The 121,260-nt window shown below is 41.0% G+C and overlaps 1 protein-coding gene, 1 long non-coding RNA gene, 1 other non-coding gene and 2 pseudogenes across 9 annotated transcripts; 4 read left to right on the top strand and 1 right to left on the bottom strand.

Moving 5' to 3' along the window:
* Positions 1-9,103: 9,103 nt before the first annotated feature.
* On the top strand, positions 9,104-9,210 carry LOC117096023. The gene has a single exon (XR_004442314.1). It is a non-coding gene; the product is annotated as a U6 spliceosomal RNA (small nuclear RNA).
* A 7,056-nt stretch (positions 9,211-16,266) lies between these two features.
* PPP3CC (protein phosphatase 3 catalytic subunit gamma) lies at positions 16,267-120,979 on the top strand. 4 transcript variants are annotated; one of them, XM_033228015.1, is made up of 15 exons: positions 16,267-16,686; positions 51,198-51,395; positions 52,060-52,184; positions 75,020-75,131; positions 89,357-89,502; positions 91,598-91,737; positions 101,004-101,081; positions 101,168-101,262; positions 106,246-106,371; positions 107,353-107,424; positions 110,168-110,194; positions 111,095-111,176; positions 111,795-111,892; positions 118,979-119,008; positions 120,128-120,979. In XM_033228015.1, exons 1-15 carry the CDS (start codon positions 16,638-16,640, stop codon positions 120,310-120,312), a joined length of 1,563 nt encoding a protein of 520 aa, XP_033083906.1. In that variant the 5' UTR covers positions 16,267-16,637; the 3' UTR covers positions 120,313-120,979. The 4 variants fall into 4 exon arrangements, with proteins under 4 accessions (XP_033083906.1, XP_033083927.1, XP_033083915.1 ...); XM_033228036.1 differs by lacking the exon at positions 118,979-119,008; XM_033228024.1 differs by lacking the exon at positions 110,168-110,194.
* LOC117093203 lies at positions 63,438-64,451 on the top strand (annotated as a pseudogene). The gene has a single exon (XR_004441063.1). The product of XR_004441063.1 is annotated as a polyadenylate-binding protein 2-like (transcript).
* On the top strand, positions 67,457-70,154 carry LOC117093209 (annotated as a pseudogene). Its single transcript, XR_004441066.1, has one exon. The product of XR_004441066.1 is annotated as a transcription factor BTF3-like (transcript).
* On the bottom strand, positions 79,327-89,051 carry LOC117093215. 2 transcript variants are annotated; one of them, XR_004441068.1, is made up of 4 exons: positions 89,017-89,051; positions 87,570-87,643; positions 86,914-86,983; positions 79,327-79,586 (listed from the first exon to the last, which is right to left on the bottom strand). It is a non-coding gene; the product is annotated as an uncharacterized LOC117093215 (long non-coding RNA). The 2 variants fall into 2 exon arrangements; XR_004441067.1 differs by having other exon boundaries at positions 87,591-87,643; positions 89,017-89,047.
* Positions 120,980-121,260: the final 281 nt, after the last annotated feature.

A 121,260-nucleotide genomic window follows, 5' to 3' on the forward strand; every position in this document is an offset into this window, starting at 1 on the left:
GGAGGCTGAGGCAGGAGAATCGCTTGAACCCGAGAGGTGGAGGTTGCGGTGAACTGAGATCACACCATTGCACTCCAGCCTAGGCAACAAGAAAACAAGAGCAAAACTCTATCTCAAAAAGAAAAAATATGGTTTGTTTTCCTGCATTTGGCTAACATTTTAAATGCATCAAAATCAAAGAATGACCCAAGCTAATTAATAGGACATTCACCCCAAAATTTGATGTCAACCTTTGGGTTTTAAGAAGGAAAACAACTAATTCAATAAAGGGAATCATTTTCTTGCTTAAAATAAAGGATTAGGTCTTTAATTATAGATGCTAGTAAGGAAGAAAAAAAAACTCTTTGATCTTGAGTATGCTCCCAGAATAGGCGATTCTCTCAAGTGGCATGTTCTCTAACTTCTTGAAGTTTATAAAACAAGCTCTGTTGAAGCCATTGTCTGGTTTATTCTATAGATGTGGCCCTTGAAGTGAAATAGCTTAAGCTGCCAAATTCACACAATTTAAGCATTGTAGAGATTCTGCAAATACTGTAGAATTCTTTCCCCCTCTTGAAAATCAAGAGAACAGGAGAGAGAGATGGAATTTACATTTTTCTTTTCTGGGAAAGCTGATTTTTAAAAAGGGATCATACTGAGTTTTCAGTATACATGATTCAGTGAAATATTCTAACTAAAAGGGCAGGTAAAATCTAAACAGACTGGGTGTGGTGGCTCACATCTGCAATCCTGGTGCATTGGGAGGCTGAGACAGGAGGATTGCTTGAGGTCAGTATTTGAGACCAGCCTGAGCAACACTGAGACCTATCTACAAAAATAAACATCTGGCCTGGTGTGGTGGCTCACGCCTGTAATCCTAGCACTTTGGGAGGCTGAGGTGGGTGGATCACCCGAGGTCAGGAGTTCGACATCAGCCCACCAAACATGACAAAACCCTGTCTCTACTAAAATCACAAAAAGTAGCTAGGCGTGGTGGCAGGTGCCTATAAGCCCAGCTATTCAGGAGGCTAAGGCAGAATCGCTTGAACCCAGGGCACGGAGGTTGCCGTGAGCCGAGATCATACCACTGCACTGCAGCCTGGGCAAAAGAGTAAAACTCTCTCTCTAAATAAATAAATAAGTCTGGGCACGGTGGCTCAAGCCTGTAATCCCAGCACTTTGGGAGGCCGAGACAGGCGGATCGCCTGAGGTCAGGAGTTCGAGACCAGCCTGACCAACATGGGGAAACCCCCATCTCTACTAAAAATACAAAATTAGCTGCGTGTAGTGGTGCATGCCTGTAATCCCAGTTACCTGAGAGGCTGAAGCGGGAGAATGGCTTGAACCTGGGAGGTGAAGGTTGCAGTGAGCTGAGATTGCGCCACTGCACTCCAGCCTGGGCAACAAGAGTAAAACTCCGTCTCAAAAATAAAATAAATAAAATAAAAATCTAAACAGAGATCTCAATATCGTCTTTATTCAGCTTTAAGGTATATTTCTACAAATCTGTTTTTCTAATTATGCTCAACTAAGCTTAGTAGAAAATAATTTTGTGTTCCTCAGTTCGCATGTTCTTTTTTTTGAGACTGAGTCTCACTCTTTTGCCCAGGCTGTAGTGTAGTGGTGTGATCTTGGCTCACTGCAACCTCTGCCTCCTGGGTTCAAGCGATTCTCGTGCCTCAGCCTCCCGAGTAGCTAGGACTACAGGTGTGCGCCACCACGCCCAGCTAATTTTTGTATTTTTAGTAGAGACAGGGTTTCACCATATTGGCTAGGCTGGCCTCTGTCTCTTGACCTTGTGATCTGCCCGCCTCAGCCTCCCAAAGTGCTAGGATTACAGGCATGAGCCCCCGTGCCTGGCCGGTTAGTATGTTCTTTCAACATTTTGTTTGAAATGGAGGCTGATTGCATGGAAGACTGCCTTGATCTGACTGATGATAATGTTTTTTCACTGAAAAACTTAAAGCAGCCTTGTAAACTAGTTTAAATGGGAGAATCCTTGGAAAAGTATTGATGTTTGGTAATTCCTGAGCAAACAAAGGTAAGAACCAATGCAAACCTACTTCCCCAGAGTTCTGGATTGTGTCTTTATCTTCAAAAAGAACACAGATTGGCTGGGCATGGTGGCTCATGCCTGTAATCCCAGCACTTTGGGAGGCCAAGGTGGGTGGATCGTGAGGTCAGGAGATCGAAACCATCCTGGCTAACACGGTGAAACCCTGTCTCTACTAAAAATACAAAAAATTGGCTGGGCGTGGTGGCAGGCACCTGTGGTCCCAGCTACTCAGGAGGCTGAGGCAGGAGAATGGTATGAACCCGGGAGGTGGAGCTTGCAGTAAGCCGAGATCACGCCACTGCACTCCAATCTGGGCGACAGAGCCAGACTCTGTCTCAAAAAAAAAAAAAAAAGAACACAGGATTTTGCATCCATAAGAATGGATTTGTGTCAATTCCATCATTGACTATCTGTGTGATCTCTAACATGTTTAACCTCTCTGCATCTCAATAATTTTATGAAGTAGAAATTATAATTTTATACTGACTGCCTACCTTGTAAGGTAGGTATAAGCATAATGAGAACTAAATATGCAAAAGTGTTTTATAAATTAAAGCTCTGTACTAGTAGTAATTAACATTTTGTTCTTTGGATTCCTTTGAGAATCCTTTGAGAAAAATACATGATTGCTCATACATACTCATAGCATGTGTAAATCTACTCAAACCTTTAATTTCATTTATAATTGGGAGCAGCATGGGGACGGGAGGTAGACGAGAAGGAAATGATCTCTTGAAGCCCCTGTGCTCCAGGTGAAAAACTTCTGCTCCAGACAAGAGTAAGATGAAATCCATTCATTCAACAAATTATTGAGCTCCAACTTTGCCAGGTATGGTATGACATAGCAGTGAACAAGACAAACATCCTTCCCTTAAGGAGTGAGGGGAAATAAAAACCAAGTACTACAGATAAATTAACACAGGGTAGTGAGGTAGAGAATGGGCAGATAGTGACAGAGGTGGTCAGGAAAGGGCTCTAACCAGATGACATTTGAGTTGAGCTTTGTGACTGTAGAAGAATGTTCTAAGCCAAAGGGCCAGTCAACACAAGAATGCTGAGACAGAAATAAGCTTCGTCTATTTGAGGCCAGTATGTGTAAACAGCAGAAACAAGGCCAGTCTGTCTGGACTGCAGCGGACATGGGGGAAGAAGTTTGGTCCCAGCTCAAAGTTGACAGGAGTCAGACCACTTCGGGAAAGGCGAAGACGTTTGTTTTTGTTTGTTTTAGAGATGGGGTCATAGCTCACTGCAGCTTCAAACTCCTAGACTCAAGAGATCCTCCCACCTCAGCCAGCCTGGCTGATTTTATTTTATTTTTAGAGACGGGGTCTCACTAAGTTGCCCAGTCTGGTCTCCAACTCCTCAAGTAATCCTGCTGCCTTGGCCTCCCAGAGTGCTGGGATTACAGGTGTGGGCCACCGCCCTTGGCCCTAATGAGGGTTTTCACCAGAGGAATGACAAATCAGTTTTATGCTTTAAGTTTAGAAAGATCTGCTGTATAGGAAAATAGACGGTAGGGGGAGGAAGTTGACAGGATATAGTGTGTGGAAAGGCGTCCCAGATTCTAAATTTTTGGCCCAAGCAACTTGAATGCCAGTGCTGTTTACCTTGGTATCTTACCTGTGGACCAATCGACTGTTACGTAGTGGTTGCCGCCATTTTCTCCTGTTCTGTAATGATGCAAACAACAGTCACAAGCAGGAAGTGACAGCAGCTTTGGGGCTCCCAATTCTTTTTTTTTTTTTTCTTTTTGGAGACAGGGTCTCGCTCTGTCTGGAGCACAGTGGTGTGATCTCGGCTCACTGCAAACTCCACCTCCTGGGTTCAAGCCATTCTCCTGCCTCAGCCTCCTAAGTTGTGATTACAAGCCTGTGCCATCACACCCAGCTAATTGCTGTATTTTTAGTAGAAACAAGGTTTCACCATGTTGGCCAGGTTAGTCTTTAACTCCTGGCCTCAAGTGATCCACCCATCTCGGCCTCCAAAAGTGCTGGGATTACAGGGGTGAGCCGCCGCAGCCAGTCTGGGACACCCAATTTTTTCAATTTTTTTTTTTTTTGAGATGGAGTCTTGCTCTGTTGCCCAGTCTGGTGTGCAGTGATGCAATCTCTGCTCACTGCAAGCTCCGCCTTCCAGGTTCACGCCATTCTCCTGCCTCAGCCTCCCAAGTAGCTGGGACTACAGGTGCCCACCACCACACCCAGCTAATTTGTTGTATTTTTAGTGGAGACGGGGTTTCACCCTGTTAGCCAGGATGGTCTCGATCTCCTGACCTCGTGATCCGCCCGCCTCGGCCTCCCAAAGTGCTGGGATTACAGGTGTGAGCCAGTGCGCCTGGACTGGGACTGCCAATTCTTATCACAGTTTTCATAAGGGATTCTGCTGGGAAGACCGAAGGGATGATGTGCCATTAAGGGGTTTACCCACCCAATGCCTGTAAAAAGAAGTCGGGGAGAAAAGAAGGGTTTGTACAGTACCCAAACAGTGGCCTGAATATCAACCTGTAAATCTGTATTTACCAGTTAGCAGAAATTTCATTAGCATTTTTTTACATGTATCCAAAGAGATTACTAATTGATATCAGGCTATTATTGGTAGGATGTTGCTTTGGGCCATGTTTTGCTAATTATAAAAAATTGCATATTTTATCTGGACGTGGGTTTTCTTTTTCTTTTTCTTTTTTTCTTTAGACAGTCTCACTCTGTTGCCCAGGCTGGAGTGCAGTGGCATGATCTCGCCTCACTGCAACCTCCTCCTCCTGGGTTCAAACAATTCTCCTGCCTCAGCCTCCTGAGCAGCTGGGACTACAGGTGCGTGCCACCACACCCAGCTAATTTTACTTTTAGTAGAGATGTAGTTTCACTGTGTTAGCCAGGACGGTCTCTATCACCCGACCTCGTGATCCACTAGCCTCAGCCTCCCAAAGTGCTGGGATTACAGGCGTGAGCCACTTCGCCCAGCCGACTTGGTCATCTTTTTAGATCACAAGACTGTGGGAGGGACAGGTCATTCCAAAGTAATTTAATCAAAACTAAATGCACTCATGGATATAAATTAAAATATATGATAAAATATAAATATGATATAGTACATGTTATAAATAATTTATGTCATTTTTTGAGACGGAGTTTCACTCTTTGTTGCCCAGGCTGGAGTACAATGGTGCAATCTCGGCTCACTGCAACCTCCTCCTCCCAGGTTCAAGCGATTCTCCTGCCTCAGCCTCCCCCGTAGCTGGAATTAACAGGTGTGTGCCACCACACCCGGCTAATTTTGTATTTTTAGTAGAGATGAGGTTTCTCCATGTTGGTCAGGCTCATCTCAAACTCCCGACCTCAGGTGATCTGCCCGCTTCAGCCTCCCAAAGTGCTGGGATTACAGGCGTGAGCCACCATGCCTGGCCTATGTAGTGCTTTTTATATAAAATTGCAGATTATACATTATAAAATACCTTCTGTTCTGCATAGCTATTTTAGAAATGCTCATTTTACTCTAGTTTTTAAAATGTTCTACAGTTCTCTTACCTGCATTTAACACAGAAGCTTAACATTTAATGGCTTCATATAAATAGAAACTGAAGCCAGGTTACTTTCACACAACAGTGGAAACAAGGATTCTCTGTGCTTTTGTTAAATTAAAAGTTCTTAATTGTGTCTCAGAGGAGCTGGTCATTAATTAAGGTTTAGGAAGTACTTAGGGAGTTTCATGAGGAAATACACCAAAGCTCACAAGCCCTGTAGGAAGGAAACCCAGATTTGAAGAAATGTGTAGAAATGATAGTTAAACATGAATCTTGGTTATCTAAAATATTTATGTCTTCTGACCAATGCAGAAAGTGAAAAAAAAAAAGTGGGGGGATGCTAAATTCACCAAGTGGACATCTGGCCAGGTGGAGAGGTCCACCAGCTGAATGAATTGGGCTCTCCAATGATTGCTGGGAATTGTTAATGTCTAAAACATCACCACACCAGCAGTGAACTTAAATCTTATTTGTTAGGGAAAACAATTGTTTGGGAAGGGAGCTCAATTAGAGTTTTCTTCTTTTTAAATTTTCTTTTTTGTTTCCTTTTTTTTTTCTTTTTTTTTGAGACAGAGTCTCGATCTGTCGCCCAGGCTGGAGTACAGTGGCCCAGTCTTGGCTCACTGCAAGCTCCGCCTCCCAGGTTGACGCCATTCTCCTGCCTCAGCCTCCCATGTAGCTGGGACTACAGGCGCCCACCACCACGCCCAACTAATTTTTTGTACTTTTAGTAGAGACAGGGTTTCACCGTGTTAGCCAGGATGGTCTTGATCTCCTGATCTCATGATCCACCCACCTCGGCCTCCCAAAGTGCTGGGATTACAAGCATGAGCCACCGCACCCAGCCTCTTTTTAAATTTTCATGGAGTGGTTCTAGATGTTTTTTGTTTTAATCAGAGAAGACATTGAGAAAGCAAATGAATGTTTAACTCTATTGGAAGTAGGACTTTAAAAGAGCAGCTGGCACGGTGGCTCATGCCTCTAATCCCAACACTTTGTGAGGCCAAGGTGGGAGGATCACTTTAGTCCAGGAGTTCCAGACCAGAGGGGACAACAAAGGAAGACCCCCATCTCTAAAAAAAGAAAAAAATAGCTGGACATGGCAGTGGCATGCCTGTGGTCCCAGCTACTTGGGACCGAGTACCGAGGTCCCAGCTACCGAGGTTGGAGGATTACTTGAGCCCAGGGAGATAGAGGCTGTGGTGAGCTATGATCATGCCACTGCACTCTGGCCTATAGAGCAAGACCCTGTCTCAATAAATAAACATATAAATAAATAGGTGAAGATAAAGAAAAGTGCTTCCTTCTTTCTCTTTCTTTCTTTCTCTCTCTCTTTCTCTCTTTTCCCTCCCTCCCCTCTCTCTCTTTTGCCCTCTCTTTTAGAACAGGGTCTTGCTCTGCCACCCAGGCTGTACTGTGGTGGTGTGATCATGGTTCACTTCAGCCTCAACTCCCTGGGTCCAAGTGATCCTCCTACCTCTGCCTCCTGAGTAGCTGGGACCACAGGTGTTCACCACCGTGCCTGGCTTTTTTTTTTTTTTTTGAGAAGGAGTCTCGTTCTTGTTGTCCAGGCTGGAGTGCAATGGCATGATCTCAGCTCACTATAACCTCTAGCTCCCAGGTTCAAGTGATTCTCCTGTCTCAGCCTCCCATGTAGCTGGGATTACAGGCACCCACCACAATGCCCGGCTAATTTTTTTTGTATTTTTTGGTAGAGACTGGGTTTTACCATGTTGGCCAGGTTGGTCTCAAACTCCTGACCTCAAGTGATACACCCACCTCAGCCTCCCAAAGTGCTGGGATTATAGGCATGAACCAACGTGCTCGGCCACCCGGCTAATTTAAACAAATTTTTTTTGATAAAGACGGGGTATCCCTATGTCATTGCCTAGGCCGGTTTGGAATTCCTGGGCTCAAGTGATCCTTCTGCCTCAGCCACCCAAAGTGCTGGGATTACAGTCGTGAGTCACTGCACCTGGCCTTATTTTCACCTATTTATATAGCAATACTTTCTCACCATAGAATATTGGAAAGAAAGAAATTTTTTATTATAAGTGACGGCTACTATTCACATTTTTTTCCATGATAGATTATGCTCAGTGAGGGTATGAATTATGTCAGTTTTGGTTCGTTTCCATATCCCTAACACAGTGCCTGGCACATAGTCCACACCTAATTCATACTTGTTGAATGAGTATATTAATATTTTCTTGAGGTATTTTATTTTTAAAGAAATGGAGTCTTGCTATGTTGCCCAGGCTGGAGTGCAGTGGCTATTCATAGGCATGAAAATAGTGTAATATGACCTCAAACTCCAGGACTTAACAGATCCTCCTGCCTCAGCCTCCCAAGTAGCTGGGACTACAGGTGAATACTATTATGCCTGGCTTAAGGCTTTTATTTTATGCTTTTTTTTTTTTAGACAGGGTCTCACTCTGTCACCAAGGCCGGAGTGCAGTGATGCGATCTCAGCTCACTGCAGCCTCGACCTCAGAGACCACCCACCTCAGCCTCCCAAGCGATCTGCCCATCTCAGCCTCCCAAGTAGCTGGGACCACAGGCGCATGCCACCACACCCAGCAATTTTTTTTTGTATTTTTTTTGTTTTTTTTTTTTGAGACAGAGTCTCGCTCTGTCACCCAGGCTGGAGTGCAGTGGCACGATCTCCACTCACTGCAAGCTCCGCCTCCCAGGTTCAAGCCATTCTCCTGCCTCAGCCTCCCGTGTAGCTGGGACTACAGGTGCCCGCCACTGCGCCCGGCTAGTTTTTGTATTTTTTTAGTAGAGACGGGGTTTCACCATGTTAGCCAGGATGGTCTCGATCTCCTGACCTCGTGATCCGCCCGTCTCGGCCTCCCAAAGTGCTGGGATTACAGGCTTGAGCCACCGCGCCCGGCCTTGTATTTTTTATAGAGACGGGTTTCACCATGTTGCCCAGGCTGGTCTTGACCTCCTGAGCTCAAGTGAGCTTCCTGCGTTGGCCTCCAAAGTGCTGAGTTTACAGGCGTGAGCCACTGCGCCCAGCCATGTATTTGTTTTTGTTTTTTTAGATGGAGTTTCGCTCTGTTGCCCAGGCTGGAGTGCAATGGTGCCCTCTTGGCTCACTGCAACCTCTGCCTCCTGGGTTCAAGCGATTCTCCTGTCTAACCCTCCCAAGTAACTGAGCCAGCCATGTTTGTTAATAAAAATGGGGACAATACTGTATATATGGTTATATTTTAGCTTTTTCACTTTTCAGTATCTCCTGAGGCTTTTCTCATGTCATCAAATATTTTTCTAATTTAAAATATGGTATTTCCTAACTGCATGATGTTCCATTCAATCATACTTCATATAACCATTTTTCCTATACAGATGAAATGATATAGTAGATACCATTTTGTGCCTTGCTTCTTCTGCTCAACGTAATGTATTTTAGAGATTCATTCATGTTGTTGCCTGTATCAGTAATTATTTCTTTTTTATTAGCTGAATAGTATTCCATTCTATGGAATTTTACAATTACTATCTTAAAAAAAAGCAATGAATTGCTTATAGGTAGGAAGCTAGCGCTCTTTTCCACAGCACACATACTGAAATAGGAATGATACAGAGACGATTAGCATGGCACCTGTGCAAGGATGATGCACACATTTGTGACACATTAAAAGAAAAAAAAAGAAGGAAACTGAGCTTCAGGGAAAGAAGTGAGAATTTACTTTTCTTGTACATACTTTTGCAGTATTTAATTTTTTTCTTTTTTTTTCTTGAGATGGAGTCTCGCTCTGTCACCCAGGCTGGAGTGCAGTGGCGCGATCTCGGCTCACTGCAAGCTCCACCTCCCAGGTTCACACTATTCTCCTGCCTCAGTCTCCCAAGCAGCTGGGACTACAGGCGCTAATTTTTTGCCGGCTAATTTTTTGTATTTTTAGTAGAGATAGGGTTTCACCATGTTGGCCAGGATGGTCTCAATCTCCTGACCTTGTGATCCACCCGCCTTGGCCTCCCAAAGTGCTGGGATTACAGGCGTGAGCCACTGCGCCAGGCAATTTTTTTCTTTTCTTTTTTTTTTTTTTTTTCTGGAGACAAAGTCTCACTTGCCCAGGCTGGAGTGCAGTGGTGCAATCTTAGCTCACTGTAACCTCCGCCTCCTGGTTTCAAGCAATTCTCCTGCCTCAGCCTCCTGAGTAGCTGGGACTATAGGTGTGCGCCATCACGCCTGGCTAATTTTTTGTATTTTTAGCAGAGATGGAGTCTCACCATGTTGGCCAGGCTGGTCTCGAACTCCTGCCCTCAGGTAATCCACCCACCTCGGCCTCCCAAAGTGTTGGGATTACAGGCATGAGTATCATGCCTGGCCTTTAATTTTGTTAAACCATGGGCATGTGTTACTTTTGAAAAATATATTTAAAACATTAAAAAGAGAAAAATCCTGAGAGCAGAGTTGGGTTCAAATTGTACTTTCAACTACCTGTGTGACAGTGGGTAAGTGGCTTGATGCCTCTGGGCTCATTTCCCTCACCTGTAATATAATAATGTTGGTCCATATGAATCCTTGGTGTTTGGCCTCTTAGATACTTCAATTGGTCAGTTATCTTTTGAATCAAACTTTATCTACTGGGGCATACTAAATTATTGCATATAAGAAATAGAGGTGATTGGCTGGGTGCTGTGGCTCACGCCTGTAATCCTAGCACTTTGGGAAGTCGAGGTGGGCGGATCACGAGGTCAGGAGTTCGAGACCAGCCTGGCCAACATAGTGAAACCCCGTCTCTACTAAAAATACAAAAAAATTAGCCGGGCATGATGGCGGGTGCCTGTAATCCCAGCTACTTGGGAGGCTGAGGCAGGAGAATCGCTTAAATCTGGGAAGTGGAGGTTGCAGTGAGTCGAGATTGTGCCACTGCACTCCAGCCCAGGCGACAGTGCGAGACTCCATCACAAAAAAAAAAAAAAAAAGAAAAAAGAAATAGAGGTGATTAGTGATTCATTATATCCACAAACACCTACTGAGCAACCACAATATAAATGGGCCATGCTAGAAACTGAAAATACAGGTTGGGTGCAGCAGCTCATGACTGTAAATTCCAGCACTTTAGGAGGCAGGCCGATGTGGGTGGACTGTTTGAGGCCAGGAGTTCGAGACAGCCTGGGCAACATGGCAAGGCCCTATCTCTACAAAAAAGAAATTAAAAAAATTAGCTGGGCTTAGTGGTGTGTGCCTGTAGTCCCAGCTACTCAGGAGGCTGAGGTGGGAGGATTGCTAGAGGTCAGGAGTTAGAGGCTGCAGTGAGCTATGGCAGTGCCACTGCACTCTAACCTGGGCAACAGAGAAGATCCTGTCTCAAAATATATAATAAATAACTTTTTTTTTTTTTTTTTTTTTTTTTTTTTTGAGACGAGTCTTGCTCTGCCACCCAGGCTGGAGTGCAGTGGCCGGCTCTCAGCTCACTGCAGCTCCACCTCCCGGGTTCACGCCATTCTCCTGTCTCAGCCTCCCGAGTAGCTGGGACTACAGGCGCCCGCCTCGTCGCCCGGCTAGTTTTTTGTATTTTTTTTTAGTAGAGACGGGGTTTCACCGTATTAGCCAGGATGGTCTCGATCTCCTGACCTCGTGATCCGCCCGTCTCGGCCTCCCAAAGTGCTGGGATTACAGGCTTGAGCCACTGCGCCCGGCCAACAATTTTTTAAAAAGAAGAAGCTGGATATAGTCTGCCTCAGTAGTCTAGGTGGGGAAAACAGCCACATGTGAATAAATGATATCCACCATGCATTAGGTGGTTGATCTGTTTACAAAATGCTCCTGGTCCACAGAGAAAGGCTTTACCCCTACCTGGATGGACTAAGAAAGGCTTCAGAGAGGTGATTATAACAGGGCTGGATCTTAGGCCATGGCTGAACTTGTGAGTCAAAGTAGAGAAGGACGGGCGTTTCCAGGCTATAAGGATCAAATATCCAAAGGGGTGGAGCCCTGAACATATCCACCATATTCCAAGCCCATGCCTCTGTACAGCTTTGCCCTATCTAGAACACCTCCCTTCCTCCTTGCTCTTCACATCCCATCCTTCCTTGGAGGGTCCTGGCCCTGAAAAAACATAGCAAATGGTTTCAAGTGGCCAGCCTGAAAGGTCTCATGGGGCTACAGACAGAGAGAAGCTGTAGAGGTGAGTCACGGTCAGGCTGTGAAGGAGCTGTTGGGCCAGGTTGCAGGGTTTGAACTCGATCCCAAGGGCTCCAGGGAGTCACTGAAGGGAGATGAGAAGCAGCATCAATAGTCAGATTTTCTGTACAAAGTTGACTCTGGGCTGGGCATAGTGGGTCACACCTGTAATCCCAGTACTTTGGGAGGCTGAGGCAGGAGCATCACTTGAGGCCAGGAGTTGGAGCCCAGCCTTGGCAACGTTGCAAGACTGAGTCGCTATAAAAAATTTTTTAAATTAGCTGGGTGTGGTGGTGTACACCTGTAGTCTCAGCTACTCAGGAGGCTAAGGTGGAAGGATTGCTTGAGCCTGGGAGGTTGAGGCTGCAGTGAGCTATAATCATGTCACTGTACTCCAGCCTGGCAGACAGAGTCAGACCTTGTCTCAAAAAAAAAAAAAAAAGTTGATTATGGGGTCAGTGTGGACAATGGATTAAGAGGTCAAGACCAAAGACTCAGGGACCAATTAGGAGGCTGATGCAGCGGAGCCCCTATTCACTCCCAGCCTTTAGGCCCTGAGAATAGCTGATTCTATTATTGAATCAGTTGAGATGGATTCCCGTAGAGAGCAAGACACGTTCCCTATGTCTGCCCCAAACAACCCAAAGTCTTTTGAAACCTCTACCAGGATAGGAAAGCAAGGCAATGTGATGGGTGAAGGTTTCTGGTGGTCTCAGCTTATACAGATCAAAGCCTTTCCAACCTGGTTTCCTCTGGGAGAAATCCATGGATCTAACGCCCTTTTCCAAACACAGAGATAGAAAGTGAGGGGAACTATTAGGAGCAGTGCTGGACAGGAGGGCTGCAATGCCAGCTATCGGGAGGCTGAGACAGGGAGAACTGCTTGAACCTGGGAGGCGGAGGTTGCAGTGAAACTAGATTGTGCCACTGCACTCCAGCCTGAGCAGCCTGGGCGATAGAGTGAGACTCTGTCTCAATTAAAAAAAATAAAAAATAAAATAAAAGAACACATTGCAAACCAATCTGAAGGGACGTATTATTCAATAATAGTAATGGAAAAATTAACTGACTACTGTATTTTGGGGCCATCTCATAACATCCAAATAAAATGAACCTCGTTTAATGTGTTCCTGCAGTTCAGTCTGTTCTCACAGCAAGCTCTGGAGCCTGAGTTGTACCACAAAGTTATTCTTACCTTGAGGCAAACTTAGTCTGACCTGGAGGCCCTGAGAGCTATTGCTCCTAGGACTGGGGAAGGGATGGTCATAACTCCTTAGGGGAGGGGGCTCCCATTCAACCTAAGGCAATTCTCTGGAGAAGGGGCAGCAATGAACTATCAGCCACCAGCCCTCAAGAAACAGGCAGAGTACGGTAGCTCATGCCTATAATCCCAGTACTTTGAGAGGCCAACACAGGAGGATCACTTGAGCCCAGCAGTTCAAGGCTTCAGTGGGCTATGATGGCACCACTTCACTCCAGCCTGGGCAACAGAGCAAGACCTCATCTCTCTCTCTCTAAAAAAAAAAAAAAAAAAGCAGCAACCAGAAGATGGTTAAGGGGATGGTGAAGGGGATCTGGGCAGAGCATCCCAGCCTCTGCTACCGGGAGGGCCTATTAATATTATTATAATCCCCACATTACAAAAGAGGAAAGCAAGGCCTGAGAAGTGAAGGAACTTACCCGTGCCCACAGCTGGAAGTGATGGTATCAAGGTCTGTTTGGTGTCACTGGTTGTTGTGGGAAGACTAAGCAGCTACTGAAACAGAGGACCAGCAAGGAACTTGGAGAAAGGCAGAGATACTGAGTGAATCTCCTTAGAAAGGGGCAGGGAAGGCCGAGGTGGGCAGATCACGAGGTCAGGAAATCGAGACCATCCTGGCCAACATGGTGAAACTCCATCTCTACTAAAAATACTAAAAATACAAAAAAATTAGCTGGGTGTGGTGGCATGCGACTGTAGTCCCAGCTACTCGGGAGGTTGAGGCAGGAGAATCACTGGAACCCTGGAGGCGGAGGTTGCAGTGGGCTGAGATCACGCCACTGCACTCCAGCCTGGCGACAGAGTGAGACTGTCTCAAAAAACAAAAAACAAAAAAACAGGGGGTGGGGATGTGAAGGGACAGGGCTGCAGGTTGCTTACAATTACTTTGCTAAAGCCAAGCTACAGAATAACATCTGTATTCTGTAAATTCATGTATACCATGCTTGAGGACTCAATGCCCCATGTTCCACGTGGTTCTGTAGAAGAAGGTCAGGTACTACATGTAGCTTGATGATGATGGTGTTCACTAGGCCTCCGACCAGCTGTGTGACTTTGGGCAAGTTTCTGCACAGCTCTGTGCCTCAGTTTCCTTATCTGTAAAATGGGGATAATCATATAAATCAGGTTGGTGTGAGGATTGAATGAGTTAGTATTTGTGGGTCTTTTTGGTTTTGTTTTAGAGATAGATGGAATGTGTATCTGTGCCCAGGTTGAAGTGCAGTGGCACCATCTCGACTCACTGCAACCTCTGCCTCCCGGGTTTGAGCGATTCTCCTGCCTCAGCGTCCCGAGTAGATGGGACTATAGGCGCCCACCATCACATCCAGCTAATTTTTGTATTTTTAGCAGAGATGGGTTTTCGCAGTGTTAGCCAGGCTGGTCTCAAACTCCTGACCTCAGGTGATTCGCCCACCTCAGCCTTCCAAAGTGCTGGGATTACAGGCATTGGCCACTGTGTCTGGCCCGCAACGTTTTCTTTTTCTTTTCCTTTTTTTTTCTTTTGGAGACAGTCTTGCTCTGTCACCCAGGCTGGAGTGCCCAGGTGTAATCTTGGCTCACTGGAACCTCCGCCTCCCAGATTCAAGCGATTCTTCTGCCTCAGCCTCCGGAGTAGCTGGGATTACAGGCGTGTGCCACCACACTCGGCTAATTTTTGTATTTTTAGTAGAGACGGGGTTTCATCACATTGACCAGGCTGTTTTCAAACCCCTGACTTCAGGTGATCCGCCCACCTTGGCCTCCCAAAATGCTGGTATTACAGGCGTGAGCCACCTTGCCGGCCCGCAATGTTTTCTTAAACTTTTTATTTTTAGCTATCCTGTTGAGGTTCTTCCAGATGAATTTTAGCCTCTGACCCAGAAGTATGATTTGATAGGCATGGAGTTCTGGTTACTTCTTAAATGAAGAACTTCCTCAGGATATCTGAACAATTCTCTTGGGTGGAAGCCTCAAGGACCATGAAAACAAAACCAAAATCTATTCGGCCCCTAAAGTCCTCTTGCCTCCTGCGGTTACCATCAAAGAGCTATGGTCAAAATTCCAAGGGATAATTCAGGGTCTGATTCCACTATCTATCCCCAGACCGCCTATACATAAATCTATTATTATTGGAGATTTACGATTAATCCTATAATATTTTAGGAGCTGTCCAGTATAATTTTCTGAAAGTCCAATAAAGTAGCTGCACGTAGTTCCTGAACGCTTGAAATGTGGCTAGTCCCCTAGAGGAACGGAATTAATTTAAATTTACATAGCTACATGTGACTACTCATTGGTCACTGCAATAATTGTTAAGACTGGTTTTGCCTGTAACTTGCATGTTTTATTGGACATCAGTTTCAATATTTTATTTGCATTGCTAAAAGTCAAAATCCTTTTGACTTTGCCAGTTACTCAGTGAGAGGACGGTTGGAGCCAGTTTCTGTTCTAGGCTTCTAGTTTTAAGGGCAGATAAAGGTCAGTTTTCAACCTCGAGATGAACAGACTGTTAACTTTCTACGGACTTGCCCATGGGGTTCCACAGTGAGCCTGGGCCGGGGAGGCAGGACTGTGTCAGGGGGAAGAAAAAAGGGGCTTCTAGCTGGGGAGTGACACACAGAGCACAGGAGGAGGTCCGGCCCTGGGGTCCCAGGAGCAGGGAGCTCCCTTCTCTTAGCTGTGGAAAGTGAGGAGGGAGCAGGGCCTTGCTCAGAAACGGAGCTCCCCAATCCCCCACCCCCTAGCTACTGGACTGGAACTAGGATGGACACGAATGTCCTTCTCACTGTACTGACTGCACTCAACACGCGGGTAAGATGAAGCGAGGGGATTTAAATGTGTGGGTTTGCTGAATGACCCACAAAAGCTGAAGGAGCGCGGCCGGACTTATCACACTCCTTGAGACAAAGCAGGTGGGAGACCCAGAGGTGAGGAGGGAGGCCTGGGAGGTCAGGGGCTCTCTGCGAGGCGGTCCCAGGAGGCGGCTCAGAGCGGCCGTGAGGCCGCAAGGCCGGTAGCAAAATGGCTGCGGCCGGGCAGGCCTCCCGCGCTGGCCACGCGGGCGGGTTTCAGGTGTTCCCGTCCTGGGCGGGGGCGCCAGGAGAGAAGGGACCGGCTGCGAGGAGGGCTGGCTGAGGAGAAGCGAAAACGGGCTGTTGGGAGCAGGGACCCGGAGCCGGAGGAGCCGAGAAGAGCGCGTGCGCCGAGGCCCACGGCCTCCCAGGAAGGCGGAAGCGTGCGGAGGGCGGTGTTCTGGGCGGGAGGCCGGGCCGGGTCGGCTTGGACAGCGGGGCCGCGCGTGGGGCCTCGGCGCGCCGACAGCGGCGCGCGGGGCCGCTGGGAAGTTGTGAGAGCGACGCGGGGGCGCGCTTGCGCGCACGAGGGCCCGGTCCGCGAGCAGCCGCGGCCGTCCGGGTCGCCACCCTTAGCAGCGGTCGCGGTCGCTGCCAGAGCTGTGTTCCCCGCCTTAGCCGCTGGCGCCTCGGAAGAGAGCGGCCGGTGGGCCCTCGTCCTGTCAGTGGCGTCGGAGGCAGGCGCTACGGCGGCCGCGCCCTTCTGGTCCTCGGGCAGCGCTGAGGAGCCAGGGTCGGGCACCGCTGGCTGAAGGCTCCGGGCAGCTGAGGCCGCCGGAGGAGAAGGCGGCCCCCGCGGCGGAGGCGCACGTCGGGCGGGCTCCTGGAGCCTGGAGGAGGCCGAGGGGACCATGTCCGGGAGGCGCTTCCACCTCTCCACCACCGACCGCGTCATCAAAGGTGCCTGGCGGGCCGGGCCTTCCTCGGGGACCCGCGGGAAACGGCCCTCGGCTGGGCGGCGGCTCGGGGCAGAGGGAGGCTGGGGCCGGGCTGCGCCAACCCTAGGAGGGTTCGGAGGGCTGTAGACAGGGCCGGGCGGCAGCGTCCGAGAGCAGCCTCCCGGACCCGGCGTTTGCTGCTGCACCTCGTCAGGTGCCTGGCGGTCATTGCCAAGTTCCCTCCCGAAGGGTTCAGGGTGCAGTGGGGACTTCTCCCACCACCCCCAAAGGGCCCAGAACCCCGTCTTTTTTTCTCTTTAAGAAATGACTCTGGGGAAGCCATCAGGGGTGGTGTAGGCAGGGAGTTGAGTCGACTCTTCCAAGTAAGATATTTAAGATGAGATCTTTATTGACACCCACCCCCCCACCCTTTTTTTAGGACGTATACCATGTGCCTTTTGACCCAGTTTCTCTAGATCATTGCAAGTCACTGCTATTACTGAAATAAACTTAGTATGGGGAAGTCAGATACATCCATTATATGATGTTTAAAATAAGTTTACGGAGCTCTTGGCATGGTAATGGTATTTTATTTTCCCTTTGGTTATGAAGACTTGGAGAACGATGTTTTCTGATTCGTATGTGTACCTGCATTAGATTTCTCTTGTTGTTATAAGAACAAAATGTAAAGGGCTTCTTGCTTTCTAAATCTTGTAGAGTTTTAGGTTAGTTGTTTCTGCCCTTAAGAAGATGGATTAAACATAACCACTAATTTACATGCTGCTTTTATTCAGCCGTAAGACTTAGGCACAACCCTTCTCTCTGAGATTAACAATCGGTTTGAAAGCGCTATTTTGTAAGAGTAAGAAGAGAATAGACTTAGACCAGCTATGTTAGTGGTGTCTGGATGCAGGGGTTAGCCTGACAGTGGGGAAAATTATTAAGATAATTTTCTTCTTTTTCATTTTGGTATTAGAGAAAGGCAACTAATACTGGTGACGGGAATACATTTTTAAAAGGTGAAACGCCTTATTGCATGTTCAGGGAGGGGGAAGAATTTTAGTGTATAACTTAGATTTTTTCCCCCCATATCCCCAAATCAGCCTCATAAATGCTAATTATCTATACTACATAATTATAATGGGATTTTTGAGATTTATCTACTTAGCTTTTATATATTGTCGTTAGAGATACAACTGAATTGTTTATCTGACGGACATCCCCTGAACAGCTAAATTATTTTGACCATGTAAATGTAAGTCTTCATATTAATAGTGTATAGCCTATAAGAAGTATAGGCTTCTCTTAAGATTCAGAGTGTACTAAACATAACCTTTTTTGAGGAATCAAGGTCATCACTATGTACATTAATTTCTGTACTGTGCTGTTAATATGGCTGGTGTGTTCTGCTGTATAAAGGTGTTGGCAGTTTTGTCCTGTACTAAAATGACTCCTCACTGCTATACCAGTTCAGTGTTTTGTCTGCTTTTAGTTTCTCTCTCCAGTACTGTTTTCTGTCAGAATGTACCCTTACTGCTTTCTAATCTGCTGCGTCTAAGCTGAAGTAGGCAGGGAAACCAGATAAGCCAGAACTGTGGGTCAAGTCAGAATAAATAGGATCTTAGTGAAGCTTAGTGCAGCCCTCAAGAATCTCACAATCTAATCACCATTGCACCATGTAATTTCCACCATAACGTGTCATAAGATAAAAAGAAAATTAAAAATTTAAATGACCCTTAAATATAGTAATAAATATAGTAAAATAAAATGTAATAAAATAAAAGAGTTAAAATGCAGGGGTTGGGAGCAGGCATGGTGGCTCATCCCTGTAACTCCGGCACTTTGGGAGGCCCATACGGGCAGATCAGTGAGGTCAGGAGTTCGAAACCAGCCTGGCCAAAATGGCGAAACTCCATCTCTATTAAACATACAAAAATTAGCTAGGCATGCTGGCAGGCACCTGTAATCCCAGATACTTGGGAGTCTGAGGCAAGAAAATTGCTTGAACCCGGGAGGCAGAGGTTGCAGTGAGCCAAAATGGTGCTACTGCATTCCTGTCTGGGTGACAGAATGAGACTCTCTCTAAAAAAAAAAAAAAAGGCCGGGCGCAGTGGCTCACGCCTGTAATCCCAGCACTTTGGGAGGCCGAGGCGAGCGGATCACGAGGTCTGGAGATCGAGACCATCCTGGCTAACACGGTGAAACCCCGTCTCTACTGAAAATACAAAAAATTAGCCGGGCGTGGTGGTGGGCGCAGGTTGTCCCAGCTGTTCAGGAGGCTAAGGCAGGAGAATGGCGTGAACCCAGGAGGCGGAGCTTGCAGTGAGCCAAGATCGCACCACTGCACTCCAGCCTGGGTGACAGAGCGAGACTCCGTCTCAAAAAAAAAAAAAAAAGCAGGGGCTGGTTTATTGCTAGGCATGCTTATGGTTAAATAAACACTGTCATCATATCCTGCAGGATGCAAATTTTTTCTTTACCAAAATTAATTAGCACATATTGTGTACTTTTTTTTTTTTTGAGATGGAGTTTAGTTCTTGTTGCCCAGGCTGGAGTGCAATGGCATGATCTCGGCTCACTGCAACCTCCGCCTTCCAGGTTTAAGCGATTCTCCTGTCTCAGCCTCCCGAGTAGCTGGGATTACAGGCATGCACCACCACACCCGACTAATTTTGTAGTTTTAGTAGAGATGGGGTTTCCCTATGTTGGGCAGGCTGGTCTCAAACTCCCGACCTCAGGTAATCTGCCTGCCTCGGCCTTCCAAAGTGCTGGGATTATAGGTGTGAGCCACCACACCCGGCCCTATTGTGTACTTTTAAGACTACTCTTAAATAAATGAAATAGAAATAATTTCAGGTCCTTAGAATGTATAGATTTCTCTCCTATATAAAAACTTTAGCATAAGAGCTTGACCACAGCATTTGTGGCTTCATGGTGACTTATGTTGCTTTTTTCAGGGTTTTCCAGAGTTTGAAATAGTTGAAGAAAATGAGGTGTCACTGTGTGCATAGCTAAGGTCCATTGTATCGGGTACTGAACCTTGGTCTGATGCCATCTTGTTTAGCCAGAGCTGTCTGCATTTATTCACAGCTTGAAAGCTTTTTCAGAGGTGATACCACACCCCAGTTATTTTTGGTTCTGTCATTTCCTGTTAACTTTAAAGTGTACCTAATTGTTCTGTTTGAGCAAAATTTGGAGTAGAGTGGGTATGTGGGAGTGGTTTGTATTTTAGGTGTCCTTTAAACAGCAGCTTTCTTAAACTGAAGGATGTGGCTGGGCGTGGTGGCTCACACCTGTAATGCCAGCTACTGAGGCAGGAGCATCGCTTGAACCCGGGAGGCGGAGGTTATAGTGAGCCTAGATCGTGCTACTGTACTCTAGCCTGGGCGACAAGAATGAAACTCAGTCTCAAACCAAAAAAAAATCATCTGTAAAATAGGGTTAATAACACCTTCCCTGTGAAGCCTGGGTCATGTAAGTGACATAAAGGATGTGAAAAGGTCAAGTTAAGGTAGTACTTTGAAACATGATAATAGGTTGGTAATAGATTGCTTACTACAGAAGTGGTTAGTAGAGGTATCATTAACGTTTGAAAATATCAGAATTAGGAAGTATATGAAATTATAAGCTACGAAACTGTTCCTAGTCGGGAGAATACCTGTTCTACAACATAACGGATATGTGGGTGAAATCTCATCAGTAACAATGTGAAGAGACCAGTACAGTTCTGTCTGGTACTTCCCAGGCAGCAGATTTCTTCTCTATCTGTTGAAGGTGTTTATGTTTAAACATTCTTATGATTTTACTCATTCATTAAATGTTTATTGAGTGCCATCTGCAATGCACCCTAGTAGGTTGCTCATTCATTTCTTCTTTGCTTTAAAAGTAGAGTTTCTGTGAGCCTCTAAAGCAGTATGTATGCACTGGGACACCACTACTGGTATCTGAACCAGAGAACTAGGAACTCAAATGATTAAATTGTGATATTCTTTCTGCTTTTTTTTTTCTTGTTTCCAAGTTTCTTTTCCTGTTTAAGGACATGTTTTTTCTTTGACAGTGATTTTTATAAAAGCAGTTTATTTCCCTGGAATGAATCTTTTCAGAAGCAACAAGGAAATTTCAGTAGGAATTACATGACAAATACAGAGAATCCATTGTCTTATTTTGTTATTTGATGGCCAGATGGGGTTTAACAGAAAAGTCAGATTTCTTTTTAGTAAGGTGCTGATACATTTCTCCCTTTCTCTTACAATTCAAATATATTGTGTATTTACAGAGTACTGTACCATTTTTACCACACACAGGAGGCTACTATTTCTTTAATATCTTGGCACTGGGAATATTGTACTTATGGCTTTCTTAAAATATTTTAATATTAGTGTGGACAAAAATTGCTATTTCCACAAATATACCCTAAACCCGATTTTAGTCTCTGGTACCTGTACTTCATTTCTTTCCACAGCTCTTGCCCCATTCTCCCTTTTTTATATCGATAATGGATTTACCAAGGGTTTAAAATTTTTTCTCTTAAATATAAGCTTAATCCTGCTACTTATAGAATTTGAAAATCAGAGAGGTAAGAAAAGAAAGACTTCATATTCCTTCCCAGCAGAAATAACTGCTTTTAATACCTTTGTGTATTTCCATCTGCAAGTGTATTTTGAATTCAAAGGAAAATGGATCTCACATATTAAAGCTTTTGTTATGCAAATATTTCATACTATTTTAACATAAATATTGTAATTTTACCTAAATATTTCCATAGTGGTTTCAGTCAGCATGGAAATGTTTTCAAAGTGCTTATATTAATATTTTGGTCCTTTAGATTTTCAGTGGGGCACACATTAATCACTTGATACAATACCAACCTGGAAGAAACATTTTCAAGTATAAATTTTCAATGTGAATATGTTTTAAAGCTGATATCTCCTGGATTTATCAACAGTATTTGTTTAATTTATGCTTCGTTTACCATTGTAATTAACAAGCTGACAAACTTTCGAAACTTTCAAAATCAGTGCTAATTGAAATTCATACATCTGAGTAGAAATCTGGAACCTCTGAAAGGACATTTTAATTTAAACGCTTAATTTTAATTTTTATTTTTTTGAGCAAGGATAAAGTATTCTTCCTTACCTACATGTTATTGGTTGTGATCAAAGCTTTATTTATGGTCTGACATTTGATAATTAAGCTTTCTCTCTTTTATTGCATTTTAAAATGGGATTAAAAATTTTTTTTGCCTTATGTAATTTTTAGCATACCATAACTTTTACTGAAGTATATACAGGAAAATGTACAAATTATAAATGTACACCTTAGTGAGTTTTTACAAATTTAGCACCCATGTAACCGCTCAACCAAAATAAATAAATTACCAGAACCCCAGAAACAAGCATGAGTTCATGTTCAGTCACTGCTTTCCATCCCTAAATGGGCAACAGTGGGGAAAACATGACACTTGTAACTATTATTCTGGCTCCTAACGTCATATTTGTAAAGTAACATACTAATCACATCTTACTGTAAAGTGAAAAACAAAAGGGATTCTTTGAGAGAAAAATGCCAAGGACTCATTACTTAAAGTGGAATAATTAATTAAAGACCTTTTCCTAAACATTTTAGGAAAAAGCTAATTTTTAGGACAGGCATTATGGCTCATGCCTGTAATCCCAGCACTTTGGGAAACCGAGGTGAGTGGATCACCTGAGGTCAGGAGTTGGAGACCAGCCTGGCCAACATGGCGAAACCCAGTCTCTATTAAAAATACAAAAATTAGCTAGGCATGGTGGTGCACACCTGTAGTCCCAGCTACTCGGGAGGCTGAGGCAGGAGAATCGCTTGAATCTGGGAGGTGGAAGTTGTGGTGAGCCGAGATTGCGCCACTGCACTCCAGTCTGGGTGACAGAGCAAGTCTCAAAAAAAAAAAGGCTGATTTTTAGACATATATCTATTAGAGACAAAATTATTCAGTTAATATTGAGATTTGTAGTCATTTTGGAGCTTTGCTGCTACTTACTTGCTAAATGACTAATGGGAATAAAGGGATGTCTTATAATCGTTACCATCCTTGGGTGCAATCATTACTAGACTATAAAGCTCCTTTATAGTTTTTTTTGGTGGGGGACAGGGTCTCGCTCTGTTGGAGTACGGTGGCGCAATCACAGCTCACTGCAGCTTCAGCTTCCTGGGCTCAGGTGATCCACCTCAGCTTCCCGAGTGGTGGGAACCACAGGCATACACCACCGTGCCCAGCTAATTTTTTTTTTTTTTTTTTTTTTGAGACAGAGTTTCGCTCTTGTCGCCCAGGCTGGAGTGCAGTGGTGCAATCTTGGCTCACTGCAAACTCTGCCTTCCGGGTTCACGCCATTCTCCTGCCTTAGCCTCCCGAGTAGCTGGGACTACAGGCATGAGCCACCGCGCCTGACCTAATTTTTGTATTTTTTATAGAGATGGAGTTTCGCCATCTTGTTGAGGCTGGTCTTGAACTCCTGGGCTCAGGCGATCCTCTTGCCTTGGTCTCCCAAAGTGCTGGGATTACAGGTGTGAGCCACTGCGCCCTGCCTTTTATAGTTTTAATGTTAAAATTTAGCAGCATTTTAAATTTCAAAACTGAGACCTAAAACTTTCAACCTAACCTAAGTGGTATCTTTCTTAGTTATCTTTATATTCTATCTAGTTACCCAGATGAATGTAGAAAGAACTTTTAGTTCACCATATTCATTTTTGTTTTATTGGCACATTAGATTATCCTGAAATCTTTTAGTTTCTTGAGTCTTCATTTGTTGTTAGAGGAGGGTTTAACTTGGTAACCAGGATCTTTAAATTGGGCACAGAACGATATACTGGATGGCTGGACAAGACAATGTATTTCTTTGATGATCATGATTAGATTTACTAATTGCTAACAGTTAATGAAGGTTTTTTTGCAGCGTCTAGACAATGTCAGCCCAAGAGACTGAAATTCTAAATGAACAAACACTGAGAAATATTTGAAGAATCCATTCAATAATTACCTATGTAACATTCTTGCTGAAAGTGTTTAATTTAAGCTGAGCCTAGTTATAGTAGTCAGACAAATCCAGTTTGTGGGGCTTTCTTTTTTTTTTTTTTTTTTGAGATGAGTCTCACTCTGTCCCCCAGGCTGGAGTGCAGTGGCGCGATCTCGGCTCACTGCAAGCTCCGCCTCCCAGGTTCACGCCATTCTCCTGCCTCAGCCTCCTGAGTAGCTGGGACTACAGGCGCCCGCCACCGCGCCCGACTAATTTTTTGTATTTTTAGTAGAGACGGGGTTTCACCGTGGTCTTGATCTCCTGACCTTGTGATCTGCCCACCTCGGCCTCCCAAAGTGCTGGGATTACAGGTGGGAGCCACCGTGCCCGGCCGTTTGTGGGGCTTTCTACAGGACAGTTGGCCTGAACTCTAAAAATTTCAAAGTAATGAAAGACAAAACAAAACAAAAAGGGCAGGAAGACTATTCTAGATGAAAGAAGTTGAAAGAGAAATGACAGTGTCAAGCCTGGATTAAGAAAATAAAAACTGTAGAGGACATTTTGGGGATAACTGGGAACATTTGAATGTGTACAGAGTATATGTTAGATGGTATTACATCATTGGCTTTTTTTTTTTTTTTTTTGAGATGGAGTTTCGCTGTTGTTGCCCAGGCTGGAGTACAATGGCGTGATCTCAGCTCACTGCAACCTCTGCCTCCCGGATTCAAGAGATTCTCCTGCCTCAGCCTCCCGAGTAGCTGGGATTCCAGGCATGCACCACCACACCTGGCTAATTTTGTATTTTTAGTAGAGACGAGGTTTCTCCATATTGGTCAGGCTGGTCTCGAACTCCCGACCTCAGGTGATCTGCCCGCCTCAGCCTCCCAAAGTGCTGAGATTACAGGTGTTAGCCACTGCGCCTGGCCTATATCATTGTTAAATGACTTGAATGTGACGATATGGTATTATGGTTATATAGGAAAATGATCTTACTTTTAGGCAGTACCTGGTGAAGTATTTATGTTGAAATATCATGATTTTTGCAATTTGCTTTTAAATTGTTTAAAAAAATCATTTGTAGAGAAAAAAAGCAAAAGTGGCAAAACATTTACTGTGGTGAATCTAGGTAAAAGCATATGTGTGTTCATTTTATGATTCTTTCACTTTTTAAATAGATTTCAGTTTTTCAAAATGTAAAGTTGGGGAGAGCCACGTATGGTGGCTCTCACCTGTAGTCCCAGCTGCTTGGGAGGCTGAAGTGGGAGGATCACTTGAGCCCAGGAGTTCCAAGGCTTCAGTGAACTATGATTGCACCACTGTGCTGCAGCTTGGGTGACAGAGTGCCCATCTCTATTTAAAAAAGAAAAAAAGTTAGGGAGAAAAAAAGTACAATTAAGAAATGGCTCATCTGGGCGAAGTGGTTCATGCCTGTAATCCCAGTACTTTGGGAGGCCAAGGCGGCTGGATCACTTGAGCTCAGGAATTCGAGACTAGCCTCGCAACATGGTGAAACCTCATGTCTACAAAAAATACAAAAAAGTAGCTGGGTGTGGTGGCCTGCACCTGTGAACCCGGCTACTCGGTAGGCTGAAGTGGGAGGATCACCTGAGCCAGGAGGCGGAGGTTGCAGTGGGCCAAGATAGCGCCACACTCCAGCCTGGGTGACTGAGACCCCATCTCAAAAAAAAAAAAAAGAAAAAGAAATGCTTCAAAACAGCTACAGCTAGGTTTAGGAAAGGCTGTCATCATATTTGAGGATTCAGTAGTGTCTTAATGGGGGAAAGCTGAAAAGAACAAAATGAGCCCTAAAGAATATTATAGCTGACATGAAGTGGAGGCAACTTGTTTAGCATAAACAGTAGTTGTTTCAGCTACATGATGGGGGTTGGAAAACCATACAGAAGTCGGTATGGAGAAAGAAAAGGTACTTAACTAAGGAGTAGAGAGAAGATGGGCAAACTAGAAGGGCCAGAGAATTGAAAGACGTAAAATGAACAAAAGGAAGAAGAGGGATAGTTGAAAACTGCTGGGGCAGTTGACATCAATTTCATTAAGGGGACAGCAACACTATTTTGATGACTATTTTTTTTCTTGAGACAGAGTCTTGCTGTTTCCCAGGCTGGAATGCAGTGGCGCAATCTCGGCTCACTGCAACTTCTGCCTCCCAGGTTCAAGTGATTATTCTGCCTCAGCGTCCTGAGTAGCTGGGATTACAGGTGTGTGCCACCACGCCCGGCTAATTTTTTTTTTTGTATTTTTAGTAGAGATGGGGGTTTCACCATGTTGGCCAGGCTGGTCTCAAACTCCTGACTTCAGGTGATGCGCTCTCTTTGGCCTCCCAAATCCTGGGATTACAGGCCTGAGCCATTGTGTCCGTCCCTCAGCCTACTTTAATACTACAGGTTGAGTGTTCCTAATCCAAAATCTGAAATTCTCCAAAATATGAAGCTCTTTTGAGTGCCAGATAACACCACAAGTGGACACTTTCTTTCCTGACCTCATGTGATGGGTTGTAATCAAAACCTGGGAGCATAACCCAAAGTTTTTTCAGTGTCCCTGAGGAAAAAAGACCCTCCCAGCCCCCTTCGGTTGTGATGTATCTTTTCCATGCACAGCATAATGATGATGTCCAGGCAACCACAGATTGACCACGTAGGTGGCTGGGATAGTGACACATTTGCTTTCTAATCATTCAGTGTACACGAATTTGTTTTGTGCACAAAATTATTTAAAATATTTATAAAATTACCTTCACATTTGGTGTATAATGTGTATATGAAACATAAATGAATTTTATGTTTAGACTTGGGTTCCATTCCCAACACATCTCATTATGTATATGTAAATATTCCTAAATCTGAAACAATCTGAAATCTGAAATGCTTCTGGTCCTAAGTCCTTTGAATAAGAGGTCGTACTTGTCCCTAGAATGTTTTATATCTGTGAATGGGCTCTTTGCTTCTGTGTGGAATTTTTTTTTAAATTTTTTAATTTTTAGAGATAAGGTCTCACTCTGTTGTCCAGGCTGGAGTGCAGGAATGCAGTCAGTGCTCACTGTGGCCTCAAACTCCTGGCCTCAATTGATCGTCCTGCCTCATCCCTCCAAGTAGCTGGGACTACAGGCATGTGCTGCAATGTCTGGCTAAATATTTTATTTTTATTACTTTTAAGTTGTAGTGACAGGGTCTTGCTATGTTGCCCAGCCTGGCCTCAAACTCCTGGCCTCAAGTGTTCCTCTTGCCTCCCAAAGAGGTGGGATTACAGGCATGAGCCACTGTGCCTGGCCTTGCATAGCATCTTGTCCCTCAACTTGACCAGCTCCTGTTTATCTTTGAAGATTTAGTCAAGGGGACTTCTGAGAAGCTTTTTCTCCTCTGCTAAGAAGCTGTGGAGAGTGATGGTTTGAGAACATGGGCTTCAGTCAGACATACCTGGATTCAAATTCTGGTTTTTGTTTTGTTCTGTTTTGTTTTATTTTTCCAAGGAGATGGGGTCTTGCTCTATCAGCCAGGCTGAAGTGCAGTGGCACAATCATAGCTCACTGAAGCCTCAGACTTCCGGGCTTAAGTGATCCTCTTGCCTCATCATCATGCCTGGGACTATAGGCATGTGTCACCATGCCCAGCTCAAATTCTTTTAGTGATGCGTGACTTTGGATAAATCACTTACCCTTATTTTACCTGCATTTCTTTATCTGTAGAAGAGGGATAATGAAACTTGCAGTGGCAATCACATAGTGAGTGCTCCGTATGTGTTATGTTAGGTGCTGCTGCCACCATCGCTATCATCATTATCATCATCATCATCATCATCATCATCATAAGAGTTGCTGTCTCCTATGAGCTCCCATAAACAATCTCATTGCTTTGCAAATCCCTTTAAATGTTTTCTTGTCCATTCTTCACAATAAACTTCTCTCTTTAAGGGCAACCACTGTGTATCCTTAATGCTGAATGCAGTGCCTAACACATGCTTAGGTGCTTAGTAAATAAGTATGTGCAAGCATAAGAAGCTTATTTTATGGATGACAGTGTAAGAAAGAGTACAGACTCTGCTGATTACCAGCCGTGTGGCCTTTGAGCTTTATTATTTATTTTCCTTGCCACAGGTGTGAAATGGGAGATAGTGCCTACCTCAGAATTTAAAGATTACATCTCATGTTGTATGTAAAGTGCTTAGCCTAGTGCCCATAGTGGGTGGTTAATACATGTTAGCTATTATTTTAAAAATAAATCAATCTTGGATCTTGGCAAGATTTGACAGCAGATCTATTTTACTTTAAGTGACATGTGAAATGAAGATTTAAGAGTATTGTATTTTATATAGTCACACTTACATAGTTGCTTAATGATTCAGAGTTCTGAGAAATGCATCCTTAGGCGATTTCGTCATTATGCAAACATCATACAGGTTACAATTAGCCCTTGGTATATGTGAGAGCTTAGTTCCAGGACCCCCACATATACCAAAATCCCTGAATACTCAAGTCTAGAAGTTGACCCTGTGCAACCTGAGTATTCAAAAAGTTGGCCCTCTGTATTTGCAGGATTGGGTTTTGCATCCTGTGTTTGGTTGAAAACAAATCTGCATATAAGTGAACCAGTGCGGTTCAAACCCATATTGTTCGAGTTAACTATACTTACACAAACCTAGATGTTATATATATCTGCAAACCTAGATGTTACACACCTAGGCTATATGGCATAGCCTGTTGCTCCTAAGCTACAAACCTGTGCAGCATGTTACTGTACTGAATACTGTAGGCAACTGTAATACAACAGTAAGTCTTTGGGTATCTAAACATATCTAAACCTAGAAAAGGTACTGTAAAAATACAGTATTAAAGATAAAAAATGGTCCACCTGTAGAGGGCACTTAACATGAATAGGGCTCGCAGGACTGGAAAATTGCTCTGGGTGAGTCAGGGAGTGTGTGGTGAGTGAAAGTGAAGGCCTAGGACATTACTGTACAATACTGTAGGCTTTATAAACACTGCACACTTTAGGCTACGCTAAATTTATAAAATACCTTTCTTCAATAGTAAATTAGCCTTAGCTTACTGTAACTTTTACTTTATAAACTTAAAAAATTTTAAACTTTTTAACTCTTTCGTAATCATACTTAGCGTAAAACACAAACACATATAGCTGTACATACTTTCTTTCATATCCTTATTCTTATAAGCTTTTACTATTTCAAACATTTCTTATTTTTTAAAACTTTTTTGTTAAAAATGAACGCACTGACTGGGCGTGGTGGTTCACGCCTGTAATCCCAGCACTCTGGGAGGCTGAGGCGGGCGGATCACGAGGTCAGGAGATCAAGACCATCCTGGCTAACACGGTGAAACCCCATCTCTACTAAAAATACAAAAAAAATTAGCCGGGCATGATGGTGTGTGCCTGTAGTCCCAGCTGCTGGGGAGGCTGAGGCAGCAGAATGGTGTGAACCCCGGGGGGCGGAGCTTGCAGTGAGCTGAGATGGCCACTGCATTCCAGCCTGGGTGACAGAGCCAGACTCTGTCTCAAAAAAATAAATAAATAAATAAAAAATGAACACACACCACACACATTAGCTGAGGCCTCCAGAGAGTCAGGATTATCAATGTCACTGTCCTCTACCTCCACCTCCTGTCGCACTGGAAGGTCTTCAGAGGAATTAACAGGCATGGGGCTGTCATCTATGACAACAGTGCCTTCTCATGGAATACCTCCTGAAGGACCTGTCTGGGGCTGTTTTACAGTTACCTTTTTGTGTTTTTTTGTTGTTGTTGTTGTTTTTTGAATAAGTAGAAGGAGTATACTCTAAAGTAATGATAAAAGGGGTGGTATAGTAAATGTATAAGCCACTAACTTATTTGTTGCAGTAGGTTTGTTTACACCAGCAATACCACAAATGTGAGTAGTAGTGCCTTATACCGTGATGTTAAGACAGGCGAAAACATCACTAGGTGACAGAAATTTTTCAGCTCCATTATAATCTTACAGGATCTCTGTCTTATATATGGTCTTGTAGGCTGAAATATTGCTATGTGGCACATGACTGTTTTTTACCTTTAATGTCTTAGATATTGAAAGGATTTAAACCTAAATTGCTTAAGAAGAAAAATGGTGAAATTTTCCTTTTCTGTAGTATAGATAGAATTTTGGAAGTGATATATTCATAAATATTTGATGAGTTCCTATTACATGCGGCACATTTCTGATTATGCTTAGAAGGTTAAATACTGCTTGAAAAGTACTCATGCAGTGTAGCATATAATAGCCTCTCAAAAATGTTACAGAAATTTAGAACAATGTAGTGACCTACGACTAATCCCACTGCAAAAGGAGCAGATGACTAAATTGTAGACAATACCTGGTGTGAAATGTTTGTTCCTTTGATCTATAAATTGATAATCCTTTAATGTTTAATCTGACTGTGACTAGTGGCCTGGAGAGGTAAGAATTCTTCTGTGTTTTTATGTGTGTGCCTACGTATGTTTTTTTCTTGTGACCTAAGGCTTTGTTGAAGTTTAAAATAGAGTGATTTTAATGAATGGCTGGAGTAATAAAGATAATTGGTGGGTTTCTCCATGGAAGCAAGTTGTATATTTTTAACTATTTTGCACTGCTTTATGGAAAACATATGCCACTACAGAAATTATTGTTTCTGTTGACTACTACTGGTGGGGATTATTACTTAGTTGGTTCCAGGAGGCCCAGTTCTTAGCTTATACTTTGAAAGTGAGTTCTGTGACTATCAAAGACCAGAAGGAATAATCTCAAAGAACCTGATCAGGTCATTGAACTAAAATCACTTGTTCTAGTGAGGAACAGTTGAAAAGACAACATAAGACTTTTGGTAATAATATTTAATGTAACTTATTTGGCAGTGTTTAATTTGTTCATGATTGACAAAGCAGGTGAGTAGATTAGGAAATGAGTCTGAAAAAGTAGGGCAGGCCTGCTGGCTTAAAATAGGAATGAAAGCAGTGAACAGAGATAGCTATTCAGGCAAATCCTAGTGTCCCATGAGGATAAGACTACCACAATAATCTAAAAATAATAGCTTATAGGCCAATAACTTTTAAGGTTTATGTTTCCTACTTACCGCAGGTCATCACCTATGTGGCCGTTTCTCATTTATGCAGATCTACATCAGATTTTACTTGTGTTTACCTGAAAATACATATTGTTTATGTAGTCAGTGTATATTGTAGCATGCAGAATCTGACCTTGAAAAGGCTGCAGAATTTCTTGAGTGTACTTTAGGAACTTAGTTTTTCAAAATTTATTTAATTTTTATTTTGGTTATTATAGATTCACAGGAGGTTGTAAATAAAGAAATGTAAAGGGAAGTCCCATACACCTCTCCCCTAACTCCCTTCCCTCTCTTTGCGGTGTCAGTATCCCACACCACCACAGTACTATACCAAAACCAGGAAATGGACATTGGTACAGTCCATAGAGCTTGTTCAGATTTCACCAGTTATATGTGCATTCCTGTCTGTATATGTGTGTTTAACTTTATGCAGTTTCACATATAGATAGCATAACTACCAGCACAATAAGGGTACTCAACAGTACAGTGACCACAAGATTTAGTTACTTCCCCTGAATAGCTAGCTACACCAGTCCCCTTTCTCCACCGGAAACTCAGTTTTATAGTTTGGCTGTTGTTTTTAATCATGTGCAAACCCGGTTTGATTAAAGTTTTTGCTTCTGGTTTTGAAAGGCTTGTTAAATAATTTTTAATGAAATACAGGTAATCTGAAAGCAACTGACACATGGTAAAAAGCTAGATTTGGGAACACTGAAAGACTTCTTGGATGCATAGGCTTAGAATGATTCTCAGCTATAATTTATTTCCTTCCTCCCTTCCTCTCTTCCTTCCCTCCCTCCCTCCCTTCCTCCTTCCCTCCTCTCCCTCAATATTCTGTAATATTGAAATATTTCATTAAAAATATACAGTATATTACGTATATATCTGAAATTTTCTCCTTTCTTCCTTTTAATATACCTTCTATTTATCTTGATACCAAGAATAGAGTGCTGCTATAGCAAACACCTATTTATTTATTTATTTTTAAGAATTTTAAAAAAAATTCAGTGGATCTCGGCTCACTGCAACCTCCACCTCCTGGGTTCAAGCAGTTCTCCTGCCTCCGCCTCTGGAGTAGCTGGGACTATAGGTGCGTACCACCATGCCCGACTAATTTTTGTGTTTTTTAGTAGAGATAGGGTTTCACTATGCTGGCCAGGCTGCTGGTCCAGGCCTCAAGTGATCCACCCGCCTCAGCCTCCCAAAGTTCTAGGATTACAGGCATGAGCCGCTGCACCCAGCTCAGGTCTCAACTTTCTCATACCCCTAATTGAGTTCTGTAGCCATCTTTGATTTCCCCCTTTATAGTCTTCCGTACTTACAGTCTGAGCCATACAATGTACTGCTTAACTATTCTGTGTTTATATCTTGTTTTACTGAATTCTACTCAACTAGAGCATATGATTCTTCACGGTAGAATAAATGTGTTAAACTTGTATATTTCGGCCAAACGCAGTGGCTCATGCCTGTAATCCCAGCACTTTGGGAGGCCAAGGCGGGTGGATCACCTGAGGTCAGGAGTTCGAGATCAGCCTGGGCAACACGGTGAAACCCCATCTCTACTAAAAATACAAAATTAGCCAGGCATGGTGGCACATGCCTGTAATCCCAGCTGCTTAGGAGGCTGAGGCAGGAGAATCGCTTGAACCTGGGAGGTGGAGGATGCGGTAAGCCGAGATCGTGCCATTGCACTGCAGCCTGGGCAACAAGAGTAAATCTCCATCTCAACAAAAAAAAAAAAAACAAAAAAAAAAGCAAAAAAAACTTGTATATTTCACACATTACCCCGTGAGCATGTAGTAGGTACCAGATAAACATTTAGTTATTTAACTAGAATGTAATTACTGCCCTCGTATTTTTGCCTAGCACTTTCAAACGTTACTCAAAGAATACTTCTAGCTCTTTGATACAAATTTTAGAACTTCACTATTAACAAATTTCAGCTAGGCTTGGTGGCTCACACCTGTAATCCTGGCACTTTGGGAGGCTGAGGTGGGTGGATCACCTGAGGTCAGGAGTTTGAGATCAGCCTGGCCAACATGGTGAAACCCCCATCTCTACTAAGAATACAAAAATTAGCTGGGCGTGGTGGTTCTCAACTGTAACCCCAGCTACTTGGAAGGCTGAAACAGGAGAATTGCTTGAACCCGGGAGGCAGAGGTTGCAATGAGCCGAGATCACGCCACTGCATTCCAGCCTGGGCAACAGAGCGAGACACCGTTTTAAAAAATAAATAAATAAATAAAATAAAATAAAAAACATACATTTATCACTAATATCTAGGAAGGCTACCTATAGAAACTTAGATATTTTCAGTTACCGATTGTTTTGTTTTTCAGTTGGTAATGTACACCCTTTCAGTGTTTGAAAGGATGACACTGGATAATTAGATTTGAATTGTAAATCTCCCCAACTAGTGTAGGAGAAACCAGAGGAGTTGATGATTTTATACACAGTTTTTCCTACCTCTTATTATTGAGAAAAGAGTGTTAATTGTGGTCAGTGAATTTCTTCAAGTTTGCTGTTTTTAAATCAAATTAAGGAAGTCAGCAACCATAAGTAGAATTATATGTGGTGAAGAAGAGTTAGTAGCACATGTCATTATATGTTTTACATATGGAAGTTGACACCAGAAAGATACATTTGTAATTTTTTTTTTTTCTGAGACACAGTGTAGCACTGTTGCCCAGGCTGGAGTATAGTGGTGCAGTCATAGCTCACTGCAGCCTGGAACTCCTGGGCTCAAGTGATCTTTCTGTCTCCACCTTCACCTCCCAGGTAGCTGGAATTACAGGCACATGCCACTGTGTCCAGACCACTTTAGTGATTTATTTATTTTTTTAAAATCTCTATTCTCTTTTTAATATAGAGCTGCAAATTTCTTACTTTTCTTTAGTGCAATCCGTGTATGAAATATGTGTTATTAGTTGTTACTAACAATATTTGAACTCCTGAAGTTTTTGAATGATTTTGTATGTAAGATTAAAGTGGATTCATGGTTTCCACTAATAACCACTTCATGATTATCACTTTGTTATGTGTGTGTGTGTTTAAAGAGATAAACTTATAGGTAGTTTATCTAGAATTGTGTAAAATCCTTTCATTTTCATGAGAGAATATCTTGCATGTGAATATTGTCATGTGTTATGCCTACATTATTGGTTAGACTTAAACTTTAGTGGCCTCTCAGAGATTATTTTCATTCTAGTTCATGTCACATTACTTTGATATATGTATTAAGAAGAAGTACAAGAGATTGTTTAATGCATTTGTCTGAATGTTTGTGACCCCCCAGAATTTGTATGTTGAAATCCTAATCCCCAACATAATGGTATTAGGAGGTATAGTCTTGGGGAGGTGACGTTTTTATAAATTTCTAAAAGAAAATATAGGAAAAATCTTTGTGACTTTGGGGTAGACTATTTTCTTAGATAGGTCATCGAAGGCATGAACCGTAAACGCTGATAATTGGACTTTAAAAAAATTAAAATCTTTTGTTCTTCTAAAGATGTTTAAGAAAATGAAAGGGCAAGACACGGAATGGGAGAAAATATCTATACTGCATTAGTGGAGTTTATTACTAAATTAAGAAAACAGAAGATTATCTATATAGTATAACTGATTATAAAATAATGTGTTTACATATTTAAAATATTAAGATATACATTGGTATCTTAACATTAGTTGTCTTGGGTTGGTGAGATTCTAAGAGTTTTGTTTTTGTGGTGGTTATTGTTTTTTGTTTTGTGCTCTTTATCTTTTAAAAAACTCTTTTGCCTCAAGGATGTAGTATCTTTGATTTAGAAAAATCTCTAAATAAAGATAGGATAGTTTGAAAGATTAGCAGAATGTTTACAACCAATACTTGATACTGCATGGATAATACTTTATTATTCTATTTTTGTAAATTCTGTGCTTGAAAATTTCAAAGAATTTTTTGTGTGTGAGTGTGTGTTTTGAGGTCGAGTCTCACTGTGTTGCCTAGGCTGGTCTCAAACTCCTGGCCTCAAGTGATCTTCCCACCGTGGCCCCCCGAAGCATTGAGATTACAAGCATGAGCCACCACTCCCAGGCAGAAACTTTCGAAACTTTAAAAAATAGCATGAAAACCTTTATTTTAGTCCAGGTGCAATGGCTCACATCTGTAAACCTGGCACTTTGGGAGGCTGAGGTGGGAGAATTGCTTGAAGCCAGGAGTTTGAGACCAGCCTGGGCAACATGGTGACGCTCTGTCTCTACAGAAAATTTAAAAATTAGTCAGGTGTCATGGTGCATGTCTGTAGTCCCAGCTACTCTGGAAGCTGAGGTGAGAGGATTGCTTGAGGAGTTTGAGGCTACCATGAGGCATGATCAAGCCACTGCACTCCATCCAGCCCGAGTGACAGAGTGAGAGACCTTGTCTCTAAAAATAAAAAAAGAAAATCTTTATTTATTTATTTTTTGAGACAGAGTCTTGCTCAGTTGCCTAGGCTGGAGTATAGTGGTGTGATCTGGGCTCACTGCAACCTCCGCCTACCGGATTCAAGTGATTCTCCTGCTTTAGCCTCCTGAGTAGCTGGTACTATAGGCATCTGCTACCAAACCTGGCTAAGTTTTATATTTTTAATAGAAACGGGATTTCACCATATTGGCCAGGCTGGTCTCGAACTTCTGACCTTGTGATCCGCCCACCTTGGCCTCTCAAAGTGCTGGGATTACAGGTGTGAGCCACCATGCCCAGCCGAAAATCTTTTAATTTACAGCACTTTATGAGCCATATTTAGCAAACATAGTTCCACATATGAAGTTTGTTTTTAATGATAGGGGGTTTTTAAACTTGAGTTTTAGTATAAGTACACAGTATAATAAAAGTTTGTTTATATTAGATATGAAGCTAATTATCATCCCTAACTGCTGGCTGATTTTCTAGAATTGTAGAAGCAGGGGGTGAATTTTCCTGTGTGCCGATATCCGAAACACTCTGATTCCTGGGTGTTCCAGCAATATTGGATGTTGATAATATTACTCTTGGTCGATTAATTTATGATAGTATTATATTCATCTCTAAAGTCTAATTCTATTCATTTTTTGAGTAAATAGTACAGTAACGTGGCATAACATTTTAAAAGGTATGTGGTAAAAAGTCTTCCTATCCCTAACTGTCAGCCACCAGTTCCCTGGCATGGGACTGTTAAATCTCACCACCAAAGACCACCAAGAAAACATCTGTAGTCAAAAATAAGTTATGCTGATACAGCTTGCTGCAGGAAGGAGTAACATACATCAGAAGAGCTGTGGGACCTCTCAAAAGGATGGAGTTAAGAAAGAGGATATACAGGGTTTTAGGAGCTTTTAGTCACAGAGTGATGTTAGGATAAAGTTAGTAGTCTGGGCAGGGATTGGCTAGCATATGTAATTTGAGTGAGTTGCTGGAACAGTCAGTAGTTTTGCCTCTAGGACACACAAGTCCCTGAGGATTTACTGTTAGATCAGTGTGTGGTACTAGAACATATGGGTCTGGGTGAGCTGATATTAATGAAGGTTTGAGGCTGGGCACAGTGGCTCACACCTCTAATCCCAGCACATTGGGAGGCTAGGACAGGAGGATCTCTTGAGGCCAGGAGTTTGAGACTAGCCTGTTCAACTTAGTGAGACCTCAGTCTTAAAAAAAAGTTTTTTTAATTAAAATTAACTGGGTGTGGTGGCACATACCTGTGGTCTTAGCTACTTGGGAGGGTGAGGGGGAGGATCACTTGAGCCCAAGAGTTGGAGGCTGCAGTGAGCTATGAACATGCCACTGCACCCCAGCCTGGGTGACATAGGGAGACTCTGTCTCTTAAAAAGAAAAAAAAAAGGTTTGAGCTTAGATGGCCTGTGATGCACAGGACATTGTGGTTTGGTTTGGTTCAGTTTATCTGTTTTGCAAGTACTAGTGCTTTTCTGCGTATGTGTGAGCAATTTGTAGTGTAATTGAAGTTTGGTTTCCATTTTTAATCTCTGTTTCTGATCATCAGCTAAACTGGAACATTTACGTTTTAGGGGAGGTGATCAATCAAGATTTCAAACTGTTGTTTGATGGGTTGTGAATGTTTATGAAGCTTTGATGGTAGACATTTTGGCCTCTACAGGCACCAGGCCGTTTTGTTCTTTTTCTTTTTTTCTTTTCTTTTTTTTTTTTTTGAGAGTCTTGCTCTGTCGCCCAGGCTAGAGTGCAGTGGCATGATCTCTGCTTACTGCAAGCTCCACCTCCCGGGTTCACGCCATTCTCCTGCCTCAGCCTCCCGAGTAGCTGGGACTACAGGTGCCTGCTACCTCGCCTGGCTAATTTTTTGTATTTTTAGTAGAGACGGGGTTTCACCGTGTTAGCCAGGATGGCTTCAATGGTCTTTTTCTTAGATGATAATCTGTTGAATCAGCTGGTGTGACAGTGGCTGCATAGCAGCATTTAAGACTCTAAAGATAACACACTTGGCATCTGCAACACACTGAAACTCAGACAATTATTATTCAAGTTTAAAATAATGCCCCGTATATCCCATAATCTATTTGGATTTTCTTTTGGGCAACCAAATATTTTTTTTTCCTTTAATTCGGATATGGGTCATTCACCTTTGCAACTGTCCTATATTTGGTTTATATTTTGCCAAGGGTAAGGGTCTTGATAGTACTAACAGTAAGGAAAAGTTATCTGTTAACAGTGTAAAATCTTACAACAGTGGAGAGAGAAGAAAATGCCAAGAGAATAAAGGAAAAAATCATGCAAGTCTGTAGTCATCAGTGGCTTCTGGCATCTGGGAGGTTGTGTTCTGATTATCTTGGACATAAATAGTCTATTCATATTATCTTCTGCTTCTAGACCACAACAGTTCTGGAAATCCTGACTCAGCCACTGTTTTGTCCATGGCAATGATGTCGGCAGTATGTATCATTAATTTATTCTCTCTAGTGTCAGTAATGGGTGCATGATACAAACATTTACAAAAGTTCTTTTGATAAATCTTCCACAAGGCTCAATTCCTATCTTTAGCTTATAGCCAGGAACTTTAGATGAATGTAAGGAAGAAGCGGAAACCACCTGTGGATCATGGGACTGTAGGCTTTAGTTGGTTTATTATATTAACCAGCATTATCAGAATGGAAGGGAGTGGAATATTCTATTGCAGAAAGTACATAATGAGTTTTATGAGTCGTCAGTCACTGATTATCCTAGAAGTAAGAATATCTCACAAACAGGGAGGACATTGACAGTCTCCAGGACTTTCTTTCATTTATCCTATAAGGTATGTTATAAGTTTCACCAGTCCAAGTTTACTGAAACCATGTTTACTGAATCCTTTTTTAGATAGCTGTTGTGGCAGTCTTTGTACTTGAATGTATGTCTTTTTTTTTTTTGAGACAGAGTTTCGCTCTTGTTGCCCAGGCTGGAGTGCAATGGCGTGATCTCGGCTCACCACAACCTCCACCTCCTGGGTTCAAGCAATTCTCCTGCCTCAGCCTCCCAAGTAGCTGGGATTACAGGTGTCCACCACCACACCCAGCTAATTTTTTGTTTTTTTAGTAGAGACGGGGTTTCACCGTGTTGGTCAGGCTGGTCTCGAACTCCTGACCTCAGGTGATCCGCCCACCTCAGCCTCCTAATATTTTCTTTAAACTGAAAGATACTTAAATGTTGAAGTATATTTATTTTTAACACGTTATTATACATGATTAAATTAGGAAGGCTTAACTTTCCTTATGATTTGTGAGGTTTTTTTCCCTTTTAACCCAAATTTAATAAAGCAAAGATTTCTCACAATAGTTTTGAGTTAATTAAAATTCAGAGTATGCCAAACAAAGCTAATAATTTTTATAATCCTTTAAAAAAATTTTAATAAAGTAAAGGACTAAAGCTTTGTTTTACCTAATGGCCATTTAGTATAAACCCAAAGATGTTGTAGATATAAAAGACATCTTAACAATTTCTTATTATTTACTTATTTTTTTAGGGACAGAGTCTCGCTCAGTTGTGTAGGCTGGAGTGCAGTGGCTCAATCACAGCTCACTGCAGCCCCAATCTCCTGGGCTCAAGTGATTTTCCTGCCTCAGCCTCCTGAGTAGCTGGGACTATAGGTGTGTGCCACCACATCCAACTAATTTTTATGTTTTTTTGGTAGAGACAGAGTTTCACCAGCTGGTCTCGAACTCCTGAGCTCAAGCAATTCACCCACCTCAGCCTCCCAAAGTGCTGAGATTCTTTTTATAGGTGTGAGCCATCATACCTGGCCTACTTTTTGCTTTTTGTTTTTTAACTGATGATTCCAAGAGCTTTAGCACATAGTGTTTAGTACATAGATGTATATAGCTGTAGTCTTTACTTAAGTTTGAATGAAGTGAGTTATGTGTGGGCTGAGTTCACTCAAAGCTTGCCTCAGCTGGGATTATTGACCATATACCCACTTCACTGGAGAATGAGTATGCCAAGAGACCGAGGCAGAATTTGCAAAATCACTTCTGCTGCAATGTATTTGTTAAAGCAGGTCACCAAGGCCAGTTCAGATTCTAGGGGAGAGACATTAGACTCTCCCTTTTTTTTTTTGAGACAAGGTCTCACTTTGTCAACCAGGCTGGAATGCAGTAGTGCTATCTTGGCTTACTGCAGCCTCAACTTCCTGGGCTCAAGTGATCCTCCCACCTCAGCCCCCAAAGTAGCTGGGACTACAGGTATGTGACACCACATCCAGCTAATTTTTGTTGTATTTTTAGTAGAGACGGGGTTTCACCATGTTGCCAAGGCTGGACTCAAACTCCTGAGCTCAAGCAGTCTGCTTACCTCAGCTTGCCAAAGTGCTAGGATTCCAGGCATAAGCCACTGGGCCTGGCCTTAGACTCTACCTCTTGATAGGATAAAGTCAGGTCACTGCTATGCTTTAAATATGACCCGCAGAAGCATATGTTAGCTATTTGGGTGGTGGGTATACTAGAAGCCCAGACCTTGCCATTATGCAGTATATCCACGTAAAAAACCTACACATATACTCCTTGAATCTAAAATTTAAAAATAAAATAAGTATGTGTTGGAAAATTTATCCCAAATGCAATAGTGTTGGGTGGTGGGGCCTAATGAGAGGTGTTTAGGTCATGAAGGCCACCTCTCATGAATGCATTAATATTGATTATAAAAGGACTTGAGGCTGCAAGTTCTATCTCTTGCTCTCTTTTATCCCCTCTTTGCCCTTCCAGTATGGGATGATGCAGCAAGAAGACCCATGCCAGATGCCTAGCCCCTCAATCTTGAACTTCTTTGCCTCCAGAACTATGAATGAATAAATTTCTGTTCATTATAAATTATCCAGTCTATGATATTTTGTCATAGCAAAGCAAAACAGACCAAGACAGTGAGATTACAGAATAGTATGTAGAGTGAGAAATACTATTGCAGCCATTTTTTTTTGTTTTTGTTTTTGTTTTAAATTATACTTTAAGTTCTAGGGTACATGTGCACAATGTGCAGGTTTGTTACATAGGTATACATGTGCCAACTCATCATTTACATTAGGTATTTTTCCTAATGCTCTTCCCTCCCCGAGCCCCCCATCCCTTGACCAGTCCCAGTGTGTGATGTTCCCCACCCTGTGTCCATGTGTTCTCATTGTTCAGTTCCCACCTATGAGTGAGAACATGCGGTGTTTGGTTTTCTGTCCTTGTGATAGTTTGCTTAGAATGATGGTTTCCAGCTTCATCCATGTCCCTGCAAAGGACATGAACTCATCCTTTTTTATAGCTGCATAGTATTCCATGGTGTATATGTGCCACATTTTCTTTATCCAGTCTATCATTGATGGACATTTGGGTTGGTTCCAAATCTTTGCTATTGTGAATAGTGCTGCAGTAAATATACGTGTGCATGTGTCTTTATAGTAGAATGATTTATAATCCTTTGGGTATATGCCCAGTAATGGTATTGCTGGGTCAAATGGCATTTCTAGTTCTAGATCCTTGAGGAATCGCCACACTGTCTTCCACAATGGTTTAACTAATTTACACACCCACCAACAGTGTAAAAGCGTTCCTATTTCTCCACATCCTCTCCAGCACCTGTTGTTTCCTGACTTTTTAATGATCACCATTCTAACTGGCATGAGATGGTAGCTCATTGTGGTTTTGATTTGCATTTCTCTGATGGCCAGTGATGATGAGCATTTTTTCATGTGTCTGTTGGCTACATAAATGTCTTCTTTTGAGAAGTGTCTGTTCATATCCTTTGCCCACTTTTTGATGGGGTTGCTTTTTTCTTGTAATTTAAGTTCTTTGTAGATTCTGGATATTAGTCCTTTGTCAGATGGGTAGATTGCAAAAATTTTCTCTTTTTGCTTTTTGAGGTGGAGTCTCACTCTGTTGTGCAGGCTGACGATTGTAACTGACTGCAGCCTCAACCTACTGGGCTCCAGAGATCCTTCTGTGTCAGCCTCCTGAGTAGCTGGGACTACAGGCAGATGCCACCGCTCCTGGCTAGTTTAAAAAAAAAAAACAAATCTGTAGAGATGGGGTCTCACCATGCTACCGAGGCTGGTTTCGATCTCTTGGCTTCAAACAATCTCCCCAAGTTGGATTCTCAAAGTGCTGGGATTACAGGAGTGAGTCACCATGCCTGGCTGGTTGCAGCCATTTTTGGAAAATAAAATGTGCTACAGACATTGTAAGGGCAAAATATTTAACAATAAATGAGATTTCTAAAAATTGAAGATTGGCTAAATATTAATAAATTATGATGTAAGTAAATTATATCTACCTAGGAGAAAATTTTAAAATTTTATGGTATTTTAAGGTATCTATGTATGTACTTATGCATTGAGATATTTATCATCAAAATTTTTTACTAGTGCGTATAAGTACTTAACACATAGTAGCAATTCAATAAAATTATTTGAATGAATTAATTGAGGATACTTTTCAATCATTCATAGTTTTTATGGTGAGAGTTTTCATTTTGTTCTGTCTTATGTGTATTTTAGTTAGATGTTCACTTAGTCTGTTCAAGATATGTTTTTTGTTTGTTTGTTTTGAGACGGAGCCTCGCTCTGTCGCCCAGGCTGGTGTTCAGTGGTGCAATCTCAGCTCACTGCAACCTCCACTTCCTGGGTTCAAATGATTTTCCTGCCTCAGCCTCCTGAGGCAAGCACGCGCCCCCGTGCCCGGCTAATTTTTGTATTTTTAGTAGAGACAGGGTTTCACCATGTTGGCCAGGCTGGTTTTGAACTCGACCTTATGATCCACCTGCCTCAGCCTCCCAATGTTCTGGGATTACAGGTGTGAGCCACCACACCCAGCCTGTTCAAGACATTATAAAAAATGCCTTAGACTGGGTAATTTGTGAACAACAGAAATTTATTTCTTACAGTCCTAGAGGCTGGGAAGTCCAAGAGTCAGGTTACCAGCAGATTCTGTGTCTGGTGAGGGCCTGTTCCTTATAGGTGGCACCTTTTATGTATCCTCATGTGGCAGAAGGGACAAACAAGCTCTTTTGGACCTGTTTTATAATGGCACAAATCCCATTCATGAGGGCAGAGTCCTTATGACGTAATCATTTCCCAGAAACTCCGCTTCTTAATACCACCATGTTGGAGATTAGGTTTTACCTATGAATTTTTGAAGGACACAGACATTCAGATCATAGCAGCTGTTAAGAAACATTGAATCAGAAGTTTCTAGTCATTCTTTTTTTTGTTTTTTTGAGGCAGAGTCTCTCTCTGTCACCCAGGCTGGAGTGCAATGACGCGATCTCGGCTCACTGCAACCTCCGCGTCCCAGGTTCAAGTGGTTCCCCTGTCCCAGCCTCCCGAGTAGCTGGGATTACAGGCCCCCGCTACTATGTCTGGCTAACTTCTGTATCTTTAGTAGAGACAGAGGGTCACCATGTTGGCCAGGCTGATCTCAAACTCCTGACCTCAGGTGATCTGCCCACCTTGGCCTCCCAAAGTGCTGTGATTACAGGCGTGAGCCACTGCACCTAGCCAGAAGTTGCTAGTCATTCTAAACTGGAAAGTCAACATAATATTTTGAATCAAGCATTTTAAAAATGTCTGCTTTTCATAAATAGTTTATTTTTACATTTTTATCCCTTTCATTTATTTAGGAAAGAAGAATCATGAGTTTTTTTTTTTTTTTTTTTAAACAGCTGGCAAATTAGAGAAAATATTTATACAGCTTCTAATAGGCATCTCAAGTTATTTTGAAACATTTGGGAATATATCTTCTGTAATGTTCTGCCTGTAATAGTTGAATAGATATTCTCATTTGGTAATAACTTGGAAAATACAGAGTGGCCCATTTAAAATGGACTCTGATTTAAAGGTACTGTTGGAGGCATTGGTGACTGGCCATTTTTCCTTTTAAATAGAGAAAGTATGACAGAATCTGTTTTCAAGAAACAGCCATAGCAATATTTTTAGTCTCATATGCTCACACAGAATTTTGTCACTCCCCACCAGTAGATGGAATCTATTTCCACTCTTCTTGAACCTGGGCAGGCTTGTGACTCTTCCAATCAATTGAATATGGTGGAAATTATGTGATGTGATTTCTGAGCCTATGATATAAATAGGATACAACTGATCCAGCAATCCCACTACTGAGTATCTACCCAAAGGAAAATAAATCAACATGTTTATTGCAGTACTGTTCACAACAGCAAAGATACGGAATCCACGTTGAGTATCTATTAGTGGATGAATGGATAAAGAAAATATGGTATATATACACAATGGAATATTGTTCAGCCATTAAAAAAAAAACAAAATAATGTCACTTGCAGCAACATGGATGGAACCGGAGGTCATTATCTTAAGTTAAATAAGCTAGGCACAAAAAGACAGATATCGGCCGGGCGCGGTGGCTCAAGCCTGTAATCCCAGCACTTTGGGAGGCCGAGGTGGGCGGATCACAAGGTCAGGAGATCGAGACCATCCTGGCTAACACGGTGAAACCCCGTCTCTACTAAAAAGTACAAAAAACTAGCCGGGCGAGGTGGCGGGCGCCTGTAGTCCCAGCTACTCAGGAGGCTGAGGCAGGAGAATGGCGTGAACCCGGGAGGCGGAGCTTGCAGTGAGCTGAGATCCGGCCACTGCACTCCAGCTTGGGCGACAGAGCGAGACTCTGTCTCAAAAAAAAAAAAAAAAAAGACAGATATCATATATACTCACTTATATGTGGGAGCTAAAAATTTGAACACATGGAGGTAGAGAATGGAAAAATAGATAATAGAGACTGGGAAGGGTGAGTGGGGGAAAGGGGAAGGATGAAGAGAAGTGAGTTAAAGGGTACAAACATACATTAAGATAGGAGTAAGTTCAATGTTTGATAGCAGAGCAGGATGACTATACCTAACAAAAATGTATTGTACCCAGTGATGAACATCCTAAAGACCCTGGCTTGATACTATGCATTATATACATGTAATTCCTCATGTACTCTATAAATTTGCGCAAATAAAAAGAGGAAAAAAAAGATACAACTTCTTCCTGGCTTTCTCTTTGTCTTGGGGTGCTTGTCGTTGGAACTAAGTCCTACGAAGAGGCCACATGTGGGTATTCTCATCAAAACCCTGCGCTAAGCTGCAGCCAACAGCCAGTATTAACCACGGTACTAGTGAGAAAGCTTTCATGTAATTCCAGTCCCAGGCTGTCGAGTGTCCTGCTGAGGCCCCAGAAGTTGCGGAGCAGAGACAAGCCAGCCCCACTGTGCCCTGGTCTGAATTTATGATCCACAGAACCTGTGATAGATAATAAATGATTATTGCCTTAAGCCACTAACTTTTGGAGTAATTTGTTACATGGCAGTAGATAATTCATACATATAATTTCTAGAAACGTATAGGGAAATAAAGATTTGCCAGAAGACACATATATATAAATGATATATAAATGATCCATATGGATCATGTATGATCCATATATATATGATATGGGTGATATATATAATATATGGGTTATATATATATATTCTCTACTGTATCATTTATTTATTTTTTCTTTTTTTAGAGGCAGAGTCTCACTCTGTCACCCAGGCTGGAGTGCAGTGGCTCAGTCTTAGGTCACTGCAGCCTTGAACTCCTGGGCTCAAGCGATCCTCCTGCCTCAGCCTCCCAAAGCACTGGGATTACAGGTGTGAGCCACGATGCCTGGCCCTGCAGTATAATTTACAATTTTTTGAAATAGTCTAGCTATCCAACAATAGGAAAATGTTTAAATAAATTATCATAAGCACAGTATTTTCGTAAATAAAAGTTTCTACATTTTCTTTCTTTCTTTTTTTTTTTTTGAGACGGAGTCTTGCTCTGTCACCCGGGCTGGAGTGCAGTGGCCGGATCTCAGCTCACTGCAAGCTCCGCCTCCCGGGTTTACGCCATTCTCCCGCCTCAGCCTCCGGAGTAGCTGGGACTACAGGCGCCTGCCACCTCGCCTGGCTAGTTTTTTGTATTTTTAGTAGAGACGGGGTTTCACCGTGTTAGCCAGGATGGTCTCGATCTCCTGACCTCGTGATCCACCCGTCTCAGCCTCCCAAAGTGCTGGGATTACAGGCTTGAGCCACCGCGCCCGGCTAGTTTCTACATTTTCTATATTCAAAAACAAAGTTTAAAGAATTGGTATATAGTCAATTATGTTATAATGATAAACCTAATTGACTTATATATTTATATAAATAAAATGATTAAGAACAAAAAAGGCCTTACATCTGGTTAAGGACACGTACCCAGAACATACAAGAACTTTTGTCAGTCAATAAGAAAACATATTAAATGTTTTAAATGGTTTTAAATTGAACATTTAAATTTAAATGTTCAAAAGAATTGAACAAGCATGTCCCCAAAGAAAATATTCGAATGGCCGGCCATTAAGCAAGTAGAAAGCTCCTCAACATCACTACTCATCAGAGAAATGCAAAGTAGAAAACAAAGAGATACCAGTAGATGTTCACTGTAATGGAATAAAATTTAGCAGATGAGCAATATCAAGTGTTGGCAAGGATATGAAGTAACTGGAATCCTTCCATACCTGGATGGTGTGAGGGTAAAATGGTATCACTTTGTGAACTGTTGGGTGAAACCAATGTTGACCCCATAAACTTTCAGTCCCATTCCTGGGTATATGCCCAAGAGAAAATAGTGCTTTTGTCCACCATAGCACACATAGAATTATATTCATAGCAACTGTGTTCATAATGGCGCAAATTGGAAAGCTGCTCTAGTCATACATTATGCTGCCCTTATCTTTATTCACGCAGTAGTACTTAGCATGTAGCTACCCGTGTTTAGTTTAATATGTGTGTTAATGAAAATTTATTTAGGGGATTTCACCCCCCAATTTTTTAACTTTAAAACTATGGTTTCACATTTCTTAAAACTTTTCTCTTTACATCAGTTTGGTTTCGGAAGACTAAAAGAAAGAGCTTGTTGCACAGATGGCCCAAAGCACAATTATTAAAATGCTAACTTTTATCTACATCCAGCTCCAAATATTCCCTTACTCCTTGATCATTCTTTTTTTTTTTTTTTTTTTTGAGACCGAGTCTCTGTCGCCTAGGCTGGAGTAATAGATATATATGGTCCCCTATTCTAAGGTGATACAGTCATGCATCTGAGAAATGTGTCATGAGATGACTTTTTCCTTGTGAGAACACCATGGAGTGTACTTACAGAAACCTAGATGGTATAACTATTATATACCTAGATGGTATAACTACTACTATACATAGCCTATATGATATAGCCTATTACTTCTAGGCCACAAACCTGTACAGCAGGTTACTGTACTGAATACTGTAGGCAGTTACAACACAATGCTAAGTATTTGAGTATGTAAACATATCTAAACATAGAGAAGGTACAATAAAAATACAGTATAAAAGATAAAAACTGGTCCACCTGTATAGGGCACTTAACCATGAATGGGGCTTATGGGACTGGAAATTGCTCTGGGTGAGTCGGAAGTGAGTGATGAGTGAATGTGAGGGCCTAGGACATTATTGTACACTACTGGAGACTTTATAAGCTTTATAAACGTTGAACACTTAGGCTACACTAAATTTAAAAAAAATTTTTCTTGGCATGGTGGCTCATGCCTGTAATCCCAGCACTTTGGGAGGCTGAGGTAGGCAGATCACTTGAGCCCAGGAGTTCAAGACCAGCCTGGGGAGCATGGTAAAACCCCATCTCTACAAAAAATACAAAAATTAGCCAGGCATGGTGGCACACACCTGTAGTCGCAGCTACTCGGGAGGCTGAGGTGAGAGGATCATTTGAGCTAGGAGATTTAGGGTGCCGTGAGCCATGGTTGCGCCATTGCACTCCTGCCTGGGCAACAGAGCAAGATCCTATCTCAAAAACAAAAAAAATTTATTTCTTCAATAATAAACAGCATACTGTAATTGTTCACAAACGTTTCAATTTTTAAAAACTTTTGGACTTTTTTTAACACCTAGCTTAAAGCACAAATACATTGTTTAGCTATAGAAAATAATTTTTCTTTATATCTTTATGGGCTTTTTCTATTTAAAAAGTTTGGCCGGGCGCGGTGGCTCAAGCCTGTAATCCCAGCACTTTGGGAGGCCGAGATGGGCGGATCACGAGGTCAGGAGATCAAGACCATCCTGGCTAACACGGTGAAACCCCGTCTCTACTAAAAATACAAAAACTAGCCGGGCGAGGTGGCGGGCACCTGTAGTCCCAGCTACTCGGGAGGCTGAGGCAGGAGAATGGCGTAAACCCGGGGGCGGAGCTTGCAGTGAGCTGAGATCTGGCCACTGCACTCCAGTCCGGGCGACAGAGCGAGACTCCGCCTCAAAAAAAAAAAAAAAAAAAAAAAAAGTTTAATTTTTTTTAGGCCGGGCGCGGTGGCTTAAGCCTGTAATCCCAGCACTTTGGGAGGCCGAGACGGGCGGATCACGAGGTCAGGAGATCAAGACCATCCTGGCTAACACGGTGAAACCCCGTCTCTACTAAAAATACAAAAACTAGCCGGGCGAGGTGGCGGGCGCCTGTAGTCCCAGCTACTCGGGAGGCTGAGGCAGGAGAATGGCATAAACCCGGGAGGCGGAGCTTGCAGTGAGCTGAGATCCAGCCACTGCACTCCAGTCCGGGCGACAGAGCGAGACTCCGCCTCAAAAAAAAAATAAATAAATAAAAATAAAAAAAATAAAAAGTTTATTTTTTTTTAACTTTTAGAATATTTTGGTAAAAATGAACACACACACACACACACACACACACAGCCTAGGTCTACACAGGGTCAGGATCATGAATATCCCTGGCTTGCCCCTCTACATCTTGATCCACTGGAACACCTTCAGGAGCAGTAACAGGCATGGAGCTGTCATCTCCTAGGATAACAATACCTTCTTCTGGAGGTCCTCCTGAAGGACCTGCCTGAGGCTCTTCTTGAGGAGATGTCACTCTTTTCAGAAATTGGCCCATGTGTTTTGCTTGGTTTATTTCTGTTTTTCATTGTAGATTTGTTTGTAAGCAGTTAATGCAGCATGAACGTTCCTGTGTATTAATGAAAAGCTTTCTGTTTTGGGGGTCCATGTTTTCACACTTCTTAAGGAGTTTGTTGAGGTCTGTAAAAGCTCCCACACCCTTCACTGTGAATTTTCTTGGCGATTCTTTTTCTTTCTGCAGCAAACTTCTTTTTCTCTTGCTGCTTCTTCAGCTGCGCATTCCCATTCCAGTTCCGACTCAGTCAATTACTATGACGTTATTGTGGCTATAACGTTACTAGATGACAGGAGTTTTTCAGCTCCATTTAACTACAGTCCATTGTTGACCAAAACATCATTTTGTGGCACACAACTGTATTTAGTTAAGATTAGGTAGCTGCTATCTTTTTTTCGGTGAAATTTAAGTAGTTAAAATGAGTCAAGTAGTAGCTAAAAGCATGATGAAACTTACAATAGGACTTTCTTTACTTATAAATGATACAATATGGTATGGCTAGATTAAGTCTTTTAAAAATACCCATAGATTTCAACTTGGTTCTTAAACTTGGTTCCATAAAGCTGGAAGTGGAACCATTGGACATATATCAGAAATTCAACTGAACGCCTCCTTTTAAATTTATGGTTTACGGACTTGTGGCTCTTCGATCCCAGGGGATCTAAAGTAGACTGTTCTAAAGTAGGCACATAATGAGACAACAGCCAATTTAAAAATATTAAATGAAGTTACCAATTCTCCATGATATTATATATATAAACTTTGTACCTAATGTAAACTGAAGGTAATTATTAGCATTTCCAGATTAGAATACATAACTGGACTTCCCTTATCGTTTTTTTTTTTGTTTTTGTTTTTGTTTTTTTTTTGAAACGAAGTCTAGTTCTGTCGCCCAGGCTGAAGTGCAGTGGCACAACCTTGGCTCACTGCAACCTCCATCTCCCAGATTCAAGCAATTCTCCTGCCTCAGCCTCCCAAGTAGCTGGGATTATAGGCGTGTGCCATCATACCCGGCTAATTTTTGTATTTTTAGTAAAGACAAGGTTTCATCATGTTGGCCAGGCTGGTTTTGAACTCGTGACCTCAGGTGATCCACCTGCCTCGGCCTCCCAAAGTGCTGGGATTACAAGCCTGAGCCACCGCACCAGGCCCCTTATCTATTCTTTTATGCTCTGTTACTACAGCAAATTATTCTCAGACACAGCTCCATCCTGGTAGTAGTGTTCTTGTTATTATCAGTAACAAAGTACATCAAGCTACTGCTTTAGTTTTATTTTGTTTTGAGACAGTATGTTGCTCTGTTGCCCAGGCTGGAGGTCAGTGGCACGAGCTCAGCTCACTGCAACCTCTGCCTCCCGCGTTCAAGCGATTCTCCTGCCTCAGCTTCCCGAGTAACTGGGATTACAGGCCCTTGTCACTACACCTGGCTAATTTTTGTATTTTTAGTGGAGACGGAGTTTCACCGTGTTGTCCAGGCTGGTCTTGAACCCCTGACCTCAAGTGATCTGCCCGCCTAAACCTCCCAAAATGCTGGGATTACAGGCGTGAGCCACTGTGTCCGGCCTAAGCTACTGCCTTTTAAGAATAAAGTATATATACACAGTTCCCCTGATGAGGAACTATAGTGAGACTGCTATTTTATTTGTTTTTTAATTTTTTTGGAGATGGAGTTTTCGCTCTTGTCACCCAGGCTGAAGTGCAGCGGTGCGATCTCGGTTCACTGCATTCTCTATCTCCTGGATTCAAGTGAGTGTCCTGCCTCAGCCTCCTGAGTAGCTGGGATTACAGGTGTGCGCTACCATACCCAGCTAATTTTTGTATTTTTGGTAGAGACGGGGTTTCACCCATGTTGGCCAGGCTGGTCTTCAACTCCTGACCTCAGGTGATTTACTCGCCTCAGCCTCCCAAGGTGCTGGGATTACAGGCGTGAGCCATGGCACCCGGCACAGACTTCTAAGACATAGGTGTTATTAGGTCAGTTATATGGGAGAAATAAATGCCATTTTAGTATTGTGATTACTTTTCTTTTATTTTCTTTAACCATAGTTTCATTTTTTTTTTTTTTTTTTGAGGCGGAGTCTCACTCTGTCGCCCAGGCTGGAGTGCAGTGGCCGGATCTCAGCTCACTGCAAGCTCCGCCTCCCGGATTTAGGCCATTCTCCTGCCTCAGCCTCCCGAGTAGCTGGGACTACAGGCGCCTGCCACCTCGCCCGGCTAGTTTTTTTGTATTTTTAGTAGAGACGAGGTTTCACCGTGTTAGCCAGGATGGTCTCGATCTCCTGACCTCGTGATCCGCCCACCTCGGCCTCCCAAGGTGCTGGGATTACAGGCTTGAGCCACCGCGCCCGGCCTAACCATAGTTTCATTTTTAACACCATAGATAGAAAAACAAAGATACTCGTATCATCTAGTGTCTTATTTATAACTTGTTCCCTGAATCAGCTTCAAGTCTTTCATGTTTATGTATAAAACATTATAGGGCTGGGCACGGTGGCTCACGCCTATAATCCCAACTCTTTGGGAGGCCGAGGCAGGTGGATCACCTGAGGTCAGGAGTTCGAGAGCAGCCTGGCCAACATGGTGAAACCTTGTCTCTACTAAAAATACAAAAATTAGCCAGGTGTGGTGGCATGCGCCTGTACTCCCAGCTACTCGGGAGGCTGAGACAGAAGAATCGCTTGAACCCAGGAGGCGGAGGTTGCAGTGAGCCGAGATCGTGTCACTGCACTCCAGCCTGGGTTGACAAGAGCAAGCCTCTACCTAAAAAAAACAAACAACAAAAGCCATTATAATTTATGCACACACAAATCTTTAAAATGACTTTGTGACCTTTTTATACTTAGAATTGATGATTTATGATATATAGTATCTTAGAATTTTTTTCCCACGTACTGGTATTGTGGATATGAAGTCATGGTGATTTATTAGATTTAATTTGTCACGTAACAGGATTGTGTTCTGTTTGTTCTTTATATGTTTAAACATTTTAAATTACTATTTTTTTTTTTTTTGTAGCTGTCCCCTTTCCTCCAACCCAACGGCTTACTTTCAAGGAAGTATTTGAGAATGGGAAACCTAAAGTTGATGTTTTAAAAAACCATTTGGTAAAGGAAGGACGACTGGAAGAGGAAGTAGCCTTAAAGATAATCAATGATGGGGCTGCCATCCTGAGGCAAGAGAAGACTATGATAGAAGTAGATGCTCCAATCACAGGTATAAAAAGTATTTGCATTATAGTTTTTACAGTATAGATTTGCATGAGCAGTTTTGAGAAATAATTACAAATAACTAGCTAAAAAGTGGTGTGATAATTTTTCTAGAAATTATGAGACAGTCAGGATTGGTTAGGATATTTGTTGTTAATTGAAGAAATACAATTTTAACTGTCTCATATTTCCAGTAGAACTTTAGTATGAATAGATTGACTACAGTTATACAGCCATCCTGTCAAAAGCTAGAGTGATTTAAGTTAGAAGTTAAACTGTGGGCCGGGCGCGGTGGCTCAAGCCTGTAATCCCAGCACTTTGGGAGGCCGAGACGGGCGGATCACGAGGTCAGGAGATCGAGACCATCCTGGCTAATACGGTGAAACCCTGTCTCTACTTAAAAATACAAAAAACTAGCCGGGCGACGAGGCGGGCGCCTGTAGTCCCAGCTACTCGGGAGGCTGAGGCAGGAGAATGGCGTGAACCCGGGAGGCGGAGCTTGCAGTGAGCTGAGATCCGGCCACTGCACTCCAGCCTGGGTGGCAGAGCAAGACTCCGTCTCAAAAAAAAAAAAAAAAAAAAAAGAAGTTAAACTGTGATCCCTTTTGGTGTAATGCCCTTTGTCTTCTAAGATATAATTTCTCACCTCACTTTGTAACTTTTTTTCCTAGTGTGTGGTGATATTCATGGACAATTCTTTGACCTAATGAAATTATTTGAAGTTGGAGGATCACCTAGTAACACACGCTACCTCTTTCTGGGTGACTATGTGGACAGAGGCTATTTCAGTATAGAGGTAAAATTAAACTGGATATGTTGGGACTATTATATTGTCTTTTAAAAAAGATGGTTTCCATTCTTCAATATAAATTAAAATGAGAACTTTGGCAGAATTTATAAACTTTGTTACTTTCAAAATTAAAGTAGTAGAAATGTTTTCTTTGATAGAACAGTTATTCCTTTTTCAAAATCAGTAGAAAATCTGACAAATAGGCTATATATTAATATTAACCCAATTTTGCAAATAGTTAAATGTTCACTAACTTTTCTTCTTGAAGATAGTACACAGGATTGTATAAAAATGACATAAATGGCCGGGCGCGGTGGCTCAAGCCTGTAATCCCAGCACTTTGGGAGGCCGAGACGGGCAGATCATGGGGTCAGGAGATCGAGACCATCCTGGTGAACATGGTGAAACCCCGTCTCTACTAAAAAATACAAAAAACTAGCCGGGCGAGGTGGCGGGCGCCTGTAGTGCCAGCTACTTAGGAGGTTGAGGCAGGAGAATGGCGTAAACCCAGGAGGTGGAGCTTGCAGTGAGCTGAGATCCAGCCACTGCACTCCAGCCTGGGCAACAGAGCAAGACTCCGTCTCACACACAAAAAAAATGACATAAATTACTGTTTGCCCTAAATGGGGTTTAGATTAGCTGACCTTAATTTTAAGACTATAAGCTGCTGAGCCACAATTAACACGTAGATTAACTGCCAGTGCTAAATAAGCACTAAGCTTTTTGTAGGAATAATGTTTGGTACTGGTGCATGTAGTAAGCACTTAATACATGTTCACTGAATGGGAAAAAGGAGTTGTAGTTAATGAAAACTTATACTTTCCTTTTATATATTTTGAAAAAGGAAAGATAGGAACGTGGTTAAAATTAAACAGAAGTTTTTATGTGTAAAAGATAAAACTACTTTAGAACTTTATGCAAGGACTTGAGTACAGTGGAACCACAGCACATTCATGCTTAATGTTCGTTGATTCAGCTCTACATGCTGGCAAGTAAAAGAGAAAAAAACTTTTGAAATAGCGTGGGTAATAGAATTTGTAATGTGACCAAGAATAAGCTGTGAGCTGAGAAATTGAGTCTGCTTTCTATCTTTGCTGTCTGTAGTCCTGCCTGACCTCATTGTGTGAGAATCTCACTGTACTAAGTGTGCTTCTGGTGGTTAAAGGTTTATTGTCATGCAGCCTCACTCCTAAGTGCAAGTCAGCTCTCTCACCTGATGCCCAAGCAAAGGAGCAGCAGTTGCTCTGTAGCTGGAGAAAAAATAAGCAACAAAATGGATTTTTAGTTTGCAGCTAGATAGGCAGTCTAAATTCATGAATCAGAAAAATTCAATGTTGGCCGGGCGCAGTGGCTTACACTTGTAATCCCAGCACTTTGGGAGGCCAAGGTGGGCAGACTACGAGATCAGAAGATCGAGACCATCCTTGCTAACACAGTGAAACCCCGTCTCTACTAAAAATACAAAAAATTAGCCGGGCATGGTGGCGGGTGCCTGTAGTCCCAGCTACTCGGGAGGCTGAGGCAGGAGAATGGCGTGAACCCGGGAGGCGGAGTTTGCAGTGAGCTGAGATTGCACTACTGCACTCCAGCCTGGGTGACAGAGCTGAGACTCTGTCCCAAAAAAAGAAAAAAGAGAAAAAGAAAGTTCAATGTTAGCTGCCAGTGAGCAAAATTCATTGAGTATCAAATGTGAGGACAAAAGTTAAAGGTAAAAACTGAGAAAATGGAAAAGCCCATTTTCCTGCTGCTCAGTAATTGTCCAAGGTCTCTAAATAGGTACCGGGAATAGGTGGAGCTCATCCTTGGCAGACTGTATCACTGAAGAGCTTCCCTGTTGCCACTCATATCATGCATGTTTCAGTAGACAGTAAGTCACATGCATGGACGTGGGGCCACCCACAGTGGCTTATGCCTGTAATCCTAGCACTTTGGGAAGCTGAGGTGGGTGGATCACCTGAGGTCGGGAGTTCAAGACCAGCCTGGCAAACATGGTGAAACCCCATCTCTACTAAAAATGCAAAAATTTGCCAGGCATGGTGGTGGGTGCCTGTAATCCCAGCTACTTGGGAGGCTGAGGCAGGATAATCGCTTGAACCTGGGAGGTGGAGGTTGTAGTGAGCTATCGTGCCACTGCACTCCAGCCTGGACAACAGAGTGAGACTCTGTCTCCAAAAAAAAGAAAGAAAGAAAGTATGGATGTTAGAGAGACACATTGAGTGTTTATTTCTTTGTGTGTTTGCTAGCATGAGGAGGTTTTAGAAGGTAAAGATTAGAAGAATACAAAACTGACTGAATTTCTAATTAGCCATTTTATTTTATTTTATTTTTTTAGAGATGGGGTCTTGCTATGTTGACTAGGCTGGAGTGCAGTGGCTATACACAGGTGCGATCATTTCGTACCTCAGCCTCCGACTCCTGGATTCAAGCCATCCTCCCGCCTCAGCTTCCTGAGTATCTGGAACTATAGATGCACGCAACTGTGCCTGGCTAGTCATTTTATTTAATAAAACAACTTTTTAAAATTTTATTTATTTATTTTTTGAGACAGAGTTTCACTGTTGTTGCCCAGGCTGGAGTGCAATGGCACAATCTCGGCTCACTGCAACCTCCGCCTCGTGGGTTCAAGCAATTCTCCTGCCTCAGCCTCCTGAGTAGTTGGGATTACAGGCCCCTGCCACCATGCCTGGCTAATTTTTTGTATTTTAGTAGAGACGGGGTTTCACCATCTTGGCCAGGCTGGTCTTGAACTCCTGACCTTGTGGTCCACCTGCCTTGGCCTCCCAAAGTGCTGGGATTACAGGTGTGAGCCACTGTGACTGGCAATAAAACAACCTTTTTTTTTTTTTTTTTTTTGAGACAGAGTCTTGCTCAGTTACCCAGGCTGGAGTGCAGTGGCGTGATCTCAGCTCATTGCAAGCTCTGCCACCTGGGTTTTAAGCAGTTCTCTGCCTCTGCCTCCCAAGTAGTTGGGATTACAGGTATTTGCTACCACATCTGGTTAATTTTTGTATTTTTAGTAGAGATGGGGTTTCACCGTCTTGGCCAGGCTGGTCTTGAACTCCTGAACTCGTGATCCACCCGCCTCGGCCTCCCAAAGTGTTGGGATTACAGGCATCAGCTACTATGCCCAGCCTAAAACAATTTTTTAATGATAAATTATTATGCCAAATTATCTTCTGATTAACTCATATAACTTAAAATAGCTTTAAAATAGTTTTAATTCATTAATACATTCAATAAAGCACATAGAAAATATCAACGATTTTGTGCACATATATCGTGTTCAGAATATTTTGTGTTATGCATTTTTTTCCTCACTCATCAATAACATTCCTGAGTGCCAACTTTATGGCAGGCTATGAGAATAAAATAAAGAATAAAATTTATGCTCTGTAGGAGCTTCCAGTCTAATAGAAAAGATACACTTACGAATAGATTTTCATTATAATAATTATGTGCTTTTTGAATTAAGTGTTTTTCATGTTAGGACCTAGCACAGTGCCTAACACATAGTAGGCACACAGTTAATATTTGTTGAATGAATGAATGTTAATAAATCATAGTTTGTATTTAGCTTTATCCTGTTAATTGCATATTTGCTAACTTAAAGGGTTTTTTCTGCAATAACTTTAGAGATAAATGAATCAAAACTTTAAGGTGACAATGACATTTTATACCACTGTTAAAACTGAAGTATGAGATCTATCTAGTGTTCATTGGAAGTCACTTTTTATAAACCACTAAGATTATATATCTGTATAGGCTATAGCTTACTCTATCTAACATGTTGCAAGTATACACTTGAAAAATAATTTTTTAATCAATATTCTTGATAACCATGAGTGTGATGTTTTTGTTTAATAGATGAAAATAAGGTCATGGAATTCTTATTAAAATTTTTTGTTATAAATAATTTATTTTTTAATAGAAAAATTGGGAAATGCAGAATCTAGGAAACAAAAGTTTTCTACAAATCAGAAGTAGTCACTGTTAATGTTTTATTATATTTTCTTACAGCCTTTTTTCTTCTTTTGCATTTGTATACATTTTGTTTTTAAGAAAATTGAGGGCATTTTGTATGCTCCTTTTCTGATCTTCTTTTTCTACTCAAGATTATATGGAAAGCATTTTCTTTTTTTTTTTTTTTTTTTTTTTTTTGAGACGGAGTCTCGCTCTGTCGCCCAGGCTGGAGTGCAGTGGCCGGGTCTCAGCTCACTGCAAGCTCCGCCTCCCGGGTTTACGCCATTCTCCTGCCTCAGCCTCCCGAGTAGCTGGGACTACAGGCGCCCGCCACCACGCCCGGCTAGTTTTTTGTATTTTTTAGTAGAGACGGGGTTTCACTGTGTTAGCCAGGATGGTCTCGATCTGACCTCGTGATCCGCCCGTCTCGGCCTCCCAAAGTGCTGGGATTACAGGCTTGAGCCACCGCGCCCGGCCAGCATTTTTCTTTATTGTTAAGATTTCTCCAGAAGTGTAGTGTCAAAGTCAAATAAAATAGAGACAAATCTCTGAAATTAAAACATTTTTTCTGGGAAGAAAAAAGACCAGCCTGGCCAACATGATGAAACCTCGTCTCTACTAAAAATACAAAAATTAGCCAGGTGTGGTGGCAGGCGTCTGTAATCCCAGCTACTTGGGAGGCTGAGGCAGGAGAATGGCTTGAGCCTATGAGGTGGAGGTTGCAGTGAGCCCAGATCACCCCACTGCACTCCAGCCTGGGTGACTGAGCGAGACTCTGTCTCACAAAAAAAAAAAGAAAAGAAAAGAAAAGAAAAAAATGCAGTTTGGGGCATACACACAGAGTGAGCGGTCTTTGGTATGTCTGAAAAAAAGAGAGGGTTAGGTTTTATGAGAAAGAAAAATGTTATGTATTGCTGTTTGAGAAAGTTCATTGGCACTAGTAAGGTTCGGGAGAGCTGACAAGTTTTACTTAATCTCATGTCATCAATTTATATTCTGCTTGATCTCCATTAGTAGTTTCATGATTCCGTCAGTTTATTAGAATTGTGGAAATTTTTATTTAGCCTATTGCTGTTAATGTTATCAGCAACCTATATTTAAGAATACTTGTTGAAGTCTTTTCCATGAATCTGACTGTGCATGTTTTTAGAGACAAAACAGTAACTGTGAATGACAAAAGCTTAGAACAGCCATGGTTAAAAATCTGATGAAAGTTTACAATTGATAAGGAATTTTGTTATTTCTATTATAGATAGCATTTTAGGATACAATAATCAGAGTTAAGACTGAAAACATATTAGACTTTTATGAAGTATACAATTTTTGAAACATTTATATTAACAACATACCCATAAATGCAACTAAAAGAAGATCTAATATCACTTACCATTTAAGTTTCTTATATAATTTACTAAATAAGCCTGATCATTTCATATCTCTGTAAGATGAGAGATATAGATCTTTTGAGGCTTTCCAGGGGTTGAACTGGAAAGTCTCGAAGTTAATTTAATTTAATTTAATTTTTTTGAGATAGAGTCTCGCTCTGTCACCCAGGCTGGAGTGCAGTGGTGCAATCTCAGCTCACTGCAACCTCCACCTCCCAGGTTCAAGTGATTCTCCTGCTTCAGCCTCCTGGGTAGCTGGGATTACAGCCCCCCACCACCATGCCCAGCTAATATTTGTATTTTTAATAGAGATGGGGTTTCACCATATTGACCAGGCTGGTCTCGAACTCCTGATCTCAGGTGATCCACCTCCCTCGGCCTCGCAAAGTGCCAGGATTACAGGTGCAAGCCACTGCAGCCAGCCCCAAAGTTAATTTTAGGTCCAAAGTACTTAACTGAGGCTGGTTACATTGGCTTAAGCCTGTAGTCCCAGTTCTTTGGGAGGCCTAGATAGGAGGCTAACTTGTGTCTAGAGTTCAAGACCAGCCTGAGCAAGACCTTTTCTCTACAAAAATAAAAAACAAAAAAAGACTTAATTGAGGGTTTGATTTTGGGGACGTTTGTCAAAGATGTCAAAAGGCTCAGAACATCTGATCAAAACAGAATCACACAGGTCACTATAAAATAATGGTCATTTGGCTGTGTGCAGTGGCTCATGCTTGTAATCCCACACTTTGGGAGGCCGAGGCAGGTGGATCACCTGAGGTCAGGTGTTTGAGTCCAGCTTGGCCAACATGGTGAAACCCCGTCTGTACTAAAAATACAAAAAAGTAGCCGGGCATGGTGGCGGGTTCCTGTAATTCCAGCTACTCGGAGGCTGAGGCAGGAGAATCACTTGAACCTGGGAGGCAGAGGTTGCAGTGAGCCAAGATCGCGCCACTGCACTGCAGCCTGGGCAACAAGAGCCAAACTCTGTCTCAAGAAAAATAAATAATAATAATAATAATAATAATAATAATATTCAGCCAGTGATAATCAGAAGATTTCCAAAGTAATAAAGTTACATGGATGTAAAAACTTTAACTTCCTTAAAGCTTAGTTTTCCTAAGTAATAAAATACCTAATAAGGGCAACACAGAAATTATCTTGATGAAATGTAAAAGTTTTGTTTCCTTTTTTTTTTTTTAAATACTTTAGATTCTGGGATACATGTACAGAACATGCAGGTTTGTTACGTAGGTGTACATGTGCTGTGGTGGTTTGCTGCATCCATCAACCTGTCATCTACATTAGGTATTTCTCCTAATGCTATCCCTCCCCTAGCCCCCCATCCACCGACAGGCCCTGGTGTATGATGTTCCCCTCCCTGTGTTCTCATTGTTGAGCTCCCACTTATGAGTGAGAACATGTGGTGTTTGATTTTCTGTTCCGGTGTTAGTTTGTTGAGAATGATGGTTTCCAACTTCATCCATGTCCCTGCAAAGGACATGAACTCATCATTTTTTATGGCTGCATAGTATTCCATGGTGTATATGTGCCACATTTTCTTTATCCAGTCTATCATTGATGGGCATTTGGGTTGGTTCCAAGTCTTTACTATTGTGAATAGTGCTGCAATAGACATACGTGTGCATGTGTCTTTATAGTAGAATGATTTATAATCCTTTGGGTATATACCCAGTAATGGGATTACTGGGTCAAATGGTATTTCTAGTTTTAATCCTTGAGGAATCGCCACACTATCTTCCACTGCGGTTGAACAAATTTACACTCCCACCAACAGGGTAAAAGTGTTCCTATTTCTCCACATCCTCTCCAGAATCTGTTGTTTCCATTAATGGTCACTCAGACCATTAATGACACGCTTGGACTTTCTGCTTTGTCCTGTATTTCCTTTCTTAAATAACCATTTTATTTTAGGACAAAAATTTGCCACATAAGATTCTTTATCATACAAAATTATTTCTCAGTAAAGAACACATTTTTATGCCTATCTTATAATTAAAAAAAAAAAATTTAAGAAACAGGGTCTTGCTCTGTCACCCAGACTGGAGTGTAGTGGTGCAATCATAGCTCACTATAACCGTGAGCTCCTGGGTTCAAGCAATCCTTCTGCCTCAGCCACCCCAATTAGCTAGGATTACAGGTGTGTGCTGCCACACTCGGCTAATTTTTTTTAAAATTTGTTTTGGAGATGGGTCTCACTGTGTTGTTCAGGCTGGCGTTGAACTTCTGGCTTCAGGATACCCTCCAACCTCAGCCTCCCAAAGTGCTAGGATTACAGGCATGTGCCACCACAGCCAGCTTTTATCAACAATTTTAAAAACAATTATGTACTTAAGTCACAAGAACTAAAAAAACATTTGGGTTAATTACTATATATTTTATATGAGCACACATTTAAACCAATCAGAATAAAGTTTTTAGGGATTTCTGGCTGACTACATCAGATTTTATTATGTAGACACAGCATATAACATAGTATATATATAATATAAGCATATCTACACAGATATACATACTTATAAATAAATTCTTATGGCTTTTGTTTTAGAGTTTTGGTCATGAGATAGTAAAACACTCGCCAATTTATAAAAAACAGTTGGATCCAGATTATCTTTCTGACAAAATGGAATAAGGCCAAACTTAATGTTCTTTTTTAAAACTGGCAATATTATAAGGGTTGTGAACTAAATTTTGAGTAACATAGTTTGAGTCAGTTACCAATAAACTGGATTCGACACAGAATAGTTAATTGTGGAAATATGACTGAATTATCTTCTAACAAGATCTGTTCAATATTTTCTTGGTCTCAATTCTTTATCCTTGAAGATAAAAGTGTTGCCATTCCTTTTACTATGGGCAGGCTGTCTTTACATGGGAATTTCATTTTTGCAAAGGAAACAGCATGAAGGTCAAAATGATTTTCTTTAATATCTGCCGGTTTTAAGTGTTTTACTTAAATGGTCAGTATGCCAGAATAGCCAAAGAGTTTTGAAAAAAGAGAGTTTAGTTTAGAAAAAGATGAGAGGAGGCAGAGCGGGAGGGGAAAGCTCTATAGAGGAAAGTGTTTCAGCTAGCTTTGAGGGAGTATTTTTTTTAGGAAGTCATTCTTTGAGTCCTGAATCCTTTTTTTTAGCCTTAAAATATCAATGAGATATGCATATCTTATTTGCTGTGATTGTTTTATGACTGTGGTCTTTTAGTTTAAAGAACAACAGACTGTTTGAATGATCCTTATAATGTTTGAACATGTTACCAGCTGGAATCCCAGAAAATATCTTGGCATGCCTTTGAATTTTGAGAGCCCATTTTATTGTGGGTGCTCTGGTTTAATCCCAAATACACAAAAACCAATTAAATGTAAGCACTGAATTTGGAAAGGCCAAATAAACGCAAGCACAGATGGGAAAATAAAGTACCCACTTACCAAGAAGGACGATAAGAAGCCTTCTCCAACTGAAAGAAAAAAGAGAGATCCCAAGGCCTCCACCCAAAGGGAAAAAGCCCTTCCCTGAGACCCCACAGCCAGGGTCTACAAGGAGGAAGAGTCTTCCTTAATAGGAGATCTCTCAGCCAGAGCAGACTGGAAGGGAAAAGACACCGTCCCATCCAAATCCCAGATAAAACAGAACTCAACCAAAATCGGGAGTTCAGTCCAAGAATGACTCACTAAGGGAAAAAGAGGCAGCTTGCAGAAGCTGGTAGGGGAGGGGGTGGCTTTCAGAGTGTGGCTACCTCATACTGTAGTTCCAATGGCTGCTGATATTCTCTGAGATGAGTCAGCCTTAGACTTATACTTGACCAAGTATATCAAAGTCAAATGAAACATGGAGATGAATCTCTGAAATTAAGATGTTTTATTCGTGAAGAAAGAATTGCAGTTTAGGGCATGCATGCAGACAGAATGGTATGTCTGAAGAACAAAGAGAAGGTTAGAGGTTTTATGAAAAAGAGAAATGTTATATACTGCTCTTTGAGAAAGTTCATCGACACTAGTAAGATTCTGGAGGGCTTGCCGGTTTTGAGTGGTGAGTGATGGCCGTGGGTAAAATTAGCCTTAGAATTTCAGCAGATCATTTCAGTAGCCATTAGATAAAACTGGTTTCCAGTAATAGCAGGCAGTTTCAGCAGACACGGTTTTTGCAGAGAATTACATTTTTGGGGCTATGTTATATGTCCTGAGTGCTTCCCCCCCGCCTCTGCCCTCTTGACTTTGTTTTAGTTGGGTATGACAGGAATAACCCAGTTCATATGATCAACTTTCACAGTAGTTAATGATATAAATACCTTAATTTATTTCATCATTGCTCTACTGTTGGAAAAATAGGTTTATAGCAGGTCATGCTATTGCGTACATTTTCCCTCCATCTTCCCTACAAACAATATCTCTATTTTATTCAGATAAATGAGATTCGGGTTGCAGGGAGAACCTTTGATTTCAGGGAAGGAAGGCCCTTATCCCATCCCCAGGGAATGAATTCTGATTGGTCTTAACTAGACAATCAATTTCCTGTCACTCATGACTGGTCTAGGGGTAAACACTGGATTTTCTTTTAACCAGTAATAAATAAAAGGAACTCAGCTGGGTTTTTGTTTGTTCGCTTGCTTTTGGAAACACTCTTTCTTGATGAAAAGACTATTGCAAGGTCGAAGCTTTTGGACTCCCTTTCCACCATGTCACTTCATATGTGGATGTGTGTACTGTAGCAGCCATGCTGTGACTATGAGGAGGAGACATGACTAAGGAGGAAAAAGCAGACCTGTCAATCGCAGATCACAGAGATACAGAGGGCTTGGTTTCTTGGTGAAGATGTTGAACTAGTACACCAAACCTGGACATCTCATCTCCAGACTTGATGTTTTTTTTTTTTGAGACAGAGTCTCACTCACTCTGTCGCCCAGGCTGGAGTGCAGTGGGGCACCATCTCGGCTCATTGCAACCTCCGCCTCCCAGGTTCAAGTGATCCTCCTGTCTCAGCCTCTCAGCCTCCCGAGTAGCTAGGATTACAGGCACCCACCACCACGCCTGGCTAATTTTTGTATTTTTAGTAGAGACAGGGTTTCACCGTGTTGGCCAGGCTAGTTTCAAACTCCTGACCTCAGGAGATCTGCCTGCCTCAGCCTCCCAGAGTGCTGGGATTACAGGCATGAGCCACTGCGCCGGGCCCAGACTTCGTGTTTTATGAGATATTTAAATATTTTACACAACAGCAAGTTGGATTTGGTTATCACTTGTATTTAAATGGTACAAGGTTGTTTTCCAGTTATTTCCATTCTGCACATTGCTGAAGTTAACATCTTTTTGAATATATCCGTGATGGCATTTCAGATACTTAGATCAGATTCTCACACATGAAGTAACTGGATGAAAGAGTAGATCATTTTTAAGACTTCTGTCGCTGATAAAACAGAATAGTAAGGTTTTTTTTTTCTTTGAGCCTTTTGATGTTCCCTCCTCATTTGTACCTATTACAAAGTGCTGACTGGGCACAGTGGCTCACGCCAGTAATCCTAGCACTTTGGGAGGCCAAGGAGGGTGGGTCATCTGAGGTGAGGAGTTCGAGACCAGCCTGGGCGACATGGTGAAACCCCGTCTCTACTAAAAATACAAAAAATTAACCACATGTGGTGATGCATGCCTGTAGTCCTAGCTACTCGGGAGGCTGAGGCAGGAGAATCGCATGAACCCTGGTGGTAGAGGTTGCAGTGAGCCTAGATCATGCCCCTGCATTCTGGCCCAGGTGACCGAGTGAGACTCCGTCTAAAGAGAATAAAAATAAAAACAAAGTGCTTCCTCTTCCTCTGTGAGAGGGGAAGCTAAATTTGAGTTTTCTTTAATTGATTTTGTGAGAAAAGAAAAGATTAAAGGGAACATTTTCAGCAAAGATATATTGTATTAAATGCACAGAAGCCAGTCTGAGCGGCGATGGCGATGGCGGCGGCGGCGGCCAGCAGCAGCGGGGGCTGCGGGCGGTCAGGGCTCCGGGCCGGGGCGGCGGCGCCATCTTGTGCCCGGGGCCGGTGGGGAGGCCGGAGAGGGGGCCCCGGGGGGCATAGGGGACTACGGGAACGGCCTGGAGTCTGAGGAACTGGAGCCTGAGGAGCTGCTGCTGGAGCCCGAGCCCGAAGAGGAGCCGCCCCGGCCCCGCGCCCACCCCCGCTCCGGGAGCTCCGGGCCCTGGGCCTGGTTCGGGAGCCCCCGGCAGCCAAGAGGAGGAGGAGGAGCCGGGACTGGTCGAGGGTGACCCGGGGGACGGCGCCATTGAGGACCCGGAGCTGGAAGCTATCAAAGCTCGAGTCGGAGATGGAGGAAGAAGCTGAGAAGCTAAAGGAGCTACAGAACGAGGTAGAGAAGCAGATGAATATGAGTCCACCTCCAGGCAATGCTGGCCCAGTGATCATGTCCATTGAGGAGAAGATGGAGGCTGATGCCCGTTCCATCTATGTTGGCAATGTGGACTATGGTGCAACAGCAGAAGAGCTGGAAGCTCACTTTCATGGCTGTGGATCAGTCAACCGTGTTACAATACTCTGTGACAAATTTAGTGGCCATCCCAAAGGGTTTGCGTATATAGAGTTCTCAGACAAAGAGTCAGTGAGGACTTCCTTGGCCTTAGATGAGTCCCTATTTAGAGGAAGGCAAATCAAGGTGATCCCAAAACGAACCAACAGACCAGGCATCAGCACAACAGACCGGGGTTTTCCACGAGCCCGCTACCGCGCCCGGACCACCAACTACAACAGTTCCCGCTCTCGATTCTACAGTGGTTTTAACAGCAGGCCCCGGGGTCGCGTCTACAGGGGCCGGGCTAGAGCGACATCATGGTATTCCCCTTACTAAAAAAAGTGTGTATTAGGAGGAGAGAGAGGAAAAAAAGAGGAAAGAAGGAAAAAAAAAAAGAATTAAAAAAAAAAAAAAAAAACAGAAGATGACCTTGATGGAAAAAAAATATTTTTTTTAAAAAAGATATACTGTGGAAGGGGGGAGAATCCCATAACTAACTGCTGAGGAGGGACCTGCTTTGGGGAGTAGGGGAAGGCCCAGGGAGTGGGGCAGGGGGCTGCTTATTCACTCTGGGGATTCGCCATGGACACGTCTCAACTGTGCAAGCTGCGCCCCATGTTTCCCTGCCCCACTTCACCCCCTTGGGGGCTGCTCAAGGGTAGGTGGGCGTGGGTGGTAGGAGGTTTTTTTTTTACCCAGGGCTCTGGAAGGACATCAAACTGTTCTGCTTGTTACCCTCCCTCCGTCTTCTCGCCTTTCACAGTCCCCTCCTGCCTGCTCCTGTCCAGCCAGGTCTACCACCCACCCCACCCCTCTTCTCCGGCTCCCTGCCCCTCCAGATTGCCTGGTGATCTATTTTGTTTCCTTTTGTGTTTCTTTTTCTGTCTTGAGTGTCTTTGCAGGTTTCTGTAGCCGGAAGATCTCCAATCCGCTCCCAGCGGCTCCAGTGTAAATTCCCCTTCCCCCTGGGGAAATGCACTACCTTGTTTTGGGGGGTTTAGGGGTGTTTTTGTTTTTCAGTTGTTTTGTTTTGTTTTTTTTTCCTTTGCCTTTTTTCCCTTTTATTTGGAGGGAATGGGAGGAAGTGGGAACAGGGAGGTGGGAGGTGGATTGTGTTTATTTTTTTAGCTCATTTCCAGGGGTGGGAATTTTTTTTTTAATATGTGTCATGAATAAAGTTGTTTTTGAAAATAAAAAATAAATAAATAAATGCACAGAAGCCACCAAAGAGAAAAATGTTATCAGATGACCAGGTGATATAAATGTTATTAGATGACCGATTGATGAATAGGTATTGACATACAGAAATGATTCTGGAGGCAGAGTAAAAATTCTGCTCACATAGAAGTGAAAAAATAATTGAGTGGTTGAACAGATCTCTTGATAATCATGACCTTGTAATTGAACTATACAAGACAATTGTACAGTTGTGTCCTGATACATAAAATAAGGAAATAAAACTTGAAATTAGAGGCCAAGAAGCACATCACCAAATGACATTGTACTATGGGTGGATTGTGCCTTTATATATTTCATTACCTCAAAAAGGTGAGTTGGAAGGCACAAATGTATACCCAAATAAATCAAAAGATATATTGTGTTCTTTTTTGGGAAATGTAGGTATAGAAAAGATAAAGTGCATTCTAAATTTATATATTGATTTAATATAACTTTTCCTTGGAATATTTTGTGAAAATTGGTATCTTGGTAATGAAATTTAACCCCTCAAAAGAATAAAGCCACATAAGGTTATTTATTTATATATGTCTATATGTTTAAGCTTTATGATTATTTTGCAATGTCTGTTTGAAAATGTGTACATGCTTTAATGCAGCAATTCCATTTTTGAGAACCTATGCTTTAGATGCATTCATAATTACATACAATGATGTTTAAATTGTTTGTCACAATGATTAAAAGTTTTTTTTGGCATTTGATAAACAGGCTTCAGGGATACAAAATACCCTGCAATGTGTAGGAGACTCCTAAACAACGAAGAATGAATGATTCTCAGGTTGTCAACAGTGCCTGTGTTAGATTCTGGGGATCTAACATGGAGATGCACAAGCAAAGTCCTTTACTGTATTTTCTGGTGACAGGGACTGCATCATGTATTTGTTTACCATCCATGAGAACCAAATTAGAGGAAGGGGCTAAAGCAGGACAGGAGCAGCTAACTTGGAGTGGTCAGGGTAGGATCTTTTGAGGAGGCAATTTTTGAACAGAATGACCTGTGGGAACAAGCTGTGCATAGATCAAGGGAACTACATTCCAGGCAGAGGATACAACCAGTGTAAAAGTTCACAGGCAGAAGCAAGTCTAGGGCAGTCCATGTATAGAAATGAGGCTGTCGAGGCTAGACAGAATAGTGAGTAAGGGAGAGATGGAAGAGATGCAGAGACTTGGACAGATAGATGATGTCAGGACTAGTAAACCATGTCAGTGCATTTGGGTTTTATTCTGAATGTGCTAGGAAGTTGTTGGAGGAATTTTTTTTTTTTTTTTTTTGAGCGGGGGAGTGACGTATTCACATTTATGTTTTAAAACAATTACTTCGGCTGTTATAAGGTCAGTCGACTTTTGGAGCCCAAAAGCAAGTGCAGGGAGACCAGTGAGGATTTAATTAGTAATATGGGTGAGAGATGTCAGTGATTAGATTAGGCATACTGAGAAACATTTGGATTCAGGATTTTGAAGTCTTTCCTTTTTGAGGAGGTGGGAAAGTCTCAGCTGAATTGATCAAGCTCCTCAGGTCATGGCACATTTCTCACCAGTCTTTGCAAAGTCCTTCTTTTTTGTTTTATTCTTTTTGTCCTTATCTGTGATCTCTGAGTTCCCTACTCTCTCCCCAGTAAACACATGCTTCTCCTATATTTAATATATGCTTCAGAATACATCTAATATATATATGAATGAATGATTCTCAGATTGTCAACAGTGCCTGTGTTAGATTCTGGGGAGCTAACATGGAGATGCACAAGCAAAGTCCTTTACTGTATTTTCTAGTGAGAGGGACAGCATATATATGCAATAAATATATGTTGTATATATTATATACATATAATAAACATATACATATATAATAAATAAATAAATAAATAAATATATTCATTAATTTGAGACAGAGTTTTGCTCTGTCTTCCAGGCTGGAGTACAGTGGCATGATCTCGGCTCACTACAACCTCCACCTCCCAGGTTCAAACAGTTCTCCTCCTCAGCCTCCCCAGTAACTGGGATTACAGGCACATGCTACCATGCCCAGTAATTTTTTTTGTATTTTTAGTAGGGACAGGGTTTCACCATGTTAACTAGGATGGTCTCGATCTCCTGACCTCGTGATCCACCTACCTCAGCCTCCCAAAGTGCTGGGATTACAGGCATGAGCTGCCACATCCAGCCAATATGTCTAATATATTAATTTTTTAATATATAGAACTTTTACAGATAAAATATTTTAATTTTACATAAATGATATGATGCTGTCCAGTAGTCCTGAAATGTTACCATACATCATTATTACCTGGAAGGCTTGTGCAAACACAGGTTGCAGGGCCCTGACCCTGTTTCTGATTAATCAGGCCTGGGGTGGAACCTGGCAATCTATAGTCTGTTGGGTTCCCAGGTGATGCTCTTTATCACACTTTGAGATGAATGTGACTACACTTTGAGAACTACTGTTGTAGTGCTATTTATACTGTTGACTTTTTTCACTTACCACTGTGTTTTTAAGATGTACCCAGGTTACTAGTATATGTGCCTCTAGTTGATTGCTTTCTGCCTGTTGTATAGAATTTCATAGTATTTATCTGTGACACTTTAGTTCTCTGTTCTGCTTGGTGGACACCTAGTTTAACTCCAATTTCTTTCTAAAATGAACACTGCTATGATGAACACCTTCATATAAATCTACCATGATTTAATGTCTATAGGGTTTATGAACAAAATGGGATTGCCAGGAGAAAGGGTGTGTGCATTCATACTTGAACTGAGCATTAATTGCCAAATGGCTCTTCAGAATGGCTGTGCAAGTCTCTATTCCTACCAGTAGCACTGAAGAATTCCTATTTCCTCACATCCCTCCTTCCAGAATATGATTTTATCTCATATTATAATACTTGCCAATATAATGGGTATAAAGTAGTGTTCTACTGTTTTAATTAATGTTTCTCTAATTACTAATAAAATCAAGCATCTCATATGCCAGCCATTCAGCTCTTGCACTCACTCTCAGGAGTTTCTTATATGACCTTTCAGAGATAAGTTAAATGTATACTAGCATATTTGAAAATCTAATGAAAAAATAGTGTACTTGTCGCTATACATTGCCCTTTAGGTGTTGCTTTATCTGAGTCCCACAGATTTGGATATGTATTGCTTTCATTGTCATTCAGTATTTTATATTTTAAGAATTTTCTTAATGAAGTGGTATGTTTTTTCTTTACAGTCATGTAGGTTTTTTTAGAGCTAGTATTTTGTTACTGATTATTGATTTAATGTAATTTGATTAAAGAACATGATTAGAATAATATTCATTCTTTGAAATTTATTGAGACTCCTTGTGGTATAGTACAGAGTAGATTTTTGTGATTGTCCCATATATACTTGGAAAGAATGTGTATTCTCTACTTGTTGAGCTATTCTTTATAACTTTGACTATTTTTTTCTGCTTGCACTATCAGTTACTTTCAGCATTGTGTCAAAATTTCCAACAATTACAGTGTCATGCATCGCTTAATAAGGAGGGTACATTCTGAGAAATGGGTGCCGATTTTGCTGTTGTGAAATCATCATACAGTGTACCTACATAAACCTAGATGGTGTGGCCTGCTACACACCTAGGCTACATGGTATAGCCTGTTGCTCTCAGGCTACAAACCTGTACAGCATGTTATTGTGCTGAATACTGTAAGCAATTGTAACACAAGGGTAAGTATTGTGTGTCTAAACATATCTAGACATAGAAAAGATATAATAAAAAAATAAAAGATAAAAAATGGAATACCTGTATAAAGTACTTATCATGAATGAATTGTACAGGACTGGAAGTTGCTCTGGGTGAATCAGTGAATGATGAGTGAATGTGAAGTCCTAAGACATTGTTGTATACTACTGGATACTTTATAAACACTGTACACTTACACTGCACTAAATTTATTAAAAAGTATTTTTCTTTCTTCAATAATGAATTAGCCTTAGCTTACTGTAACTTTTTACTTTATAAGATTTTTAATTTTGAGCTGCCATCTTGCGTACCCCGTGTGTGTGCACCTAATCTCAGCTGGTCCACCCGAGACCCCCTAAGCACCAACCCTAGCCCCCCGCGTGGCCCCTTATCTGCTGAGAGAAGATGAAAGAAACAATTATGAGCCAGGAAAAACTCGCCAAACTGCAGGCACAAGTGCGCATTGGTGGGAAAGGAACGGCTTGCAGAAAGAAGAAGGTGGTTCGTAGAACAGCCACAGCAGATGATAAAAAACTTGAGTTCTCCTTAAAGAAGTTAGGGGTAAACAATATCTCTGGTATTGAAGAGGTGAATATGTTTACAAACCAAGGAACAGTGATCCACTTTAACAACAGAGATGCCAGCAAACATTTTCACCAGTACAGGCCATGCTGAGACAAAGCAGTTGATGGAAATGCTCCCCAGCATCTTAAGCCAGCTTGGTGCAGACTGTCTGACTAGTTTAAGGAGACTGGCTGAAGCTCTGCCCAAACAGTCTGTGGATGGAAAAGCACCCCTTGCTATTGGAAAGGATGACAATTATGAAGTTCCAGATCTTGTGGAGAATTTTGATGAGGCTTCCAAGCATGAGGCAAACTGAATTGAGTCAACTTCTGAAGATAAAACTTGAAGAAGTTACTGGGAGCTGCTATTTTATATTATGACTGCTTTTTAAGAAATTTTTGTTTATGGATCTGATAAAATCTAGATCTCTAATATTTTTAAGCTCAAGCCCTTGGACACTGCAGCTCTTTTCAGTTTTTGCTTATGCACAATTCATTCTTTGCAGCTAATTAAGCCGAAGGAGCCTGGGAATCAAGTTTGAAACGAAGGTTAATAAAGTTCTTTGCCTAGTATACCCCCCAAAAAATTTTTTTTTAAAATTTTTTTAACTTTTTGACTCTTTTGTAATACCACTTAGCTTACAAGTGGTATTAGGAGTGAATGTGAAGGCCTAAGACTTATGCAGCTGTACAAAAATATTTTTTACTTATATTCTTATTCTGTAAACTTTATTAAAAAATTGTTTTACTTTTAAAATTTTTTGGTAAGAATGAAGACACACACACACACCACACACACACACGTGCATGCACGCCTAGGCCTATAGAGGGTCAGGATCATCAGTATCACTGTCTTTCACCTCCACATCTTGTCCCACTAGAAGGCCTTCAGGGGCAGTAACAGTCATGGAGCTGTCATGTCCTGTAACAGTGCCTTCTGCTAGAATCCCTCCTGAAGGACCTGCCATATTAACAATGAGCCTTTTTCTTTTATAAATAGAAGAAACAAACTTGAAAATAATTATAAAAAGTACAGTATAGTAAATACACAAACCAGTAAATTTATCATTAGGTATTATGTACTGTACATAATTGTATGTGCTATACTTTTATACAACTGGCAGTGCAGTAGGTTTTTTTACATCAGCATCACCACAAACATGTAATGCCTGCATGTAGACATTATGATGGCTACATCACTAGGATGTGGGAATTTTTCAGTTCCATTTTAATTTTATGGGACCATTGTCCTGTATGTGGTGTGTTGTTGACTGTAACAGCATTACGTGGTGCATGACTATATTGATTTATCTGTTTTTCAACATAGTCGTCTGTATTAGTTCTTTTTCATGCTGCTGATAAAGACATGCCCAAAATTGGGAACAAAAAGAGGTTTAATTGGACTTAACAAATCCACATGGCTGGGGAGGCCTCAGAATCATGGCAGGAGGCAAAAGGCAAAAGGTACTTCTTACATGGTGGTGGCAAGAATGAAGAAAAAGCAGAAGTGGAAACCCCTGATAAACCCATCAGATCTCATGAGACTTTTTCACTATTACAAGAATAGCACAGGAAAGACCAGCCCCCATGATTCAGTTACTGTCCCCTGGGTGTGGGAATTCTGGCAGCTACCATTCAAGTTGAGATTTGGGTGGGGACACTGCCAAAGCATATTAGCCTCTCAATTTTTGCTTGTGTTTTGAGGCTGTGAAATATATACGGAATATTTCATAATTGGTGTATACAATTGATTATCATCATTCATGGGTTCTGTATCTGCAAATATGTCTATGCCTCCTTGCTAAAATTTATTTGTAACCTCAAAATCAATACAGTGCTTTTGTAGTCACTGGTAGACATGTGGAGAGTGATCTGCTGCTTTGAGTCTCCCAACGCACATGTTGCCACCTCAGACTAAACAAGGCCACACTCTCCCTTCTTGTTTTAGCTCTCATGCTTTAAACAAGTATTCTTTTCATAGTCTATTTAGTGCCTGAATGCCTGCTATAGGTAACCAATCTCTTTAGTTTTTGGGTTTATCTTTCCTGCATTTTTTATGTACAAAGGAGATACATACATATGAATTTCATATATCTTCTTTATTATATAGAGGGTGGCATACTATAGCTACTCTTGTACTTTTTTTTAGGAGACAGAGTCTCACTGTGTCACCCAGGTTGGAGTGCAGTGGCATGATCATTATCATAGCTCACTATAGCCTCAAACTCCTTGCCTCAAGGGATCCTCCTGCCTCAGCCTCCTAAATAGCTGGGACTACAGGCATGTGACCACCATAGCTGGCTAATTTTTAAAGGTTTTGTAGATATGGGATCTTGCTGTATTGCCCAGGTTGGTCTTAAACTCCTAGCCTCAAGCTATCCTCCTACCTTGGCCTCCTAAAGCACTGGGATTGCATTTGTGAGCCATTATGCCCAGCCATACTTTGCTTTTTTCATCTAAAAATGTATTCTGGAAATCACTCTAAATCAGTTTATAGAGATCTTCCTCATCCTTGTGCTTTATTGTTTGAGCGTATCATAGCTTAGCCTCTCTCCTGTGCATGGTCATTTAGGTTGTTCCTAATATTTTACTATTACACACATGCTACAGCCTTGTGCATATTCATATTGTTGGAAGTGTGTCTTCAGGGTGGATTCCTAGAAGTGGGTCAAAAGTTAAATGAATGTGTAGTTTTGTCAGTTTGGCCAAATTGTTTTTTTTACTATGCAAATTATATTATTTATTATTATTATTATTATTATTTTGGGGATGGAGTTTTGCTCTGTCGCCCAGGCTGGAGTTCAATGGTGTGATCTAAGCTTACTGCAACCTCTACCTCCCAGGTTCAAGCGATTCTCCTGCCTCAGCCTCCCGAGTAGCTGGGATTACAGGCACCTGTCACCATGCCCAGCAAATTTTTGTATGTTTAGTAGAGACGAGGTTTCACCATGTTGGCCAGGCTGGTCTCAAACTCCTGACCTCAGGTTATCTGCCTGCCTCACCTCCCAAAGTGCTGGGATTGCAGGTGTGAGCCACTGCACCTGGCCTATTTTCATTTTTGTGTGGTCAAGTTTACCCATCTTTTATTTTATTGTGTCTGGATTTTTAGTCATTGGTTACACAGTTCTTACCTACATCAATTTTGAACTACACTGGGCTTAAGAACTCACTCATGTTTTCTTCTAGAACTTGTGTGGTTTTATCTTTTTACATTTAGATTGCCCATCCTTGGCCGGGCGCGGTGGCTCAAGCCTGTAATCCCAGCACTTTGGGAGGCCGAGACGGGCGGATCACGAGGTCAGGAGATCGAGACCATCCTGGTGAACACAGTGAAACCCCGTCTCTACTAAAAATACAAAAACTAGCCGGGCGAGGTGGCGGGCGCCTGTAGTCCCAGCTTCTCGGAGGCTGAGGCAGGAGAATGGCGTAAACCCGGGAGGCGGAGCTTGCAGTGAGCTGAGATCCGGCCACTGCACTCCAGCCTGGGCGACAGAGCGAGACTCCGTCTCAACAAAAAAAAAAAAAAAAAAAGATTGCCCATCCTTTTGTTGTTTATTGTACATTGTGTAAGATGTGGATCTAACTTTATCTTTTTTTTTAAATGGCAGCCACCTGACCCAGAGCCATTTATTTAAAAGTTCATCATTATTACCGTGATTTGAGATGCCACCTTTATTATTTACCATGTTTTTATAGGTACTTTTATACTGTATCTGTAGTATAAAATTCCACTAATATATTTATCTACATAAGGCCAGTACCACTGTTTTGATTATAGACGTTTGTATGTTTTAACATCTGGTAGGGCTAGTCTGCCCTCATAGTGTCTCTTTTTAGCATTTTCCTGGCTATTCTTTCTTGCATGCTCATTTTTCCATGTTAATTTTAGTGTCAACTTGTCTAACTCCATAAAGTAGCTTGTTTGTATTTTTCCTGGAATTTCAATGACTTAAATTAGGGAGAACTGTAATCTTTTTTTTTTTTTTTTTTTTGAGACAGAGTCTCGCTCTGTCACCGAGGCTGGAATGCAGTGGCGTGATCTTGGCTCACTGCAACCTCTGCCTCCCATGTTCCAGTGATTCTCCTGCCTCAGCTTCCCAGGGTAGCTGGGATTACAGGCACTCGCCACTACGCCTGGCTAATTTTTGTATTTTTAGTAGAGGCGGGGTTTCACCATCTTGGCCAGGCTGTTCTCGAACTCCTGACCTCAGGTGATCTGCCCACTTTGGCCTCCAAAAGTGCTAGGATTACAGGCATAAGCCACTGTGCCCCGCCGAGAACTGTAATCTTTTCATGTTGATTCATTCTGTCCAAGAACAAGGAATGTCTTTCCATTATTTCATGTCTACTTTTATGTCTTATAGGGACATTTAAATTTTTTCCTTGTATGGATTTTGCGCATTTCTTGTTAAATTTATTCCTGTGTCTTTAGGCCTCTTTGTTGCTGTTACAAATGGGGATTTCTCTACCATGATGTTCTGTTGATTGTTTCTGTATAAAAGGTCTATTTTTGTTTGTTTGGAGACAGAGTTTCGCTCTTATTGCCCAGACTGGAGTGCTGTGGCGTGATCTCGGCTTGTGGCAACCTCCGCCTCCCGGGTTCAAGCAGTTCTCATGCCTCAGCCTCCCGAGTAGCTGAGATTACAGGCATGTGCCACCATGCCTGGCTAATTTTGTATTTTTAGGAGAGACAGGGTTTCTCCATGTTGGTCAGGGTAGTCTCGAACTCCCAACCTCAGGTGATCTGCCCACCTCGGCCTCCCAAAGTGCTGAGGTTACAGGTATGAGCCACTGCGCCTGGCCCTTTTTTTTTTTTTTTTTTTTGAGATGGAGTCTCCCTATGTTGCCCAGGTTGGCCTTGAACTCCTGGGCTGAAGTGAGCCACCTGCCTTAGCCTCCTGAGTAGCTGGAACCATATGCGTGCCGCTGTGCCCCACAGCTGTTGATTTTGTATGTTAATTTTATATCCTGCTACTTTACTGAATTATTTTATTATTTGAGTTAGTTTTATTGATTTTTGGGGGTTATATCTGCAAATAGAGATAGTTTTATTTTTTACCCATTCTTAACCCTCTAATTGAGGTGTAATTCAATTGGCTAATACACTTACACCAGTTTTGAACAGTAGCAGAGATAGTAAATATTCTTGCCTTGTTCCTGGTCTTAGTGGAAATGCCTTTAGTGTTTCAGAATTAAATAAAATACAGGTTTTAGGACTAATATATGTGTGAGTGGCTTTCTGAGATAGTTCTAGATATTTAGAACATGAGAACAGAGATTAGAGAGAGATTTCTGTGAAAAAATCTGTGAAAGCTACTCTATACTCTGTCAAATTCTAGGGCAGAAGTATATCACATTCAAAAGGTTTCATTTTTCAGGTTTGGAATAACAATGATATATGCCATTACAATAAGTCATTTGAATTATATAAATTGTGTTTATGCATTATAATGGTCACAAAGAAAATTTTATCTGTCTTATAGTGTGTGCTGTATTTATGGAGTTTAAAGATTAATCATCCCAAAACATTGTTCCTGCTTCGGGGAAATCATGAATGCAGGCATCTTACAGACTATTTCACCTTCAAACAGGAATGTAAGTATAATCACTCCTCTAGAACTTTTTTAGTTACCCTTTAACCTGTCCCAAGTAAATCAAACATAAAGAAAAAGAACTAATGGAATTCAAATGCTTCTTGTCCTGTTGTTACTTTTTTCACTTGCAAAGAACTAAGACTCTATCTTCTAAGGCATTTATTTTGAATATAACTTTTGGGTTCCCCCTTGTTTAAAAAATAATTAATTTGGGATATTTGGAAAGCATAGAGAAGTCTAAAGAAGATAAAAGTGTCCATAATCCCGGCCGGGCGCGGTGGCTCAAGCCTGTAATCCCAGCACTTTGGGAGGCCGAGACGGGTGGATCACTAGGTCAGGAGATCGAGACCATCCTGGCTAACACGGTGAAACCCCGTCTCTACTAAAAAATACAAAAATCTAGCCGGGCAAGGTGGCGGGTGCCTGTAGTCCCAGCTACTCGGGAGGCTGAGGCAGGAGAATGGCGTAAACCCGGGGGCGGAGCTTGCAGTGAGCTGAGATCCTGCCACTGCACTCCAGCCTGGGCGACAAAGCGAGACTCCGTCTCAAAAAAAAAAAAAAAAGTGTCCATAATCAGGTTGCAGTGAGCCAAGATCATGCCACTCTACTCCAGCCTGGGTGACAAAGCAAGATTCCGTCTCAAAAAAAAAAAGTGTCAGTAATCATGCCACTTAGAAGTAATCAGTGTTATCACACTATTTGAAATATGATTTTCCATTCTTTTTCATTATTATGAAATAGTTCAGATATATATATATATCTACCTGTATATATTTTTAAAATAAAATTGGGCTCATATGTAGTGTTTAATACATTTCTGTTTCACCTAATATAATAGCATTTTTTCCATATCATTAAATATTTTTGACAACATGGCTTGTAAGTGTTATTTTAATTTTTTTAAAGTATTCCATCTTACAAATGCACAATCATATATGTAGCTAATTTACTAACAATCATAGGATAGTTAGGTTGTTTCTAACTGTAAGCACTATTGTAATAGTAAAAATAAGTTTAATATAAAAGTAGAATTATTGGCCGGGCACGGTGGCTTATGCCTGTAATCTCAGCACTTTGGGAGACCGAGGCAGGTGGATCACAAGGTCAGGAGTTCAAGACCAGCCTGACCAACATGGTGAAACCCCTGTCTCTACTCAAAATACAAAAATTAGCCGGGTGTGGTGGTGTGCGCCTGTAATCCCAGCTACTCAGGAAGCTGAGGCAGGAAATGACTTGAATCCGGGAGACAGAGGTTGTGGTGAGCTGAGATCCTGCCACTGCACTCCAGCCTGGGCAACAGAGCGAGACTCTGACTCAAAAAGAAAAAGTAGAATTATTTTGAAAGTCAAAACATTACTTGCTGATTTAAAAAACAACACAGTGGGAAGCTGAGGCTAGACGATCCCTTCAGCCCAGGAGTTTTAGACTAGCCTTGGCAATACAGTGAGATGCTGTCTCAAAAAAACAAACTCATAGATTTCCTTGACTAGCATCTAGTACTCATAATTGGCTGCTCACTGACACACAGTGTGATGCTGACTATGTTGGGGATGTTTGGGAGATCCTGCCCCAGGGCATTTGCATTTTTAGTTCTTCTTTTCCCAGATCTCTATCTGCTTATAAGACATACATTCTATTTCATTCATGTCATTTCTTCTGAGATTTTCTCCTCTGGTTGCTTTTTAAATCATAATCTCATGATTTTACCCTCATACCCTGTTTCTTTTCATAGTGTTTATCAACACCTGAGATTTATGTATATTTATTTGTTGACTTTCTCTGCCACCAGATTGAAAGCTTCATGCCAGCAGGGATACATTTTGTTCACTGTTGTTTTCCCCAACACCCACAACAGTATTAGTTGCTCATCGAAGTTGCTTAATAAATACTGATTGAGTTCATTTGAATGAATGAGCATCTATGATTTGTATCTTCAGAACAAACTCTCAAAAAAGAATTTCTGGGTTAGAGGGCACGCACATTTTAAAGACTTTTGACATACTCTAAAGTAGTCTTCCAGAAAATATGTATATTGGGTTATACACTAAAATTTTTTTTTTATTTTTGTGATGAAAGTACTGAAATAAACGAAAGCAAAATTTTACCTGTTTTGACTTCTAAAATATTAGCATATTCTCTATAAAATAAGCTAAACTAAATCTCTTGGGTCCCATCTGGCTCTAAAATCTACCCCCCCCCTTTTTTTTTTTTTTTTTTTGAGACGGAGTCTTGCTCTGTCGCCCGGGCTGGAGTGCAGTGGCCCGATCTCAGCTCACTGCAAGCTCCGCCTCCCGGGTTTAGGCCATTCTCCTGCCTCAGCCTCCGGAGTAGCAGGGACTGCAGGCGCCCGCCACTTCGCCCGGCTAGTTTATTGTATTTTTAGTAGAGACGGGGTTTCACCGTGTTAGCCAGGACGGTCTCGATCTCCTGACCTCGTGATCCGCCCGTCTTGGCCTCCCAAAGTGCTGGGATTACAGGCTTGAGCCACCGCGCCCTGCCTTTTTTTTCTTTTTTGAGGCGGAGTCTCGCTCTGTCGCCCCGGCTGGAGTGCAGTGGCCGGATCTCAGCTCACTGCAAGCTCCGCCCCCCGGGTTTATGCCATTCTCCTATCTCAGCCTCCTGAGTAGCTGGGACTACAGGCGCCAGCCACCTCGCCCGGCCAGTTTTTGTATTTTTAGTAGAGACGAGGTTTCACCGTGTTAGCCAGGATAGTCTCGATCTCCTGACCTCGTGATCCGCCCATCTCGGCCTCCCAAAGTGCTGGGATTACAGGCTTGAGCCACCACGCCCGGCCAATCTACCCCTTTTAACGAATCCTGAAGATATAAATATACTTTAGTGTTCGTATGGTTGATATTTTGATCATGGATTTCATTTTGTATCTTTTTTTTTTTTTTTTTTTTGAGACGGAGTCTCGCGCTGTCACCCAGGCTGGAGTGCTGTGGCCGGATCTCAGCTCACTGCAAGCTCCGCCTCCCGGGTTCACGCCATTCTCTTCCTCAGCCTCCCGAGTAGCTGGGACTACAGGCGCTGCCACCTCGCCCGGCTAGTTTTTTGTAGTTTTTAGTAGAGACGGGGTTTCACCGTGTTAGTCAGGATGGTCTCGATCTCCTGACCTCGTGATCCGCCCGTCTCGGCCTCCCAAAGTGCTAGGATCATTTTGTATCTTATTCAGATTTTTCTGCAGATTATTATCTTAGAAGAATCTATTATAAACTATTCAAACTTTTATTCCAAAAATAATTTTCGAAGTTAAAAAACTTTTACGTTTGTTTTCAGAGACTCAGAGTTTATTCATCTGCCACAGATCCATTTACTGACAGGTAGATTGCTATTTATAGTGTTTTATAAGCTCATACGAATTCTCACTACCAGTAGCTTCTTACATTGGAGATGGCAGTTGTAATGACAGCCTCTCTCCTAGTAGAGCCTCAAAGAAAAGGTCTTTGTTATTAAGATAAATTTTAGAGGATAATCACTTTTTAAAAAGTCCCTCTGTCAAAAAAAAGTCAGCTACAAGAGGGCAAGATACAGATCCTTCCAGCCCTTGGTGACTTAGTGGAATAAACACTTTAAATCAGCAGATAATTACTGGGAAGTTTTAAATCTACTGTTGGTGGATGTTTAAATTGGTGTAGGCTGAGCATGGTGGCTCATGCCTGTAATCCCAGTACTTTTGGAGGCTGGGGTGAGTGGATCACTTGAGCCCAAGAGTTCAAGACCAGTCTGGTCAACATGTTGAAACCCCATCTCTACCAAAAAAAAAACACAAAGAATTAGCTGTGCATGGAGGCACTTACCTATAGTCCTAGCTACTCAGAGTAGGAGGCTGATTGAGGTGGGAGGATCACTTGAGCTCAGGAGTTTGAGGCTATAGTGAGCCATGATCACCACTACCCTCCAGCCTGGGAGACAGAGTGAGACCCTGTCTCAACAACAACAACAACAACAAAGATGTAAAGTATTGGAAGAGCAATTTTGTAATATATATATAAATTTTAAGTGCATATCCCCTTGATCTGGCAATTTCATTTGTAGGAATTTATTATGCAGATTGTATTACTTTTTGAATGCTGCATAAAAAATTATCACAAATTTAGTGGCTTAAAAGAACACGTTTATTATCTCATAGTTATTGTAGGTCAGAAGTCCAGGCCACAGTGTGGCTAGATTCTCTGTATAGAATCTCACTGAAATCAAGGTGTTTCTAGGGTTTCATATCTCACCTGGGGCTTAGGGTCTTTATCCAAGGTCACTTGTTGGCAGTCCTTGTAACTGTAGGATTAAGGTCCCTGTTGTCTTGTTAGCTGTTGACCAGGGATGACTCTCAGCTTCTGGATATTGCTTGCAGTTCCATAACATGTAGCCTCCAGTGGTAGTTCGCAATATGAATGTTTGCTTTTTTCCAGGCTGCCCTGAATGCATCTCTCTGACCTTCTCTTCTATGATCAGCTAGCTGGAAAGAAACCCTCACTCAGTTTTTAAAAGGCTCATCTTAGGTCAAGCATGGGGGCTCATGCCTGTAATTTCAGCACTTTGGGAGGCCAAAGGGGAGAGGATCACTTAAGGCCAGGAGTTCAAGACTAGCCTGAGCAACATAGTGAGACCTCCTCTCTACCAAAAAGAAAATTAAAAACTCAAAATTCAGTCAGCCTGCATGGTGGTGCAAGCCTGTAGTCCCAGCCATTTAAGAAGATGAGACTGAAGGATAGATTGAGCTTAGGTGTTTGAGATTACAGTGGGCTGATTGTGCCACTGCATTCTAGCCTGAGTGATAGAGTGAGACCCTGTCCCTAAAAATAAACAAGTAAATAAATAAATAAATGTTCACCTGATTAGATCAGGCCCTCCCAAGATAGTCTTTCTTTTGCCATGTAATGGGACAAAATAATGGGAGTCTCATCATACTTACAGTTTTCATCTGCTAAAAGAGGAGTGGATTATACATACAAAGATGTAGGTCAATTCAGGTCATTTTAGAATTCATCCACCACACAAATATACTCACAAAAAGACAGTAAGATATGGATGCTTAAGGATGTTCACTGCAGTGTTAATTATAACAACAACAAAAAAAAGATAATCTAAATGTCGACAAGACAGTGATGACTAATATGCCTTTTAACAATGGAATGCTAGGCAGCTATTGAAAGACCAAGGTGGCCAGGTGCAGTGCCTTATGCCCACACTTTGGGAGGCTGAGATGGGGGCATTGCTTGAGCCCAGCAGTTTGAGACTAACCTGGGCAACATAGTAAGACTCTCTCTACAAAAAATTTAAAAATTAGCTGAGTGTGGTGGGTGGCATGTGCCTATAGTTATAGCTACTTGGGAGGCTGAGGCAGGAGGATTGCATGAGCCCAGGAATTCAAGGCTGCAGTGAGCTATGATCACCACACTCCAGCCTGGATGATAGAGCAAGTCTCTGTCTCCAAAAACAAAAGACAGACAGACCAAGATAGACCCATAATATGTAGTGATATGGAGAGATGCTATTTTTTAAGCCATTTGCAGAGCATGTAAATGGTTATCTCCTTTGTAAATTAAAAATATATAATGTACAGAAGAAATCATTAACAGTGGGAGGTTGGGTTAGGAGGACTTATAGTTGTTACTGTTGTTGTTTTTTTTGAGATGCTGTGTTGATATGTTGCCCAGGCTAGTCTCAAACTCATGCAATCCTCCAGCCTTAGCCTCCTAAATAGCTGGGACTATAAGTGCATGCCATCATGCATGACTTACTTTTAATTTTATATCCTCTCTAGTATTGTTTGAGTTACTTTTTACCACCACTGTGTACTACTTTTATAATTATTATTATTTTTCAAATTGGTAATTTAAAAATTACCCAGTTGGGGCCCAAGCATTTGAAAAGCTTTGTAAGCACCCGAGGTAGTTCAGCTGTGTGCTGCTGGTTAAGAATGACGGCTCTGGAGTCTTTAGGAAGCTTCTTTTTTTTTTTTTTTTTTGAGACGGAGTCTGGCTCTGTCGCCCAGGCTGGAGTGCAGTGGCCAGATCTCAGCTCACTGCAAGCTCCGCCTCCCGGGTTTAGGCCATTCTCCTGCCTCAGCCTCCTGAGTAGCTTGGACTACAGGCGCCCGCCACCTCGCCCAGCTAGTTTTTTGTATTTTTTTTAGTAGAGACGGGGTTTCACCGTGTTAGCCAGGATGGTCTCGATCTCCTGACCTTGTGATCCGCCCGTCTCGGCCTCCCAAAGTGCTGGGATTACAGGCTTGAGCCACCGCGCCCGGCCAGGAAGCTTCTACTATCCTTTGGGAACCACTTCACCAAATACAAAAATTAGAAATATTTTATTTTATATTATTTTTCTAAATCAAACATTGGGGTATTCTTTAACACCTTCATTTCTTACCTGGGAACATTAAATAATGCATATAGCAGTTAACAAATGCCCTGGAATATAATGCTCGATAAAAGTCAGCTAATTTTATTAATTAGGAGTAGATACGTAGTGAAGAAAGCTCCCTATGACTGCCTTTGTTTTGAATTAAATTTCAGAGGTTTTTTTAGGTGACATTTTTCTTAATTATTCTTCTGTCTTTTCAGAATTGTTTTTTAATTTTTAATTTTTATGGGTATATAGTAGGTGTATGTATTTATGGGATACATGAGATATTTTGATACAGGGATGCAATGTGTAATAATAACATCAGGGATTTTTTTGACAGGTATAAATGGTTCAGACTATTTTTAGAAGCTGGAACAATAGGTCCTGGAAACATTTTAAGTGTCTCCTTTTGCCCATAATTTCTTATTTCAGGTTTTTATTTGCTTTTCACATGATTTAACTGTAGTTAAACCTGATGGCTTTCTTTTTTTCCTGTCTACCAAGATAGTCCTTCTTTTTTTATTATAATGCTGCATCTGAAATGTAAATAAATCTTGGAACAAGCACACAAATTCAAGTATAAGTTTAAAATTTTATTCCTGTATAAGGAGAGAGCATGTGTGTTGTTGTGCATGGGTGTTTTTACTGATACACTCATCTCTCTTCAGTGGCCACTGTGGCTTCAAGAATTAGCATCTTATAATTAGTAAGGGATGCTTAGTTTCAGATTGTGCATCTGTAATCTTGTTCATGTTTTTAAGGGGGAAGTGGGTGAAGGCTTTTCTTGTATCAATCTTAAATTGCTGTATAATGCAGAGATTTTTAAAAAATATTCCTTTCTTTATGGAAAAGTATACTGCTTTTTTTCCTTTTTTAAAAAACTGATATGTAATAGTTGTACCTATTTTTGAGGTACATGTGATATTTTTACTATATGTGTACAATGTATAATTATTAAGTCAGGGTAACTGCAATATCCATCACCTCAAACATTTATTTTTTGTCTAACAGTTAAACAAAATTTATTTTTTTAAGAGACAGGGTCTCATTCTGTTGTCCAGGCTCGAGTACAATTGTGTAATCATAGCTCACTTCAACTTTGAACTCCTTGACTTAAGTGATTCTCTTGCCTCAGCCTCCCGAGTAGCTGGGACTGTAGGTGTATGCCACCATGCCTGGCTAATTTTTAAATTTTTTTGTAGAGACTGAGTCTCGCTTATGTTGCCAAGGCTGATCTTGAACTTCTCAAACGATCCTCCTGCCTTGGCCTCCCAACATGCTGAGATTACAGGTGTGAGCCGCCATGCCTAGCCCCTAACGGTTAAATTTTGACATATCATTTGTTTTTGCAAAAGTATTGCTTCATTGTTATCTACTTAGAAAGCAAGAGGCATAGTGTCTGTCTTGTTTTGTCTTTTCCTTTTCTTCCCTTTTCCCTTCCCTTTTCCCTTCCCTTCTCTCTTCCCTTCTCCCTTCCCTTGTCCTCTCCCCTCCCCTCCCCTCCGCTCCTTTCCACAGGGTCTTGCTCTGTTGCCCAGGTTGTAGCACACTGGTGAAATCATAGCTCACTACAGCCTCAACCTCCCAGGCTCAAGCGGTCCCTACACCTCAGCCTCCTGAGTAGCTGGGACTACAGGCTTGAGCCCTCATGCCCAGCTTATTTTTATGTATTTATTTATTTTCTTTGAAGGAACCTCGTGTTTATATTATTCCATAAATGCTGTGGGTTCAAGCTCATAGCTCTGGGTCAAAGTTTCTACTAAAGTAAATGAATTTCTTATTGCCACGAACCTGTTTTTTTTTTTTTTTTTTTTTTGAGGCAGAGTCTCGCTTTGTCACCCAGGCTGGAGTGCAGTGGCACAATCTCGGCTCACTGCAACCTCTGCCTCGCAGGTTCAAGCGATTCTCCTGCCTCAGCCTCCTAAGTAGCTGGGATTACAGGTGTGCGCCACCACGCCTGGGTAATTTTTGTATTTTTAGTAGAGATAGGGTTTCACTATGTTGGTCAGGCTGGTCTCGAACTCCTGACCTTGTGATCCACCCACCTTGGCCTCCCAAAGTGCTGGGATTACAGGTGTGAGGCACCGTGCCCGGCCCTTCCAGGAACCATGTTTTTAAATGTATAGTTAAATAGCTTACTGACAAGTTCCAGAAACTCCTGTAATTTTACTAATGAAAGCAGGATTGTTATGACAACTGGATTTTTTAAAAAAAATAAACAAATATTGTTTGTCATTGCTCATTGCAGCATTTTTTAGAGTAGCAAAAGATTGGTCTAATTAGATTGTGGCATATCCATAAAGCAAAATACTAGGTAGATGTTAAAAAATTACAAAGCTCTTCTGTAGGGGAGGCAAAATTTTACCTTTACTCTCAGAGTTTTTCAGCTGGGCCGGAGAATTAAATTGACATAAGATAAATTAATGGGAGAAGAGCATACAAATTTATTTAATATAAGTTCTATATGACATAGGAGCCGCTGTAAGAAAATGAAGACCCAGAGACTCAGAGTTGAACACTTACATGCTGAATTGGATGAAAAGTAATAAGTTGTGAAAAAGGAACTAAATGATGTGAGGAGGCTAGAAGATAAGAGTTACGTTATTTGAATTCAGCCTCAACTATGAATCCTTGGTGATAACAATGTTATTTTCCTTCTTGTACACAGAGGGCATCTTTCTTTTCTTTTTGTTTTTTTAACTTTTAAGTTCAGGGGTACATGTACAGGTTTGTTATATAGGCAAACTTGTGTCATAGGGGTTTGCTATATAGATTATTTTGTCACCGAGGCACTAAGCCTAGTACCCAGTAGTTATTTTTCCTGATCCTCTCCCTCCTCCTACCCTCCATTTTCAAGTAGGTCTCAGTGTCTGTTGCTCTGGGAGGGCATCTTTCAAATGGGAATTTCATCTCCTGCTTTTAAAAAGCAGCATGAGCCGGGCACTGTGGCATGTGCCTGTAATCCCAGCTACTTGGGAAGCTGAACTGGGAGGATCACTTGAGGCCAGGAGTTTGAGACCATCCTGGACATGTAACAAGACCCCGTTTCAAAAAAAAAAAGAAGAAGAAACAGCATGAAGGCCAGAGTGATCTTCTTGCACCTGTGGTTTTTCAAGTGCCTTTTTTTTTTTTTTTTTTTTGAGACGGAGTCTTGCTCTGTCTCCCAGGCTGGAGTGCAGTGGCCGGATCTCAGCTCACTGCAAGCTCGGCCTCCCGGGTTCTCACCATTCTCCCACCTCAGCCTCCTGAGTAGCTGGGACTACAGGCGCCCGCCACCTCGCCCGGCTAATTTTTTGTATTTTTTTAGTAGAGACGGGGTTTCACCGTGTTAGCCAGGATGGTCTCGATCTCCTGACCTCGTGATCCGCCCGTCTCGGCCTCCCAAAGTGCTGGGATTACAGGCTTGAGCCACCGCGCCCGGCTTTCAAGTGCCTTTAACTCAAAGTTGTCAGTGTGCTGGAGTGGCATATTTTGGGGTGGCATACTCTTAATTCCACTCTTCCTCTGAAGATGTGGCATGATAGCCAAAATGTGTTCTTAAGTACAAAAAGCAAGTAAAGAACAGTACATATGTGCTATCATGTGTGTAAAAACCAAAAGGATGTTTTGGAAAGAGAAGAAACATACATATCTGCATGTGTATGCATAGAATATCTTTGTAAAGACACCCAGGAGACTGGTAATATTGGTTACTTGCAGAGAGAGGGCAGGAGGCACATTATACCCTTTTGTGGCTTTTAAAATTTGAGCTATGTCTCACGTCTGTAATCCCAGCATTTGGGAGACTGAGGTGGGAGAATCTCTTGAGGCTAGGAGTTCTAGGCCGCAGTAAGCTATGATAATGCCACTGCACTCCAGCCTGGGTGACAGAATGAGACCCTGTCTCAAACAATAATAATAGTAAATAAAGCAAATAAAAATTGAAACAAATATATCATCAGTGACTAGACCAGATTGTGATTTCTTGCAAGTAGTGCTGACTCTCAAAATTGCTTTCAAAGGGTTTTGTTGAAAATTTTGTTTTGTTAATGTTGTATTATTGATGCTAGTTAGAACTTATATCCGTGTCATCCTATGGCTATAGTGCATTTTCCCTTCGCTATAGAAATAACTGTTTTTTGGGATATATCCTAAAAATTTGTCTTGAAAATAAAGCACTTAAATCAGCTAATTTAACCACTGGGAATTATGTATTTGGCTATTTAGATTCTCCTATTCAAAATCTTATTTAAAAATAATGATTAGGAGGAATATTAGAGGGTCATTAAGAGCATGAACAGGTTTGAGTTCCAGTTCTGCCAATTACTAGCTTGCAGCTTTGGGCAAGTAAGCCTAATTTCCTCAGTTTTTGAATGAAGACAGTAACAATATCTACTTCATAGGGTTTCTGTGAGTATTAAATACTTTATCAGTTAACACTTACCTAGTATGTACTAAGTGCCAGCATTATTCTGCATATTTTACATAAATGAATTCATTTAATCCTCACAGCAACCCTGAATCTACAATTCAGGGTATTACTATTATTATGACCATAGATAAGGAAACCAAGGCAGAGAGTTAAAATGTTTATCCAAGGTCCCATAGCTAGTAAGTGGAGGGGGCTGAGTTTCTTCAAAGCAGGCAACAAGTTCCAGACTCCATTCTCTTCACCACCATGCCATGCCACATGCTTAACTCACTGACAGACACATCATAAGCCTTCAATACATTTAAATAATAAAGGTAATATAGGCCAGGTACAGGTGCAGTACCTCATGCCTATAATCCCAGCACTTTGGGAGGCTGAGGCAGGAGGATTGCTTGAGGCCAGGAATTGAAGACCAACCTGGGCAGCATATCGAGATCCTGTCTCTACAAGTAATTTTTAAAAATTAGCTGGATGTGGTGGTGTGCACCTGTAGTCCCAGCTACTTAGAAGATTAGTCAGGAGGACTGCTTGAACCTATGAGTTTGAGGTTACAGTGAGCTACAATTGCACTCCAGTCTAGAAAACAGTAAGATCCTGTCTCTAAAAAAATTTTTTTAAAGGCAGTATAATAATGTTATTGTATAAAGATTACATATTCATCATAAAAAAACAGCTAAACTAAGAAAAATATAGATACCATTGTCAATCTAATCCCCCAGAAAATTAAATATTGGTGATTATATATGCAGTTCGTATACTTTGAAAAAATAAAGATGGTAACATTTTGTAGCCTATTTTATTCACATATTAATATAATATGAACTTCTTTTTGCTTAATTTAATTTTTGACCTCCTGATTTAATTTACAAAATAACAATATACTTCATTACTTGCCGTCTTCAGACTTGGCATTCTTTTTTGGAAGTAGACTAAGGAATTATTTTGAGTCATTCTTGGGATTGAAAGGCATTTATCAATGTAAGATGTTATGGAGCATAAATTAGTAAGTAATTGAAATTCTTACCTATATTCAAGTGTAGAACTCCCATGGAGGAATTCCTTACTGACACTGGCAACAGAGGGAACTTTGGTTTCTAGGATTTTCAGGAGAAAAAGTCAATCACTGACCATAAATTAAAGAGTTTTTTGTTTTTTACTTCTGACAGACTTTATGGCCAATGCTGGATCTACTTTGAAATGGGCAAAATTTATAGTATTTAAGACAAAGCAGAGCATAAGGATGTAACTGTAAGGAGAGGCAACGATGCATAAGACATGGCTCTTGTTAACTTTGAGCTCCTAATAAAGTTAGCATATGTTGTGGAATAGATTATGCTGACTGCTATAACAGCAATACAAAATGTTCTGAAAACCTCAAAGAAACCCACAGGCTCCCTTAATGAACTCAAACCCTGATCACCCAGTATTGGCATTAAAGAGAAATCTTCACACTCAGGGATGGAAGGCCTTACAACCTCAAGTGTGGTCTACTGGTTTACACCTTCCTTAGGGATCTCTCTCTAATCATTCCTGTCACCCGTACAGTACTTCAGTCTGGCCCAAACCTGAATCCATCATTCTTCACTTTATTCCCCAAAACCTTGCTAAGACCAGGCTCTGATTTATGTCTTTCTAAAGGCTTAGAGATCACAAAAAGGAAATAAACACAGAAATAATTACCAACTAGATAGTCTGACTCACTCGATACAGCTTTGTTCTCTTGGTCCTGTAGGCCACCTCATCTTCCCAGAATCCTAGAAGAGGAGAAGGAGCTCACAGTTCTGCAGGGCTGCCTGACTATACTTCTGGTCTTCTCTACCCACACACATCCCTGAGCACAGCTTGACTTTTTGAAACCAAGGCCAAGGAAGAAGAAAATGTTCCTTTTTCTCTTTAAATGCCCATTTTCCAGTTTCCCACCTATTATTTCATGACTTTTCCTTTCTAGAGATTTGTAGAGACTCCTCCTTCCACCTGCTGATGTATTTCCTTATTCTGTAGCCCCAAGTTGACAGCCACATCAAAACATAATTTATTAAACCAAACATTTATTTTTTATTGTTTAGAGGCAGAGTCTCACTGTGTTGCCCAGGCTGGAGTGCAGTGGCACTATCGTAGCTCACTGCAGCCTCAAACTCCTGAGCTCAATCTATCCTCCCACCTCAGCCTCCCAAGTAGCTTGGACAGCAGGCATGTGCCACCACAGCCAGCTAATTTTGTTTTTTAATTTTCTGTAAAAATGAGGCCTTGGCCGGGCGCAATGGTTCACACCTGTAATCCCAGCAGTTTGGGAGGCCAAGGCAGGTGGATCACAAGGTCAGGAGTTTGAGACCAGCCTGGCCAACATGGTGAAACCCCGTCTCTACTAAAAATACAAAAATTAGCCAGGCGTGGTGGCGTGCAACTGTAGTCCCAGGTGCTCGGGAGGCTGAGGCAGAAGAATCGCAAGAACCCGGGAAGCGGCGGTGCAGTGAGCTGAGATCCTGCTATTGCACTCCAGCCTGGATGACAGAGCGAGACTCCGTCTCAAAAAATAAAAAAAAAAATAAATAAATAAAATAAAATAAAATAAATAAAAAAATTAAGCCTCATTGTGTTGCCCAGGCTGGTCTCAAACTCCTGGCCTCAAGTGATCCGCCTACCTCAGCCTTCCAAAACACTGGGACTGCAGGCATGAGCCACCACATCAGCTTAAGCCAAATGTTTTTAGAGAAAATAGAATCAAGACATAATTTGTTTACAGACCTTAAAAATCATGAGCAAAAACATTACTGACATTTTATTGATATCACCTAAGACTCCAGTTTTCACTTATATATCTTCAACATCCCTAAGGGATCTTTAAGACCCATAAAATATTCAGACTCACAAGACTACCATGGACCCTACTTATCATCCATGTACTTAGAAGGATGTAGACAGGAAGGGCAGCACTGGGTGTTCCTTTTCAGTGGAGTGGTCCTTACAGCAGTGCATACCACAGTCCAGCAGCTTTCCGTCTCTTTTGCCCCCTCCCATCTCACCAGCTCAGGTACAAGGAAACAATATCCATACTGGGAAGATTAGGGAGCCATCCTGGTATAGAAGCCTCATGCATCGAAAGTGTCAATGTGTGTTGTAAAACTACCTTCAGAGGAGCCCAAAGCTATAGCTTCCCACCAGGTAACTGGGTAATTTTTACCACAAGCCATGTTGCCTAGTAACACAGTGGACAGTCACCTTATCACATTTCCAAGCAACAGAGCTAGAAAGTTAATCCAAGGTCACACTTGTCTTTAAGAGGAGAGCGGTATTGTTTACCTATTATCCGCAACTTTTCAAAATTATCTTTATAAAGATAATTGTGATTTCAAATTATCTAAAATAAATGGCTTTAAAATAGCTTCATATTCTCCTGGCCTATATCCTTTTTCAAATGTGATACATTTTAGTTTTTCTTCCATTGACTGGTTTTCCTTTTTTGTTAGGTCGAATCAAATATTCGGAACAGGTGTATGATGCCTGTATGGAGACATTTGACTGTCTTCCTCTTGCTGCCCTCTTAAACCAGCAGTTTCTCTGTGTACATGGAGGAATGTCACCTGAAATTACTTCTTTAGATGACATTAGGAAAGTAAGTAATCTTTTATTATTCTCATAGAGTATATTTTTAAAATGTGTTGGGTTTTGTTGTTGTTGTTGTTGTTGTTTGCTTTAAGACAGAGTCTCTCTCTTTCACCCGGGCCGAAGTACAGTGGTGCTATCTCAGCTCACTGCAACCTCTGCCTCCTTGGTTCAGCCTCCCAAGTAGCTGGATACATGTGCGCACCACCACACCTGGCTAATTTTTGTATTTTTAGTAGGCTAATTTCTGTATTTTTAGTAGAGGCGGGGTTTTATCGGTTGTTGGTAAGGCTGGTCTTGAGCTCCTGACCTTAAGTGATCTGCCCACTTTGGCCTCCCAAAGTGCTGGGATTACAGGTGTGAGACACTGCGCCCAACCTAAAATTTGTTTCTTTTTGCAGTCAACCAATATATCTTTAGCTGAAATCTTTAAAATACAGATAATCAAAAGTAAGAAAATGGAAGATACCTCTTATTTCATCACTATAACTACTGTTAACATTTTGATATGTATCTACCACAAATTATAATTTTTAATAAGCTCTATGTTTTTACCAACTAGAAAGCTAACATTCTTATAGTCCTGAAACTTTAAATTATATCACAGTGCAAAAGGAAGGAAACCAGGGTTCTAATCACAGTCCTGCCATTAATTGTGTAACCTTGACCAAATTATTGAACCTCTTTGTCACATTTCTTCTCTATGACATGAGGAAGTTGGAAAGGATGGTCTGAGGACACTGCCATCTCCGAAATGCATTGGCTTTGACATTTTAGATGATACGGTTTCATTGTATTACTTGCCTTCCTTGGTGATTATTATTTCCAAGATTCTGTATCTTCATTATGGAAAAAGATGACCAATTTTTATTGTACATAGTCATCTTATCTTCTCTACCTTTGAATTCTTCTACCTGTCTCTCTCTCTGTTTTTTAATCAAAGTGATGGATACTCATCCTCTCTTATAGGTACTGAGACTAAAGATTTTTCTGTTTATAAAACTATTTTCTCTGAATGAAAGTCTCCTCAGGGTAAGAGGGTGTACTTATATGTACTGGCTTTTCTCTTGCCTTACTGTCTTTTAAATAACCAGCATTTCTCTTTTACATAGTAAAATATGAATTTTATAATTCTGAATCAATCGTATCAATAAAAAGCTCTTTCACTCAGTAGAAATTATCTTCTTGGCATTCAGCTGTTCTATTACTTACTTTCTCTTGGTTTTTATGCTTTTAACTAAAGCAGCAGTGACCAAAGGCTTAAGTTAATAACTCATATTGAAATACCTCAGCTGCATAGAATGGAAAGGATAAATGCCCTTACAAAATTAGCATTCTTTAAAATAAGGAAATCTCCACTGGAATGAGGTTTGCAATGAACAGAACCATTGTAAAACATTTCTGCTCTCATGGTAACATTGGCTCACCTAGACAATTAAAATTAATTTTATATAGTCATAGTCTTTCTAAAATAGTATATCTCTATAGTGGTTGATTTCACATTTGAATTAAATTAGTACTCCTTTACGATTAGGATGTACGAGGATCCTTTACTACAGCATGGTTAAATGACAGGGATGTTTATAAAAATTTATTGCAGGCCGGGCGCAGTGGCTCACGCCTGTAATCCCAGCACTTTGGGAGGCCGAGGAGGGCAGATCACCTGTGGTCAGGAGTTCGAGACAAGCCTGACCAACATGGAGAAACCCTGTCTCTACTGAAAATACAAAATTAGCTGGGTGTGGTGGCACATGCCTGTAATCCCAGCTACTAGGGAGGGTGAGGCAGGAGAATCGCTTGAAGCTGGGAGGCGAAGTTAGCGGTGAGCCGAGATCATGCCGTTGCACTCCAGCCTGGGCAACAAGAGTGAAACTCTGTCTCAAAAAAAAAAAGAAAAAAAAAATTATTGCAGAAAAAGAATAAAAGTTATTGTATCTAAAATTGTTAAATGTTCCTTTTCTTGCAGGAAAATCCTTTAGGGGCACACTGGCTTCTCTCCTAATACATTCTTGTGGGTGGAAGGGGTTTTTCTTTGATGCATACCAATTTCCAAGAGGCCTTTTGCTCTCCTGATTTTTTTCTTTTGGCTTTTGTGTGTCTTCTAGTTAGACAGGTTTACAGAACCTCCTGCCTTTGGACCTGTGTGTGACCTGCTTTGGTCTGATCCTTCAGAGGATTATGGCAATGAGAAGACCTTGGAGCACTATACCCACAACACTGTCCGAGGGTGCTCTTATTTCTACAGGTAAGCTAGTCCTTGAGATAGAAAATTATGAAAGGAAACTGTAATTCATTTTATCAGATTATTTTTCAGCATATTATATTTCAGATCTGTGTAGTATAAGCACTTGTGTTTAATTTTTCGATTAATAGGAGACAAGAAATTTATTTGTTTGGCTTTTTATATTTTCTTAGATATTATGCCCTAAGAAGTGTAATACACCAAACATGATTGGACATCCTACAGTGCTCTGATATTTTTGTCCGACTCTAACTGATCTAGACTATTTGTTCCTAAACATTATCTATACACTTTTTTTTAAAAAAATCAAAGCTTTCTTGGCTCTTTCCCCAGAGATTCTGATACTGGGTCTGAGAGGAATCCTATTGTGTTTTCAAAAGCTCTCCAACTTTTGTAACCACTAGTGTAGACTAAGATATAAAAAGAACAGGACATTGTGAACTAAGCCCAGTACATTTCCTGGAAGTTGGTTGTTGTTTTAAATTTCACAGGAGCTTTCATTGTGATTAGACACTCAAAAATAGGAAGACAGGCAGGGCGTGGTGGCTCACGCCTATAATCCCAGCTCTTTGGGGTGCCTAGACGGGTGGATCACTTGAGGCCGGGAGTTCAAGACCAGCCTGGCCAACATGGCAAAACCCATCTCTACTAAAAATGCAAAAATTAGCCAGATATGGTGGCAACACTCCTGTAATCCCAGCTAATTGGGAGACTGAGGCAAGAGAATCACTTGAACCTGGGAGGTGTAGGTTGCAGTGAGCCAAGATTGTGCCACTATACTCCAGCCTGTGCAACAGAGCAAGACTCTGTCTCAAAAAAAAAAGAAAGACATAGAGAAGTTGGAAATCTAAATTATTTTTAATCCCAGTATTTTATTGTGGCAAATAATATATTTATTTCCCTAAAAATCTCTGTTACTTGGCTAAGATAATGTGTTCATTAAAATACACGCATGCACACACACATGAAACTTTGATTTCACCATTACTTTTAGCGTTCTTCTAAACCTTTTTTCTTTAAAAAAATTTTTAAAAAATGTTGTGAGTACATAGTAGGTATATATATTTATGGGTTATATGAGATATTTTGATACAGTCATACAACATGTAATAATCACATCAAAGTAAATGAGGTACCCATCACCTCAAGCATTTATCCTTTGTGTTGCAAACAATCCAATTATACTCTTTTATTTTATTTTATTTTTTTTTTTTTTCACTTTGTTTTTGACAGAGTCTTGCTCTGTCGCACAGGATGGAGTGCAGTGGCGTGATCTCAGCTCACTGCATCCTCTACTTCCCAGGTTCAAGCAATTCTCCTGCCTTAGCCTCCCAAGTACTGGAATTGTAGGCACCCACCACCATGCCTGGCTAATTTTTGTGTTTTTTAGAGATGGCGTTTCACCCATGTTGGCCAGGCTAGTTTGGAACTCCTAACCTCAAGTGATCCACCCACCTCAGCCTCCCAAAGTCCTGGTGTGAGCCACTGTGGCCAGCCTCTTCTAGTTATGTTAAAATGTACGATTAAATTATTATTCACTATAGTGACCCTGTTGTTTAAATCTCACAGTAGCAAATACTAGGTCTTATTCATTCTTTCTGTTTTTTTGTACCCATTAACTATCCCATTTCCCCTCTCACTACCCTTCCCAGCCTCTGGTAACCATCATTCTACTGTAATCTCCATTAGTTCAATTGTTTTAATTTTTAGCTCCTACAAATAAGTGAGAACATATGAAGTTTGTCTTCCTGTGCCTGGCTTATTTCATTTAACATAATGACCTCTCTAGTTCCATTCATGTTGTTGCAAATGACAGAAACTCATTCTTTTTTATGGCTGAATAATATTCCATTGTGTATATGTACCACATTTTCTTTGTCCTTTCATCTGTTAATAGACACTTACGTTGCTTCCAAATCTTGGCTATTGTGAACAGTGCTGCGATAAACATGGAGGTACAGATGTCTCTTCAATATACTGATTTCCTTTCTTTTATATATATACATAGTAGTGGGATTGCTGAATTATATGGTAGTTCAATTTTTAGTTTTTTGAGGAACCTCTAAACTGTTCTCCATAGTAGTGTACTAAACATTCCCACCAATAGCGTATGAGGGTTCCCTTTTCTCTACATCCTCACCAGCACTTGTCATTGCCTGTCTTTTGGATAAAACTCATTTTAACTGAGTGAGATGATATCATAGTTTTGATTGCATTTCTCTGATGATCAGTGATATGGAATACCTTTGCATATACCTGTTTGCCATTTTATGTCTCCTTTTAAGAAATGTCTATTCAGATATTTTGCTCATTTTTAAAATGGATTATTGGATTTTTCGTATTGAATTGTTTGAGCTCCTTACATATTCTGGTTATTAATCCCTTGTCAGATGGATAGTAAACTGTCTTTTTTTTCTTTCTTCTTCTTTTTTTATTTTATTTTATTTTATTTTTTTTGAGACAGGGTCTGTCTCTGTTTCCCGGGCTGGAGTGCAGTGGCGCCATCACAGCTCACTACAGCCTCAACCTCCTGGGCTTGAGCAGTCCTCTTGCCTTAGCCTCCTGGGTAGCTGGCACTGTAGGCGTGTGCCACCATGCCCAGCTATCTAATTTTCTGTAGAGACAGGGTCTTGCTGTTTTGCCCAGGCTGGTCTCAAAGTCCTAGACTCAAGCACCCCTCCCTGGTTGGCCTCCCAAAGTGCTGGGATTACAGGGATGAGTCCCACCCAGCCAGTAACCATTTTTCATTCCTCCATGCCAACTTTTCCAATGACTAATGTGATGAAATCAATTAACTTTTATTTCTTTTTACATTGCTTAAAATAAAGAGCATAATACGTATTCGTTGTTGTCAGAATAGAAATTGGTATAATTTCTGTGGACATCAACTTGGCAGTATCTCTCAAAGGCATTTGTACATGGCCTTTGATCCAGAAATTCTACTTCTAAAACTTAATCCTGTGGATATATACTTGATTCTCATTACTTATGGATTTCATATTTGTGAATTCCCCCACTTACTAAGATGTATTTGTAACACCCAAATCAGTACTTACAGAGGTGTCATAATCATTCATGGGAATGCAGTGTGCAGAGCAACAAAAAATTTGAGCCACCTCACTCACATGTTCCTAGCTGAGATTGAACAAAATGATGCCCTACCTTCTTTTTGCAGCCCTCATATTGTAAACAGGCATTCTTTTGGGTTTTATTTAGTGAAACATGTTTTATGTTTTTTGCTTTTCATGAGTGATTTCACTGTTTAGAATGGCCACCAAGTATAGTGCTGAAGTGCTGCTGTCTAGGGTTCCTAAGCACAAGAAGGCTGTGGTGTGTCTTACAGGGAAAATATGTGAGTGTTAGATATAAGCTTTGTTTAGGCGTGAGTTATGGTGGTTTTGGGCATGAGTTCAATGTTAATGAATCAACAGTGTAAATGGCCTAAAGTATTATTAGACAGAAACACATCTGAAACAAGGGTATATATTAATTGGTGGGTGAAAATGTTATGACCAGAGGCTCACAGGAACTTTACCCTGTATTTCCCTTAGCAGTAGTGTTTCATTATTTGCTAATTCTGTTTTTGCAGCAACATTATAGAATGTAGCTACTGGGAATAATGAGATAAAAAATTTGACTCACCCAGGACACATGCATGTTCCCAGCTGAGGTTGAACAAAGTGATACTCTGCCTTCTTTTATCCCAGGGATAAATCCCATTTAGCCATGGTGTATAATCCTTTTAGTGTGTTGTTGAGTTTGGCTTTCTAGTGTTTTATTGACGATTAAAAATCTATGTTCATCAAAGATACCTGTACTTTTCTTTCTTCTGGTGTCTTTGGCTTTGGTATCAGAGTGATCCTGGCCTCATAATGTGAGTTTGGAAGAATTCTCTCCTCTTCTATTTTTTGGAAGGTTTAAGAGAGATTGGTATTAATTCTTTTTTTTAATGATTGATAGAATTCACCCATGAAACCGTCTGGTCCTGTGCTTTTCTTTGTTGAAAGCTGTTTGATTACAGATTCAGTGTCCATATTTGCTATTCGTCTGTTTGGGTTTTCTATTTCTTCTTGATTCAGTTTTGGCAGGTTGTATATTTCTAGGACTCTATCCATTTCTTCTAGGTTTTCCAGTGTTTTGGTGTATGGTTATTCGTAATAGTCCCTTATGATCCCTTTTATTTCTGTGTCATCTATTGTAATGTCTCCTCTTTCATTTTTTATTTATTTATCTCTTTTTTTCTTAGTCTTGCTAAGGGTTTGTTCAATTTTGTTTAGTTTTTCAAAAACCAACACTTAGTTTTGACTTTTTTCTATTGTTTTTCTGTTCTCTATTTGATTCATTTCTGCCCTAAACTTTCCTTTCTTCTGCTAACTTGGGGTTTATTTGATTCTCCTTTTTCCAGTTTCTTGAAGTGTAAGATAAGGTTGTTGAATTCAGGTCTTTTTTGTTTTTTAAATTGACATTTATTACTATAAACTTTCCTGTAAGTACTGTTTTTGCTGCATCCCATACATTTTGATATGTATATTTTTGTTTGTTTTCATTTGTCTTGAGGGTTTTTTTTTTTTTTTTTTTGAAATAGAGTGTTTTGCTCTGTCACCCAGGCTGAATGCAGTGGCACAGTGATACCTCACTGCAACCTTGAACCCCTGGGCTCAAGCAATCCTCCTGCCTCAGCCTCCTGAGTAGCTGGGACTACAGGATGTACCACCATACCCAGCTAATTGTTTTTAAATTTTTTAGAGGAGACGAGGTCTTGCTATGTTGCTTAGGCTGGTCTCGAACTCCCAACCTATCTAGAGATAATTTTTAAATTCCTTTTTGATTTCCTCTTTGACACAATAGTTGTTCAAAAGTGTGGTGTGTAGTTTCTACATATTTGTGAATTTTCCTGTTTTCTTACAGTTACTGATTTTTAGTTTCATTCCACTGTGGTGGGAAAAGATACTTAGGATGATTTACATCTTCTTAAGTTTGTTGATACTTCTTTATGATTATATAGCCAAAAGAATATTCTGTATACACTTGGGAAGAATTGTAGTCTTCTGTTATTTGGCAAAAGGTATATGCGTATTAGGTCCATTTGGTCCATAGTGTTGTTCAATTCTGTTGTTTGCTTATTGATTTCTGACTGGATGATTTATCCATTCTGAGAATGATGTATTGAAGTTACTTGCTATTGTTATATTATTATTATTATTATTATTATTTTGAGACAGAGTCTTGCTCTGTCGCCCAGGCTGGAGTATAGTGGTGCGACCTTGGTTCACTGCAACCTCCGCCTCCTGGGTTCGAGCAATTCTCCTGCCTCAGCCTCCCAAGTAGCTGGGATTACAGGCATGCACCATCATGCCCAGCTAATTTTTGTATTTTTAGTAGAGATGAGGTTTCACCATGTTGGCCAGGCTGGTCTCGAATTCCTGACCTCAGGTGATCCACCCACTTCGGCCTCCCAAAGTGCTGGGATTACAGGTGTGAGCCACCGTGCCCGTCCTACTTGCTATTATTTTATTACTGTCAAAGTCTGCCTTCAGATCTGTTGTTGCTTTATATATTTAGGTGCTTTGATGTTAGGTACATATATATTTATAATGGTTATATCTTTCTGTTGTATTGACCCTTTTATCATTATATAATTACTTTTGTTCCCTCTTGTGATGATTTCTGACTTAAAGTCTATTTTGTCTGATAAAAGTTTAGCCACTCATGTTCTCTTTTGGTTACTATTTGCATGGAATACCTTTCTCTACCCTTTTACTTTCAGCTTATGTGTGTCTTTAAATCTAAAGGGAGTCTTTTGTAGACAGCATATAGTTGGGTCTTGTATTCATCCATTCACTCATACTATATCTTTTGATTTGGGAGTTAAAGTAATGATTGATTGGTAAGGACTTACTATTACCATTTTGTTGGTTGCTTTCTGTCTGTTTTGTGGTTCTACTATTCCTCTCTTTTTCTCTTTGTGATTCAATTTTTATTTTTGTAGTGGGGTATTTTGGTTCTTTTCTTTTTATCTTTTGTGTATCTACTGTGCTTTTTCATTCATAGGGTTCGCATCAAACATTTTATAGTTATTGCAGTCTGTCTTAAGCTGAGAAGAAATTACCTTCAATGACGTATAGAAACTCTACACTTTACTCCCCATTCACACACCTAATGTAATTAATCTCAGATTTTACTTTATTTTTGAGACAATGCCTTGCTATGTCACCTAGGCTGGAGTGCATTGGTGCGATCTTGGCTCACTGCAGCCTCTGCTTCCCAGGTTCAAGTGATCCTCCTACCTCAGCCTCCCGAGTAGCTGGGACTACAGGCACACACCGCCACACCCGGCTAATTTTTTATATTTTTAGTAGAGATGGGGTTTCAGCATGTTGGCCAGGCTGGCCTCTAACTCCTGGCCTCAAGTGATGTGCCTTCCTCGGCCTCCAGAGTGCTGGGATTACAGGCACGAGCCACTGCGGCCAGCTGCATCTTTTAATTTCTACTTTAACTTCCTTTAGTTGCTCTCATAAGGCTGGTGTAGTCATGACAAACTCCAGTTTTTGCTTTCTGGAAAAGGTCTTTATCTCTCCTTCATTCTTAAAGGGCAATTTTGCTGAGTAAAGTATTCCTGGTTGGCAGGGTTTTTTTTTTCCTTTCTTTTAGCACTTTGAATATATTGTCTCCCACTTTCCTGGCCTGCAAGGTTTCAGCTGAGAAATTCACTGATAATCTTACAGAAGCTTCCTTGTATGTTATGTGACAAGTAGATTTTCTCTTGCTGCTTTCAGATTTTTTCTTTTTGAGTTTTAACAACTTAATTATAATGTGTCTCGGTGTTTAACTTATTTGGAGACCTTTAGGCTTCATGAATTGAGATGTCGATTTTCCTCCCTAGATTTGGCTAACAACTGTTAGCCTTTAGTTTTTAAAAATAAGCTTTCTGCCCCTTTTTCTTCTCCTTAACTCTCATATGCCTATATTATTTTCACTTGATGTTGTCCCATAAGTCCTGTATACTTCCCACATTCTTTCTTATTCTTTTTTGTTTTTGTCCCTCTAATGGTATCATTTCAAATGACCTATCTTTTTTTTTTTTTTAAGATGGAGTCTTGCTCTGTCAACCAGACTGGAGTACAGTGGCATGATCTCAGCTTACTGCAACCTCTGCCTCCCAGGTTCATGCCATTCTCCTGCCTCAGTCTCCCAAGTAGCTGGGACTACAGGCACCTGCCACCACTTCTGGCTAATTTTTTGTATTTTTAGTAGAGATGGGGTTTCACCGTGTTGGCCAGGACGGTCTCGATCTCCTGACCTCATGATCCACCCTCCTCAGCCTCCCAAAATGCTGGGATTACAGGCGTGAGCCATCGCGCCCAGCCTCAAATGACCTATCTTTTAAGTTTGCCATTTCTTTTCTTCTGCCTGAGTCTGCTGTTAAAGCTGTCTCTTGAGCTTTTCAGTTGAGTCATTGTGTTCTTCAGCTGCAGGATTTCTATTTGCTTCTTTTTATGGTTTCTGTTTTAAACATCTCTCTTTATTCATTTATTGCTTTCCTGATTTTGTTTAGTTATAGTTCATTGAGCTTCTTTAAGATGATTATTTTGGATTCTTTGTTATACAATTCATACATCTCTATTTATTTAGGGCCAGTTACTAGAGCTTTATTAGTTTCCTTTGGTGATGTCATTTTTGCCTGGTTCTTTATAATTCATATAGCCTTGCAATGGAGTCTATGCATTTGAAGGAGCAGGGGCCTTCCAGTTTTTATGGACTAGTTCATCAAGTAAATACCTTCTCCTATTGAGTCCCTGTATTGATGGGATTGCCTGTGGTATTGTGATTAAGCAGGGGTGAAGCTAGCTTATGGGGCTACATTAGGGTTCACAGTTAGTGGGCCTGCCACTAGGGGCATGGACAAGTATGTCCCATGGATGGGGAGAGCTGTTTCTGGAACTCAATAGGGTGGGACCCAAGCCGGGTCACAGGCTGTTTTGGGTTTATGTTTGGGTCCAGTCAGCAGCCCTTTTACCAGAGGAATGGACAGGCATGATTTCCACAAGGTCCCTGTTAAGACAGGCCTTCCTCTTGGCCATAGTAGAGCACAGCTGGAGCCAGGTCAGAGTGCTGCTTTGAGTTTGCAGTTGGGTCTGGTTGGTTGATCTGTTACTAGGGGCATCAGTGGACATGGTTCCTTCCCAGGATGGATGAGGTTGGTGGTAGGACTATAGACAAGTAGGACTGGAACCAAGTTTACAAGGGATGGGCTGATTCTGGGTCTATAACTGAAAGGTCAGTGGGCCTACCTTCTCAAAGCAGCTGTTCCTAGTCTTGGGCTCCACCAAGGTTTCATAACCACCTACCTCAATCCCAAGGTTCTCATAGTAGCACTTATGGTCATGGATGGCTTCCAAACTATTGTTTCTGTAGGAGGACCATGGCTGGGGACATTCTCTTTTGCCATCTTGCTGACGTCACCTACAATCTACTTTAAAAGTAATTTTTTTCTAATGAGCATAAGGAGAAACAAAGATTTTAAAAATAAACTAAATAATTAATGCCTAAGTAATTCCAGGTTAATTTTGTATACTCCAGTTCTTCCTATCAGGTATTTGTCATTCAGAGAGGTAATAGTATGACGAGAATATTTTAGGAGTATGTGAGAATATTGTATCTTTTTTTAGAATATGGTTGGCTAAAATATTTACATCTACTCCTAAAATATTCCTGCATAAGCTTGCAGTGAGCCGAGATTGCGCCACAGCACTTCAGCCTGGGCGACAGAGCAAGACTCCATCTCAAATATATATATATATATATTCCTGCATAATATTATCTTGGTGTTGATATTACCTGTGAGGCTGTAAGTACATTCTTTTATTTTTCTAACAATTTGACAATTGAAGAAAGTATGTGTTGAATTTTTAGCACCTACTATATATACACACACACTACTGTTGCACTTTTTAATATCAAGACACTGATAAAAGTTTTTAGTGTTGTATTATTATCATTATGGATTAAGACAAAAATTAAAAGATGGGAGGGAGGAGCTCTTGCTATTGTAGGATTATCTATTGTCTTCATGTTTGATCTGTAGTGAGGTATATTAGTGAAATAGAAAAACAGAATGATGAGTACTAATGTATTCATAACATCTCAGTAGTGTGTAATACTTGTAATTTTGAAACAAAATCAGCTAATATCATGTTGACTTTTCTCCATCTTCCTATTTAAAAAATTGTTTTAATTCTGGATTTATGTTTTCTGATTTTCTTTTCCAGTTACCCTGCAGTTTGTGAATTTTTGCAGAACAATAATTTATTATCAATTATCAGAGCCCATGAAGCCCAAGATGCTGGGTAAGTCACATTAAAATTGTACCAAATATCACTGCAGAGTCTTTGCATTTAATATGAAGACAGATGGGCTTTCATCTCTTTTTCAGGTATCGAATGTACAGGAAGAGCCAAGCAACAGGCTTTCCATCACTTATTACAATTTTCTCTGCCCCCAATTACCTAGATGTCTATAACAATAAAGGTAAAGGAGTCCAGCAATATTTGAGTTTGAATTTATGAGTAAACGTGAGCTCTGGTTTAATTGTATGTATGTATGTATGTATGTTTGTTTCATTTTAAAATATAAACTTTAAATAAGAAAAAAAGGGGTCTTCGTTGAAACAAAGGCCAAGAAATTTAGAATTTATGCTGCTGCTTGGTCTTTATCTCCTAAGGATTACTGGCTTCTTTGTGAGTATAAACAATGATCATAATAGGTCAGATTGATACTACAGAATCAAAGTATAAGAAGAATAAATTGCTTCAGGCTCATGTTAGAATAGTTAGCATAAATTATTGGTTTTGGTGAATTTAATATATTTATAACAGTATCTCAGAGTCATCATTGGTATTTTAATATTTGTGAATTGTTAAACTATTTTTGTTTTTCTTGAGATATGGTCTAGGTAGAGTGACCTAGTGTACAAAGTAAAAAAAAAAAAAAAAACTTCATTTTTAGTTTAAGCCCTGCCAGAAACTAATACTGTGACTTTGGGTGAGTCACATTATCTTTCTAATCTTCAGTTTCCCATATGAAAAAAGAAGAATGGATATATACATGCCTTTTGTTCCAGAAATTTTATTTCTAACACTTTATCCTGTTAAAGTGTTTTTTTTAATTTAAAACTTTTATGATTAATAGTTTATAAGTTTTCTATCGAAGCAGTGGTCCTCCTAAAAACTTCATATTTCTGTAACTATTTTGTTGTTTATAAAGTATGACTATAAATTAATAGGACTTTGAAAATAAACATGCCAGAACGAACATATCCAAATGAGTATTGTCCCTTCAAAGTAGTTACCTTGGGAGGCTACACACCTATTCCAACAATGCTGTCCTTGTTCAAAAACATTTTTGGAACTCCTCTTTTGGCATTGCCTTCAGAGTCTGCGACACATTCTTTTGATTATCCTCAATGATGGGAAATCTTCGTCCTTTGAGGGTGGATTTGATTTTTGGACAGCCAAAAGTCATTCGGAGTCAAGACTGATAAATAAGGTGAGTGATCAAGCTAGATGATACCATTTGGGGTCAGAAACAAGGTATGATTATAAGGTAATGAGACTGGTTTTTCTCGTGTTGCTGATACAGTGGCTCTGGAGGCACTTCCAAAAGAGGAGTTCCAAAAACGTTTTGAGTAATGGCAGCATCTCTGGATTAATTGTATGGTAAGGCAATAAGTTGTGCTGAAAAGTACACAAAGCAAGGAGTCAGTCTAGTACTGCTTCACTTTTAAGTGTGTCACATTTAACAAGGTACTTCTCTGAGCCTCATCTTTAAAATATCTGTCATATAGGGTTGTTGAAGATAAGTTGGAATAAGGAAAATGGATCTTAAAGTGTTGTTCAAAATATAAATTACTATAATAATACAGATTTTACTGTTATTGTACCTGATGTGATGATATCAAAGGACCACACTCATCTGATACAAAGGTCTGGTGTGTTTGTAGCTGGTGGTTTCTTAAGTCTCATTACTTTATAGTTATACCTTGTATATGCAGTTGGGGAGATAAGTTCCAAAGATGGCCAAAATATAATTAATATTTACTCTGTTTAAAAGTAAACTGTGGAATGGCACATCTCATTTAAATCTGATTTGGGTCAGTCATTTTAGTTTGTCCTGCAGTGACTTGTCTATTTTAAAAAGCATGTCTTTGACTTAAGTTCTGTCCTAGCCTTATGTTTTCATTTACGTTAACATTCTTCTCTGAGCCTTATCTGTCCTACAATGCTCTGCTTCTCCCTAAGTTCATTTGTTATTTCCTTTTTCCTGATATTTCCAGTATATTAGCAACTTAGGTTTTATTCTTATTTATTCTCTTGTCAATGGTGTGGACTATTTGTGTTGTTAAACGTCTTCAAGGACTGTTAGTGGCCCTAGATCTGCTATTTGTAATGAAGGTGTTCCTTTCTCACTTTCTTTTTTAACTTCATCAGAAAGAGTATCTATTGATTGCTCAATGGATTTATCAGTGTGCCAAGCTGAAACATGCCACCTAAGTCAGCAGCCACTATACAGTTAACTCACTACTAGCTTGTTTTTTGTCTCAATCTAACCTGGTTTTGTTCTTGATTATTCCTTTAGCAAACTTTTAATGTCACAGTCCTGGCCAGGCACAGTGGCTCATGCCTGTAATCTCTGCACTTTGGGAGGCCAAGGGGAAGATCACTTGAGGCCTAGAATTCAAGACCAGCCTGGGCAACAAAATGTGACCCCGTCTTTACAAAGAAAAATTTAAAAGTTAGCGAGGCAAGGTGGAGCATGCCTATAGTTCTAGCTACTCAGGAGGCTGAGGTAGGAGGATCCTTTGAGTCCAGTAGTTCGAGGCTGCAGTGAGCTGTGATCACACCATTGCATTCCAGCTGGGCAACAGAGCAAGACACTGTCTAAAAAATAAAAAAAAAAGTAAAAGTCACAGTTCATTCTACTTGAGTTTTCTGTCAACTTTGACATAATTAGTAACTTTTATCTCAAAACAATCTTATTTTCATTGGTTGTTTCGTAAGCATTTTAGAAGGAAAAAGGCAGAAAATGTGGCATTTGAAACAGTCCCTGGTGGTACTCAATTACTCCCCATGCAAGTGCCTTCTTTTCTGAAAAAGGCAACTCTGTTGTTCTTTTTCTTCTCTTTCTTCTTCTGTTGCTCTTCTTTTTCTCTCTCTTGTCCTCTCCTCTCCCCTCCCTCCCTCCCTCCCTCCCTTCCCTTCCCTTCCTTCCCTTCCCTTCCCTTCCTTCCTTCCTTCCTTCCCTTCCCTTCCTTCCTTCCTTCCTTCCTTCCTCCTTCCTTCCTTCCTTCCTCCTTCCTTCCTTCCTCTCTCTCTCTCTCTCTCTCTCGGTCTCTGCCACTTAGGTTGGAGCGCAGTGGCACGATCTTGCTTCACTGCAGCCTTGACTTCCTGGGCTCAAGTGATCCTCCCACTTCAGCCTCTCAACTAGCTGGGACCACAGGTGCATGCCACCACACCTGGCTAATTTTTAAATATTTTTTGTAGTGATAGGGTCTCATTATGTTGCCCAGGCTGGTCTCAAACTCCTGAGCTTAAGCAATCCTCCTGCCTCGGCCTCCCAAAGTGCTGGTATTACAGGTGTGTGCCACCACACCTGCCCTCTTTCATATATATATATATATTTTTTTTTTTTTTTTCGGAGACAGAGTTTCGCTCTGTTGCCCAGGCTAGAGTACAGTGGTGTGGTCTTGGCTCACTGCAACCTCTGCCTCCGGGGTTCAAGCAGTTGTCCCGCCTCAGTCTCCCGAGTAGCTGGGACTACAGGTGCACATCGCCATGCCTGGCTAATTTTTTGTATTTTAGTAGAGACGGGGTTTCACCACGTTGCCCAGGCTGGGCTCGATCTCCTGAGCTCAGGCAATCTGCCTGCATCAGCCTCCCAGAGTGCTAGGAGTACTCATATTCTTTAGACTTCTTGGTATCTACAGGTATTTCTTAGTTCCACTGGTTACACGAAAGACCTTTAATCATGATTTTTAAAGATTCTTCTTGTTTTCTTCTGTCCACTGGGAACACACCCAAAGGCAGTTTTGTTTTTGTTTTTGTTTTTCTGAGACAGAGTCTCGCTCTGTCGCCCAGGCTGGAGTGCAGCGACGCACGGTATCTGCTCACTGCAAGCTCCGCCTCCTGGGTTCACGCCGTTCTCCTGCCTCAGCCTCCCGAGTAGCTGAGACTACAGGCACCCGCCACCTCACCCAGCTAATTTTTTGTATTATTTTTAGTAGAGACAGGGTTTCACTGTGTTAGTCAGAATGGTCTCGATCTCCTGACCTCGTGATCCGCCCGCCTCGGCCTCCCAAAGTGCTGGGATTACAGGTGTGAGCCACCGCGCCCGGCCCCAAAAGCAGTTTTATAAACTCTTGTTTCCAGTCATTCACTGTTGAGACTCACCTCCCACTTCTTTTTCCTGTGTAGAAATTGAGGGAGTTGTTGAATAATGATATATGACGTATTTACCTAAACTAAATAAATACATACACGTGAAAATAATGGAACGTGTGCGTCATAGCCAGTGTTAGGCTTTTTAAGAGCTAGAGATTATATTTTAATTTATTTTCTTAATAATCTATGGTGTACATTTTAGACATTCAATAACTTAAATTTTAAGAACACTAGATTGTCCTATAACAAAGAAACAGAAACAGGGACGTGACCTATATCTGTCATTTCTAGAGAACTGTTACACCTTATTTTATTTCATGACCACGGAATAATTAAGAGAATAGTGCCAACAACATTGCTGGTGATAGAGGCTAAGGAATTGGATTTTAAGACTTTCAAAATATAAAGAAAATCAGTTTGGCATCAAAGTATGTGTGCAACTCTGAACGGTTAATATTAAACATAGCATGCTGGCCATATACTGCTGTGTATTGGAGAAATCGGCAATTTTAAAATCCATATATTGAATACAGAGATGATTTAATATAATTTTGAACATTTAATTGTAAATTGCTCCAAGTTTACCTTTTGTATCTTCCAGTATGAGTTGGTAACTGCACTATATAAACTCCCAGAGAGTGTATACAATATTTAACTCAGGCTAATGACTAGCAAAACAGGCTGTGGCCATTTAATGAGTGATATTTGCCTTCAAAGGAGAGTTGTAATTATAACCATTTGGCCTATAAAAGGAAATTGTGGGGAAATTTTCCTCATGTGGATCTTGAGGGTTATATCGATAGTTACTGTGCAGTGACTCCAAAGTTTCAGTTTCTTTTGTACTTTTATTATATGAGCTCTTCAGGTGACTTTGTTCCTTGGAATAACTCTTAAGAGAATGAACTAAATAAAAGGCTTTAAAATTTTCCATCTGCGCTTTACCTAGTTAAGTCCTGACTTTACAAATGGAAAGTTCTTGAATTCTGTGTAGCAGGTACACAGCTGTACAAAGCATATCAGTTGCCATGCCATGTTCCTCTTTGCCAGATTTTCTTGCTTTTTTCCTTTTTAGCTGCTGTGTTGAAATATGAAAACAATGTCATGAATATCAGGCAGTTTAATTGTTCTCCACACCCCTACTGGCTTCCAAACTTTATGGATGTTTTCACATGGTCTTTGCCTTTTGTTGGGGAAAAAGGTAAGAGAACTAAAGCACGTGTCTCATCAGTTGTTTGGTGACTGAGCACACCTTATATTTGCATGAGCCCCCACAAGGTTCAGAAATGTTTTCTAATTTTGTTTGTTCTCTACATAGATTTTTTTTTTTTTTTTTTTTTTTGAGACAGAGTCTCGCTCTGTCACCCAGGCTGGAGCGCAGTGGCACAATCTCGGGTAACTACAACCTCCGCCTCCTGGGTTCAAGCGATTCTCCTGCCGCAGCCTCCCAAGGAGCTGGGATTATAGGCATGTGCCCCTGCGCCTGGCTAATTTTTGTATTTTAGTAGATACAGGGTTTCACCATATTGGCCAGGTTGGTCTCAAAGTCCTGACCTCAAGTGATCCGCCCTCCTCAGCCTCCCAAAGTGCTGGGATTACAGGTGTGAGCCACTGTGCCCAGCCTCTACATAGATTTGTAAATGGCATGTAATTGGTTCTTAAATTTTCATACATTATGGTTTTCTTACTGTAAATACCAATTTAAAGTAGCTGACCTACTATGATCAAGATGATAAAACAACATAGTTACTTGTCATTGCCTCAGATTTCTTCACTACTGAAGAGATTTAAACAGAATTTATTGTCCTTACAATTTTATTTGTACAACTACTCACATAAGCTAAGCCTGTTGGACATAGGCCTGTTGGGTTAACTTTGTAAAATGGGAAAAAATTTTATCACGTGTGTATCAGTGTGGGAAGAAGCTCTGAACAGCAACCCAGTAAAATGAAGTAGTTATGCAATAGATCTTCAAAGACTCCAGACTTGTACTGGAGCAAGTAATCTACCCAAATTCTTTTTAAACCTGAAAGTTTACATTTATGCTACTTTTTATAGCTATTGTTACTAACATAATGATAAATAATTTTTGTTCATGCTTACTTAACGTGTGTTTATTTAGATATACACATTATTTTAGAGAAAGTACCTCATAAATTGTGGATTATTTTGTTTTACATAGTCACAGAGATGCTGGTAAATGTGCTCAACATATGCTCTGATGATGAACTGATTTCTGATGATGAAGCAGAAGGTAAACTTTTCCTCCTTTAAACTAAAACTAGGGAGAGGTTCGGTTTTGGTTTTAGTTGTTTTAGTTTAATTTGAATGATTTTCTTTGTCATATTAAAAATAAATTTAGTTCATTGTGGAAAAATAAAATTTGAAAAATACGAGAAACCATAAATAAGGAAAAAAAGTCACCCCAATCCCATCATCTTATAGATATCCACAGTTAACATCTTAATGTATATGTGTTAGCTGTCTTTTATCTCTGCACATAGCTTTCCTCTGTTTTTTTTCTTTTTAATGAGAATGAGGTCGTCTAATAAGATCTAGTACACTTACTATTTTTGTGGAGTTTCTTGTAGACTAGTTTCTAATGGATCTGTAGTTGTCCATGCTGATCAATGTTTTATCTAATCCCAGTGGTGTTAGATATTGGAGTTTTTCCAAAGTTTTTGCTGACAAAACCCATACAGTTTTGAAAATTTGTATAGATAAAAATGTGCACATTCTCTTAACCAATATTTATTACATGGTTGATATATACCAAGTACTGTACTGTTTATGTCCTTCTCTCAATAAGCTTATTTGCTAGTGCAGGGAGGAAAAACAGTAAATAAATATGTCAGATGAAAGGAAGTAAAGCAATATTAGAAAATCAAGAATAACACTCCTTATTTCCATAGGATGAATTTCTAGAAATTGAATATCTGTGTCAATTAGTACTTAAAATTTCAATTCTGATACAGATAGAAATTTCTGATACAGCCTCTAGAAAGGCTGTACCACTTTACATTTTGCAAGGTGTGTAGTCACAGTGCGGTCTCTAATACTCTTTATGATACTCGTTATAATCTGGTGTTATTACGTTTTTAATTAAAATTTTAGTTTATATTTTTATGAGACTAATGGACAATTTTTTCTTGTGTTTATTGGTCATGTTTATCTCTCTTTTGTGACTTGTCAATTCATATCTTGTATCTTTTTTTTTTTTTTTTGAGACAGTGTTGTTCTGTCACCCAGGCTGGAGTGCAGTGGCGCGATCTCGGCTCACTGCAACCTTCACCTCCCAGGTTCAAGTGATTGTCCTGCCTCAGCCTTGCAAGTAGCTGGGATTACAGGCACGTGCCACCATGACCAGCTAATTTTTGTATTTTTAGTATAGATGGGGTTTTGCCATCTTGCCTGGGCTAGTCTCGAACTCCTGAGCTCAAAGTGGTCTGCCTGCCTCGGTCTCCTAAAGTGCTGGGATTACAGGCATGAGCCACCACGCCCAACCCCATTTTGTTTTTTTTTCTTATTGGCGTGTGAGGAATCTTTTTATTCAGTAACATTTTATTATATATGTAGCCAAGTACTTTTTTCCTAGTGTGCTGTGGGAGGTTTGATTGTAAAGGTAGGTCCTGACTTGTCTGAGAATGCAAGAGATTCTGGAAAAGTGGTGGTTACCCAAGCACAAACCGGCCTCATCCTATCCAGGCTCTGTGCTAAGTTGGTTCCCTTAACTGTGAGGATAAACCATCTCCATCATGGAGAAAACAGAACTCCCTTTGGGAATCTAGAGGAAATTACCATACACTCTCATGCTTCAGGTTCTGCACTGAAAATCAACAGCATATGGAAGATAGCTTGCGAGTGTATTTATTTATGGTATAGGAGATCACTATAAGGAACCAGTTCTTCTTGAGGAAGTAGTGCAGCCAAGTGAAAAACAAAAGAAAAACCGAATATCCCCCTGAGCAACATGGTGAAACCCCATCTCTACTAAAAATGCAGAAATCAGCCAGATGTGGTGGCGAGTGCCTCTGGTCCCAGCTACTTGGGGTGGTGAGGTGGGAGGATTACTTGAACCTGGGAGGCAGAGGTTGCAGTGAGCCGAGATCTTGCCACTACACTCTAGCCTGGCAACAGACGGAGACCCTGTCTCAAAAAAACAAACGAACAAACAAAAACACATGTATTTCTTATTCTTTCCCACCACAAACATAAAAATAAATAAATAAATAAAAAGGAAGAATGAGCCGGGCACAGTGGCTCACGCCTGTAATCCCAGCACTCTGGGAGGCCGAGGCGGGTGGATCATGAGGTCAAGAGATCGAGACCATCCTGGCCAACGTGGTGAAACCCCATCTCTACTAAAAATACAAAAATTAGCTGGATGTGGTGGCACACGCCTGTAGTCCCAGCTGCTCAGGAGGCTGAGGTAGGAGAACTGCTTGAACCTGAGAGGCGGAGGTTGCAGTGAGCCAAGATCGCACCACTGCGCTCCAGCCTGGCGACAGAGCAAGACTCCATCTCAAAAAAAAAAAAAAAAAAAGGGAAAAACGATTATATCCCCTGAAAAAGAAGCTGTGAAGCTGTAGAATCCATTAAACAAAAAAACATACTATTTCTACAAAGAGATTTGTTAACTGTTCTGTCCTCCGTTTTTGTTCCTTGTTTTTGGCATCATTTATTTCACAAATGATATCTTTGTTTAATGTTATTTTCATGATGTGTGGGGGTAGAAAATGTTGGATGCTCATAGATGTGAATTAATGTAAAACCATAAACTTTTAAGAAATGGAAGAAACTACTGACAAAATACGTTTGTAATTTAATGTTGTATCATGATTCCAAGGATATCTCTTATGAGCTGGTAAAGATAATAGCCTGTTTCTCTCATTGCATTTCACTGTGATTTTTTTTTCTCTTTTCCATGTAAACATAAATTTCTCTTCTCATATTTCTGTCTTCATTTCCTTGTTTCTTGGTGTCTCTTCTCCCTGAAGATCACTACATTCCAAGCTATCAGAAAGGTATCCGACTAAAGTGTGCTAAGAGCTTAATGCTTACTCTCTGTCCCACCACAGTCGTCTATTGGTTAGACTTTTAAAATTGGTAGTTAAATAATTTCAGAAAGGCTCTCCGTCCTCCCCTTCAGTTTTAATGTGTATGTTTTCTCTGGACCTGTTGCATGATCCGGCAAGGTGTTGAGGGTTGGATGTGAGGAAGGAGAGGCCATGTTTCTTTTTCTGACTTTTGACTGTAGACACCTGGTGCATGCTGGACCTTGACTTCTCATTTGTGGGCTATTTTCAGAATCTTAGATAAGAAAAAGCCATAAAGTCTCGCATTAACTTTTTCTGTTGTTGCTTTTTAAAATAGTGCACGGTTGTAAGTAGTATTGTGAGGCAATAATTCACTAATGTAAGTGAAGATTATAGAATGAAAGCAGCACTCACTAAGTTCAGGAGAGCTAGCTGGGTGTTGTGTTTACATACAGAGACAGCTGCTGGAATGATCACTTGCCATTTGGCAGGCCAAACCCTGCACCCTAAGGTGGCCCACAGCATTGTCAAAAGACATCTTTGCTGTGGCAACTTGCTTGGTGAGGTTTGTTTATGTATGTGTGTGTTTCATTCTTTGCTGTGTTCTACGTTTCACAACCACAAATAAGTTCCTACCTCTCATAGATCCACCCAGTCTGTCTCTTTTGTGGCCTCTCATTTTTTACTTCATCTTTTTATCTTCTGGGTCATTTTTTCTCTTGCTCCTTAGAACTTCCTGAGATTTTTGTTTGTTTAAACAAACTTAAGCCTTCATTTCTGTTTTTTAAAAACAATTGTTTCTTTAACTTAAGACACTTCATCCTGAATTTTTTAAAGGCAGCCTATTAACACATCCCTTTAACTTACTTATTCTTTGTATTCTCTAAGGAAGCACTACAGTTCGTAAGGAGATCATCAGGAGTAAGATCAGAGCCATTGGGAAGATGGCACGGGTCTTTTCAATTCTTCGGTAAGGATATCTGTCATTACAGTAAGGATTAAAGGCATTTTGAGAGTAAATTAGACATCGAATTCAGAACAGTTTTTTTAGAATTGGAATTGAGTATTGAAACTGCAGGTCTTTAGGTCGAGTGCAGATTGAATGAACATGTTAAAGCGACTAAAAATGTTCCATCAAACATTCAATTTGTTAGTAGCTTAGATGTAGTGAATGTAGTGGTTTAGTGTGGACTTTCCAACCAGATTGCCTGTGTTCAAATTCTGGCTCTACTTCTTATCTGTGTGATCTTGGGTTTCATCTCTGTGCCTTAGTTTCCTTGCCTGTAAAGCAGAAATAATAATAGGCCCTAACGCACAGGTTGTTAGGTGTATTAAATGGGATAAAATATGGGAATATTAGAACAGTACCTGGCTGTTAAGTGCTTCCAATTGAAAAACAAGAACTGGCTGATTGTTTAAAATGAAAATATTTGCGGAAAACATCCCTTTCTTTGAGTCAGGGAAGGGGTAGGAGGTAGGAGAACCTATCTTCCATCTCTGCTCTCTTTCTTCACTTCCTTCAGTATCTTTGAGTTGCTGAATGGAGGGTTCCCTGGCATTAACCCAGGGCTTTGGTCTTCCTTTGCAGGCAAGAAAGTGAGAGTGTGCTGACTCTCAAGGGCCTGACTCCCACAGGTACGCTCCCTCTGGGTGTCCTCTCAGGAGGCAAGCAGACTATCGAGACGGGTGAGTATGAGAGCTCTCCTCCATGGAAGGTGTGCTCCCATTACCTAACAGTGAGCACACACTTACAAACGGGGGCTTTCCTCAGTGAATGCCACGAGAGCAGTTGGTTATACCATAAGCGGGGAAATGAACCTTCACTCCTACTTCCCTCCATACAGAAAACCTAAATCAGAATGGCTTATTATAACTTCAATGTGAAAAGCAGGATAGTAAAACGAGAAGAAAGTATGGAGAGTAGACACTGGGGTAGGCAGAATCTTTAAGTAGGACACAAAAAGTACTAACCTTAAAAAGCCAGCCGAGCACGGTGGCTCAAGCCTGTAATCCCAGCACTTTGGGAGGCTGAGGCGGGCGGATCACGAGGTCAGGAGATGGAGACCATCCTGGCTAACACGGTGAAACCCCATCTCTACTAAAAAATACAAAAAAAAAAAAACTAGCCGGATGAGGTGGCAGGCGCCTGTAGTCCCAGCTACTCAGGAGGCTGAGGCAGGAGAATGGTGTAAACCCAGGAGGCGGAGCTTGCAGTGAGCTGAGATCTGGCCACTGCACTCCAGCCTGGGTGACAGAGCGAGACTCCGTCTCAAAAAAAGAAAAAAAGCCAGTTGAATTTCATTAAAATTAAGAACTTCTCTTCTTAAAAATTTAAGACAGGAAAAAGGCAAGACACAAAATGGAAGAAAATTTTTGCAATACACCTGTCTCACAAAGCCCTTGTGTCCAGAACATATAAAGAACTATAAATCAATAGGAAAAAACAAATTTCAAAAATGGTCAGAAGATTTAAACAGGCACTTCACAAAAGAGGATATCAAAGTGGCCAATAGACCCGGTGCAGTGGCTCATGCCTGTAATCCCAGCATTTTGGGAGGCCAAGGCAGGCGGATCACCTGAGGTCAGGAGTTCGAGACCAGCCTGGCCAAGATGGTGAAACCCCGTCTCTACTAAAAGTACAAAAATTAGCCAGGTGTGTTGGTGGGCACCTGTGATCCCAGCTACTCGGATGACTCAGGCAGGAGAATTGCTTGAACCCGGGAGGCGGAGGTTACAGTGAGCTGAGATTGCGCCACTGCACTCCAGCCTGGGTGGCAGAGTGAGACTCCATCTCAAAATAAATCAGTGGCCAACAAACACATGAAAAGATGGGCTGGGCGCGGTGGCTCTCACCTGTAATCCCAGCACTTTGGGAGGCCAAGGCGGGCAGATCACGAGGTCAGGAGATGGAGACCATCCTGGCTAACATGGTGAAACCTCGTCTTTACTGAAAATATAAAAAATTAGCCAAGTGTGGTAGCGGGCGCCTGTAGGCCCAGCTACTCAGGAGGCTGAGGCAGGAGAATGGCGTGAACCCAGGATGCGGAGCTTGCAGTGAACAGAGATTACGCCACTGCACTCCAGCCTGGGCGACAGAGCAAGACTCTGTCTCAAAAAAAAAAAAAAGAAAATATGAAAAGATGTTAATATTATTATAGTTTTCAATCTAGGAAGTAGATATTAAAACCACAATGAGGGTCGGGAGCAGTGGCTCACGCCTATAATCCCAGCACTTTGGGAGGCTGAGGCAAGCAGATCTTTTGAGGCCAGGAGTTCAAGAACAGCCTGGCCAACACAGCAAAATCCCACCTCTACTAAAAATACAAAAATTAGCTGAGCGTGGTGGTATACTCCTGTAATCCCAGCTACTCAGGAGGCTGAGGCACTAGAATCATTGGAACCCGGGAGGTGGAGGTTGCAGCGAGCCGAGATCACGCCAAGACTGTTTCAAAAAAAAAAAAAAAAACCACAAAGCACCGCAGTGAGGTACCATTACGTACCCACTAGAACAGCTAAAAATTAAAAGTTTGGGCCAGGGCGTGGTGACTCACACCTGTTATCCCAGCACTTTGGGAGGCTGAGGTGGGAGGATCACTTGAGGCCAGGAGTTCGAGGCTGTAGTACACTATGATTGTGCCACTGCACTCCAGTCTGGGCAACAGGGCGAGATCCTGTCTCCAAAAAAAAAAAAAAAAAGGTCTGACAATACCAAGTATTGGTGTGTTTGTGGAGAACGGAGAACTAGAACTAGGTATGTTGCTGAGGTGCTTGTAAATTGATTCAAGCACTTTAGAAAACTATTGGGCAGTAAAGCTAAACATACGTCTACCCTGTATCCCAGCAATTCCACACCTGGTATATATCCAAGAGAAACTGGATGTGTTCACCAAAGGTTATGCTGGGAATGTTCACTGTAGCTTTATTCATAATAGCTCAAAGCTGGAAACAACCCAAGTGTCCATCAATGGTAGACTACATAAATAAATTGTATTCTAAAATATAAATAAATAAACTGTATTCTATTTATACAACGGAATAATACTCAGCAATAAAAAATAGCACATTATGGACACATGCTACAACATGGTTAAATCTCATAGACATTACGGTAAACTGCAAGAGCCAGACACAAAAGAGCACAGACTGTCTGATTTATATAATATTTAAGAACCATTAGACTAATCAGTGATAATAAAGTCAGAATATCACTTTCTCTGGTGGGAGAATATTGTCCCAGAAGGGCACAGGGAACATCTGGAGGGTTAGGAATGTTCTGTATCCCTATCATGGTGGTAGTTAGACATGTGTATAAATATGTAAGAATGTATCGAGCTGTACACTTCAGATTTGTGCACATGCTATGCCTTGTGTATATTTTGTACCTTAAAACGGTTTGAGAGGGTTGCGGTTTCTCAATCAGAGAGGGAGTTTGCCTCTTTCCATGCAGCCATATTCTATTCCAGTGCCAAAATCACCTCTTCATTCAGAGTACCAATTCTGAAATTTACCCAGGAGCCGACTTCTTAGGAAAGGGCTTTCTGGAATCCTGGAATGAAATGATTGGTGTTTGTGAGAATAAACATACAAAGGGAAGAGACAGGAGATCACATTACTGGGTTACTGACACTAGGTATGAAAATTGGTGTTGAAGCATTAATATCTTAAACTAAAGTTTCACTGCTTTTTTTTGCTCCCCTTGTTTTGTTGAATTGTTTCTACTTAAGTTATTTTCCCCACATCATCCTTCATCTGGCCTTTTTTTCTTTTTTTTTTTTTTCCCAAGAGACAGAGTTGCCCAGGCTAGAATGCAATGGCTATTTACAGGTGCTGTCATAGCTCACGGCAGCACCCAGTTCCTGGGCTCAAGCAATCCCCCTGCCTCAACTACTTGAGTGGCTGGGACTATAGGCATGTGCCACTGTGCCTGGCCATCCTACCATTTATAGGAGTCCTTTTCCTTGTGTAGAAATTTCATTGCTATTGACTAATAGGGACAAACCCATTTTTTTTCTTTTTTTGGAGACAGAATCTTGGTCTGTTGCCCAGGCTGGAGTGCAGTGGCACGATCTTGCCTCACTGCAACCTCCGCCTCCTGGGTTCAAGCAATTCTCCTGCCTCAGCCTCCCAAGTAGTTGGAACTACAGGCGCACGCCGCCCTGCCCGGATAATTTTTTGTATTTTAGTAGAGACAGAGTTTCACCGTGTTGCCCAGGCTGGTCTCAAACTCCTGAGGTCAGGCAATCCGCCTGCCTCAGCCTCCCAAAGTGCTAGGATTACAGGCGTGAGCCACCACGCCCAGCCGTTTTTTCCTTTTTATAAAATTGAATTCCTCCTTCTCTTTCAAATTGAATACTGAAATATTAGAGTTCAGCTATTTAGAAGGAAGTCTGAACATTTTCTCTTTGGAAGTATAGTTTATTTTCCTAGTTCCTTTAGTTTCACAGAAAGTATCAGTAAACTATTTCCAGTTGAATATTTTTCTCAAATAAATGTACAGTTTTTTTTGTAAGCAGAATATGTTCCCACCATTGCTTTGCTTGGTAATTAGTCATCTGAGATATTCCGAGAGCAGCTCTGATAACAAAGATATCTTAGAGTAATAGGCAGTAACATGAGTTAAGAGAAAAAAAGCAATGTCCTATAACATCCTTATGTGAACATTATGCAAATTTGCTGACCAACAAAATTGTTGTTTTAACTGAAACCAACTTTGTCTAAACCTTGAGAAAGCAAATCTTCAAATCAGGCTGAGCAACAGAATTATATAGCTATGTTATTTGGAAAGTTGTTTCTAATTCTTGGTCATCTTTTGGGCTCAGCCCCAATGTATGAGTTGAATATAAGTGTTTTAATCAAGATAGGACCATTTATTGATACTTCCAAAATTGATAGAAATCTTCAATCATGTGTGAGAACAAAGGTAAAGTTGGAGCCAACTTTTTAGAGTTTCTTGTTCTTACTGATTCACAGGAAGTGAGTTTATTCTGTTATTTTCACATTGGAGTCTCAGTTCCACCGGCTCATTGGCAAACTGGAGCATTAACTAAAAAAGACCTTTTATTCGTATAACTTTACTTTTATTCATATAACCAACAATATCCCATATGGCCATGTAACATATATTCATGTATGCCCCACCTTGATCTAAGAGGGACTGGCATGAGTTACAGTATACATAAAACACAGTGGAGTAAAATAAATATGCTTGGAAATTGAAGCACAAAGGAAAACAAAAATAAAGCGAATAGCCACAAATTTGACTCTTAAGAATCCCAGTAGCCAAAATAGTGGGGAAAGCCAAGGACAGGACAAGATTCATGAAGACCATCAGATTAAAACTGATCAGTTATAAACTGGACTACATCAAAATCAAAAACTCTTGTACTGCAAATGGTGCTATCAAGAAAATGAAAAGACAACCCACAGAATGGTTGAAAATGTTTTCAAATCATATATCTCCTAAGAGATTGGTATCTTGAAAGTATACTCTTACAACTCAATAATAAGACAACCCAGTTAAAAATGGGTAAAGAATTGAATTGACATTTTTCCCATGAAGACATACAAATGGCACATGAAATGATGTTTGACATTATTAGACATTCAGAAAATGCAAATCAAAACCGCAATGGGATACCACTTCATAGTCGGTAGGATGGCTGTGAAAAGACAGCAGTTAATAAGAAGTGTTGATGAGAATGTGGAGAAATTGGGACCTTCTTAACACTGCTGGTGGGAATGTAAAATGGTACAGCTGCTTTGGAAAACATTCTGACAGTTCTTCAAATGATGAAACATAGAGTTGACTTACTACTCAGCAATTTCAGTCACAGCTACATACCCCACAAAGAAAAGAAAATATGTCCTCGCAAAAATTTGTACACAAGTGTTCATAAATGACATTCATCATAATAGCCCAAAATGGCATTTTTATAATAGCCAAAAGGTGGAAAAAAGCAATTGTCCATAAACTAGATAAACAAAATGTGGCAAACACAATGGAATACTATTCCGCCATAAAAAGGAAAGAAATGCAGGTATGCATGTCAACATGACTGAACCTTGAAAACATTACGCTAAGTGAAAGAAGTCAGTCACTACAGACCACATATTATATGATGCCACTCGTATGAAATGTCCAGAACAGACCAATCTACAGAGAAAGTAGATTCGTGTTCGACTAGGATTAAGGGGAAGAGGTGAGGGAAGGAAATGGGAAGTGACTGCTAATGAGTAGGGGGGTTTCTCATTGAGGTGATGAAAATATTCTAAGCACAGATTGCGGTGATGGTTGCACAACTCTATATTAAAACCTTTGACTTGTATACTTTAAACAAGTGAATTTTGTGGTATATGAATTCTGTTTCAGTTAAGATGTTAAAAAGAAAAAAAAAGTTCAGGTAGTTTGATATGACTGTTTCTTATAATGGCCCTTACTGCAGGCTACTATCTTTATACCCAATGCGAATAACAATTCTGGGAGGGCCCCGAACAACGTAATATCATACACATTTTACCATGTAGCTTTTAAGCTCTAATTAGACCCACACTCAGTATACAGTTTCAGCAATGCTTTGTTCTCCCACTTCCTAACAGTGACATCAGTGATGTGCTGTTAGAAGGCACTGTAGCTTTCTTGTCAAGGATATTTGTTCTACTTAAGGAGATTAGAGAGGGTGTGACAGTGATTTAATACATGCCTACCTATGGTTGACAAATGAAAGCACTTCGTAAGTAGATTCCAATTATCCATTTTTCACATTGCTTTAGGTATTTAATGTTGTAGTTCTTTCCGTTTCTTTTCTCCTATTGATATATAAAGTCTTGGGAATAGCAGCATACTGTTACTGCTCATTATTCTTCCCTGCCTTCTTTTGGCAAATTGGTACTGGAGTAACTGACAGAGTTCTCCTAAAAGGTCTTTCTTGCTGCACCCTGTACCTTTTCATATATTAGCGTTTTTACTGTCTGAGAAAGGAGATGCAAGGGAGTTTACCTGTTGGTACTAATTTTTAAGTTGCTTCCTTTTCCATTGCTAAGAAAGAAGAGGGATTTCTTAGTTATTGGCCTACTCTCTTGAACACTGTGTGGAAGCCATATGGATTGTAAACATCAGCTTCTGCTATATTTTTAAGCCCAGATGGGTACACACATTTGCATTAGGAGTTCAGTAGTTCTATGCTTTTGTTAACTTCGTACTCCACTCCTGGACAAGGAATAACCCTTCACATGGAACCTATTTTTCCTCTCCTTCCAAATGCCAGTCTGCTGTTTAAAGGCCACTCTTTTTTTTTTTTTAATGAAGTAATTAATAGGACAGTTGGACTGCAAATAAGTCACTTGAGAGCAATAAGATGTAGTTGTAAATAAGCTTTTTGAATAGGACCCAGCAGTAGCTCATTTAATATCACCTGAGCTATTTTACAAACTAAGAATTATTGTGATGTCAAACTATTTGATTCTACATGTTGTTTCGATATGTGGATGTCAAGATATAAAGTAGCAGTTGGCTATTTAAATTGAAGAGCGCAATGTTCAATGCCACCCGAAATGTTAAAAATACTAGAAACTCTCCCCACCCCATATTCCTCCCACCCCAGTTGAGTCTCTGGCAATAATCTTCTCGCTTCTCTAACTAGTTGACTTTCATTGTGGATGGGGATAGGCTAAAAAACGGGCCCCTGGGATGGCTGTGCTGCCAGCAGTGCTGTTGGTTTACTCACTCTTTTTCTGTCTTCATTTTTGCATGCTACTGCTCCTGCCCTCTTACAGCCACAGTAGAAGCGGTAGAGGCCCGGGAAGGTATGGCCGTATTACTCTGATAGATGTGATCCATGTGTCTGTGTACTGGTTTTTCAAAGCTTTATCAACGTTTCAAATATTTTATTATTGCATCACCAGAACTGTAACAGTGAGAAAAGGAATAGTTGTTTCTAGGCATGTTAACGAAGCAGGTGTTTCCTTTGTGTCCTATCTTTACATTAATTTTGAATAACCTTCACCACAGCTACAGTTTTTGTTTTTTTTCTGGGCTCTATCAGCTTTAATACAATGGCAGAAGCTTAAGCAGCTGGTCATGAGGGGTCAAGTGGTTTACTTGTGTATCCCTTCCATGTACAAGAGACATCCATTTGGTTCTAAAGAGAGCCGAATAGGTCAGCCTCTTCAGCGATTCTAAAAGACTGCAAGAGCAGAGGCAGAAGTAGACTGGAATTTAGTTCATTTCTGAGGTTGCCCTAAGGTAGGCAAGTTAAATTAACTTTGTTTCTATGAAAACCATTGGAATTGATAAACTTGTATTATACATGTAATTGTTTTATTAGGTAAGATGGTTCAAAATGGGAATGCCTTTCTTTGGTGATACAAAAGTTGAATCAGAAAGAAAATATCTAGAAGCTATTTTTAAGGTTTTAACTTATGTACAGCTCCTGGTTGTGCAAGATAAAAAGCTGTCCTAAACAAAAAGATTAGCTCTTTTGTTACCTTTTTTTTGTGTGGTCTATGTGGTCTTTGTGCTAAAAGCAACTACCTGGGTTCAACTTGTTCAGTTATTCTAGTGTTGCCTTTGTTCTAGCGTTGCGTATGTTTGTAGTGCATAAGACACTCTTTCTTAAATGTATTGGGGCCCAGTAAGTACTTGTTAGCTTTTTGTTAGGTATATGTCTACCATAATTATGCATATAGAGCTTTTATGAAAATTTCTTTCACAATTTCAGCTGCCCTTTGGGCTTTAAGGAAGCAGTAGCTTCAGACAAGACTGATTCAGGCAAACATTGCCCATGACTTTCACCAGACATGTGCTTCATAGCCACCTTTCTGTGTGCTTCTCTAGGAGGTTGCTGTGTGCTAAGAAACTTTTTTAAAGCTTGTTGCTTTGCTGCCTAATTGAGCTCTCTCCACCTGCTTCCTGTTTTTCTGTAGCCATCAGAGGGTTCTCGCTTCAGCACAAGATCCGGAGTTTTGAAGAAGCACGAGGTCTGGACCGAATTAATGAACGAATGCCACCCCGAAAAGATAGCATACATGCTGATGGGCCAGTGAAATCTGTAACCTCAGCACACTCACATGCTGCACACAGGAGCGACCAAGGGAAGAAAGCCCAGTAATGACTTAGAGTCATGCCGTGGCTCAGGTGGATCTAAAACTCAAGAACAAATTTTATTTATTTATTATTGGAAAATGAAAAGCAACTCAAACAATTTCAACCTGGAGGTGCATTTATAATTCAGTCTGCATTTATTCTGTAAAAAGGTGACTGTTTTATAAATTCTTTTAATTTATGTTCAATATATATAAAAAGTGCATCTGTTTTGTTTTTCCCTTTTCTCTCCATAATTTTAAAAAATGAATCTGATTGTTGTCAACACATTTGTTAAGTCTTGTGCTATAAAGGGGAACTTCCCCTAATAAAGGGCCTTGGAAACCTGCTGGGTTTCTGACTTGAACTAGTCAGTCTTCATTATTGTTTTTTGGAAGTTAATGTCTTGTCTTTCATGTAAGACTAATAACTTTTCAAATGCAAGAAGATTTTTTTCCTTTTCATTTTTTTTCCTTTCTGCTGGGTGCCACTGAAGAAAGTCCTCTTAGATTTCAATGGCTAAAACTGCTTCTCTTCTTATGGGAAACTGGATCATAGTAGAACTTCAAAGTGAATAACCCAAACCCAGTGATTTTAAGGGCGAAGAGAAATGTTTTCCATAATAACCTACTTTCTCTGGACTCTCAGTTCCTTTAAATATGTTCTAGTAAAACAAAATAAAAAATAACAAGGGATGTTCTTAGAGTTACTTAAAATTTGTTCATCTGACCATGGGCATGATTGGTTTAAATTTCCTTAGAACTTTGGAGGAGAAATATTTTCAGAAAGCTTTCACAGTTGCCAGATTCTTGTGCTTTCATTTTTGAACCCCAGGTGACTTCTATAAAGGAAGTCACTTTCTAAATATTTGATAAATGCCCTCAACAGCACCTTCTACAGCAGGATGTATATACGCCCTTCTAGGCTGTTGGCATCAGCTCTCCCATCTGCCTTCCCATCATCCTTCTGTTGTTCC

Source organism: Trachypithecus francoisi, unplaced genomic scaffold (assembly GCF_009764315.1).
Source record: "Trachypithecus francoisi isolate TF-2019V2 unplaced genomic scaffold, Tfra_2.0 Contig01440, whole genome shotgun sequence".
Classification (NCBI taxonomy): Eukaryota; Metazoa; Chordata; class Mammalia; order Primates; family Cercopithecidae; genus Trachypithecus; species Trachypithecus francoisi.

Bases quoted from the DNA above. Each gene is read 5' to 3' on its own strand.
- PPP3CC (XM_033228015.1), top strand. From the start codon at position 16,638: ATGTCCGGGAGGCGCTTCCACCTCTCCACCACCGACCGCGTCATCAAA. The intron at 75,132-89,356 runs GTAAGTATAATC...CTTTTTTGTTAG, and splicing joins TTTCACCTTCAAACAGGAAT to GTCGAATCAAATATTCGGAA. The intron at 107,425-110,167 runs GTAAACTTTTCC...TTCTCCCTGAAG, and splicing joins TTCTGATGATGAAGCAGAAG to ATCACTACATTCCAAGCTAT.